Source organism: Triturus cristatus, chromosome 1_2 (assembly GCF_964204655.1).
Source record: "Triturus cristatus chromosome 1_2, aTriCri1.1, whole genome shotgun sequence".
Taxonomy (NCBI): domain Eukaryota; kingdom Metazoa; phylum Chordata; class Amphibia; order Caudata; family Salamandridae; genus Triturus; species Triturus cristatus.
Window position 1 is genome coordinate 183,757,730 of NC_140580.1, and position 144,179 is coordinate 183,901,908.

At 42.4% G+C, this 144,179-nt stretch overlaps 1 pseudogene; it reads left to right on the plus strand.

The window, feature by feature from the left end:
* Positions 1-953: 953 nt before the first annotated feature.
* LOC146867032 (uncharacterized) lies at positions 954-120,270 on the plus strand (annotated as a pseudogene).
* Positions 120,271-144,179: the final 23,909 nt, after the last annotated feature.

Genomic DNA, 144,179 nt, shown 5'->3' on the forward strand with positions numbered 1-144,179 from the left:
GAACTGTTTTTTGATGGAGGCTCTCTGTGGCCCACCCCTCTCTCTAGAACTGTCATGGAAGCGGCGTATATAGTAATACGTCAGGTGGACTGCCGGAAGTCAGTAGATAGTTTGCCTGTTTCATATTTCAATAGTATGGACTATTTTTTGAGTTTTATCAGCAGTACATCACGTCCTGAAAGCAGCCTCTTGCCATGAGTGATTTTTGTTCCAATTTCCCGCAGAGTCTGGCTAGCACAGTGTTTGTTTTGCACTGACACTTTTCTGATGGCATCAAGTTTTCACATGCTACGATGACTTTAGCTTGCTGATATCTTTATCTTGGTGAGCCTGTGAGCTCTTTCAGTGAGTGTAAAGACGTGTAAACTTGGAGCGGAAGATTAATAATAATACTTGGGAGACTGGAATGAACCGCACAGAGTTTCATAAAAACATCCGAGGCAGGTGGGTCAGGGCATTGTGGCCTTCTGCATAGGAGACTTTAATCAGAGCCGTAGAAAGACTATCAAATTTTGCTCAAATCCATGTCAGCGCGACTTCCATTAGGTTAGTCATCAGCAGTACAAAAAAGATGCAGGTGGGAGTTCTTGACAACATGGAAGAGCTTTGTGTTTCCGTCAAAGGCTTTCACATAATGTAAACTTCCAACTAAATTCAAAAGGGAGGAACAAAATAGCATTTCGTTTTTATATTTCTTAGAACAGGTCTGTACGATTCACACGACTCATTCACAGCAATGCAGAATTATCCTCAGTTCATGAATACAGTCAACATTCTTTCAAACATCATAGTATAAAAGGCAACAGAAGAGCTTTGGACAGACTTGCATGTCGTGTGCTCTAAATCGTTTAATCTTCATTAAGTTGTAAACATCAATCATCTTTTTCCAGGGGAGAGTCAAATCAACACTCATCAGAAGAGCAAAGGTAAAAAAAAGGAGAATAAAATAACCCATGGATATCTGGAACCCACCAACAGGTAAGAGAAGTGAAAGGAGATTATTTCTGTGACTGATCATGGACGGGATAGGATAATAAAGGCACTCCAGAGGTAAGGCACAGATTGAAGTCTGCAGGCCTTTCTTCAGATGATGTGTCCTAGAGAGACGTAAACTGCACACACCGAGGAGACTGGCAGTGTGCGAATTCTTAGGCATTGGGGTTACTCTAGGCTTGATCCAAAACATCACAGGAAGCCAGTAATCTGTTATGGATTGGATGTGGATGGCTGTAGTCAGGCATTTGTCATTTCACACCCAAAGGGCCCCACGTTTTCATAAAATATGGAAGCCGAAAAAAGTACTGGAAAATGGAATGACCACTGACCACGAGCTCTTCTTCCATCGCAGAAGTAAGCACATTTCCAACCCGAAGCTATTGGAGAGCATAAAATATTAGCACGATGTAGCCAGAGGATGGGCAGAGAGGTCTTGTCCTTGACTATCGTCCACAACCACACTTATGTCTGCATGATTTTTCCTGCAGAGATATCCTTAGCTAGTCCTTAACTTCGCACTCCCAGAACAAATCTACCCACTGGTGAGTGATGTCCAGGGAGAAGTTAGAGCCACCATGCTTTCTATGAACAAGGAAGACGTTAAATGTCCGTGCATTTTATCTCGCTGCAGAAACACTTGATATGAAGACTTACTTATCGGCAGTTCACCTTTTTGCCCTAGTGGTGTGTTGTATCTGGTCTTCAGTGCAATACACCTTTCCTGCTTCCCTGCCTTGCTGCTCAGCCAGTGTGGATGTACTGTGGAATGTTGGTGTGCGTGGTGAGGTATTGAATGCTGGAATGCCTGGGTCTGGTGTGTCAGTTGGGAGTATGGGCTGAGCAGCGAGGAGGCTGCTCCTGGTGGGGCTCAATGCTTGATATCTATCTACATCTAAGAACGGTATCAATAAACCTTTCATCTTTATACTACACCTCTACTACATGGACTTATTACATTTGGTGATGATCTGGAAGGAACCTGCCCTGCCACCTGTTGGACCACTGATGGAAGTAATTACTTAATCTCAGGAAACGGAAGAAACTAGCAGTGCAGGTAAAAGGATTTTACTTGAAACTACGAGCTGCGTATTTCAAGCTTACTGGCACCCCTGAGCCTCACCAGCGACCTCTTCACTGGTAGCCCCAACACAAAGGTGCCAGTTACTAGTGCGTTCCTGTCTCTACATCGGGAGGGTATTTTTCACATGTGGACTTCCCTACAAGAGTAGTAAATTCTTTGCTGTGTGTCCCTGAGTATTTCACCGTCATTTCTGCTGTTCGTTCCCAGCCTTATTGAAGCTTTGGATAATATCTCCCTGCTGGGAATATGTTCACACGTAGATGTTCACAATGCAGCCTGTTGGAGCCTGTTTGTTGTGTGGGCAGTCTGGTGCACGGTTATTCCCGCAGTTTGCTCGTTTTGCAAGTGAAATTTGGAGTGAAGAACCCAGACATCCGGTGCCGGCGTGAACTGTTGGGGGTGAGACTTTTGGTAAAATGTTCATATTGTCTTGTCCACCCCCTAGTCAAGTGGCAGTTTGTTCACAGTTTTGAAATTTGAAAATGAGGCATGAGTTGCCCACAGCACATGCATTTCTACCTGCGTGATGGAGTCCTGGAGTTCCTTTGTGGGAGCCTCTGTGACGTTGTGGTTTCTGCAAAGCTCTGGTCTGCTAAAACACTCTCTGCAACATAGACGTGCCGAGAGCCATACGGCGCGACGTCGATAACGAGCCGCCATCTTTAATTCATCACGTTTTGTTTGTACCCGGTATGGCGTGTGTGCATCAAGCTGTGTGCAGTCACCTCTGTTTCCTGTGGTTGTGCAGCTGTCAATCGGGGCTGCAGAGGAGTCCGAGTTCTGGGAGGTATGTCTGCGTCCCGTTGTTCAGCGCTGAGGAGCACGTTGAGAATAGCTTGCTTAATCTCCACAACGGCCCCCACAACGCTAAGGATGCCTGGCCTCCACCTTGGGGGTGCCCAGGAGTGGACGCCTCACAGGGAAAGCCAGGATGGGTTCCACAGCGGTATTCGTACAAGCGCCTTGAGACCCTTGCGGGTGAGTAGTGCGCTATACAAGTATCAAATTTACATTTACATTTACTAATGAAGTTAGTCTGGGCCCCTTAGTCTTGGTGTTTTGACGTGGATCATGTGAGCAGTAAAAACTGATGAAGGATGCAGAGTATTACCACTGGCCCTGAGGGGTGAATCAAGCTTGTGCGAGTTCATTTTTGAAAGCTAATACGCATTTTGTTTATTTGGAAGAGGATACGGCAGAACTTGTAAAGTTTGAGTGCATTGTTTAAGTTGTACTGGAAACAGCAGTTTTTCTTCATCCGACGTGGGATCCATCTGTTCTCTACCCACTGTTTCATGTTCAACTGCTTGTAATTAAGTCCTTGACATCCTGGACAGTGTCTCGTTTCCTTCGTGAAGTTTGCACACAACTTTATATTTTGGAGGGCCATGGTTTTTTTCTGTGTTTTCTTCGCTCACAGGTTGTCATGTTGCTGAAAATAATTGTTACAGGCATTATTAATACATGAGGGTCAGTTAACTGGAAAGATGGGCGCACTAAACTAAATGATACTAAGGATGTGAGACTTTGGGTGAGAAGTTGCTCACCGGAGTGAAGTATCTCTTATTAAAAAATTGTTTTAGCCCACACAAATCTTTGTATGTGGAATTTTTCACTGTTTCTTGCAAGAGATTTGGAACGTGTTTTACTGTATTAATTCCTCCTGTGCGTATATACTGTGCATGGATTCATTCAAGGTTTACGTTGTGATAGCATTTGGGCTATGTGACCTTCCACTTGAACGTGGATTCATCACCTACATTGTTTCTACATGATACTTTACTTTTCAGTGCTTTGTTTACAAGTTTCCGGAAGGGAATTTTCATTGTTTGAGGTATACGTTATGATAGCCTACTGGCTATGTGACCTTCCATTTGTGCATGGATACCTCACCTACATCTGCGCGAATGGTGGGAAACATTCTCTCCCTTATTCTTGTGTATTCCTTGCTCTATTTTGTTCTCTTCTACAGCCCTTCTTTGCAAGATTTATTTTTTTATTGAAACCATTGTTTGGCGATTTGCATTTTCTTATTACTATTCTTCATTTGCTACAAAAGGGGAAGAGGCGTGTCATGTCAATCTTTTCTAATTAATGCAATGTCTTTGCTCTCATGGATTTATTGCATGATATCCCACTAAATGCTTTGGGTTCTTGCTTTGCTTGTTTCTTTTACGTGTTCTGCAGCATGTTCACATCTATGTTAATGTATGCTATTGCAGTACTGTATCAATACACCTTTCATCTTTATACTACACCTCGACTACATGGACTTATTACAAGGTGGCAGTAGAAGCCGCTGTATAGCATTATTTCTCAAGCTGTCGAATTGAGCACGCCTGCTTCTGGAAGTGATCCTGCAGTACATGGCAACCAAACATAGATAAATGGGTATCCCATTAGAGTAGCCCCTAAAGGAGAACAAACCTGAATCATTAAAACTTTTTAGAACTCACATGAAAGCCTTTAGTGTATGAAGAAGTGCCACGAAGCAAAGGAGAAATAAATCTAGACACTGTAGACAAGTCAATAGGATCCAGAGTGAAGCAAAGGATGAACACGATTCAACAGTTAAGAGCAAGAGGAGGCGGACCAGGCAGCGAACGTAACCAGAATCTTTGTGGCACGTCCGATGCTGCACCGGCGACCCTGTCCTTAATATTCTACTTGATTGTGCACGCCCTATGACATCAAATGGATTGGTGACATAGAATACCCAGGCAATACGATTGAACATGAAGCTGCCCATGACTGGGACAGCTTACATCATCAGCTGCTAGGATGGAATATTCCTTCAAGCCAGGCCATCTTTGTTTCTACTGAAGGCCGATTGGCTTCCCTGCCAACCCCAATCCCAATCTAGAAGAGACACCATGACATGTGTCAGTACCCAGAAACGGTTCTGATTCCAAATGAGTTACTCAAGGAATAAATGGGCACAGAGTGCACCTAATATATTTTGTAGATAAAGTCTCATATGGAGTGAACCAAAGGGGAAAGCTACATTAACTTTGCTTAGAGATAGAGTTGTAGCCAAATTCCCCCGGAAGTCCCTGCGAAGGGATGCACAGCAACCTTGACATTACACTTGTCTCTAGAGAAGCCTCCGCCACCCCTCCTTCAGATGGTGCACAATGCTTGGAAGATATGACTGAAAAGCTGTGTGACAAGATGCCCAGGAAAGAAGTGTCATAAAACCATTTTAATCTGGGAAGTCAGCGTTGTAATCAAGTGCAGACGGCATTGTGCAAAAATAGTACTGCCAATTTCAGATAAGGAAATGTACAGATATGGAGAAAAACATCTAATACACAATTACACAGCGTAAAGGATACATTACCTTGTAGCACCGGCTAAACATTGGCGCCCACGCTTCCGAGGCATCCCGCATACATCACTGTATCCCACTTCAGTGGTGTTGATTGCAAGTTGCACTGCACAGCCAAGCAGAGCTTTTCCTCAATGGACCTTGAAGGATACAGACATATCGATTTGCCTGTATACACTTCTCAAGGACATAAATCACAGAGACATGTGGCTCGGGTTGAGAATATATGTTCTATTTACAAGGAGCTGTTTTCCTGGGTTTTTGCGAGACTGTTATTTGACAAGTTCATGTTTCAGCGTTAGAAATTTAAGTAGTGAGATGAGCTGCAATATTTAATGACACATCTTTTTCCCTTTTATTGTGCCATTTATTTATCTACAGTTCTTACTGTTCAAGCAGTGTTTCTGCCTGCCTAACTCTTGCTATAAATGAAGCCCCGCCCCAATTTTACCTGAAACTGTACCTCATTGTTGATGGCAATGTCGAATTCCCCTTTCATTTTTTTTTCAATGCTGTGTGAAAGTTGTGAAAAGAGGGAAATAACACTTTGATGTTTGGATTGGCCCCAAATACCGAAACCAAATTACCCATCCTGCAGCTAACTGTTAGCTACTTAGAAATGCATTACGCATTCTGCTTATAAAATACAGATACTGGATGGAAAATGCAGAGTGTTCAGATTTTATGTGGACTTTTGGGCAGTCACACGTGATACCTAGTAAAGGGGAAGTCGGTATTTTTATGGGAGGGCCAGGGGGGAGTGGGAAACGCTAATGGCGTGAATACCAACAGGTCTGAACAGTGTGCTGTTCATAACCAATTTCAATGCCTTTTCTACAATTATTTGAGTCTCTTAAAAGCTGACATTTCAAAATAACTATTACCATCTGCGGTATATTTTCCACAAAGCAAATAATTATCCATGCATACGGTTAGTAAAAATTGCATTATGTGCACCTCAAGATGATGTTAATTTGGTATAAGTCAGCAGATTCTCAAGTTGTAGGCCTACTCTTGTGGTGGTTTCAAGTCGCAAGAATTAAACGCTAAAGTCCTCATTACAGGTAACTTGGAAAATCAGTAGGCACCTCCGCCCCTCAGAGTTTCTGATACGGAGGGACGCAACAAACCAACGTGGGGCCGAGTTGCTGGATGAATATGAGTGAAACTCAAGTGCCCCCATAGACAAAGAATTTCACATTTGATTCCCCAAGTAATGCCTTATTCTTCCTAGGGTGGGAGAATAATTCCCCTCTGCCATCGTAGTTTTGCCCGGCAACACTCTGCCAACCACTATACGGCTGAGTTGTTTCTTGTAAACGACTTGCCAATGATAAGTTTTGAACGCGCAAGAATTTGAATCCCCTAGCGTGATTTTCGAGCGCTGGAACACCTCCCGTCGAGATTTCTCAACATGGGCAATGGTGGCGGATCGCAACCATTCATGTTGAGAAAGCTGCAGCTCCAGTAGAAAATCTACTCAAGCAGCAGACGCATGGTGCCCTTCATGCTGAAAAAGCTACCAGTTTGAAAATTAAGTGAGAGCAGTGTGATGTGCCGATTTCTGCCCTCTGCAGAACTCCAATGATTCTCGCAGAGTTTTTATGTAACTTTGTTGAATTTTGCAGAGCGAAACTCTGCGAGTTTCGCCCTCCCATATTTTTACCCCACTACTCCCTGAGAATTTTGAAGCAAGTGATGTTTTTGGGTGAAAACCACGGAGTCTGCAGTAGATACGCAGTCCTTACAATTCCGAAGGGCCTGAGAGCAGTAGTTGCTGGTCCATCGGAATTAAAAGGCAACTCATAATGATGCCCTATAAGTTTTAGTGTATGTCAATGGTAAACAAAACATTCTTTAAGGGAAATTATGTATCAATAGGTCAAAGGAAACCATAGCCCTGGTTATTTATTGATAATCTTCATTACCCTTTGCCCATCTCGTCCTCATCAAAGTCATTTCAAGTAAGGTGATGTTACCTCACAACAGGAGAAAAGCAGGAGAATCCTGAAACTGACTCCTCCTGTATGTATGCAAGTCCCTTTGTCAAAGTTCTGAATGGAGGGATGGAGGATTGAATGCAATGACTATGATGAGGACGAGAGCATTACCTCTACGTCTCTCATTCTCGGCTCATAAAGCTGCATTCAACACAGCAGTTCCCAGCTTTGTCTGACAATGCGAAACATAATTAAGATGATAATGTCTCACAAAAGTATGATCTGAAGCCCAAGTACCTGCTCTACAAATTTCATGGATCGATACTCTCAGCACGTTTGCCGAGGAAGTGGCGATCCCTCTGGTGGATATTCCCAGGATAGGAATACCTGAATACAAATCTTGCAGGGCCAAAAGTATTTGAGCCATGTACTGAGTCCGATAGTAGATGTTCTCTTACCCCTTCCAGAATGTCCAAAAGTCACAAACAAGTATCAGTCTTTCTGTATTGCTGTGACCTGTCAACATAAACCAAAAGAGCTTGTTTAACATCAAGAATACTTAACAACATTTCCTCTGCATTGTTTGGAGAAGGAAAGAAAGACAGTAGAGTTATCTCCTAAGACCTACGAAAGACAGAGTTGACCGTAGGCACAAAAGTTGGATCAGGCTTCAACACCATCCCATCATCCATAAACCTATGGTAAGGAGGAGTACATCCCAAAGCACCTATTTCCCCAACTCTAAGAGCTGAGGTAATGACAACTAAAAACAGGACTTTAAAGGAGAGGAATTTCAAGTCTGCACTTTCCAAAGGGTCAAAAGGGTGAGACTGTAAAGCTCTCAACACCGTAGGAAGATTCCCAAGATGGAGAGATAGGAATTCTTCCATGCCTAGCAACCAAAAAGCTCTAAATAATCTAGAAATCAAAGACTTAATCATAAATCCAGGTTCAGTGAATTCCCTAAAATCTTTGTAGTAAACCACTAAGATCTAAGATTTGAGAGAGAAAGATTTAAGGGAAACCCATCCAAAAGGAACTGTAAGACAGAAAAGAATTCATAGACAGGTGCAACCACATTATAAGAGGCGCACCATATGTCAATGGATTTCCAGTGTTTAAAGTAAGCTTTAAGAGTGAAAGGAATTCTAGAACTCTGAATAACCTCTACCAGAGAAGAGGAAAATACTTTTGCTAGAAGATGGGTCTTTTCAACTTCCAAACTGACAGTGTGAGTTGAAGATGAAAGTGGAATGGAGAAACTTTGAGAGGAGAAGGAAATCGGGGAGAGGAGTTGGCCTAACGGCTAGGGCGGTCAACCTCGAATATGGGGAACCGGGTTTGAGTCCCGGCAATGACAATGACACTGAAAATCCTGTGATTTTGGGCAAATCACTTAATCTCCCCGTGCCTAACAAAAAAATATGAATGTGTACTTATGTAATGCAACTGGTGCCATGTAAAGCGCTCTGATTCCCGATAACTTCGGGTCAAGTTCGCGCTATAAAAAATACCGTAATAAATAAATAAATAAAATCTCAAAAATACTGAAGAGGACAGAGGTGCCTGGGACTTCAGGAGCAGAAACCAAGACCTTTGAGGCCAGCCAGTTCAGATTTCTCCCTCCAGCAGGAATCTCCTGAGAACTGTCTGGATTAATGGAAAGGGAGGGAAGGAGTAGAGAAGACGTCTCGGCCCCATTGATTATCAAAGCATCCACTCCCCATGCTCCCTCATCCAGAAATCTGTGTCGTGTAGGTCCTAAAAATACATAGGATCTGCAGATTTAGACAACATGAATCAAGGGATTGGTGTCCAAACAGATTCCAGACAACCCCAAAGGATATGCTAACCTTTAGACCAGCTAGCTCACAGTGCCACCATAGGCTCCCCAACCTTACCAAGGAGCAAATAATCTCTAGCAACTATCGAATATGGCAACCCTTCATGGATCGTGGAAACAGTGCAGTACTTTTCGCTCAGTCAATCGTAGTCATTTAGTCTCGGAGAGGTGCACAGAATGAACGATGGGGACATTTTCAATAAGTATTTATTGAATCTGCGTCATTCTAGTATAAAGCATGTTTTCTGCAACAATCATTAGACTGAAGCAAATGTATAAGATTACAAGCACCAACAGAGTAAATAAAAGGTAGAATTCTACCATGGTGCTAAAACAGTGAATATATGCGGGCATATAAACATGACAATAATCAAGCAAACTCCTACGATGCAAACTCTACCTAAGTGTACCTAAGTGCACCTAGCATGTATGTGGGTGTAAAGTCAATAATCCCATAGGAAAGAGCCAAACCCATTACCTGATGGGAGAGAATGAAGGACCCCATCTTGCTCTTGAGTTGGACACCCTGCAAGGGATGTCAGACTGCTGCGTGTTGTAGCTTCTGCAGGCCGGGACCTCAGCGTCTTGTGTCAGCGTGGAAGCTTCTCCTCTGTCTATCTAATGTTGGTAGGGTGCTTTTATACCATAAAGATAGACTCGGGGTTCCTAATACAATCGATATGTTGTGAGTATTGATTGTGTAAATGAGCCTAAATCAATACCTGCAATTATGCAAATTAGCTCCTTCGCCCTAAGGATGAAGATGAACATGACTTTTATACTGAGTATGTTAATCCTGGTATGTACATCATGTGCAGGGACTTTTCTAAGAATCCTCATGCATAATAAATTAGGCTAGTTTCAAGAAAACCAATCGACATTTATTCGGCACATAACTGAGTAAAAGGTCAGTGCTAGAACTGTTATGCAGAGCAAGGTAAGACTAACGGAGGAAAACGGTTGTGTAGCTACCTAGGCCTAGATTGGGGTACATAACACCTGAACAACATATGTGAAGTAGGGTATTGCTCTTTGATGCAAATAGGTCCACGAAAGGGATCCCGAAATGTCTGCAAATCCATCCAAAGGTTGCTCTACATGGAGTCAGATTCTGGGATGAGGTAAATTTTCAGCTCAATGTGCCTGCTGTAATATTGTCAACTCCTCTGAGAAGGACTGCTGATAAACCTAACAACTTCTTCTTTGTCCATTAACCTAATTTGACAGCTATACTTTTGAGGCTCCTGGAACAAGTGCTCCCCTGACGACTGATATAAGAAACTGTGACAGTGTTGTCTGTTTTTACCTGTTCATTCTTCTGTACCACACTGCAATGGAAGAGTTTTGCTGCCCATCAAATTGCCATAAGCTTCCTTCAGTTTGAAGACCTCAGACTTTATAGAAGAAATCATCCGAAGTGACATAATTTGTCTTGAAGAGTTGCTCCCCAGCCTAGCACCCTGGCATCCATCATGATCACTACTGGAGGCACTTGATACATGCTCTTGCCGTTGGAGATGTTCCCAGTGTTTAATCACAAACTCAAGTTGACCCTGACCTCCTGAGTTACAGGAACCAACTTGGTCGGGGGATCTGAAGTTGGAGATCAGTGACTGTAGATATGCCATGGTAGAGGTTGAAGGTGCAATCTTGCCCACTGGACTATATGTACTAATGCCACCACATGGCCTTATACTGTCAACCAGCGACTGGTTGAAGCCTGTTCCCTTGATTGCAAATCCTGAAGAACAGACTGAGGGATGATTGATTCTCTCTAGTCGGAGAAAAACCTTTTCAGGATCTGTTCAGGATCAAACTACTATAAACAATAGGTTCTGAGTTGTGTTAGCTTGCATTTTGGAAAAGTGAGAAAAAGTCTCAGCTGGGCCAAAGTCAACTTTGTCTCTTAACTGCAAAATCATATCTCTTGATGTGAGATGGATTATAAAGTTGTCCAAGTATGGAAAGACATAAATCCCTAAGAAGTGAAGATGTGCCTTCAACTTTGTGAACACCGTTGGATCTTTAACTGCCAATGCTGATCCTGTACTGCAAACCTCAAGACTTTGTGATGAGACTTGGCAATCGGAATGTGAAGATATGCATTCATAAGATCCAGTGTAATAAGGAAGCAATTCTGAGGATGTAATGGAATTATCCCCTGTAACGTCTCATAATTGAACTTGATGTCTTTGGTGGAAGTGTTGAGTGTCTTCAGATCTATCACCAGACAATATTCCTCTGATGAATTCAGGACCAGAAATACAATGGAGAATACCCACTGACCCCTCTTCTGTCTGGGGACTGGGAAAATTGCTCCTTTCCTCTACAGATCTAGAATATTTTTCAGCAAGGCTTACTTCTTGGATGGATCTAGAGGCAAAGGAGTATCAATGGCCCTCATAGGCCTAGGGTCTGATCAGAAGTCTATTCTGTATCCCCTGGAAAAGTCCTGAAGAACCCATCTGTCCAAAGAAGGTTTTTTCCATTGAAAAATGAACTGTTGAATCCGACCTCCAATCTTTAAGGGAATCACCCTCCTCTCAGCATAGTCAAGACCGCTGATTCTTGACATTGGCATCTTATTTTTGCTTCTTGAAAGATTTGACAGACGACTTCACATGGAACTTCGATGACCACTCCTGATTCTGCTGTCTCCTGGAATGCTGACGAAAAAAGTTCCTTGAATTTGAAGAACTGGAACCCATAGAGGATTGTCACTGAAATGAAGATGAATAGTTCTACTCTTCAAAAATACGATGGAGCTTATCCTTCAGTTGAGTCTGGAACCCTCAAATGGCATCTTGATTGCAGGCAACCTCTGGTCTGCATCAGTGTTTCAGTCTTTAAGATAAACGTTCCCTCTAGGTGCTATACATGCCCTGTTTGTCAAAGCTGTCGATCTGACCACATCAACTGAGATATCGGAAAGGAATTCAATCTAATTTCCCATATCCTCTAGAAGAGGGAGACAATCCAATTGTTCCTGAATGACCATAAAAAATTCTTACAGCATGTAGTCAGAGTTTGAGGTGTGTAAGATCCTTATATAACAACTCTCTAGGCTGCATGCGAACCAGAAAATACATTTTTCAATGCAGAATCCTCTTTTTCGTCTAAGGGATCTTTTAGCATATTATCCTCTGCCATAAAAGAGTGGCCTGCTAGACTTGCCACTACCGAATCCACATGCAGGCTATCAGGTAACAGTCTCCATGCAAAATTATCATCAGGGTCTTTCCAGTTCTGCTTGACAACATCAAAATTGAACTGATGAATGGGCAAACCCACATTAGATGGCCACTGGAACTGTCTCAGCAGATACTAATCTCATCTGAAGTTCCTAGTTTCTCTAACGCAGGAAAGTTCATACTACCTCTTATATGAGCCAATAAATCCCCCATCGTCTGCTTTGAGAGATATTTACCCTTTAGGACTTAGGAGGAGGAAGCACTATCACCAGAATCAGAGTCATCAGAATCATGAACAGTCTCTGCAGCTTTCTGCTCTGGAACTGCAGAGGAAGTACCTGTACTGTAGGCTTCCAAAGTCTGGATGACAATTGTACTAATTCTCTCCTCCTCATCCTCCCAAGAATCACTCTTGCACTTTGAAGTAGGAGAGTGAAGAAGGCAAAGGATAAGGGGAAGTGGGCCTTCTTTTCTCTGCATGTTTGCCCATGATTCGATAGAAAGGGAGCGACTGCAACCAACATCTAGAGAATAATTGCCAAGTGCCACAAAATCCACTTAACTGAAGTGTTTAAATACAAAGGAAAAAGGCACAGTTCTCCATGGCTGAAATGAAAATGTGTGCATGTGTGGTTCAAACCAGCTTCACTGTGCATGCACAAACTCAAACAGTGCATTCCGTATCTGATAGAACACTCCCTCCACCCACATATAAAGAGGGAGAAGAAATGTGTGTGGCCTTTCCCTGATTCCTAAATGGGAACCACCGGGGCCACTTCTGGGAGAAATATTGCACCAATCATCTGTTCAGGACAACGCTGTCCCCTCGGAGGAGGCTAGAGCCCTCGAAGCCCAGCAAAGAAGGGTTCTTCTAAACAAAGCAGGGCTCTTTAGCCTTAAAACAGCTTGAGACCAGCAGGGACCTCCCACGTCTTCGTCCCATATTCAGGAAACACAACAGGAGGAGCCATGAGTGCCAGCCCTCTTTATGGCACCCAGGGTGGATGGGGCTGGCTTTCGGGATCCTCCTGCTTTGTTCTTATTATGAGGTAATATAACCTCACTTGTAGTGGATGGGACAAGAACAAATGACGTAGGGGTAGTAAAATATACAGGTGTACAGTGTAACTCAGAGTGTTCATGTTTGGGAGATTTGTATAATGTGAGTGTTGGTGAAATGAAATGTTATCTGGTATGAACATATTGTTTTCGATTGTGAGTTATTGGAATTTTGACATTCAGAAAGAAAGGAAGGTATGCTGTTGAAAATTCTTGGCTGAAAATGTGGAAATTAATATGTTCCCCAATGTCTCTGACCTGAATCAGGCTAGCTCTGCACTCTTTTGACATCTAGACATTATTGCAATTTGAGCACTCATTCACACAAGGCACATGACCAGATTTAAACAGCTTCCCTCTTTCTGCTGCCCAAATACATGAGACAAGAGCTCAGTGACTTTACATGATTTGTGAGGATGTGCCTTACACAGACTAACTAATCTCAATCTCGAATTTACAGAATATAGGTGAACAAGATGCTCCCTTAGGAAAGCGTGATTCCCCTACTGTGACCCTGTGGGATATTTTAAGGACTGAATAATTTCACTGTTGAAGATATGATCTTAACGTCCTTAGCACTAGAGTGGTGTAAACAGAAAACCAATTCAGTCCAGATGGTTTTCCTAGGGACCTCTGAGGGCATGATTGAACATACTCCCTTCTCTAGTTGAATACTCACTGTGGAGGCCGTCAGTGAGATTGTTAGGGCATGAGCATTTTTTTAAAAATAATGTCAGATCTTTGGGCTGCATTTACAAATACACAAGTAGAAGGAATTGCTCTTTTGCTGAATATAACTTGGACCTGACTGAGTGTGGTGACTGTTGGAATACTTGCAGATAAAGCTAAAACGATCATGGACGCTAGTATAGCGTTTTCCCCTCCGACATTAAATGCCTGGACTAAATTTGTGATAGAATTGACAAACCAAAAACCAAATTCAACATTGAGAAGGTCTAAAAACTTCGTTCATCCATCATATCAGAAAACTAAATAATTTAAAAAAGAATTTAGAAGAGAAATGAGGACAGTAAAAAAAACTGGGTACTCAAGCAGTCACATGGGAAAAACTAAAACAATTGAAGAAGGAATATCAGAAACATGTCTGGCAGGAAAAAAAAATAAAGGACAGAAGAGTTCTGGATAAAGCTACTTCAAAACTGCAAACGATCAAATATTTAAGCTTTCTGGACAACAATAAATGGCCTAAACAAGATAATTAATGCAACAGTTTCATCAAATGTTAAGGAACAAGATTGGATAGTTCATTTGACAAAAGTCTTCTCCAATGAAGAGCAACTACAATTAAATAAAACCAACAAAGCCACTGAGACACATATAACAAGCAGTATCCAAACATTGCCTCGTATTGAGCATGTAATTGCCTCAGATAATACATCTTGTACTCTTTCAAGAGTTGAAAATGTGATTAAAGCTGGCAGAAGCGACAGTGCCCCAGGTCCAAAGGGCATTCCACAGGCAATATATAAATGGCATCCAAAATATTGGGCTAACCCGATAATGGCATTGTTTAAAGATGTGGAAAACACAGGCATGTTCCCAGATAGTTGGAGGGGATCAATAGTAAACCCAATTTTTAAGGGGGGAATATAACAAAGCCAGCAAATTATAGACTAATAGATCTTATTGACTCAGAAGCAAAATGTTATGCATCACTATTATTTAAAGATTTAATTGAATGGTCGATTCCACCCCAACAAACAGGATTTTGGAAAGGGTACGGCACCTCAATTAACATGACAACTGTTGCAATAATTGCAGAAATATGTAATCGTCTAAATAAAAAAATTACAACTCTGCTTCTGATCTGTAAGCAGCTTTCGATTGGGTGGACCGACCCCTTCTATGGGCAAAACTAAGACGATGGGGCATTCAAGAAAGGATCTTAAGAGCAATTGAAAGGCTATATACAGACACATGGATTCAAATTAAGGTGGGAGATGGTACGAGAATATCAAGGAAAATACCAACTGCAAAGGGCCTTATGCAAAGGCGCGGGGCTACCACCACATCTGTTTAACCTCTTTACTGCTGATTTAATAATCGAACAGGACCAAGTAAACTCACACACTCCAAGATTAGGCCCATTAATGATATCCCATCTGTCATACGCCGGTGATATCGTGCTGCTCAGTCACACGGAAGCGGGATTACAAAGAATAATTAAAGAAACTGCGGCATTTACAAAATTGAACAAATTGGAATATAATATCGCAAAGACTAAAATCATGTCTATAGGAAACAATCCCAATGCCTCATTAAAAATCAAGCTGGGTAATGCAACCATAGAAGAAGTCAGCACTTACAAATACTTGGGCTTCAATTTGATCATTTTAACCCTTTGGGTACTCATGACGGAATGGTTCTGTCACGAGCACCAGTGCTCCTGTGCTCATGACGGAACCATTTGTCATGAAAACAGGGGCACTATATCCCTCTGCTGCAGACAGCAGAGGGATTTCCCTTTTTTTATTGGCCTCGGGAGGTTGGAGAAGAGCTACCCCAAACTCCTGAAGCCAATTTCCATTTTCATTGCAATTCCGATCGCGCGCATGGCGCGCTGACATCATTGCATTGAAACTTAGTTTCAGTTTCATTGTTTCAGTGCTTGTGGGGCTATCTCAGCCCCCTAGCACCGAAACACTTGAGAGAGGTATCATTGGATAGGGGAGAATCTCCCCTATCCAATGGTACCCTTCCTTAGTGGATCCCTGCCTGGGGATCACCCCAGGAGGGCGATCCCCAAGCAGGAATCCACCCACTAGCCACCAGGGAGGGGGGAGCGGCCCCTTGGGCAAGGGCCTTTGCTCCCCCCATATAATATGGGTACAAACAGTCTTTCTGCCCCCCAATGTCCCCTCCCCAAAAAATGGTACAGTCTTTCAGACCCCCTGGAAGGCAGATGGGGCAATAGCCCCTTATCTGCCCCCTGGGGGGCTGAAAGTCCACTAGGCACCAGGGATTTCCCCCCCAAAGTTCAGGGTGGGGGCTGCCCAGAATGGGCATGCCAATGCCCTCACCCCCCCCAAAAAAGCCACAGTCTTTCTGCCCCCCCAGGAGTTGGATGGGTCAGTAGCCCCTGATTTGCCCCCTGGGGGGAGGCAGAAAGCCCACAAGGCACCACAGATATTTTATTTTATAAACGTAGGGTTGCCTAGAATGGACATGGCGATGCCCCCACCCCAGAAAAATTTGCCATAGTCTTTCAGCCCCCCCAGGGAGGCAGATAGGGGCAAAAGCCCTTTATCTGCCTCCCGGGCGGGGGCAGAAAGCCCAATGGGCATCAGGGAATATTTTTTTTTAATTGAGGGCTTTGGGCTGCCCAGAATGGCCATGCCAATGTCCCCCCCCCCACAAATGCCATAGTCTTTCTGCTCCTCAGGTGACAGATGAGGGCAATAGCCCATTATCTGCCCCCCCCAGGGGGCATCAGAGAGCCCATTAGGCACCAGCATTTACGCTGGCTTTTTTTATGCGTGGTGGTGGGGGATTCCCAGAATGGGCTTACCAATGCCCCCACCCCCCAAACAAATAGCCACAGCCTTCCTGCCCTTGGGGGCATATTGGGGCAAACCCTTCCCCCACGACTCCCCCGTAGGGCGGTAGAAAGCCCACTTGGCATGGACTTGTTTTTAGCAATGTGCCTACCTGTGGATTTTGGGCCCTGGCGCAGCCGGCACATAGGGGAACCTAGCAAACCTGTACATTTTTTTAAACTAGACGCCAAGGGGAATCCAGGATGGGGTGACTTGTCTGGCTCTCACCAGGTTCTGCTACCCAGAATCCCTTGCAAACCTCAAGGTTTGTAAAAAAAAACACATGTTCCTCATATTTCTGTGGTGGAAAGTTCTGGAATCTGCGTGGATCTACAAAGTTCCACTCACCCCGCATTCCCCAAAGCCTTTCGATAAAATTGGTACCTCACTTGTGTGGGTAGGCTTAGTGCCCGCAATAGGAGACGGCCCAAACGCAACGTGAACACCACACTTTTTTTGCAAAGTGCCTAGCGTAGATTTTGAACCCTAGCTCTGCTGGCACCTAGGGAAAACTAGCAATCCTATACGTTTTTGAAAACTAGACACCCAGGGGAATCCAGGATGGGGTGACTTGTCTGGCTCCCACCAGGTTCTGATTCCCATAATCCCTTGCAAACCTCAAACTTTGTAAAAAAAAATCATTTTCCTCACATTTCTGTGGCTGAAGGTTCTGGAATCTGCGGGGATCCACACAATTTCACCCAACTCCGCATTCCCCAAAGTCTTCCGAGAAAAATGGTACCTCACTTGTGTGGGTAGGCCTAGTGCCCGTGACAGGAAACGGGCCCAAAACGCAACGTGGACACACCACATTTTCACAGTGAAAACTGACCCTTTTTTTGCAAAGTGCCTAGCTGTAGGTTTTGAACCCTAGCTCTGCCAGCACCTAGCGAAATCTTGGAAACCTATACATTTTTGAAAACTAGACACCCAGGGAAATCCAGGATGGGGTGACTTGTCTGTCTCTCACCAGGTTCTGTTACCCAGAATCCCTTGCAAATCTTCAGCTTTGTAAAAAAAAACACAGTTTCCTCACATTTCTGTGGTGGAAAGTTCTGGAATCTGCACGGATCCCCAAATTTCCTACCACCCAGCATTCCCCCAGGTCTCCTGATAAAAATGGTACCTCACTTGCGTGGGTGGGTCAAGTACCCTCGACAGGCAAGGTCCCAAATGGTATTGAGGAGACATCAAAATTACCTATCACAAACAACCTGGTTTTGCAAGGGGAGTCACCTGGGTTTTTGACCCTGGGCTCGGTGGCCATCTTGGAAACCTATGAAACCCACACATTTCTGAAAACAAGACACCCGGGGAGTTCAGCGTGGTATGGCTTTCTTGGATCCCCCAATGTTTTCCTCAAATTTAGCTGAAAAAAACACATTTTCCACATATTTATGTGTGGAATCACTGTGCGGGCACAAATTTCCTACTCCACAGCGTTCCCCTCAGTCTCCTAATTAAAATGACACTGTATCTTGGCAAATTTCTGGGTCCCCTCCAGGGGAATTCACAAACCCTGGGTACCTTTAGAATCCCCATGATGTTGGAAGAAAAGGACCCAAATTTAGCGTGGATACCTTATGTGGTCAAAAAGTTACAGGGGCCTAAGTGCAAACTACCCCAACAAAAAAAAGCTTAGCAAAGGGAGGAAAAGGCCTAGCAGTGAAGGGGTTAAAAAAGATTTGAATTTTAAACATGTCTTATTAATCTATATTAATCATAACAAATGTGCTGGGATCATTAACAAAGGCGATGTATCTTAAAGCAAACACATTTATTTTGTATTAATTGTAAATTACCTCAGGAAGAAGTGTGGCGCCGCGGCCAGGGCGACTGACTCCGGAATCTGGGGATCACGGTTCGATCCCCGATGCCGGCGGCAGATTAGCCCAGCACCATGTGGCTCTGGCCAATAGCTTGCTTGATCTTCCCGACGGCGCCTAGAGACCCTTACGGGTGATTGTTCGCGCTTTACAAATGGGAATTATTATTATTATTATACAATATTGTGAAGGTTTATATTAACTTATAACAATAAATAAATATTCAATTGGATTGGATAGAATTTTTCACTGATTACTTTTAAATCATGTTGAAATATGTTGCCAATCGTTAAGTAAAACCTAGCAAAAAGTCTGCTTAGCATTGTAGAAGGTCAAAGACAATCATAAAGTCAACAACTGATATGAGAGGTAGCTGTTAATCCATTGAGATCTAATGTTCTTTACAGAGGCACATCTTCAACTCTTTCTTAAATTAGACCGGCATCGGAGTGGTCTGGATGGATATGGGGATGTTGTTCCAGATTCACGGTGTATAGATGGAAAAGGACTTCTGCTTTTCATGATCTTTTTTACACTTCTTAGTCTGCAATCTGATGGTGTCCTGGCTGTGTGGGTAGAGAACCACCAGATAAAGCAAGCAAGCTAAGGGACTCCCTTCAGGATAGGGGTGATGTCTACATATTTCTACAGGCCCTTGATGACATGAGCTGCAGCATGTAGGATGCCCTACAGGGAAGCCAGTGTGAAGTCTGAAAGAGAATGGAGGAGGGCTTTACCGCCATCTAGATGCAAGAATATGAGAGCTTGAAAAGCTGTTCTGAAGTAGCCTTCTGGAAGAAACGTTTCCACTTTCTTTAGAAGAGATAGTGAGTACAGACAGTCTTTCTTATTTTTGCTAATATGTTTCATTGGTGGTTAGGTTGGTGTCCAAGTGACTTGGCATTCATTGAAATTCAAGGTTCATCTGATTGAGACAAGATTGTATGGTTTCTTGGTTGTTGTTCTTGGCAAATAACAGGATTTCTGTCTTGATTGTGCTGAGCTTCAGCAGGCACTGGATCTCCAGTTCTGGAAGATGTTGAGGTTGAAGATGACAGAAGACAGAATGGAAACTTTTGTGAATCATGAGAACAAATTGTGTCAGTTGTAAAGATACAAGGAGAGTCACTTGGCAGTGGGGATGAGAGGAAAATCAGAAACATGAGCAGGATTTGGCTTAGCAGAAGATGAAGATGAGGCTTGACAGGCAGATGGCAACAAACGTGCATGTGCAGGTTAAGCAGGGAGAGGATAGGATGGCACAAATTAGGTAAATAGGTGTTTTAAACTCCGAAATCCAACTGATAAAATACACCTTTTGCCAGGCCTAATCCTCCTATTTTAGAACAATTAAGTCACCCCTAACGTAGGCCCTAAGGAGCCCACATGGAAGGGTGCATTGTATCTAAAATGTTGGACATGCACTTCCAAGTCTTACATGTACTGTTTTTTAATACTGTGAGGCCTACCTTTCCAATAGAATAGCACTGGATTACCTTATTGCATTTAATATGTGCTAACTTTTGATCCGGAGCAGATAGAAATGTCCCATTTGAACTCAAATAAATTGTAATATAATATCCTCTTTAATCTTGAATAAAAAAGTTGGATATTAGATTACAATTTTGAAAATGTTACTTTTAGAAAGTTGGCATTTTTTCTGCCTAAACTTTGTGAGGCCGTATAGGAGTTTCCAGCTGCCTGAGCCTATTAATTGCTCCCCCATCAGGAATGTGCAAAGGATCCAGACAGTGAACAATAGAATCTTGGTGTGGCTGAGAGAGAGCCATCCTGCTAGAATAGGTAGGGCGATGCTGTTCCCTGCCCCACTTACTTTTCAAAGGAGCTGCCTCATCACACTAACAAAGAACTTGACACCAGGTGCTTGTTTCTCCAGACATCTTGGGACCTGGGCAGGAGAAAGGAAATTCCACAACCATCTGTGGGGTGAGGGGGGACTCCAGAAGTTTATTCCACTTTAAATCTGGCACCAGGTATTAATAGTGAACCCCCACATCCACTCTTCAGTTCACTCCTGGATCCAAATATACCCTAAAAGAAGGACTGCCCTATTGCTTGATGCTTGCCCTATCCTGAGAACGAATACTGGACCTGTTCCCTTCGTCCCAGGCTACCTGAAGTGCCTCAAAGGGTCAGCTAACTGATCTCCTATTCAAAGCTACAGGGGCCCAACAGGTTCCAGAGCCTCCCAGCTGACGTGTTGTACTGGACCTGCCTGGACCTGCAAATGGACCTGCTAGAGCCCTGTTAGGCTCTGCTAGAGTGAGTTCTGGCCCACAAAATGTGCCTCCCCACTCCTGGAACCTGGACTTGGTATCAGTTGAGCTTCTCCTGTAAGAAAATGAGAAATCCTTCAGTTTTGGATTCTCTGAGAATTAACACATTTGTGTCAAGCACTTGCCGCCCACGACAACTACCAATGTGAAGCTCTGAGTACTCTTCGTGCTACAGCAATCACCAGTGACAACCGGCAGCACAGGTTCTACAACTCTCTACAGCATTGACAGCCCATGGTGACTGCCACACAAAGCTCTAGCAACGACGGTCAGTGATGTACGACCGGATCTTTGTGATACATCGACGACCATCTGCGATGCCGACTCTACTCCTCCAGCTACAGCAATGACCATCCACTGCATTCTTCCTGTTCCTCATGGCCTCCTCCTCCACCTTGAACTAGATTCTTCGCATTGGACTTTTAAAAGGTAACTCTTCAGCAGGATTAACCTGGTCCCTGTACCAGCCCATGCTCCATCGTGGGCTGCCTGAACTTGTGACTTTCCCCATGTCTTGCATGACAATATGCTGTATTTGACTTAAATCTTTGAAATTGCATATCTACAGTTCTACTGATTGGATTGTTGTTGTAATGGTGTCAAATAATTTTAAAAAATGTACTCTTCTAAATTAGTGTGGGATTTTTCTAGTATTGGGTTTTCACTTTATTACTGTTTAAGAGCTCCCAGTATCTCACAGTAGGGATGGGGCATGGTGGGGTAACACGTTCTCTAGTAGAGTGAATGCGGGAATGAGGAGAGAATGGCTGGAGTGTTGAAGTGGGGATACCAAGAGACGGGGGAGGCACTGTTCAGATAGGTCTGCAAAACTAAAGGTTCATCCATTGATAAGGTGTTTCTTGAAGTGTAAGGACTTCAGTTTGTTTCTTAAGTGAAGGACAGACTGTACTTTATGTTTATTGTAGCCCGCTGGAAGTCTTGATCTTTGGTACTAGCTATGGTGAAGTAGCATTCTCAGCCACCTTGTAGGTGATCTAGAAGGTCCTGAAGATGATGCAGGAAGGAAGAGGAGAAGACCAGTGAAGATCGTTGAGTGTTACATTTATTCGGTCAAACTCCTGAAAACATTTAAAGGAGGGCCTGCTAGAACGTGAAGAATACTCTACACCAGAGTCAGACGGATCTCTGGGATGGAAGAACAATGCTTTCAATGAGGTGAAATAGAATCTGCAGGTGTACTGTCGTACTGAAGCTGGCTACTATTGAAAAACAGATTCACGATGGAGACAATGATATTTGATCCCAGACAAGATGAGCCTTTTGCATGATTTTTGTTTTCAAATTGAGACTGGTATTGAATTAATAAGGAAGTCCACAGACTTAGTGCTTTTATTGAGTGGTCGCTTTGTGCATTGCAAAATCCTAATTTCAAGCCATCTCTGGCACTGCGTCTTGTATTCGCTGGTCGTGACTCATTACAAGGTATGGAAAAATCTTTTTTTTTTTTTAAATATTTTATTTCGTTGATCAGGTTGAAATGGTTAATAACAATGCAAATAATGAAATAATCGTCGAAAAAATCTGAGTAGCAATTTATTCACAAGAATGAAGAAAAAAGAAATAAATATTACATGAAGAAGATAGACAACAATTGTCCTTTATCCAAAATTCTTATGTTAGATTTTCATAAATATCAATGAAATGATGGCTTTCTAAAGCCATATGTCATTTGCATTATCTAAGCCTTCGCTAGGCTCACTATCCTAGATATCCTGATATTTTTTTAGTGCCCCCACTCTTTGTGCATAAAGTATTTCTTTCAATTTAACCTGTTTCATTTTGTTTACATAGAAATTGTAAGTAGGAACTTCCATGGTTTTTCACCTTTGTAATATTGGAGATTTGGCCACCAGAGATGCTATAAATAAAAGCTGTTGATATACAGAGACATTTTGTGCTATCAACATTCCAAATAGGGCTCCAAGGGGATCTGGAGTCATGGCCACCTGAAGTTTAGCACTGATACACTGAAATACCTTCCTCCAAAAATGGAAAAGAGTGGTACATCCATGTAGCCAATCTCCTGTATTATGTCTGTATCTGAAACACTGTCCAGGAGTGGTAGGGAACATTTTGTGGATGCGAGATGGTGTAAAATAAAGCATCCATTTAGAAAAAAAGCCATTCTTTTACAATGTGTCTCTTTGATGGCTTTATGAGCCATTTGATTGTACCTATTCCAAGTGTGCAAGTCAATCCCTCAAGCCTTCAATCTAAGTTAAAGCAGCAGGGACAACTGTTGCATAAAGTTGTTGCTGAAGAATGTGATACCAGTTGCCCACTCCTATCAAGCCAATAATAAAATATGCTTGACTAATAGTGAATTCTATTGAATTAATTGATGGCTGTATACTTTGCATAAAATGATAGCTTTGGCGGTAGGAAAAAAACAGTACAGAAGCAGGGCCGGACTGGGAACCAAAACGGGAGTAGCAAAGTGCTCGGCCGCCCCCATCCCTCCCCCGCGGGGGGTTGGGGGTGCCGCTGAGCTCTTTGCCTGGGCCGGTTTTCAGCCGATTTTGTTACAGGGCCAAAAACGGCTCCCACCCGTGCGGCGCACCGGGGGATTGCCCGGTGCCCGCTACGGCCAGTCCGGCCCTGCACAGAAGGGATCGTGGGATTGCCAGTTACCAACAGATCTCAGGATTTCATAGTACCGGCAGAGTAAAGTTACTAAATCTATAAATTCCCACCTTTTCCCATCCTTTAAGGACTCTGGTCTCTACCTGTAAGCCCAGCAGGCCACAATCACTTATTGGTATGGAAAGAAGGAATTGAGGAAAATGAAACTCTTTTTTGAGTTGAGTATATCTAAAAAACAATATATGGGGAGACTGGTATCTGGTGTGTTTTGGAAGTTTGGGAATTTTGAGAAAATGGGAGAGCTAAATATAATTTCTTAGTAGCATTCGCTTGAGATGAAAATAGTTAAGTTGATTACATAATACTAATACTACTGCCTGAATAATCAAATCTAGAAAGGCAGCTTGATAATATTTCTTACAATGAGACAATGCTAAGCCCCCGTCCTCGAAGTTCAGTTGTAAGGCCGACAACATAGCGCAAGCTTTCTTCCCCTACCGCACAAATTGGTGCAACATCTGATCATTTTCATTAAAATGTACTTGAGGAACCTTAATCATGACCTTGGAAAGATCAAAAAGAAACAACGTGAGAATCATCATTTTAATCAGATTTATATGTTGAACAATTGTTAGGGGAAAAGACTGCCATTGCTGCAGTAGACGCTGCACTTTATAGAGAGTTGTTAAGTATTGAGTTGAAAAAGTATGAGGCACAAAGATGCCAAAGTATCTAGTAGGAAGAGAGGTTAGGAAGTGGGGCTGCATACCAATAGGTAAGATTAACTTGGAGCTTGGAGGGCTTCTGATTTTGTATGATGTATTCTGTATCCACTTACATCAGTAAATATCTTGATTTTGGTTATAATCTGCTCCTCTCTGGCCAAATACAAAATCATGTCGTCCACCAACAACTTGATCTTAGATGCACCTTGCCGAGGGTCCTTAATCTGGTGACCTTGGTGCCAAGCAACAGCTAAGGGCATGAGAAACAGGACAAATAAAACCAGGCACATAGGGAACCCTGATGTGTACCTCGGCTGATTAACAAAGTTCCTGCCATATAAGACTTGACTATGACTTTGGCTTCTGCTTTACGGTATACATTTGGCTAATAAACGCACCAGTTTTGGGGGGAAATTAAACTGATATAGAATAGCGAATAGGACCTCTGACTGTACTAAATCAAAGGCTTTTTGTGCATCAAACATGACGAAAGTAGCCTTAATCTTTTTGTTTGAAAAATAAAATGTTTTATAACCTGCATCAAGGAATTGATGTTGGTCGAGATAGTTCTTCCTGGTAGGAAGCCACATTGATTTCTGTGGATAGCTTATAGTCACAGTTCAAGAGACTATTGGGGTGGTAAGAACCCGGCTTTTCCGATGATTTATCCTTTTTAAGGAAAGCAATATTACTGCCTCTGTAAAAGATCTAGGTACCTCGCAGTCATTAAGTATTTCATTAAAAATTATAACTGGAAATTTAGGGATCTGGCCCAAATTTTTTGAATAAATTTCAACTGGTATCCCATCATTCACACAGGCCTTCCCATTAGGAGATGTTTTGATGATTTATTTCACTTCTGCAAATTTGCGGTAGTCTGAAGTTCACTATTGACTATTTGAAGCTCAACTGACCTGAGATACTGATCTATTTGTTCTGAGGTGGTTATGGACGTGGAGGCATACATGTTGGTGTAGTGCTCTAGGAATACCCTATTAATATCTTCGGGTTGTTTGACCGTCTGATGCCTAACATCATCATAGTTTGACCTGATAGAAGCATTATTACATTTTTTCTTAACGGACCAGGCCAGAAACAGCCCGGCGTGTTCACATTTTTTCATAAATTTTATTGGAAGCATGTATTCTGATTTATAAGTTCCTGGGTCATATAATGGGAATGAAGTACCGAATGGGCTAGCTCTGCTTGCTCTAGTTCCCACTGCAAGACTAATATTTTTCCTTTCTTAGCTTGCATATTCAAGCTTTATAAGAAATAGCTTCAGCCCCAATGAAAGCTCTGTATGCCCCCAAACTGCAAATGTAGAGGCTGAGCCCATGTTCCTGGTGAGAAAATCATTAAGGACGGGCCTCATAATTGTTAGTCAACTGGTATCTGTTAGAAGTGATTTATCAAGCGACCATCGTGGTTGATCAACCCGATTGGTATTTATGATTACATCACCCAAGGGGACCGAATGATCCGAAAAAGTATTTGATAATATGCAGGGATTTCTCCTAGCCAATTGATGTGAACTTTTTCAAATAATCAATCCTAGAGACCGTATTAAACCATTTAGAGAAACAATTAAATTCTTGTGCCTGTGTGTATTCTTGATGCAAGGGGTTTACTAAGGCTAGATCACTAATTACTTTGGCTGATAAACGTGAGGCTCTAGGTTTGTGTTGTAGTTTATTCCTATTAAACGAGACTAACCTGATGTCAAGTATAATGTTATAGTTCCCCCATCACCAAAAACCATGAAAGTGGGAGCAAAAGGTTATATACTTCACTAAGGGGGTTACATTGTCCTCTATTGAACCACAAAATCTGAGCAGGTGGAAAAGTTGGTTCTCCTCTTTCAGGCTGCCTACATTCCACCTGGCTTTGGGGTTCCTAGCAAACTGCTGCACTTCCCCCCAAAAAGTGCACAAAATCAGAATTGGTCTACCTCAGACAGCTGCATTGGCTTATGAATAGAATGCTTGAGAGATAATGTTTGGCGTTTCGGGCAATGTGGATAGTGCTGTAAGGTGAGTTTCTTGGAGCAGAATTACCTGGGCTTGAGATGCCTTAAGCCACCGAAGAATGGACTTGGGTATTTATCCTATTAATCTTACATGAGACAATTCTAAAAGATTTAAAATTCATGGAGGTGGGTATAAAACTGACTTGGCCCTGCTTGTTTGTTTCTCCCTGCTCAGCTGCTTATATTCTAGCTGCTTAGAGTTCTTTATGGCATTGGCGTGTTCCACCCATACATTTGACACAAAAATTTAAAAAGCCTTGCACTTTCTACATAATTACCCACCCCGCTATTGCGGACTCTGTAGCCCAAACTTTCCTAGTATGTCACTTCTAACCACATTAAATTGAGTCACTTGCAGATGGATTTGGTGGCCATATTAGCACTTTCTAATAGAAAGATACCTCTTCTTTGGATTTGTTAGGATCTTGATTCATCTGAATATATTGATGGGAAATGCATATGGCTGTTAAGATGTCCAACTATAGGAAAGCAGGAATAATTTGTTGGACCCAAAAGGTTACTCTGCCGCCACAATCTGTATCATATTGCTGCACACCAGCGCCACTTTATTAGGCCAAAATAGTGTGCAGTCATATTCCAGCCATGAACTCATTCGAGACTTGGCAGCTTATTCACTGTTGATAGTACATTCACTTAGGCCAGAACCCTGTCCAGGACATCACCCTTTTCATGGGTCAGGTTAAGGGTGAACTATGGACTATATGACAGAGTGCCACCTAGATCATTACCCCAAAGGATGTGTTGTGTCATAATTGGACCCTTAGCTGTTCAAATGACACAAAAGTTGGCATAGTATAGATTTGCCAACTTGTGACAGACATTTGCTGGTATACTGACCAGCTTCATTTTGTATTTATGTAATGTTTATATTCACTTTATGAATATGTTTGCTGCATAACAGTATTAAATGTGATGGTACGGTATGTATTATTCACAACTCAATAGCAGTAGCTGATCTGTCAGTTAGATGCAACAGGATAACTTAATGAGACTGTGAGTTCACTATCACTAAGAGAGCTCAAACATAAGAATCAATGTAAGAAATGTATAAAATGTAGACTGCTTTCTGTATATATCTGCTGGCATGATATTTATATGTATACAAAAAAACAGGGCAGACTGAAATAAATCTCTTTGCATTTTGATAGTTGTCACAACCGGCACCCTAGCCTGTCTGAGAAGATCACCATCTCTGGTGATTGTTGCATGCCTGCAGACAGGATACCATCAGACAGGCGACAAAGAGGCGTAAAAAAAGCAAATAAAATTCAAGGCAACAGGACTTTTCCATCTATCCACCTTGGATCTGGAACTGCATCCCTCTGTCAAATGCTGCCACCCAACCCCTGATCCAATTTCAATAAGAGTTGAAGAAGCACCTCTTTGAGAAACATTACACCATGATACAGTATCAGCCCACTTCTGTCCCCAGAACCCAGCTACCTCTTTAATAATATGTTGACTATATCTTTGTTTATGACCCTGCAAAGCATTCCAATGTCTTTTGGCTAAGTTTGTGCTATGCAAATACCATTTATATTGATACCAGGAGATTGAATTCTTGGACTATGTAGTGCTTCTGAAGTGCTGAATTCAGATACTATTTTCTTCCTGTTTTACTTTTTCCCCACTAGTCACTGGTGCAACTTTCATGGGCATTAATATGGGTTGCCTATGCACTCCTAGCTAAAGGAAAATGTATTTGTTATTGCATCATTTGTTAGAAATGCATGTGGAAGGAAGAAACAGAGCATCACGTGTAGGTAGACAGATGTGATAACTTCAGCTATGGCTGTCTCTGATGACTTAGCTCAATATATGACATTTTGAGTGTTAAAATGCATGATAATTACAGGGACATTAGCCGTACCCCAAGGGTAAATGTGGTCATTGCTGTAAAGTGAGAGGTGAATGTTTGTGACTGAGTGCCAGGATTTAATTTGTTCATGATGGATGATGGCTGTACATGGCAAATGGCTATTCAACTACAAATGAAAAGTAGGTACATTTCATGAGCAAGGTGTTTGGGGTTAAAGATTCATTGTCTGATTCACAAAAGTTTACTTATATTTTTGTGTATGTTTACAATTTTTGGGGTATTTACAGACAGCAAGTTTAATTTTACAAACAGTAATTTTACAACTGCGGAGACTCTGCACATAAAAATAAAGGGCTGTGATATCTATTTATGTGCGGAGTTCGCTGCTGCTAATGCGGAGTCTCCACAGTCGTAAATGTACTTTTAGTAAAATTAAACTTAGAGTTTGTGAATACCAAAACAACAGTAAATTTACGGAATAAGTGAACGTTTATCTTTGTGAATCAGTCCCTGAGTTACTGACAACCATGTTCGGTTTATATTTTGCAAGGGTCACTCAGGCAATGGCTTTAAAGAACCATCAGGTCTCTTTACTCCATCCATGAGAGAATGGAAAGTTTTAACAGTGTGGTAAAATGATCTGTATTACTAGCACATGCAGGCAACTTAGAATGGAGGAAGTGCTAGATTCAAAATGATTTAAACCAGCCCAATAACGGATTGAACTTGCAAAGCAACAAGCCCTGCCTGCATATGCATAGTTTTTTTTGCAGAGAAATTACCCACCATCAAAATCATTTTACAACACTATTTTCCATAGTAATTGGCTAAAACACCATTAATTTTATAGGCATTTGTGAATAACAATTTGTGATATGTGCATATATTTTGCTTAAAATTGTTATTTCACCTAATGTTGAGGAATTAATGACTGACGGTAATTTAGGTAGAGGTGGGACTTGTCTTTTCCATTAAAAAGCAAGTCTCTAAAGACCTTAGTTTCCTGTAATACTAATAGTGAAATTGTTGATAGGGTGGAAATCTTATTTAATTTGTTGGGGTACATTATAATCACATGTAGAGCGAGCCTGCATATAATCCTTTACTGTATTATTGTGAAGTGTTAGAATTGTACATTGTTTCAACGCAAATAAATAATGTATTTTACTCCATTGACAACTAGCATGGAGAATCAACGAAGAAAATGAATGCAATTAGCAGAAAACGCTAACGTGAAGAACCTGTATTGTGCTACTGACAATTATTTGAAATGTGCTCATTAATTATGTCATTTCATATGTCAGTATATGTATTAGTTGAAATTCCATAAATGTTTTGTGAATTGGTGACATTTATATGAAGCATTCTTATGTTAGCTGGAATTCGTAGGCCTGAAGTGCAAGTCCCTGAAAACTCTTGCTTTAGGATTAACAGTTGGAATTTCATGTGTGCTGTGGAGTCTGTTCTTTCTTACATTTTGTGTTGCAGGTGGAGAAGCACTCTTGCTAGCTAGAATAATGTCTTTGTTTTACTAGCTAGGCAAGGAGGGAGGTATTTACAATCATGTAGCTCAGGTCGATGAAGGAAGGTTGTTGTAACTCACACAGGAGAAGGCTTGAGAACCAAGGACAACTTGGAGTGAGGAAGGTACACCATCTACATCGTGGAAAAATATCTTCAGGGCATTACGCAGAGTGCTAATCGTGATTCGAAGTGCACCATGGAAATGCTACCTGTGGGTAACTGGTTGTTGGGATTAGGGATAGTGTCCCACTTCTTTATTGCTTTCAAAGACAGAGCATCTTAGAACGACCTCTGTCTTGGTAGCTTAATGCTACCTGACCCATTGATCATAGAGAGACTTCTTATAAAGACTCCATGGCTGACACCTTTTACTTCCTCTGAAAATGCTTAAGTAGAGATGCCACGTTAGTGTTAGAGTAGGGATAGATTTAATGCTTTTCACTCACCAACCCTCGATGCAGGGAAATTTGGAATCATACTTCCTGATTTTCTGTATCTTACTTCTTGAACTACATGTGCTGCTTATGTTGCACTGACTAGATTGGATGCGCAGATTTGGATTCATGCTAATAACTCTTTGTTTCTATACCCTCTTGTAGAGGTGTCTCTGTGTCCAATTATTTTTGACTTTGTAATAAACCTAACTAAACTTAAATGGTTGTCTGTGAGTTATTATGTCTCCAAGAGAGTTATTGGCAAATTGATTGTTTCCCTAATGACTTTTCTCCCCTTTACACTTTCATTCTGCGAAAAAGAACCATAGTATTGTGACTATAATAGGTCTAGAACTTATGGGCCCGGCCCTTTCACCTTCACCTCAATCCTTGCACCTTTTTATTTTGTAGAGACCACAGTAGTTGACTTACAGATTGCAAGTAATTTTAATGATGCCATGCTAGATAATTTGAAATCCAACTACGAAACTGGAATTATTCTTGAGTTTTTTAAAATACAGGCTAAGTATTTTAAAATACAGGCTGTTTAGCCCTTTCATCTTTCGAATCTTACGGATAATCTTAGACCATTACATCTACTAAATTGAATTGCCAGTGCTACACCCAATAAGACAGGCCATACATTTGATCTATTTGCCCCTCTAGAAAGCCCAGTCAAGTTGAATCTTCCTATTCCTGTAATGGTAATTTTATTCATCTCATCTTGGAGGATGCCTTTTATTCAATTCAGGATGATACGTTTAGGGAAATGTTTCAAACCTTTTCAAAGAACATGAAATCATCAAATTGACTTTTAAACCAACTGGATATTTAATGATAACAAGGCTAAGGAAACTCCGCGCCAATGTACAGACCTGTTAACTGCATTTAATGCCAATCTTACTGAAATACTTGAGATGTTGATCTATGGAAAATTCGTGAAATAAAGGCATTTTAAAAACGATTTACTGAAGTTCACGTCTACCAAAGTGTTAATATGCCTTTTGTAAGGAAGATTTAATAATTGTTACTCCTGTGAAGCGCATAAGCTATAGAAGAAGTACCTGAATTTTTTTAAGACTATTACCAAGGGAAAATCAATAACCTTTAGCCATCAAAGGGTTTCACAGTCCACTTGCAATTGGTCATACAATAGACTTCTCATATTAGCTGTGCAATAATCTCGGGCTTTTCACCATTAAAAATTCAAACTATACAAGGTTTATGGAGATAGTATGACACTGTATCAGTCACATAGAGATGCAGGGGTTATCGCCCAGGTCTGCATAGGTAGACGCACTGGTTATGCTCTAAATGTGTGGCCTAGTAAATTGTAAATGAACAACTTTCATTTTTTAGATCGCCGGTAGATGCTTCACTTATCTAAAAGTGCAAACTGCCTGGCTTTCTGTTTGATTTATTACCCATCATCATTTGCAGAATTAGTGTGTCCTGTGTTGGGAAGTTTCCACCATTACCTAAACCTTTATTTATCATTCTTGAGATGAGTTGGCTCCAGATGCACTCGAGGCAGTGGTTGCAGTCGCCCTCCTGAAGTAGTCATTTAATATCCCATCTCTTCTGAGTAACTACTGCTCTATTTTCAACCTATGTTTTCCTTCCAAATTGCTGGAAAGAAAGGTCATGCACCAAAATATATATTTTTTTAGACTGATTGCAGGTTCACATTTGTCCTTGTAAAGGTAAATAGTGTGTTAGTCTATACGTTGAATAAACAGTGGCTCATGGTTGATTATGATGATGTTAATGTCCTGGTTCTATTAGAGGTGTGTGTAGTATCCAAAACCAACACTATTTAGCACTGAGTATTCTTCACTAGCTGAAGGAGATAAGAATATGGGGAACAGTTGTGCTGTGGGAGACATTTATTTTACATCAGTAGATATCAATGCATCCCTTTCGTATACTTCTCTTAGTTGCCAGTTGTTCTTTAAGGCTCAACCCTTTTGTATATTTTCTTCATTGCTGATTGTTGGCCAGTGGTGTCTTTAATCAGGTCATTTGGCATCCAGTACATGAAGTATGCAAAGTAAAATGCAGTTTAATATAGAGGTAAAATCTCTGTGCCTCATCTTTTTCCCCTTATTTAACTCAATGGTTAGTGGTGCTTACTGAAAGGAAGGGACACAACTTTCTAAAGATGAACTCCACAAGTGTGAATCATTGATATGACTCATATTGAGAGCTGTGTGATTTAGGCAGCCTCTCTGGACAAAGCACAGAATTCAGCAATTACATTAGGATTTTAGGATCTGAACTGAGGCAGATTTTGTGTGGCACCCCATGTTACAGTGACGGTAAAACATGCTCTAACACTTACAGTCACTGAACAGCACTATTCCTACTTGGGTAAACCTGAACATCTTCAGCACTGGTTATCACTAGACTGACTATGCCAATAGCATATACTTAGGTATGCAAGGTGTAGGCATTGAGAAGAGACTTCCAAGACTACAGAACGCAGCTTTGAGTGTTCATTTGTGCAAGTTCAAGGAATCGGCTCCCTCGATTTTCATGGAGCCTCCACCATCTGAGGGTTCCACATATCTGGTGGTAACATACGAGAGGTGTTCCTGTCCGAGTGTTTACGTAATATGTTTGAAAGAAACATTCTTTGAACCTGATCAAAATAAAATGTTATCATGATTAGTATCACCTCTATAGAATTGTGTAACCCAGTGACTGAGCGATCTGTACAATTAATGCACTATCAAACAACCAACAATGAGATGTATTCTTTTTTGACACCATACACGAATGTGATTTCTCTCTTGCAGAAATTCCTCTATCTGCATATAATAACCACTCTCTCTGGACCACTTGTGTTGCTGGTTGGATTTGGAATCCATTTGCCGTTCCAGGTCTGAAAGCAGCCACCAGTCATACAGTCTAATGGTGGTTTCCATTGCTTTACGTATTCTTGTATGTCATGGCCAGCCATGATCAAATGGAGACTTGGAAGGCACGTGTATGTGCTCCACATCACTAAAATGACATTGCAGTGTTTCATTGATTGTACTGCTGAGTTGACTCATTCCTATCACAAATAAATCTCAGGCTCGAGAAGTGTGTCAAACTTGATAAATCAGAACAAGTCAGCATCAGGAAGGAACGGCGTGGCTTAGAACAAGTACAAGCATTACTCCAATTACAAGAATATAAATAAAAAGCTTGGATAATGTATAGGTCATTTGGTTAAATTAAACAAAGCAGATTTTGTTTCTTAAAACATCTCTAAGATTTCAAGTAAGGGCATAATTATTGCTAGTACAACAGGTGGAGAGGCAACGGGCCCATGGGTTTCATGAGCCATGTACCCAATACTAGATGGGCACCCTTGCTAAGCAGCTAGTTTCAAGGTCAAGAAGATTTCTCAAATATTGCAATTAAATTAGATAATGGACAAGTTTGCAATTTACCCAAATGCATGGAGTAAGTATGTAAAGTGGGGATCTGTGAGTCTGTACAGATGATAAAAAAATGAGCTGGACGTCATAGAATGCAAAACAAAGTAGATGGTGACGTGAAAATAAATTATGCTAAATTTAAGAATGGGGTGGGGGAATAGCTTACATTTAAACTGTATGTATGAGCTGAAGCATGTATCTAAGAGTTCTATGGTGGTACATACTTCCTTTCTATAGGACCAAACACTTAGGGCCTGATTACGATGCGGTCAGATTTTTTTCCGACCCCCTCATTACCATGGAGACGGTCGGAAAGGAATCCGAACGGTAATTCTGATTGGGTGCCGATGGGCTCCCATTCGCCAGTCGGAATGCAGCCAGTAATCCCAAGGGCAGCTCTTTCTGACCGTGGGATTACGATGTCGGGTTTCGGCAGCATTTCCGTGCCAGCATTTCCGACACAGAAAGGAAGTCGGGAATCGACACTGGGGGCCCCCAGCAGGGCCCCCGTTGGTGCACGGACTCTGGTTGGAGGCCGAGGGGGCACCTATGGTGCCCCCGTGTTGAACCCTGCACCCAGTAGCTGGCGCCTTGAGCTGCCTGCCAAGGGGTCAGAGGTGAACTGCACCTCCTATTTTACAATGGGAGCATGTATTCTGGCCAAAATACATGCTCTAATTGTAAACTATAGGAATGCGACCAAACAGTGTTCGGTCGCATCTCAATTAGTCGGTCTGGACCGCCGACCGGGTGTCAGTCGGTCCCTTGACTGAGACGATGTCAGGCAGAGGGAACTCCCCCTGGCATCGTAATCAGGGCCCAAGTGTGCAAGGAGCTTTAATGATTTTGTGAATGGTAGTGTTTTCGATTTTTTATTATGGTATCTTTCTGGCATTTTTGGGAGGGGATTTTGTTGGGGTTATTGTAGGGGTGGGTTTACAGTGTCATATGTAAAATGTTGCACCTGTAAGTAGATTGACAGGAAAGTTTTCTTCTAATCAGGGCGGCAAGAGGTGTCCGTCTGGCCAGGAAGAAGCTGGGTAGTCCTTTCAAAAAATGGGTGTTTACACTACAAGAGCTACAACTCTATTGTTGGATAAAATGTTGAGCTATGGTTTTGGGCAGAATAGTATAGTCTGTTAAACCACTTTGATGAGCATGATATTAAAAAATATATCACTCTTACGTTTCTAAGAAGGTCTGTCATTAATGCAGTTATTCTACTGTATTCTGATGTCATATGAGCAAAGGGAATCTCTTACTACAGCAACAACCAACTAATTAGGGGGTCGCTTGGTGTGGCAGAATGCTGTGTGATGCTCTGGATATTATCATTAGGGAAGCTACCCAACACATTTTAAATCAGACCCATAGTTGGTAGCCAAAAGAATTTGTTTTTTAACTTAGCTCTGTTTTTATGTATCTCATGTATTTTACACGTATTGTAGGAATTCATTATCCACTTTGATATCCTGTTCTTTAATCCAAGTTAAACGACATTCACCGCTGCTTATTCTATAGACATATATTAAACATCTGGTTGTCCTAATTGTGGTATATGTTTTTCTATAGAAGCTCTTAAATGAATGCATGGAGGTAAATTTCTAGAGCTCTAGTGTGACCCAAATTGGTGTCCACCGGTTATGCGAAATTTCAACCTCAGTAACTGTGTTTCCAATTAAAAATACCGATTTATGAAAATCAAGGTATCCTTTTTGTGAGTAAAGATCAACTTTTTATAAATGTAGGTCAAACGTGCAGATGGCAAATGTTTTTGAATGTGCCATCATCTTAATAATATAAGAAACATGTTGTGCCTATTCAATGAACCTCTCTTGCCAGCCCATCTGTGAGTGCCATGGAGTGCTTTCTGTCACAGAGGGTCATGCCATCTCCATGGGGGTAAGTGGCCTATAGTTAACTCTGACATGTTGAAGGCAAGACTCTGCTTCTGAGGGGCACTTTAGCCTTCGGCCGACTTATTCCCAAATGACATGTGAGGCTCTCTGCTCCAGCTTTGCTTTAATTCCAGAAACCTCCGTCTGTCACCGCTATGGCATATATATGTTATTGTAAATTAAGTTTAAAAAATGGATCATTGACTAATGGTCTCTGGGTCCTGATTGGGCCATCACAAAAGACGAAGACTTTATTAGCAGACGGTGCTCATCAAAATGTCACTTCAAAAAAGCTGGGAGTAAAGAATACATTCAATATATAGATGTTGAAATCCTTTGTGGAAAACACAGATGCCAGTTTGGTATGCATCCAGAAAATGTTTCTATGGATAGGCCCCCTGAGAAAATATTTCGCATTGCATGAACTTGTAACCGATTTGGAAATGTGTGCCACTTGACGGTAAACCCTTGTGGAGAAAGCGTTCCTAGCCAAGCGTTAAATAATTCTATTATTGCCGCCATGTTTTCTTTGGATTAACATGTGGAATGTTGACATCAACAGCTGCTGTAAGTTGTGTGATGGCCCAGATGCTATTATTCTACACAGTAGGCATATTTTTCCTTATGGTGAGAGTCAATTAAAGAGTGTACGTCGAGGACATAAATTATGGAGGGGTCAGGTAAGCAATATTTTCTTGTGCTATTCCTGAAGCCTTCTCACCTGCAGGCACTGTTCACAGCCGGTCTTAGCGGAATGGTTAATTGCTTTAAAGTAATGTCATGTATCTTTTAAATATGTGTGAGCATTTACAGCTGCGGGATTTTTCGTGTGTTACGTCTATTTTACTTTTCCTACAGCTTCTACTAAAAAACAGCATTTTATGAAGGATTTATTTTCATCGTACTGTATGAAAACAATAATTGTCAGCCCACTATGCTATGGCTCTTCAAATATAGAACAGAAATGAACTCCAGTTCAAAATGCCAAGATTCGCCATATACTAATGGATTTCAAAGCAGTTAATAAAATACAAAATAGAATAGAAATAAAACCTAAATCCTGTATATAAATATTTAAAACCTATAGTTACTCTATTGAACTGTAATGGAAGTTGCAGCTTTCACATTTCATTCTTTTACTTTGCAATTACTGTAATTGTTGCTGTTAATGTACAGATTCTAAGCACACTAATACATAGATAGAATGATGGGAATCACCTTCCTTCTTGAGAGTGGGCTTCCTGGAGTAACAGGTCGTTTATTTATTTCTTACCTGCCCTAAATTGAATTTAGTTTATAAGGAGGAGAAGATCAATATCATACGATTCAATCTGAGCGCACAACAAGAGCTGAATTGCTGTTTTTATGATATGATTCATTCTATTTTTGTACAATTTTAATAGTTTTCTATGCACCTTTATATGTTTTGATATTTAATATGTTATTGATTGATTGCTGTAGAATACTTTTTATATCACTTGTAGAGGCCAACTAAAGTTATTATGACTGACTGAGTTTGGTTCTCTGGCCCTCATTACATATTTCTCGATAATCCTAATGCGAGTGGATAATGAAGGAAGTGACCCATTTAGGGTCACCCGGGTCACTAATGACCATCTCTCAGCCTTCCATACCAAATGAAGAGTCGGTCAAACAGTAGAGAATACAAACCAATAACTGTTTATTCATATACACTCAGAGCGGAGCCCAGTCTGCCCAATCGCTCGAAGTGCTGCAGAGGGACTGAAATCGACAAGCATAAAGATACATTATGTACATTTCGTAACTGGGCTGAAACACGTCCACAGTGGAATTTTCCAGGCAGGTGCAGCTAAGCAGTATAATACAGAAAAAAACAGTTTCACTGCGCATATCTTACACAAAGTTACAAAGTCAAAGAATGTTCTATTCGGGCCCAGCACCAGACAAGTGAAAGAGGGCCTCTATCTAGTGAGAAAGGTATGCGCTAATACAGTGTACTCATTATGGGAACAAGTCTACATGGCAGAACTAGAAATGTATAATGGAACATTTCTCGGAATTAAACTAACTTAGTTTCAAAAAGCCTAAAATGGCGCCTGTAAAGAAAATGGAGCAGCAAATGCGCAAAAGTAAACATTTCTAGTTTAACAGACCCTCCTTTTAGCATGAGCTAAAACATTTTCTAACAGCAACAAGGAAAACAGGAAACCAGAAAAACAGGAAAGCATAAACAAGAATAACAATAAATCCTAGTGAGCATTCCATGTTCCCAGTATCGGAAGGGAGACTGTAAGGATGGAAGAGGTCTCGTAAATGCCCTCAGCTATATTCATGAGGTCCTCTATTTCTTTCTGTGCCATAATTGCAGCATTGGTATCATGTATCAATATTTTCCATTTAGGGGTGAGAATAGTAGTGCAATAGGAGCAACAGAAGGGGGGGGCAATGAATAAGGGCACAGCAAAGCACCAATATCACAATCATGCAAATCACCGTTTCAAGAATCCAGCCCCAACTACCAAAAAAAGACCAACTCCAATTTCCACTTTCCATTCCCTTGACATTCTCGAGGATCTCTAGAATATGCTTGGTATTATTCTTTTCCATATTCTTTATCCCAACGACACACTGTTCTCCCACTACCGCGCACACACCACCACTTTTGGCAAGGATAAAATCATCTGCATATCTTGTCTGTTCTGAATATATTCACATACTTTCCAACTGAGTGGTGATGTCGCGTAAAGCTGCTATGGTAGTATTAGATAAAATGTGTAACTTGGACCCAAAATATTCTCTAGCTTTCTCACCCCGAGCCATAGAGGTACCACCCAAAGTGAAAATGGAAGAAAGGATATATCCAAAAGTGATCCCATTACTATAATTAATGACCTCTATTTCGGTCACTCCCTCACAGAATTCTTTGATCAAAGTCCTTTTAATCCAGTGGACATTAGGCTTAGCATATTTACAGGGCACACCTAAGGGCAACACCATCCCAAGAGCTTCATCATCTGCGTCCATTATGGAAGTTAGAATAGGTACCATTAGACAAATAGTAAAACCCGGGTGTGCATAAATCGGCCTAATCATTCCAAAAGTAGTCAGATCTTTTTATTCACTAAGGGGATTGAATTTTTGTACAACACGATTCCAGAACAATTGATATTCAAAGAAGTGTCCTTACTATTCATGATAGGGCAACAAACAGGATAATAACCAGCCTCCCGGAAGACTATTAATTCCTTGTAATGCCAATCCACCAGTGTGACATTCCGTTATTCCATATAGAAGTTGTCGCAATATGTGTTATCACAACCTGGAAAACCCATCCCCTGTGGCTTTCTATAATATAAACAAGGACCTGGATAGCCAAAACCAAAAACTCCATTCACTTCTGTAAATTACGGTGGACGAGTATCTGTATAACTAACAAGTGATAACGGATATGCAGTCCATAAACTAGTGACAGATTCAGTGGAGTAGCAAGTGGTCCCTTCTCCAAAGAATCTCTTTTGTGTGTCTGTAAACACATTACTCAGGCTGTCCTTTTATTTCTTGTCGGAGGAATTACCTTATCCTTATTACGGAAAGGTACATACTGATCATTTTCCAAAACCCATGACACCCCACACAATATTATTAGCAAAAAAACACAAGAGCAACACGTTATGCTGGGCAACAAGAAACACTGGCTGCTCTTCCTCAGCAACCGGTGTACCAAAGGGATGCATAACGGATGGAAAAGGAGGGGGCAAAATACAAGGAATATATACAAGTTCCCAGTGTCCGTTAGAGCCTCACTGGTACAGGCTCCTATTGTCCATCAATAAGTTGGGACTCTTGAGCACCAGCAGTGGAGCTTGCTCTGTCCTAAGTACTTTAATGGATCCCACGTCGAGCAAGATGGTATACCTGCTTGGTATACTTCGGTCTTCCCTAACTAACTGTTCTAACAACTAGAATAAAGTAAGCGAAAATCCTTCACTAATTTCAGCTAATTCCATTGGTACTATACCTCAGTACAGCCTATCTTATGCAGTCCATCCCTAATCTCTTTTCTCCTTGGACTCAATTTCCCTCAGCTGAGGGCGCAAGTTGTACCTGGTGGCCCCAGTCACCGTGTGATCAGTGAACAAAGGCTCTTGGATAGCTTGTATCTCAGGAGGAACAGCCTCGTTCAGCACATTCTCATTCTCTTTATCCATTTGTGTGCAGGTTAGCTGAGCATCACTGAAGGGGATAAACCAGGGTACCTGCTCGCACTCCGCTTCCTCAATTCCGTCTTTGACCCACTAGTCATAGGGCAGAGGCAAGGGACCCTCCGACAGTGGGTCACTTGGACCCAGTTCTTATGGCCAGAAACCTTCACAGCAGTACGTGTCACCAACAGAACCTGTTCAGGGCCCTTCCAGCGTGGCTCCAAACTTTTCTTACTCTGGAAATTGCGCAATAGGACAAAGTCACCAGGCTGGATATCGTGGCCGGGTCCCTCTGGTGTAGAAGGTAGGGACTCTTTCACCTGGTGGTAAATAGAATGCAAATTTTTTGTTAACTGACCGAAGTAACCAAGCAACACAGGGTACTTAATATCAGAGAACCTACAGAGATGCAGGATGCCCCAGACCTTTGCCGGGCACCCAAACATGACCTCGTAAGGAGACAATCCTGTCCTGGAATGTGCTGTCATTCTCGTCAACAAGAGTTCTAACAGTAAAGCATCTGGCCACTTTAACCCTGTGGTCTCCTGAATTTATACCAGTTTCAGTTTGAGAGTACCATTGTACTTCTTAACCAAACCCGCTGACTGTGTATGATTGGCATCATGGAATTTTTGTTTTACATGGAGATCCTCACAAATCAATTGAATCTCTTTCGCATTGAAATGATTTCTGTTGTCACTCCAGATAACTCAGGGGAAGCCGAAACGAGGAAAGAACTCCTTCAGGAGTACCTTTGAAGTCGTAATGGCTGCATTATCGTTAGTGGGGTAAGCTTCAACCCATTTACTAAATGCACATGCAACCACCAAAACATACTTAAGATTATTGCATCTCTCTAATTCAATATAGTCCATTTGAAGGACTTCAAAAGGGAAAGTGGGTGGTGCAAAATTACCAGGTGGTGTAGGGGTACCCTTCCCTGGATTATGCATCATACAAACCATGCAATATTTCACCAAATGTGCGGCTGTCTTAGAGATATTGTCATTCTGCCATACAGGGGCTAACAGCTCACAAATGCCTTTTGCACTAATATGAGCTGGACCATGTGCCATAGTAACCACAGGAAGAACCAATGCATTCGGCAACATCCATCTCTGCTTCCCTGATTTATCAATCCAACATCCTTCCTCATTTAACTGTGCTGTATTTTCCTGCCATTCCGCTAATTCTTCCATTGTGGCTTCACTTTGTATCTCTTTCACACTTTCAAGGGTATTCTCAAACATGACAACTTCAGGTACCTATCTAGCTGGACCTGCTACAAACCTGCATTTCATCTTTGTTCGAGCCGTTTCCTTAGCTGCCTGATCTGCAAAAGCATTTCATCTACCGACGTCATCAGTAACCTTCCTGTGGGTACTACATTTAATTATGGCCAATTTCTTGGGGAGCGTTAAAGCGGACAAAAGCCTCAATATGAAGTGCCCATGCTAAATCTTGGTGCATGAGTAGTAAGGAACCCTCTCTCTGCCAAGAGTTGCCCAAAATTATGCGCGACCCCATAGGCATACTGGCTGTCAGTATTAATGTTGACAACCAGTCCCTCATTCAATTAGCAAGCTTGAATAAGAGCAGTGAGCTCAGCAGCTTGAGCTGACTGATAGGGGACCCGTGATGCCTCTACCACCGTGCCTAACATAGTGACAGTATAAGCTGCCGTCGTGGTGCCATCTGGTAATTTAAAACAAGAGCCATTGACATATAGTTCTCCTTGAGGGTCAGATAAAGGAACATCAGTCAGGTTTACCCATCCTTTGGTCTCTTCTTCTGTCCGGTAGATACAATCATGCTTATCGACTGCATAATTCTCAGAAGGGAGGGGTAGTAACGTGGCTGGATTTAGAGTAGCACATCTTTTAATTGTAATATGCTTAGCAAAGAGGGTCAGTTCATAGCCGGTAAGACGTGCACTGGTGAGGTGTTGTGTCTTTGTCTTATTCAAAAGTGCATTCACAGCAAGGCATACTATAACTGTGAGATCACTATCAAGCACAAGTCCAGCCAATTGTCGGATTGAACTGGCCACAGCCGCGACTGCTCTCAGACAACTCAGGAGGGCCCTTGTGACAGGATCAAGCACAGCAGAGAAATAAGGCTGTTGCTTATCCCCAAATTTTTGTGTTAGGAAAGAAAGTGCACAGCCAGCCATCTCATGGACATAGAGCACAAACGATTTGCCATAGTGTTTCACATACATATCAAAATTTGGGCTGCCTTCCGAGGCGCCGGCTGAGCTTCTTCCAAGCGAGCATCTGTAAAATAACAATGACAACACGAATAGAAGATTTTACTAAGACCAAGCATTTTAAAAGGAAAACAAGTTTGTTATTTTTACCTGGCAAAGTATTTGCATATACTTTTATCAAAAACGGTCCTCAGACCGTACCAAACTCAAACCACAATGGTACCATGTCCACAAAGAACCAAAAAAAACTCACCTGATATGAGTAGCACAAACGGACCAGTTCTCCACTGCCGACTCTTCAGACTAAATGGTCAGATCCAAGGGTTTGCCGTTCAGGACTGCAGTCAGGATGACCACTGGGTGAGGCACCGTCCGACGTGACAGAAGGGGCAGCTGAGAGTAACAGAAACTCTTCATGCAGGGATCCCTGAACCGTCAGTTTGACCCGAAGATGTCCTCGACCTCCCACCCTTCTGCAGAAAGGGAATGGATCGATCTCCCGAAGGAGTCCCTGTTCGGACACCAACTGAAGGCAGTGACCCGTTTAGGGTCACCTGGATCACTAATGACCACCTCTCAGCCTTCCATACCAAATGAAGACTCGGTCAGACAGTAGAGAATACAAACCAATAACTGTTTATTGATATACACTCAAAGCGGAGCTCAGTCTGCCCATTCGCTAGGAATGCTGCAGAGGGACTGAAATTGACAAGCATAAAGATGCAATATGTACATTTCGTAACTGGGCTAAAACACGCCCACAGTGGAATTTTCCAGGCAGGTGCATCTAAGCAGTGAAATACAGAAAAAAACTGTTGCAGCGTTCATATCTTACACAAAGTTACAAAGTCCAAGGTTGTTCTATTCGGGCCTGCCACCAGACAAATGGAAGAGGGCCTCTATCTAGTGAGAAAGGTATGCGCTAATAGGAACAGTGTACTCATTACGGGAACAAGTCTACATGGCAGAAAACAAAACTTATAATGGAACATTTCTCGCAATTAAACTAACTTTGTTTCGAAAAGCCTAAAAAGGCACCTGTAAAGAAAATGGAGCAGCAAATGCTAACTTACACAGGGCAATGCGTAAACGTAAATATTTATAGTTTAACAATACAACAGATTAGAGTTTATAAATATTGCAGTATTGCAGTAAAACCCATGCACACAAATTATCTTAATTTATCTCAAATTACTGTAGCTCATGACCTAAAGTAACTATAACTCGCACCCTACCAAGCACTGCTAATTACCTCTTATATGACATCACTCATGACATGTTCTATGACATCATTAATAATATCACTGCAATTTTAGAAATGATGTAATTAGTGATTACATGGTGCATGACAGGGGCGCGAGTTTGGCCATGCACAGTGGAGGGTTGGCCACAGGGCCTGTTCCCAAATCCCCTGAACGCAGTCAACTCCTTGCTGCACTGGGTCTTCAAATGCGAGTGGTGGGGGTTGGCCAGAGGGCCAATCCCTGCAGACAGTCTACTCCATGCCACGCATAGCCATTGGCTGTGAAAAGCAGGGTTGGCCACAGGGCCTTTGGTTACATGGAGTAGAGTTGACCTTTGGGCCCTGTGAGCCTCATTCTCCTGGGGCTCAAACATATATATTAAGGGGAGTGGAGAGTGCAGCCTCCCAGACTAAGTCTTAATAGCTCCCGAGGACCACATCCATTATACATCAGTTATAGTTGGGTGTCCCGGTGCCCCTGCGGCACCAGCGTGCTCCCTGCATAATGCAGGAGCCAGCATTGGCCCTGCCTGAAGGGAGCAACTGCATTTATGCTGCTCCCTCCAGGGGGGAGCAATATGGGTTCTGTTTGAAATACAAGTCTGCTCCCAGCCGGCGAGAGCGTTTTTAAATCTCCTGCTTATTGGGGGCAGACTTGGTGTTTGCTCCCGTTTGAAGGGAGATTAAAAAATGCTCCTGCCAGATGGTAGACAGCACACATTTCCCTGCCCGCACCTGAGCAGGCAGGGAAACTTCTGTGTCCCAGGAGTGGGCTCCCTGGGACACAGTGAGTGAACCGGCCTCAGGGGATGGGTTCCCCGGGGGCATTAATAGGCTCGGAGGGAGTGCTCCATGGACCCTCTCCCTTCTGTTTTATGTTACAGCCCTGGGAGATGGGGTTCCCAGGATCTCTGAAGGCTCAGGGGCGACCTTGGGGGATTGGGGTCCCTGGGCCCAAATTAGGCTGTAGGAGTGAGGCTGCCTGCCCCCCTCCTTATATGGAATTTCTCTGCAATGGGAGATGAAGTGCCTGGGATTTTTATAGGCTTGGGGAGGGCTCCCTCCCCTTTTTAAGCATGTTGGCCCCAGGGATGGGGTACCTGGGGCTTTATTAGGCTCAGGGGGCTGCACACCTCCTCCCCTTTATAATAATAAATGTCCCAGGGATGGGGACACTGTGGCCTTATTATGGAGGGGGGACCAAACACTCCCCTCCCCTCCAAAATAACATGTATCACCACATCAAGCCCTGGCCTACCCCAGAGGTTTATTAAAACAAAAGCGGGAGTCAGTGCCTGTTTTATTTTTGTATCCATTTTGCTGTGGATTTGCGGATCCTAATTGAAGTTGCATAAAAACTGGAAAAAACGCTTTTGGGGTCCCACCAACAGGTCTAGGGGTCAGGGTATCTGTACCCTGCCCCCATGTCATTTTTTTAGGGCTCCTAGTTGATGTGGTGACAGCCTATCTGATCTCAGGATGAGATCTGTCTGCTCCGTGGATCCTGTGTGGCTTGATATATGGAATTGATTTGAACATTAATCTCTTCACAACTACTGAACAGATTTACACCAAAACGAAAACAACACTCTTTCTGGACCAAGATCTCACTTTTTGTCAAATTTGGTGTAAATCCATTTGGAGGTTTGGGCTGTACCTGTGTCTTAGATTTGCATGGGAAAATGAATAGGCAATATGCATTTTGGGACCCCGCCTTTTTCTCTGCCCCCGCTTGACGTTTCACCCCAAACTTCCATGTGCAAATAAGTCGAAACATAACACTTCTTTGGAAAGTTTTGTGGAGACTCATCAAACTGTGACAAAGTTATTAGCAACATGGAAAAGGCATTACGTTTTGAAACACGACCCTAACTATAACTACACAGTGGCAAGTGTGAAATGTACAATCTTAGTAAATTGAAATAAGACTTTTTTCTTTTTACAAATCTAACCTTAGTAAGAAAACATGGTACATGTTATTTACTATGTTATAACAAATGCTTCATTTATTTCGCTATTGACATATATGATGCAGTGCACTTTTCATGTTTTCTGTTTTTCTTGTTTTTGTGCTATCTGTAAGGCAGCCCCCGGCAGAAGAAGAAAATCTGTCAGGTCAGCACAAGGACATTTTGTACCTTGGGAGTCGATAAGCTCTGTAGCCTACAGTGCCAGAAGCGGTGAGAGAACCTGTGCTGCTGGAGTAAAATAACAGCTGAGGTCCAGCTCAGAAATTCCTTTTGGGATTAGAAGCAGGTGCGGTGCTCCCTGACCCCCTTAATTTCCCACATCTTGGTGGTGGCCTACCCACAGCTAGATGGGGAGCTGAAAGCAAGCGAGCAGCAACATGGGGTTATTATAAGGTTGTTTGTATGGTGTTGTTTGATTATTAATGTTTTTTTAGGATCACAAAATGAAGTCTCAGTATTGGACCTCATGCCATTACTGTAAGCAAAGCTAGTCAGGTTCATACTGTCCTTTTTGGGATTTTCACTGGGCCACTAGTGATGTTATATTTTAGGGATGCCATCTATATACCTAATGGTAGTCTTTGGGTAGAGAAGAAGTACCTTTGGCCACAGAAAACATGTTTATGAGTTCCCTTGTCCTTCCTAGGTATGTGTCCCTCCTGTCTAGTGAGACTTTCCTGAAGGATGGCTTGGTGTTGACTTCCTTTGTTTGTGCTTTGTTCATTGCTACTTGAAAGGCAAGTGCACCCCACCCATCATGGCAGCACACTCCACTCCTCTGAACTCCCAGCCCTATTTTACACTGTCCCATACAAATATACTTTCCAGGGTGACTGAAAATCACATCCCAGGTGCAGCAGGAAGTTAAATTTTCTGACTTAGCTATTACAATTCAAATGTTTTATTACAGAGATTGTAACATTATTACGAAAAAAAAGGAGCAAGCATCCTTCTTGAATTTCCATACCTGATTTTAAACATCATTATGATTCATGAATTTAACCAGTGATAGTGTATGAGAGTGTTATTCCTATACTAAAGGAGTTAGGTATTAGGTTATATAAAGCACTTTAACATGTTGACACATTAAATAAACATGTTGCAAAATTAATATACCCTTATACCTGCCCTCTAGTCTTGTCGGGCCTACCGTTGGTGTACATTTTAAGTATAGAAAAGGTATGTTAACACTTGCAAAGTTCTTTCTTATGAAAGTGAACTGCCTCACAGACACATGATAGTCGTTCAGCCACACTATAAGCACCATTTCATAGAGTTTAGTTGAAGTATGGGGAACAAAGTAATCACATATTTGTGTTAGAGTAAAACATCAACAGCAATTGTTTTGAAAGTAGAAAATGAAGATCATGGAAAAACATTGCTAGAATAAATTAAAATTGTTTCTTTCTTTTATAAGCATTTTTCTGAGCTATCGAATGAGACCTTGGCCAAGAAGGTGGGAAACAGGACATCTGCTGGCAGTATGAATGTGCTCTGAGACTAAAGGACCAATAGCACGGAGAGTGACAGAGCTGGAGAGGATTCCATTGCCTGAATCAGAGGCCTCCTCTTCGGATCATCCCCAAAAGATGGCAGACCCTAGGCCTTCAATGAGATTTAATTTCTTTTTCACCACCAACAGATCCATCAGCACCATTCCGCTTGCTCCCCCCAGTGTTCACCGGTACCCAGCCCCAAAGGTGCTGGAGTCTCATTTGCTTCAGATACCTCAGTTACTTCCCCTGTCCATTCAGCAGTGCTCTATGAGAAGGCTCCTGATCTGTTTGTGAAGCCTCTCAATAAGGGAGACTGCACTGTTCTGTGCCATCAAGAGACTCAGCCAGCAATCACTCAGTCAATAGAATTATTTATGGCAAACACTGTGTTGTGTCTGCAATACAGAGAGGCTTCAGCTGAAGCAAAGCCCTCTTAGACAGCACTGCCCCCCCACCGCATACCACCTGTCCTTCCCTCTCTGAATGCTTTCTCTCCCCAAACCCTTCTTCCTACCACGATTCCCCCATCAACCTCATCTCAACACCATAACCCCAGCACTACATCCACACACCGCCAGACACACACAGAAAAATGCAAACACAAACACAAACACTCACCCATAGCATCCCCCACCCATCAAACACAAAACAAAATACACCAACAGAACACAAAGCAACACCACCACAACCACCACCACCACAGACTCAATCCAACACACAGACAGACTCAACTACACCCATGCACCCACCACAAATCACTACTAACACAACAACCACCACAGACACCAGCAACACACGGATACACAAACAAATCCCACTTATACCAACACCCCCATCCTCTACCAAACACCCACCCAACACCACTTCCTCACCTACACAACCACCCACACTCTCACAGAAGTAGACACACATAAAACATCCTCACTCAAACTCACACCCTCACCCAAGGACACACTCAAAACAACACCCTTACCCAAACCTGCACCTTCACCAACCCACACTCTCACCTAACCCAAGCCTCCACTGAAAACCACAACCTCGCCTACACCCAAAGACTCATCCCACTCCACCACTACACTCAATGCTAGCACAAAACATACACACTCACCCTCACCCCAAGACACATAACCATCCTGAAGCACCACATCTATCCCAGCACCCAGTACCTCAAAACTCCACTTCACCCATCTAATCTCTCCTTACTCCTTAACGCCCGTTTAAGAGGAGGAACTTTTATACAAATCTGCATAAGAGGCAAGAATCTGTAGCAGTGTCAAAGTGTTACAACTCATTTTCCTATATTCTATTTCTTAACATCTTTTTTGCTGTCTTATGAGAGAGAAGTATTTGTATGTAATTTAATTTCAGGATTCTTACATCATAGTTTCATTGATCGTTTTCACACACATAATGTACAAAAAGTTCGTTTGAAATGAGTACTAGCCATAACACATGCAATTTTGAAATTGAGTTTGAGTATTTTGAAACTAAGTCACCATCATACTTTTGTGTATATCCCTTAAAATAAACTTACATGGCCTATGATGTGGAAAAACAAAGATGAAGAGAGAAGAAAGGAATGAAATAAGCTAAGACCAAAACCGAGAAAGGATGTGTCCTTTAGCCAATTAATTTCAAGTATACTGAAAATCAACATATGTAATGTATGATATGGTGACATCAGGGAAGAGATGTGATAAGAATGTTGTACTACAATATGTCTTAACAGTCTAATACACATGTAAGTGTATGTCTCATATGTCTCATACTAGTTTAACAAAGATTCATTTTTGGAAATTAATTTTAGCAGTACTTTAAATGTATACTAAACATTGCTTATTCGATGTGTGCACCAAAATGACAATGGATAGTAATGTAGGAAAACAACAAAAATACATATGGTTGTGTATAACAATTGTTTTAAATGTAAAGCCTATGGGTAAGCATTTTTAAGGAAAAGAGCACACAATGAATATGTCTACCAAAAAATACATAAATAAATAATGACACTTTAAATAAAAACAACATTTCGGAGCGAGAAAGTCTAAGAAAAAATGTATTAAATCATGCCATCGACATTGTGGCTTGTCTTCAATATTAAACAGCAGGTACACGAAGCCTTGCAACATCAGATTCATAGTGAAAGATCCATGTGGAAATGTAGGTGTGTTTTGTTATCCCCTTTTATTTTAATCTTTGCCATTGGAATTATGGGTGAAAGGCCTCCATCAGTCGCTTTTTGGCAAATGCTCCGTTGACGGACTAGTCTGAAAGCGTTTCACCGCTATACCGCCACAGTTCCGCCCATCATATCACTAACATATATATATCGGGTGGGTGGACAGCCGCAACGGCGGAGGGATAAGAGCAGGGCTGATATTGTATCTGTGAACTGTGCAGCAGGTCATAGCTTCTATCGGTGCAGCAGATGCATTGGTACTGGGGCCCAGAGGCCTGAGAAGTTCACTGAACCCTGATTATTGCTGTATTTCACAGTTCAGACTGTGGCCAAGGAGGCCATTTCCTTCATTGCACTAGGGCCCATGACACACTGGCTACATCACTGCTTTGCATGATTCTGAACTTTGAGCTCCTGGAGTACTGCACCACTGTCTCCTTACCTCATGGCAGTGACTTTCCAGACAACGTATGTGTTTGGATTTCTAGCTGGGCCTTGAAGTGATCTTGCATTTGCCCCAGCAACTACTGCAATCAACAACTAGTACAAAAATAAATAACGCTAAACAAGACTCATTGCATCTATCTTGCCAACCCAAGAAGACAGAGATTTATTTCTATTAGAATCGAAAGAGCTGACATCAGGTATGCATAATCCGCAGATAACACCTGCTATTCTTTTCTCTTATAGTCTTTCCATATTTTCTGTGTGCTACTTGGCAATCCACAACTCCTTTGGGTGTGTTTGTTTCTCCATTTTAACAGGTGGTGAGGTAAAATACATTTTCAAGGAATGTTGCTCGTCAAGATCTTTGCCGAAGGTCAAAAAATGTGAGAAACAGTGAGAAGACTATAATTGAAATGTTCTAAACAAAAACAACATCACTGCAATTTTGAGGAAATCTTTTCCATAATAACCAGGGACTTTCGCTTGTATATTTTTGCACAGTTGGAAGTGAAAGAAAATTCCTGTCCTGAGCTAAAGAACTGATATTTCCCTGTAATATACAGTGGCAGCCATAATCAAGTGTTCTATTAAACCAAGATAGGGATGTGCAGGCTGCCCCCATACCAGCATCACCACCTTTAGTAAGTGCAGGGTGATTAAGAAGGGTAGGGGGTATCCACTGTACATAAAGGCTGGCATTACAGCAGGGGCAGAGGAGTGTATGAAGAAGCAGAGTTTCTCTGGGTTACTTCATGCATGTGTTCATAGGCCTCTTCCATTGACTATGCAGCCTGGTAGATCTCTTCTGTGCCAAACGTCAGGTTTAATAAAGTGTCTATAAAAAATCGTATAAATTCTGATTACTAAATATGGATATTTTGGTTCTTATACTAGCCTGTGTTTCTAACATTACAACTTCGTTCGCCTTCTATATCAAATTGCTCACCATATAAGGTAAGGAAAAAGTGCCTCCAGTCGACCATGAAGCAACAATTTTACCATCTGTACTTAGCTAACGGGTGGTACTTGAGTTAGATTGAGTTTTTTTTTAATCATTTCATATTTTTCGAATAATAGGGCATAGCCTAACCAAACATCTTAAGATCAAAGTGAAAGCAATGAACATGTAAACAAAAGAACTATTTAGATCATTACTCACATATTTGCCACATTTACATTTACCAACACCAAGTGCTCCCATTGTCATGACGTGTAACGATGCAACTACACGAATGCATTGAAAGTAATCAAACACACATAGGAACATTCAGTGATGTTTAGCCCTAAGGATCATTGCAGGAGAACCCTTTGCCTTAAATGCAGGATCGCTTTACTAAGAGAGAATTGATCTGTCCCTCTGAGTTTATAAAAAGAATGATTTAATGCACCAACATATATGTCCCCACCAAATCTGATTGGCTTCAGGAAGCAACGGAGTACCCGCCTCTTCAGAGAGACGTTTCCTGTCCATCTTGACATTGCTGTGATGACTCTCTTTGAGAAGGGTGAGGGCCCGTATAAACTCAGATTCCTCCCTGCTGATTCCTGGGATTGAACACTCACCCCCGCCCATGCGGCCTCGCAGACACATTTACATAGAATGTTAGGAAGGGCTGGCTGCTGCAAACATCACACTACGAACTCCACCAGCAGTGTCAGGAGATCTACCAGCATCAGTCAAGAAGTTGAATTTCTCCAGTAGAGGAAAAGCTCACATTCATTCCTAATTACTGACAGTGGCGTAGCTAGGGGGGGGGGCGGTCCGCCCCAGGCGGCACTATTTTGGGGGCGGACAAAGGCAATCAGATAAGGCTCGGCTTGCTTTCGTTGACGTTCGGGGACGGGCAGAGAAGGATTCGGACTCGGGCAATGTCCTCTTCTTTTTTGTGCTGGCAGCTGTCCCCCCCTCTCTTCCTATTATTCCCTCTCTTTCTGTCTTGCTCCTCACTTACTGAAAACCGTAACTTGAAGAAACGGTTCACAACCTCTTTCCTTCTTTCATTTAGTTGCTTCTCTGTGAAATAGATCCAAAAAAGAAAAACACTCTTGCGGGAAATGCCCTTTTTCTGACATTTTTCTATTCCAAAGTACAGCAGGATGGAGAGAAATAGAAGGTTTTCAATATGAAAAATAAATACATAACTAAATAAAGCAAGTCAGAGTGGTTGCAAAGTGGCCAGATTGGTTTTATTCACATCCAAACACACCAGCCTCACTTTACAGACTTTGCAGTGAAGCGCTACTTTTGTTTTCTAGTCTTTCTTTGAACAGCATTGTTGTCCCCAGGTGGGGAAGTGTACCATTCCTGGAGGTACTGCAATACCTGGTTGATGGGTGGATTGGAAAACAAAATGTGTACCATGGCTCTGTTTATGGATATGGTCTTTTTAAACCATACTGCTTATGTTTATTAAGGATATAAGCAATGGACATTGAAACGGTTCCCTTCAGGGCCCTGTAGTCATGTCCTTAACTTTTCAGGTAAAACCACTCGCTGATTTCTGAATAGTGAGTGAGAGATCGTTATGGTAACCATGTTGTTTCTGCTTACATTTCACATGCTTTATTAATCTTGCATTCCCTATGAGTGTTTGCTTTTACTTTTTTTTTTTTAGGCAGTATATTACTCTTATCAAATGCATAATTTTTATTGAGCCACATCCAAGTGTTTATAGCGGGCACAATTAGGTTATAGCTGAAGGCAGTGCGAGTTTCTCTCAGTGGGGCAGTATGGTGTTCAGTGGGGGAGAGGATGTGGCACTATGGCCAGAGCTGTCGAATTTGAAACTGGGGAACTGGGTTCAGCCTTCATGACCAGTCCACCAGACCACTCTACTGAGGGAGCATATTCCCATGCTAGACCTTACAAGGCCCCACTAGACCTTAGAAGGCTTGATGTCTTAGCACAAGCAGGTGTACCCTAGTGGTGTCAATTGTGAGTTAACCTTGAATGCCTACGAAGCAGCACACCCTAGAGCAATAGTGATCCAGTCACTGTGACTCTGTCACTGAGGTCACATGAACCTTGAGCAGGTTAGAGCGGTGCAAACGGTGTGACCGCACTAGGTACCTATTTCAGGTGGGTGCGTAGTGTTTGCAAGTATATTATTTTTTTTTAAAAACTTGCTGCCTGCTTCCTGGCCTCCAGCAATTTTCAGAAACAATAAAAATGTCATGATAACTTCGGTGATTAATGTACTTCCTAGAAAGAGATCTGAGTTTTGTCTAGTGGAAGGGTTGACTCCTGGAAAGGTAGCACAGAGGGTTAATGTGCCTGCTGCAAAGAACATGTACCATGCAGATCACAAAGTGCACTGCTTTAATGGGGGGACCATGATGAATGGTCATTTAATGTCAGCTGTAGATGATGGATCCCTGAACAGTGTCATGTATGTGCATGTTTGCATTGTGCTGAAGGAATTACCCGGTAATTGTTCACGCAGCTCTCTGATGGATGTCACATGCGGTTTTTCTGAGTCCCCAGATAGATCATGCAGTCTGTGTGTTCTCTTTTGTACTGCCAGTCACCGGTGTATTCAACTTTGTAGCCTTGGACCGTGTCATGTATCTGCATGTAGCTTGCATGATCGAGGTAACTATTAGCAGCGATACTACGTGTCTCTCGGTCCTCTTTCAAGTGCTTGCCGTCCTTTTTCCCCAGCAACCCCCCCCCCAGGGGCGGCAATCTGAGGGATAGCCCCGGGCGCCACAAGCTCTAGCTACGCCTCTGATTACTGAAGAATCTAGGGTCAGCTACATCTTAAGCACTAGTGACGCACGGTGAGGTCATGACAATGAGAGCAGACGACATTTGGGAGTATCGACCGAGCAGCAAACCTTCTACAGGGTAGAAGTTTCTGAAAATTCATGCCTAGAGTGCCATGGCACTTTGTGTCTCCAATCAGAGGCAGGGTTTAGCATTGTCAAGAACACATAGCTGTCATAAGCTACATTATTTATACAGGACAAATTGAACTCCTCTCACGTGATCAGGTTCTGAAATACGCAGTAGTGTTATAGGGACAGGGTCTGGTGGCTTAGTGTACTAATGCGCCCACTGAAGGGCCCTGTATATGACCTCATGGTTACAGGTTCAAATCCCAGCGGGTCCATTCAGCACAAGGCAGCATACATGGAAAATGCAAACACGAGGATTAATAAACTATTTCTCCTCATTTCGCCAAGTTAAGACTAGGCTTTCCCTGGTCTTAATTTTGGTGCTGCTTCCTATTAACGCCACTCTTGTAAATAGGGGGCAATGTCAAAATTAATGGTTGTTGCGGTGGAACACCCACCGCAACACCTACTGCCCACCCCTTTCCCGCTAAGCATAGCGTGAAAGAGGGCCCTATTTACAAGGCATGGTCAAGTCACGTTAAGTTAAGTGGCTTAACGTTGCCTTGTAAAGAAGGCGAAGCCCCTATTGCCACCACAACATCGGTAATAGTGACGTTGTGGTGGCGATAGAGGCTTGTACATATGCACATTGTAATTGTGTGAATTAACCAGTTATGCCACTCAGTATTTTTTTTAAAGACATATTAAGCTTTGAGTTGAACGTTCGTCAGCTACATACAGCACCACAAATTAAAATAAAGAGTCCATTCTACTAAAGATTAATTGTTGAAGGTTAATCTAAGCTGCAAATGTTGCTTGCTATTCGGTACAGTACTTATAGAAAGGCGGAGCCAGCATCGGCCACACCGAATGTATGGTGGGCGTGCCGGCCCCCGATCACCATACAGGGGCGGGCTTGTCGCGAGTGTTTACGACGCGACAGGCGCGCCCCGACGCTAAACTAATGTGGCGAAGTCTGAGCGTGACCCGGAAGTGATTGGAAGCGCTTCCGGGTCACGCACTCGGACTAACGCCAGGCCAGTTAGAACTGCCCTGGCTGGAATCTGATTCTGGTGAATAAAAGGCTGGGGAGCGGCGGAGTCTGCCTCTTTGCGCACCGCTCCCTCAGCCTGCCATCAGCCACGCAGCCTCGCTAGGAGGCTGTTAATTTTTTAATTTACAAGTGGTCTCTCATGGAACTCCAGGGGCAGTTACAGCCGGTTGGCTGGATCGAGGAGGGGGAGTTATGCTTTCCAGTAGGCTGCTTGGCCACCCCGCATGCGCACAATGGCGCAAATAAACGGCGCATAACTGCAAGGGCCCCATTATGGAGATAATCTACAGGGCGTACGGGGGTGACCTGGGGGGGAAGTACCCTCACGGTGAACGGGCCCCCTGCGCATGCGCACTCCAGTTAGAGGGCGGGCATAAGGGCGTAGGAGGGTGACCTGGGGGGAAGTACCCTCACGTGAACGGACCCCTGCGCATGCGCACTCCGGCTGAAGGGCGGGCATAATTTGATAAGGATCTGGCGCCAGTTACTGACCTTGCCGTAGGCTCACAATAGGGATACGCAGAAAATAAAATATTGCTATTATGATTATTGATTATGGAATGTTTAGATTCGGATAGGAATACCTTTGTATTAGAGATATGTTAAGGTTAGCCATCTGACATCTGCACCTATCAATGTAATCAATGTAATGGTTTTCTCCATATTGTTTAAATATTGTATATTAATTATTGTTTTAAATTATTATGTAAATAAATACGGCCGGGGGGTTTTACGACCCCCTAATCCAAAATTCTTCTCCCGTGATTATCTTGATATTGACAGGGGAGGAGGGGGTCTCAGTAGTACCTGGCCATATAGAAAGGCGGGCCGGCATCGGCCACGCCGAATGTATGGCGGGCGTGCCGGCCCCCGATCACCATACAGGGGCAGGCTTGTCGCACGTGTTTACGATGCGAGAGGCGTGCCCCGACGCTAAACTAATGTGGCGAAGTCTGAGCGTGACCCGGAAGTGATTGGAAGCGCTTCCGGGTCACGCACTCGGACTAACGCCAGGCCAGTTAGAACTGGCCTGGCTGGAATCTGATTCTGGTGAATAAAAGACTGGGGAGCGGCGGAGTCTGTCTCTTTGCGCGCCGCTCCCTCAGCCTGCCATCAGCCACGCAGCCTCGCTAGGAGGCTGTTAATTTTTTAATTTGCTTGCTCTTCGGTACAGTACTTATGCCTTTACTTATCCGTGAATATATCTGGAATATATAGGCAAATGGATCATCCACCACTGCTGCACATTTTAAATTGTTGGCGAGTATTTATCAACACCAATCCCCTCCACTTTAGTGACCCCTTTGAGACTGTGTTATATTACTTCTCCTCACTAATCTTGCGCTAATGTAATATTTTTTTATTCCCATGCACTCTGGATAGTCAACATGGGTCTAATTTCAGAAGATTTCGGTATTAGGTATATTTCTGATATTAGGTGCTTGTCGTTAAGACTCTAGACAGCCCCACTCTAGCCAAATACTCAAGGGAATACTACTGAGTATCAATATATTTCTCCCTAACTCAATTGTTTACTTTCACCTGCTTGAAGTACTTAGTAATCTCTTTGTGAAATAGATCACATAATTTTCGTTTAGTTCCCTTTGGCGGGATGAATTCATCTCCGTTCCTAGTTGGAAATCTGATGGTTTAAATAGTTGGGTGAAGGGCAGGCTTAACTTGTCAATTCTTTTTTAAGATCTACAGTGCCCCATGTGTCCAGTGTGGTAATCACTCTCTCATTCCTCTTTACCCATGGAAGTTAATGCATCATATGACTTGATAGTGTCTATGTTTTAGAAAGCACCATTGATGCTCCCTCCACGCCCACTCCAACATGAATCATGGCTGAGCGGGTCTTTAATAGGATATAAAGTCTGGTATACACAGTCCTCCTTTCCCTGTAGAAAAAAGACTTTGTCTCATGCCAAATCCATGTTTTTTCCTCCCTCCTATGTATTTAACACACATATCCTGGACTTTTTAAGAGTACCTGTTGGTATGCAAATTGGTGGCCCCTGGAAGAGGAATAGAATCCTCAGCAGTGGTGTCATTTCTACTAATGCTGTATATTTGAGCAGTGAAACTTATAGGTTTTGCAAGCACTGCAAGACTGTGGGGATTGAAATAAGGAGATGCAAGTAAATATCTGCCAACAGATCATGGCACTTGTGTGAGAGTACCTTCCATGTATTTTATCTAAGTGGTGTTCCATGTGAATGTCAGGATCCACTGCAAGATTAGGATTGTTTTAAAGGCGATATTAAGGCTTTAGGCCTCAGAGATGGATACAATTATTGTGTTTTCTGAAACTTCCCCAAACCAATGCATTTAATTCAAGTCGGGGAAAACATTTTGCTGGGTCGGACTGAGATGTCAAGATGGCATGCAAAAATATGGTTAATTTGATTGGGTCTAGGCCCGGCCAGATGCCTCTCATGTTAGTAATTTCCCTACTTCTTTCACCAAGTTTTCCAAATACTAGATGAAAAGCACTGTGGAGATAGAACACTCTTTCCACGTTCCTCTTACCACCTCCACCTTCCAACAACATATAATATTCTGAACCTTGTGATCAGTGTGTTGTAGCCCTTACACACAACTCTACTAAATATTTGGCCACACCCTTTCTAAGAAATTGGGTTCTTGGTTGACTGGGGTGTGAGCCCTGGTCAAGCGGTGGCCACAATCCTTGTCAAAGTGAGGCAGAAGCCAACCCTAAATTCACCTGTACTCAGCCCCCAGTCAGGCTTAACTTAGAGGCAGTGTATAAAGTTTTTGTGCAACAATTCAGACAGTAATACAGTGAAAAGAAACACCCACACAAAAAGGATCCCACACCATGTTATAAACATAGAACTTTCCTCAATTAAGTAAACAAGACCAAAATGACAAAAATCCAATCAGTAGAACCAGAGATAGAAATATTAATGATTGCAGTGAACATAGCGCAAAAAGCCCAAAGGGCCAACTGTGGATATCTGGTTGTGAAGGACCAGGACAAAGTAGCAAGTTCTGGCTGACCGCGATGGAGCATGGGCCAGCTACAGGGACCTAATTAGGCATGCTAAACAAAGTACCTTAAATCCTGGGTTGCGGAACATTGCAAAGATCTGCATCCAAGATGCATCGCGCAGCCGAAACAATGTGTCGGTTCCAAGATGCGGCGAGGCTGCGATGTGAGGGCCTGCATGGTCATCGAGGATCCTATCGTCAGGGCTTGCAATGCGAAGTCTGGTGCTGGGAATGCGTTGTGCAGTCGGGTGATCATGAATGCCAATTCACCAAAATCCCAGGGGCAGCGGAAGTGACATCGCTTGCCGCTTGACCTCCAATTATATCACAGCAAGTGACATCATATGAACTTTTACCTGTCATCCTAGGAAGTGATGTCACATGACGTTTTACTCTGATGACATAGTTACAAGTGACTTCACTGTAGTTACCAACCAAACAATAATTACAAGGGTATAAAAAGAAACAACTGTTACAAAAGCAGATAAATCTCTATTTTAGTTGCCATCTCTATTTCAACTAGGATTCTACCAAGCTAAGTCAGTGGCATAGCTATCACCGCCACAGCTACAACAGGTGGTCAGGTGCAAAGTTAATCAAATGTTGTAACACAGACCACATGGCTAGAACTTTTGCATCAACTTATTGGATCTACATCAGATGCAATTGCAATCTATGTAAGTTTAAACATGGCTGCACATGGTCTATTAAAAACTTGAAAAAGCCCCAGGTAAGATGGCCACTAGGGGATGAAACAGATATAGAAATAAATATGAATTCCCCAAAAGAGAGTGCAGTTAGCATGCTAGGTGGGACCCTTTGAGTATGTATCAGTGAAGAAGCAGCTATTCAGTGATGCTGTCACAAGGGGCCTGACCAATCCCTGAATGCAAGAAAGCCCTGACAACATACAGAGTCCAGTTTTAAACCAAAGCCTGAACCCCTACAGAGATGCATACCAACATGCATCATCCAAACCTACACTGTTTTATTGTGTTATATTTTAAAACACTTTTAGAAAACGTTAATACCCAAACAACATATTTTGTCACACTGTCAAAGAATATTTAGTTGTTTTATCACAGCATATTTACCCATCAATATCCTATAACATTCCGTTCAGACACTTATGCTAAGTAGAAGGGGCTGCTGGTGCATGAAGAGCCCTTTGTTTAAGGCCCATAGCTCAGGTGCACATTCCACTCTTGTCCAATGTCAAGAGGGCAATCCCTCCTTTCATTGGTAGTATGCCCCATTCAAATGAGAGTAAACCTTTGCCCTTCAGCTTGCACCATATCCCGAGGGGATAAGGAACGTCACTGGAAGTCCCAGGTGCACCATCCAAAGCCAGGCCAGTTCACACGCTATTAAACATGGAGCTGTAGTTTGGAAAAACGTTTCCATCTTTTACTGCTGCACCCTCTCCAGTGAAGATCAGACTCTCAGTTCACACCAGTGCCTGATTCGTACATGCAGCAGTCCCAATTTAAGTGGAAGACTCCTGATTTTTAAAACCAAAGAAAGCTTTATTTTTAGTTGCCTACCACCTATTATTTCCTCTGCTTTATAGTTAGCCATTGGCGAAAATACATTTCCGCAATAATGTTCACTATCTACCTCTTCCCTGTTTGGAAATGTTGGCATGTATGCTTATAGAGTATTTTTCAGAAATCTAGTTGATGGTTAGGGTAGCAGTAGACATGCCCCAAAAAGGTGCACATTGACATAGACTGGGACCCTGCCTTTTGTTTTGTAAAATTTTGGAGAATACATACCCAGGATCTCATAATAGAGGAAGATACAACAGTACTACTGTGCCACTTTATGAGCAAAATGTTTTCCCAAGTTTTGTGGTACTAGGTTTCTTCATCTTACCTCGTTTCTCAAATCTCTCTTCCCTCCCTTGTCAACCATCTTTCTTGTATATCTCCCTCTCTCCTAACCTGCCCGATACGTTAGCTTGTTTTTTTATCCCTTTGTGGTTTTCTCATCTCACTTTGCTCTACCGCCCCCTCCCTCTTTGTCATTTTTTCTCTTATCTCCCGCCTTCCAGTCTAACTGGTTATTTTTCTTCTATCCTTTTTCAATACCAGCTGTTATTGCATCCACTGTTTCCCTCTCAACATCTTTATTGCTCAGCTCTTTATCACATTTCTCTATTTCTCATCCATGTCAAGGGGCTCTTTCTCAAATTTAACTGTAGTTTTTTTACCACCCCTCTTTCCCTCAGCTGCCTCCGTCTTAGTTATTGCTGTGCCTTTACCACCTATCTATCTCACCTGTATCCCTCTCTGTCTCAGCTACCCTCTTTTTCCCTTCTCTATCTCTTTACCATCCCTTTCTCACATGCCTCCCACCTGTCTCACTTCCTCAGCCATCTCTTTCTTACTTGTCTGCCACACATTTGCCTGTCTGTATCTCCCACTACCCTAATCTCTCTAAATTGTCTCTTTCTGAAATCTCTCATTATCAACCTTGTCTTTCACATTCTCTGTCTCAACTATATTTGTTGTCTTTCTATCACCACTCCCTTCCTTTTTCTCACCTTTCTCTCTACTGTTTTCTTCCTCCCGGTCACTGCCTCTTTAACATCTTCTTCTCATCGGTCTCACTTGCTTTTCTTATCTTGTTTTTAATGTTGACCTGTTTTTGTGGCACTTGCACTTTATAAAATACAGTTAATCTGTGACATTCTGATGGATAGGCATCTTACACTGTATGGGGCATGTTAGTTGCTTGTTGTATGTTGTCATTGGGGAGAGTCAGAATGTGGTTTTTAGACTTTTGTATTCCTGTTTTTTTTAAACCTTGTAACTTTAGAGAATACTGACAATTCGTAATGATGTATTCTGTGTATATTGCTTTTATGGTCCTTGTGGACGAAATAAAGTATTTTGCTTGATTGATTTATAGTCTGTTAGTGTACCGCAAGCACAGTGCAGTGTCATCATTGAGTGGCTATAGATGGGTGCTCAGTGTAGTGGACAGTGTCCTTGGAGTGCAGTGCTGTTTGTAAGAGAGTGACCTGGGTGCACTTTGATAGGCGGGTTTTTCAGTTATGGGTTAGTATCCACAGAATTCAGAGACATGATTTGATGTTGAACTTTGTATGCATTGCTTTGGGGTAGTGATCATGTTGTGCAATGACATTCTGCCGACTGATGAAGCTGGGATGTAGTGCTGTCTGACGTGGTGATTTACTTAGGGTGCCTTGTATTGAGTTGCATTAGCATATCTATTATATAGTGCATTAGGTCAGTGTCACCAGAATGCAGAGCAGTAGAGTGAGATATTAGCCATTGATGCAAAGCTGTGTGGAGCTAATGTTCCGCAGAATCTAGCACAGTGTGGTGTATTACCTATTCAAGGTTGCAGTACTTGGTGTTGTGTTAGTATACTGAGGATGCTGTAAATTAGATTATTGTACCTAGATTTTGTGGTTACGCAATATGTTTGTGCCTCAAGGATGCAATGTTGTATTCTGGGGTAGTTTTCATAGAATGCATCATAGTGTGACAAAGTATCATTCCTGGTGTTGAAGATTTGTGTTTCTAGAATGGACTGCATTGTGGACCTTTAGCAACTCCAGGATGCAGAACCACATGATGAGTTAGTGTCAATTTGAGACAGTACAGCATTATAGTGCTTCCAGGAATCCTTACAATGTAGTGATTTGGTGTAGCATAAGTGCGGTGTATTGGGTCAATATCCAATGACTACAATGCAGTTTATTGGGTTGGTATCGCAAGGATGATTATATGATGTTCGGTTAATGCCAGAAGGGTGGAAATCAGTGTGGCAGGCTCATCTACATACCTTGCGGTATGATGAGTTAGAATTAATAGGATACAGTGCACTGTGAAGGATTAGTATACCCACAGTACTTTGTAATGTGGCTGGTTTGTGTGCCTTATGATGCTATTGCATGCAGTGTGGTCCATTTGAGTAACTTATTACATAAGTTAATGTTTTAGGCTAGTGTCTTTAAGATAGAGTTCTGTGTTAGTGTACATGGCATGCAGTGCAATGGAGTGGATGTGTAGCCTTCAGATGGAGGTTGATGTGGTGTGTTTGTGTCCCTAAGATGCCTTGCAGTGTGATAGGTAAGTGTTCCTAGCATGCAGTTCTTTGTTACTGTTCCTAGGATGCAAACATCAAACACTACAGCTTGCATGCAACACATTTACAAAACAAGTCTCACACTGTTCTTGCTGCAACCCCAATACAATGCAAAGAAGGCCTTTTCTAACAGAGCAAATGACAATCTAACTTTGTTAGTCTTAATATTTGCAATTCTAGAATAACCAAAAATCAGAACAAAGGAAACATTTCTTCTTAGAGCAACTTTCTTATTGTTTTCGTTGCTCAGGCCGGGCAATAATTTAGAATTTAGAATTTATAGATGCTTGATGATCTTGGCCAAACTGATTGGATAATGCGAGATTGTCCCATGTTTGTCCACCATTGGCTACTCCTCTCATATCCTTTAAGCCCCAAATGAAAGATCCTGTACAATCAGATATGAATCAATATTTCAGGCAATATTTGTACTTATGTTTATTATGTAACATATTGAAGACTCAAACTATTGTACCCGGCCTCACAATTCCTCCTAATATCACTTTTCAATACTTTCATGAACAGGCTTTGTGGGCTCCTGCCTTGTGACTCTATATCTTTACTAACAGGCTTGAATTCAGTTTACAGGAAGTTATAGAGACCCTCAATATGAATAGAGATGCAAAAGTTCCAGTTTCAGTTGTAGACCCTATGATCTTACCACCAATTGGGAGGCGCAGCCGACCCTAGAGGGTAGGTGGCTAACACCCCCAGTGGGTGGCAGAAACTGGCACGGCAGCAGCGCGCCAATAGAAAGGGTCAGCGAATGACCAGTGGGTTTGGACTCAAAGGACCCAATAAGGAAGGAGGGGCGTGATCGGAAACACGGCCATAAAGGCGGATGGGACAAGTAGTCCCCAGCTAGAGATGATGCATGGTACTATAGACCCAAATCCACTATCGATTCAATTGCTAACATTGGGGGATATTCTCAAGAACGTGTGAACACTACCGCAAAAGTAGATTAATGCAACTCTTCACATCGCAGTCTGTCACAGGAAAATAACTCTGTGTTAACGTGGTATTCTCAACACGGCGGCACCATGCGATAGACCCATGATAACGCGTCAAATGAATGTGTTAAAATCAACGCGACGTGACAAAAATACGAAACACAAACACGAACAAAGCGACGATGATGCCAATCGCGATACAAAAATCTGCGAAAACCAGCCACAGGCCTGCAGTCCCCACGCGTCATGCGGGAAAATGCACTATAAACATTGAAAAAGAAAATACATACAAAATCCAAACAACAGCGAAGCACAATGGAGGTAGCCGGAGCAAGTGCAGAGGACAAACAGAACCCCACAAGCCCCCTGGATGACCAGCCTGGGACCTCGGGGTCAGGGAAGGGCAAGGACAAGAAGAGTAGGAAGAAAAGGTTCCGTCCGCAGGAAAACAGGATCCTGATAACGGAGGTGATAGAACACCATCAACTACTGTTCATCACCTCCAATGTGTCACTTGCAACTAAAAATGGAATATGGTAGACCATTGTGGACAAGGTGAATGCAGTCGGAGTGCTGAAGAGGACAATGGAAGAGGTCAAGAGGCACAGGAATGATGTCAAGTGCAAAACCAAGCAGAAACTCGCAAAGAACCGGAAGGCAGCAATGCAGACTGGAGGTGGGAGCCCAGCGCCACAGGAGGAGCAAGACGAGATGGAGGAAATGGTGTCCACAGTCATCAGTGGGGAGACGGTGGCAGGAGTTGGGGGACCGGACACTGCTCAACATGACCGGACACAACAGCAACAGGGTGAGTAATGACCAGGGACTGGGGGGATGGGGGGGAGATGGTCACAATGGCACAAATGCACAATTAAGCATAGCACAGCTGCGGACAAACCATGCCCCAGAGTCCCAACTCCCACCAAGAGCCCAATGTACCCAAGTCCGCAACATCCCAGCACTGTATAAGCACAGGAGTCAAAGGCACACCGCATTAAAGGGATAAGGGCATCCAAATCAGAACTGCAGGGGCGACTCTCCCAAAATGCAGCACACACACATAACATGTAGAGCACGGCAACACTGACAACAATGTGGTACAAACCGCAACACGTCCACAATAGAACAGAGGACACAACTGGTGCCGCTTGTGTGCAGAAACTGGCCAATCACATTTAGCATAGCAGGGAAAGGTGAGGTGATGATGTACAAGTGCAAACACACATCCGTGATGTTGTTGAAATGTCCACTGCCGCCATCAGATAGGCAGCTACCCCCAAACACTCACAATGTACACTGTCATGTAGTCTGAATGTACACATGTACAATGCATCAACATACATGTCAACACAATGTTAAACTGCATCTCCCCTTCACATTGCAGGGGGAAATCCAACACCTCCTGCAGAGCAGCCCGGACCTCTCTTCTCCGATGAGGAAGAGGCCCACCACACCTTCGACTCTGACGCCCTCCAACAGCTCGTGGGAGAGCCTCCGCACCCCACCTCCAGGAGCAGGGCAGCCCAGCTGCTACAACCAGAACCCACCCCCTGCACAGAACACACATGAGGCAGCACCCACCTCCACGGTTGCCTCCCAGGACCCCCACGACAAACACATGGCCTTCCAACGCCATGTGTTGGGGTGCCAGAAGAAGCTGGATGAATAGGTGCAGATGGGGTTCGACCACATGGTAGACAAACTAGACACCATACGTGGGTGTCTAAGTCCCATCAGGGACCACTCACAGTCCCTAACGGACACCCACAGTCCGCCCCATGCTCTCCAACGAACCATGGCTGACATCATCAGAGTCCAGACTCTGAGACAAGAACGACTTTCCAGTCAGAGTGGGTCCAGCGAGTTCGCATGGGATTTAGGACTCATGCGGAGGCTCTTTGAGAACATGGAGCGGACATGGGCGGAAAGAGCGGCTGCCACGGCTGCACACCGGCAAGAGGTAGCTGGGTCCCTCAATGCCCTAAAGACCATCCTCATGGCATTGCTGCCACAAGGCCTGGAGCTGATGCATGCTGCTGCGACCACTCCATCCACATCTCCGGCCCCTGATGTGTCAGTGCCACACAGTGTGGCGGACATTCCACCTCTGGCCCCTGAGGTGTCACTGCCACACAGTGCTGGAGACAGAACACCACCACCCACATGTGAGACACATGCAACAGCAAAGGATGAAGATGCGGATGAAACTGCCTCCGTGGTCAGAAGGACGCAGTAGCTTGCATCTCCACCATATGGCCTGTTTCTGCTTGGTTCTGCCCTCTGGATCATCACCTTCCACTGTCCCTGATGCACTCTGCGACACTCACTTTGGACCTCGACATGGACTGCCATATTCTGTTTGGTCACCAATGACACAGCTATCAGACTGCGGACTGAACTCCTCCTCTTCTGATGTACTTGTCATTCCCTGAAGGACTCTGGCTGGACCTCCACGGGCCAACAATGCAAGGTGGGGTATGCATGGCCCTGTACTGCTCCAGCTACAACACTCCACTGAATGTGCATTAAACATTAATTTTCACACCGATGTGTCATGTCTATGATCTTGCAAGTGTGGAGGTATGGATGAATGTAGAGTCAATGATTCCCCCTTACGTCCATGTTGCTCATGTTGTGGGACTTGGGTCATAGGGTGACACATTGACACTAGAACGGAGACATACGCATTAGATATTTCCTTGTCCAGCCCAGAACGGAACCACGCCCAGAGCTTGGGGTCATTGTTCACACCCTTACGCTGGACTGGCATACGCCAGGCCAGCCCACTCCGCTTACGCTCACAGGGGACAACGACAACACTACATGTCCCAGGTCTACCCTGTAGGGATCTGCTGCTCACAGGTCTAGTAATGAGCATGCCACAGCCACTCCCTCACCGCTGGTTTACACCCACACCACACCCATTCAGCACAGCCGTCACAGGACATGTGACCCTGGCAAAAAAAAAGCCCGGGTGCACGTGCTTGATGCCATTTCCACTCTGTAACTGGGTGTCTCCGTGTGGTTATCATTTATGCATGAGGGCCTAGGGCCCAGGCACAGCACATTGTCCAGTTCCTGGGGTGACATGGTGGCATCCGCAACACGAGACACAATCATAAAGGGTCCATGGCTTGTGGTGCAAAGACTTGGTGGCACCAGATACACTGCAGCAGGCACAGGCACACCGCCACAAGACGGTGTCTTTCGGTGCACTGAGGTATGGGCAACATAAGTGATGAGCGGGTGTGCAGCCTGCGATGATGTGCCATCCTGGCGATCTGGACTCGTAGGATTAGTGTGAGCCCTGCTGGACTGCAGTGTAGGCCTGAGCCAGCGGGCAGTGCGGGCCTACCAACACGTGGCATCGCCTCGCGGTTCACAGAGTTAGTGGCACCTCAAGAGCTGAGCGGGTGTGCAGCCTGTAATGATGCTGTGTGCACTGATATGTTCTCTGCCATAACAAAATCAAGACCCAGAATCAAGTGTGTGACCTGGTGGTCAGCCATGCGGCGCTGCATGATGTGGAGGGTGCCATTGTCGTGGGCCCAGGGCATGGAGCTCCCACTGGCACGTGGTGGGCCCTCTTGGAGACACGCCGGTGACGGAAGGTGAGCAGTGAGGCCTGGTTGCGCAGGGGCAGGCAATCACCGCTGGGCAGCGGGAGGGGCTGGGGTGCATCAGCCAGTGTGCGCAGGGGCGGGCAAGCGATGATGGCGCGTGCTACTGTATGGAATCTGCCATTCATGTCTTTGGAAACTGTTTCAAATGAGGGACCTGGGGGACTGCGGTGTGTACTGGCACATGGTTGGAGACACACCAGTGGTAGCAGGTGAGCAGTGAGGCCTGGGTCCATAGTGTCGGCACTCTCTCTCAACCTCTCTCCCTCTCTTTCTCTCTCCCTCTCTCTCTCCCTCTCTTTCTCTCTTTATCTCTCTCTCTCTTTCGGTCTCTCTCTCTGTACTTTGATGAGCGCATGACACTCCTTCTTATCTACGTTTTTGTCTTGAAGGCTGTGATTTACAGAATGTCCTGAGAAGACCCGACATAACTCTTCTGAATTGTTGTTTTGAGTTTATTCTATAATAAACGGATTATTTGGATATTCTAAGATGAATGTATGGTTCTCCTTTTTCTGACGACACATGTATGTTAGGTGTTGTGACTGTGCGACTACAGGCGAATTGTGTGGTTCATGATTCCGTGGAGTTGATGTGCAATATCTTTGTCCAAAGGGGGGGTTGCCTGGGGTAGGGCCCTGGGGGGGTCCTGCGCGGGATGGTGGTGGGTGTTGTTGCCCTATTAGGGCTCCAGGCTGCATGTTCAGTTGCTCCATGGCATCTGTTGTTCTTCATGTGTGGCTCTGGGCTGTGCTCCCTTGTCTGATGCCGGTTGTCGTCCGACTTCACACCAGGTCAGAGCAGGTGTTAGTTTCCTGCTGCTAACACGCCTTATCGCCTGTTTTGTGATTTTATAGCAGATCTGGCTGGTCGTTGAGAATGTTGCGAAGTGGCGTTGTCGCGGGTTTTTGCTCAGGAACGCTTACACTGCATCTCATTAGCGTTAGTTGCCGGGGTCATCTGTGACGATGTTTTTTGCAGTTGCTATCGCAGGTAAACTGGTGATATGGGCTGTTAGCACCAGCTTGTGAATGGGGCGATGAATTTATCGCGACTTTGGCTGCGCTAAAGTGCCGATAACTCAGCGATAGATCCATGAGAATATGCCCCATTGAAGGCAGAATACACTTGGAAGAATTCTGAATTGGGCAAATGAGAAGGAGATAATTGTAGGCATGCAGTATGACTTTAGAGCAGGGTTAGGGACCATTAAATAATGTTTAAACTTGAATCTTATTTTAAAACATACACATTGACCACGCAGGGCTCACTTCCCTTTATGAGAGCACTGTCTTCGACAGGGTTAACAAAACCAAATTATAGTAATTACTTGTCTTAATGGAGTTGATGACAGCATTTTAAATTTCTTGCATTGTTTGTGCTCCGGTCTTACTGGTAGAGTAAGGTATGGCTCTAATAGCGAATGCACCAAGCTATTTAATCTGTCACAACATTTTCACCAGGGCTTTGTTTTAGTTTCCAATCTTTTTATTTTGATTGCTTGTGGTTTATATTCTGCTCTGTTGACTGCTGGCCAGATATGCACCAGATTGGAGCTGGCCTTTCCGGCCAAACCTCTAATGATGTTGCCAGGATCAGGGCACATACAGCTAATGACCTAAAGAAATTGATCCATGGGTTTGTGTCCTTTACATATGAGAGCTACATGTGCAACAATTTCTCTAAAACCTTTATTATGACAGTGGTAAAAAAATTTAGAAGTTCTGCAATAAAAAAACAAGTTCTTAAAAATATCCAAGCATTTCATACATGAGCATTCTGTTTGATAGTAATGGAAGATGGTTTTATAATTTAAACTCTAGGAGAATATGTGTTGTTCAGTCAATAGGGGAAGTCTTTTATTTTGTCAACAGGTTTGGAAAGAAATCTTTACAACATATGTTAGATATTTTTAACAGCAAATGACTTTCCTCAGCTTGCTACCGGCCTAGAATCTGAGGTGGGGCTATGCTGACCCAAGATCATAACAGACCAAGCAAAATAGATTCTGGAGAAGGTTATTAGCATTACACCCCAGTAGCTCCCATTTCTCTTGTCATGTGAAGCTTGGATTATCCTTCCTGGAGGACTACATTAACCTAGCCTCTTTGCTGTTACGGTTATCAATTTCGACTAGTCCTTCCTCTCATTTGAAAATATAGATTGTGCAGGAATGTTTGAGGTTAGAGACTGATTTAAAAAAATAATTTGCCAAAGAACTTGAGGTTTGCTCTTGTCATACTTGATTTTTAGTACAATTAAATGCAGTTGTTAAAAATTATAAGGTCTGGGTCAAGAATACCTTCCGTCAATACAGATATTCCTCTAGGGCATGGGTACTCACAAACATTTTTCCAGGAGTAAGAAAGCCAAGTCTGTGGCTTGACCGAGGTCTGCATTGATGCCACCAAGGTGGGGGTTAGGGATGGTGTAAGGTGAACATAGTGGGAGCGAAGCATACACTTGGTGTAGATAGTGAGTTATGGAGTTATTTTGAGGGTTTCATTCCACACTGCCTTATGAATTAAACCCCTAGGGCCTTATGTACAAAACATATTTGTGGTCGAACCATCTTGATTGGGCCTATTCCAACTGCAAAAAAACTTTACTTAGGTTCAAAGCACAAACTGCCATTCAAATTACAATTTGTGTTTGGAAGGGGCGTGTTTTGGGTGTCCCTTCCAAATACCAAATCTGAATGGGATGTATTAATGTTGTTTGACAGATTACAGGTCGCATAACAATAATACTTTAAAGGCAGTGGTAACCCATTCGCAAATGAGAAGGGGTTCCTATGAGATCCCTTCCTCTATGAGAAAGGGGGAAAAATGATCTTTCAAGAGCAGGCAGTGGTGCCATGGACCACTGCCTTCACTTAAAAAATAAAATTCAAAGTTTCACTTTATTTTTTTAAACACATAACGTTTTTCTTTTTGGAAAATGGTCTGCATTAAAAAAAACGATTGTTTTATTAAAAAGCAATCACAGACATGGTGCTCTGCTGATCCCAGCAGGCCATCATCCCTGTGATGCCTCTCATTCCCAATGGGTTACAAACTGTGACCTACCTCATTAATATTCATGAGGTAGTTTGATTTGCAACTCAATATGAATTGCTATTTGAATGAAATACGTTTTCTTACACCAGAAATTGCGATTTCCGCATTGTGATTCAGTACGAATCACAATTAGTTAATCGCAATATTAGATTTTTGTACATTTGGCCCCAAGTGCATACAAGAGTCATAGATTTGGCAATACTGTGTTATGTGCTATCACTATCCCTTACTGCTTGATATCACTACCTTTAGTTAGTCACGTGTACAAAGCAAGTAACTTGATTATTGAATTGTAATAAGATAGATTCTTAGGGGCTCAAATCCCCTTATGCCTTCAGTCTGTTATCTGTAAACATTTGGAGTGCTTAGAAAAAGGCTCAGTTAAGGTGGCTAGTTTTATAACAAGTTCCTTGACAAAGACCTCCAGCAAGGTGTGCACTTCACTGAGGTGAGAAGACAAGCACCCAACCTCCACCACTAAACATTTGACAGTGGGAAAGTTTTAGCCATGGCACTAGGAGACTTCATATTTTATCCTGGGTTGACAATGTTGCCAAAGATGCTGGTTGTGAAATCTGTACTTAAAATCTGGGCAGTCTTCACAGGACAGTGGCATTTCTTTGGTGAGAGATGTCCCTGAGACTCACCATTGGAACCATTCAGACCACAGTTACTGTGTAATGGGCTGGAAGGAAACTATGGAACCAGAAGGCATTTGTTTTTTACTATCTGCCTCTCACTGTGACAAATTGACCACATTTGGGTAATCACTTTCTGAACACATTTATATGCTCGTTTTTTATGGTCTGGCTTGAAAGTACAGCTGCTGCAGACAATTATGTATGTCCCCCAAGGGTGGAACTATCAACAACGATTTATTAATGCCCAACCCTGATATTGTAATCAAAAAGACTTGAAAAACGTTAGTGTATTTGAAAAAATCATGTATTTTTAGATAATTACATAACAGGACACGTATCAAACCTACACAACAAACATAAGTGATTATCTACAATAGTGACATAAAAAAGGGATAGACAGTGATTGTACACATATCAACAATACAAACTTTACAAAGAAAACACAGTACATGGAACATCAATTTTTCATTCGATAGCGTTGTATAAACAGTAACAAAAACCCTAGCCAGACCTCCTTTATTGTATGGGTCTGGTTGGGCACCAATGCTTAATTATGAACGTCGATGTTTCGACCCCTAAAAACGTGTGTGTATCAATGACATCACTCTAGGTCTTCATCAGGACAATAAGACAGTTGTGTATGGCCTGTTGTAGAAGAAAAATGGGTATAATTTAGAAATCAATGTGTTCGTAAAAAGCGGGAGGAAAGTGAAGCCATGATTAAAAGCTCACCTTCTTGAATCTCTAAGACAGAACGATGATTTAGTAATCAACCCAGCAGATAAGGGAGGGTCCATTGTGGTTCAAATTGGGAAGACTATGTTACTGAAATCCTAACACAACTATAAGTTGCTGAAAACTACAAGATTCAAGGAGACCCCACAAAACTGTTTGGTCCCTGGCAAGTGTCTTATTTCACTGTGCCTCATTTTCCTTTATTATGACACTTGAGAGGCCCTTGAAATACGTGGGATGTGCACTGTGCAAAGCCTTCTTTTGATTTGATAAACTATAATGTTCTATGTACAATACCAGCCTTAGCAAATGATGTGCCTGTTGATTCACTACTGGCATTGTTGTAAGAGCCGTGGAAAAATAGAATGGCAAATTCATGTTTGAAAACTATCCCTTGTCATAAATGGATCTTAATGCAATGATATAATACACTCTGATGTACTAGGTTGAAAAACTTCTGCATGTTAAGGAATTACACTTTTTTAATTTTGAAGAGACATTTTCATATTTATACATGCTTGTTGCAATATGTCTTTAAACATGAAGGTGTTCCTACAAATATGTGGTGGGGGTTTACCTTCTTTGCTTCTTTTCCTGTACTTCAGTTAATATGTAAATAAATACTTGTTGTTTGTTTAACATCTTTCTAAATGTTAGTGCTCAGTAAAGTAAACAGCAGCCCAGTGCTGCTGTTCACCAGGGGACCGTATGTAAAGGTCAGGAGGGCCGCATGCGGCCCCAGGTGTACTTTTAGAATCCCTGCTCTAGGGAATCCTCTAAATTAGTTTAATCTTTAGTTAAATCCAATTTTTCACTAAAACCCAGAGTCATATTTAGCCTGGGTAGAAAACATTGGAGACCTTTTCATTTTAACACATTTCTCCTCAGGGCCTTAGCTATGAGTGGCCTGTGAGGGCCGTGCCAACCTTTCTTAATGTTTACCCTCCCAAATAATACTGAGAGCTGGCAGAGTTTCTCCAGAAAACTCTTTATTTAAATAAACTGTATACCCCTTGGCATGTATAAAAAGCACACACAAAAAAGCACAAGCACTTCTCTTCGCTTAGGGGTATATCTGGGGGACTGAGTGAGTGCAATGCACCATCCCCTCCAGTTTCAGAGGCGAGTGGGTTCTCCGATATTGGTACAGTTAACAACTACTATTTTCATGGCCTAAAATATGAACAATTTCTGAATGTTTGCATTTTAGCTGTGTGCCTTTTCTTCTTTTCTGTTCCTGGGAGCAGTAGAGAAAGTTGTATGTTCCCCAAAGATCTAGTTAAGGTTACACATGCAGTCAGGGAAAGTAAAGAGACACCTGTTGGAAAAACAAACAATGACACAACAAATTTGTCCTATTTTTTTATTATTCACATCTATTGTAGTAGAAAATGAAGGTGCATTTAATTTATACTTTTGTATGTTTGCATGTTCAAAAGGATTCCACTGTGGTACAGTGTTTAGGTTTTTGACTTGAGCTGTAAACCTGGCTTCTCTATTTCACCTCATTGATTGTTCCTTGATGATTCACTTTATCCCTATGTATTACGGTGATTAAAGCAGAAAATATATGAGGCTTGATCATAAAGCAATGTGAGCTTGAAACTTTTACTTTCTTGACTAAATACGCTCCTGTAGGCGTGTAGTGGGTGTTTCAGGAAATTTTTGAACCCCCACAAACTTACATTCGTGAGTATTCCCTCATTTTACAACCCTTTCCAACTTGTGTTGATTGCATTTTTTTAGCACGCAAAAATACATGATTAAGGGCCAGATGTGCTTTCAAACTGATCGCAAAAATGGTCACATACTATGCACTGACCTTTTGCGACCAGTATTTAATTTTACAAACCAATCTAAAGACTATTAGGTTGATTTGTACAGGGTCGCACGGGGACTCGGAGCCGCCTGCCTAATGAGTATTAACTAAGTCTGGGCAGTGAACTGAGATTTCTGCACTCCGCTTTATGCAGAGCTCACAGAGTTCTGAAAAACTCCGCTCCGCTGAGCTTTTTCCCTCGCATTGATTAACGTCATGTTGGTGAGCACGAGCGAGAAAAATCCACCTCCAAGCGAGATTTTTCTTTGTTCGCGTTCGTCAACATCAAGTTGATGAGTGCGAGCATGGAAAATCAACCTACCTGCGAGATTTCTCAATGCAGGCGGTCAGATTTCTCATTGTAGTGGTTGCATATGCTCACGACCGCTCGCGTTCAGAAACTGTCTGTTCGTGTTGAGAAAGCTACAGCTTGAATCAAAATCTACTCAAGCGGCAGAAAGGAAGCAACGCCCGCTTGCGCGGTGCATGGTGCTGTTCGTGATGATTGCACAGTGCAGACAAGCACCTGTCACAGAAAATCATCACGAATAGCATTTATCCAACGCACTTCTCTGCTTGCGGAGCTCCGCGTAGCACGGCACAGTTTTTTTTGCACTTTGTGGAGTTCCTCCTAGCAGAACCTTGTGAACTACGCCCAGGCTTCGTATTAACCTGTGGTGGCCGGCACAGATAAGTGCCGTGGGGTGGAGCACTGCAGGGGGGAAGCCGACAGGCGACAGAATAGGTATTATTCATTTATTTAATTATACCTATTCTGTCATCTGTGAACTTCCCCACCTCCCACCGCACCCTGCCTTACCGCGTTTGCCTGTGCCAGCCGCCACTGGTATTAGCTAAGCACGCTAAAATTTGTGAGCCCCTGTGATTCGCTATTTACACAGGGTCGTCCACCAACAAAGGACAGCAAAATACCATCCCTGTGCTGGTGTTCTTAAACTAGAGAGTTCTTTTTAAAGCAAGCTGAGTTCCTTAAAGGAACCGCAATGGACTAAAAAACAATAAAAGTTTCTTAAAGGGACTCCGTCTCCTTTGCAAATAGGTCACTACCCCATTTGCGGTGTTGGTAATTGTTCAATTATTTGCAACATTGATATATTACATAACGAATTGCATTTTGGAATTAATGCTCCTTTTATGACAATGCTAAATAGTAATTCAGTAGGGGTTTATGAGTTAGAAGAAGATTTCCCAAAATGTATTTTGCACGTTACCAAAAATAATTTTGGAGTCACCAACTTAGTGATTTTATGAACAGCAGGGTTTGTGATCCTACTTCTGGCCTAAAATCTTGATTTTCCACAAATATCAGCATTTTCTCATGGATTGTAAATCTCAGGATTTATTCTCGTCAGACCGAGTACTGGTGGATCCCCATTACCATAATTCCTGATAAACTTTTTCCTCTTTGTGATCTAAAAAGAAGTGAATAGGATCTATTTATTAAGGCAGTTTCACCAGGATTCACTGTTTGCTGTACAGCCCACGCAAAACGGTTTCTGACTCGACTCAGCTTTTCTTCTGGAACAGTGAGAGGGACAGCCAGAACTTATACCAGAGACAACCTCCTCAGTCTGTCTAATTGCCATCAATCGCACCCAGCCCCTGGTCCCTGGAGACCACGTGAGTCAGCTTACCACTGCCATCGGTAGGACTGACTTCACATTGAGCGTGCACAGTTTCTGGTCTTCTGAAGCTACAGGGATATCAGCTTTTTTACGGAACTGTGGCCAGGATACACAGAATTCATAGGAGAGCCCCCTTCTCAGACTGTCGAAAAAACATAATTGAGTGTCTAGTTTCAGCATACTCATACATGCTATTGAGGAATTGTGGCTAAGGCTTCCATAGTATATTTGGCAATGGACATATATGCCCTCAATAAGTTAATATCTTGCATTGTTGTTGAAAAACAGTGCTCCTGGTCTCTAATTGAGCCAGTCCCAGAAATTAGTGTTGGGCTATCTCAACTTCTGCCTCAAATTTAGTTGTTCTGCCAATCAGGTCTATATACAAAGTGCTGTATGAGTTCAGCAGGAATTAATCCCCTCCCCCAGAGAAAGTTCCTTTAATTTCTTTCAGTTTGCTATAATTTTCTCCTCAAGCCCAGTACCCTTTCACTGTGTAGGAGGCAGTGTTTCTGTTTGTATCTATGGGCATCTCAGCACCCTTTGACTGCAGGTTCTTCACTGGGTCCGCCATTCTGCACTCCTGCCAAAAGAGCAAAGTGGATGCAATCTTGCTGCAGTAGAGGCACACTTTCTGCCCCCCAGAGTAGCGTTGGCTCAACCTTGGCACTTGTGGTCTCGGTCTCACCCTCTGTTCAGCGCAGTAGCAAAGCAGGAAGTGCCATCAATCACACTCAACCCCTCCTCCATAGGGACCACACGAGTCGGCTTGCCACTGCTGCCACAGGATTGATTTGAAGCTGAGCGTGCATAGCTTTCAGTTTGCTGCAGCTACAATTATATCACTGCCACTGTTCCTTTCATAGCAGCCACAGGAAGAGAGCCACACTACCCCTCGCGGCTCACGGCCACTCCCCTCACCTAGTGGATAGCTACGATCTGCCTGAGCTCATCAACGGAAAGGGCAGCTGGCTGGTGAGAGAGGAAGCAGCCAAGGGACGCCAGACTGAGTGGCCATCTTGGGCCTTAGCCGGACACACCCTTCTCTGCTATTCAGTCTAAAGGACCAAGCACTACCAAATGGGGTTCCTATAATTTTACTTGTAGTGTGCCTGTACTTCTAAACATGAATGCGTTATTTAGGTCATGTAGTGACTGTAATAGTACTTCCCATTATGGCTGCCATACCTTTATTTACATAGCACCAGTACTAGTTGGCATTTGCACCTGAAAGGCTAAGAACTGAACTGGCGTAATATTTACTCCCCTCCCACCATTCAGACCAGGTGTGATAAACAAGAGTTTGAAGAGTAGCGTCAAAAGACTGAATTACTGTGTGGGATATTCAGTTATGCTGCTCTAAGATCTGCTTCTTTCACAAAATTTTCCTTGACGGAAATGTAACTCACATTGCTGACACTCTCTAAATGTTACCAGCCTGTCAGAGGCAAAGTCTACATATTGCTTTTGGAAAAGCTCTGTTTCATAATCAAGCATGAGTGGGGCAGTGTCATGTATGTCTTACATGTGACCACAGCTGCTGCACACAATAGCCTTGCCAGAGAAAGCCTTTTTGAAATAAACCTGCTGGTTTGATGTACCTGCTGCATACATCTTTATTTAATTAACAGAACCTGGTTCCATTCCTGGTAGGATAGTTTGTTAGATGGAAGTGCTGGCAGCAGAGGTCTGCACACATCTTGAATTTCAAAAGCTTGAACTTCGTCTGACCCATGTTACTTTCATTTCATAGTTAGGCTTTTATACAGCGGTCTCTAATTTTAAAGGACTAGTCAGATTACTCTTCAAGCTTCAGCATACTAACATTTCCTCAACTTTTGAAATACCTTATTCTGTGAGAGCTGGCATCCCCATCCAGCCACATGCCTCAAATGGACCCATTCCAGCTTCTTACAGTGATCTGCCCTCTACCATATCTAACTGCCTTCTGTGTCCTTGTATAGCCACTTCAGCACCTTCTTGTAATTATAATAGGTATGGTTGTGTTTGTTACTATGTGTCTTTTCTGAGGAACAGCATTTAAAACTTAAAGCAGGAATCTTCAACCTTTCCAAATGGGGCCGAAGTTTCGCAGACTTTGCCCGAGGTGAAGATCAGCCAATCCTGCCTTCAGCTGGTGAGGCTTCACACCCACAGACGGCAGATGCTCCTACAGCGCATGATCACTGAGGCTGATGCTAGAAGTAGACAGCCAAAGGAAAGTGTTTTGACGGGTGGCAATACAGTAGACTGGGGGAGAGCACAGCAGCTAATGCAAGATACCTCTCCGGCCTTTTGCACAGCATCAGGAACATTTGTCTGACTACTACAAAGGGTTGCTAAAATTGCTTAAAAAATAAAATGAATATTTTGTAAGCATAATACATATTAACCTCTTCGATGCCGATGACGGAACGGTTCCGTCATGCACGCCGGTTGGGCTGTGCTTATGACGGAACCGTTCCGTCATGGCCCCGCCCGCGCTCAGATCTTTCAGCACTGCGCGGGAATCCGCGCAGCGCTGAAGAGGTTAAAAAAGGTACATAAAGTCGTGAGTAGGTGGACTTTACAATACCACACATCTCTTCCATAAATTCCATTGTTGTATATAAAGTTACTGGTGCGGTTGCTGTCCCAGATGAGGCCTAGGTTCCTAGGATGGTCGGTTGAGGTGGGTGTGGGTCCGAGTTCCATGGGCCACCAGGTATAGTCCCAAAGTAAGCTCTTATTCCCAAAGATCAACACTTCATTTTTATCGTGTTGTGATTGAGGTAATTTTCTTTCTGTCGGGAAGGGAGATGATGTTGATTCTATAGAACCTGATGATGTTAGCCAGAGGATTCATGTACATCTTGAAAAGTGTAGGGCTGAGTGATGATCTCTGTGGGATTCTGCAGATGAGGTCCTTGTGTTCTGATGTGAACAGAGTGAGCCTGACTCATTTTGTACTTTCAGAGAGGAAGAAAGCTATCCATTTGAGTGTTGGTCCTTGCATTCCAGCTATGTGTAGTCTGGCGATGAGTATGTGGTCGGAGACAATGTCGAAAGCGGCAAAGAGGTCAATGAGCATGCGGCTGGTGGCCTGTCCATGGATGAGGATGGTGCGTATGTTGTCTGTGAAGGTGATGAGGGCTGTTTCGGTGCTATGGTTGTTTTAGAATCCTGATTGTGAGCTGTCCAGGAGTTGGTGGCATTCTAGGTGGTCAGAGAGTTGTTGATGATTGTCTTTTCAATGACTTTGACTGGAAAGGGGAATAGCAAGATTGGTCTGTAGATGGCGAGTACTTTGTGGTCGGCTGAGGGAATTTTGAGGAGAGTGGTGACTTTGGCATGTTTCCAGCTGTCTGAGAAAGTGGGTCTATTGATGATGGAGGTGAGTGCAGCATTGATTGTGGTTCTGCCCAGCTTGTAGATATAGTGGTGACAGTGGTTTGTGGGCACCTGTGAAAGGACTGTCCTCATTATTGCTGCAGTGTCCTCGATAGATAGAGGGTTTCATGCTGTCAGTTGGTAGTCTTTGGTTGATGTGGTTAGCAGGCTAGAAAGCTCAAAACAGGGTGGCTGGGATTTGAAGTTGCTGTAGATCTTTGTGACTTTTTAATGGAAAAAGTTGGAAAATTGTTGAAGAGTTCTTGTATGGAGGTGATGGTATTGGTTGCGGCTGTTGGGTTGGTGAGTTCCTTGATGATGGGAAAAAGTTCCTTGCAGTTGTTGCACTTAGATTTGATTATCAGGGTCAGAGTCTTTTTCTTGGTCTCTTTCACTTAATAGTGATATTGTCTAAGTGTGGTCTTGTAGGTGCTTCTTGCCGTGGTTCTTTGGGTGTTTCTCCATTTCCTTTTGAGTTGTTGGCAAACTCTTTTGGAATCTTTGGTGTCAGTAATGTACCAGCTACCTTGATTGTAGGATCCTTTGGGCTTGGTGTTTTTCAGGGGCACCAGGGTACTGGTGCAGGCCATGATCCAGTTGTTGAAGTTGTTTATATTGTTCATAAAGTTGTTGATGCGGTCTGGGTAGTTTAGTTGGAGGGTGTTGAGCCGTTCCGTTTCTGTAATTTTCTTCCAGCATCCGCTTTGGGTGTTGCTAGACTTCATAGCGGTGGTTGGTGGCCCTGTTTTGTGCAAGTGGACAAAGGAGTGGTCAATTCATGTGAGTGGAGTGATGTGGCTGACTTTAACCTTGTCGCTGGAGAAGATGGAGCTCAGGGATTGTCCGGAGATGGGGGTAGGGCCTTGTACAAGCTGGGTGAGGCCACTGTTCTGTAGACATTCAAATTAATCCATTGTTTCAGAGTCCAAAGGGTAATTAAGATGAAAGTTGAGATCGCCGAAGATTATGAAGACTTTGCTGCCCATGGTGAGATGTGTGGTGAAGTCAGTTAGGAGGTTGATGAAGTGGGTGTGAGGTCCTGGGTGCCGGTAGGACACCTTTGGGTTTACAGTCTGTCTGAAGCTTGAAGTGCATGTGCACCATAAAAGTGGCTTCTTGGTCAGGTTTAAGAGGTACACTTGATGGTGTTTCTGTGGATGATGGCAAGTCCTCCCCTGGTTTATAGGGTCGGTCCTGTTGCAGGATTTGTATCCAATAGAGATTGCTGCGGCAATGTCCAGCACCTATGTGGGGTTGAGCCAGGCTTTGGTGAGGAAGTGGAGGTCCGGTGGATTGGAGTCAATGTGGTCCCTCGGTTGAGTGCTTGCCAAGTGAGCATGTGTTGAGAAGCATGCATGCAAGCAAATGTGGTTGTGAAGTGTGTGTGTGTGTGTGGGGGCGTGGTGGTGGGAGTAGGTGTGTAGAGACATGTGAAATAGCAATGCAAGCAGTCAAAGGGGGCCACCATGGATGGCTCGGAAGCAGCATGTGTGGTGGCATCCAGGGTCGAACAGGTGGATTTCATTGGTGGAATAGCTGAGGGTGGCATTTGGACCAGGTTTCCTGGTGCTGGGCATGCTCCAGGCACAGATGGGCTTGGGTTGGTGAGCCATTGGTGTCCCAGCTGTGCACCCACTGCACTGCCACACTGCGTCCTCCATGAAGTAGGGCCTTGGAGTGTGGAAGTGGCACATAGGGTGGTGAGCATGGGCAGCAAGAGCATGCTAGTTTGGTGGGGAGAGCAGGAAAGTCTGGCAGGGAGAGCAGGAAGTCTGGTGGGCGTGGCAAGGTGGGAAATGGGATTGGCAGATCAAGTCAGGGGAAGGAACTGACAGAGGAGACCAAGATGTAAAATGGAGCAGTAAGAGAAGCAAAAGGTGCAAAAAAGGGGCAGTTGAGAGGTTCTAAGAATGCAAATTGGATTAGTTAAACAGAGAGAAGATGCTGATGGAACAGATGGCAAAAACAAAGAAAGAGTAGTTACTGAGTCGGGCAGCTAACAGGAAAAACAGCATGAGACAGACACCAACACAGGCAAGGCGCAGTCAAGGTGGCACTGAAGCAGAAGAAAGATGTCTGTGCACCAACTATTTTTAAAAGGCCCCATTCTTAGAGTAAAATAATTCCAGTAATGCATGGTGTGATTTAAATCCTAAACGTACTGTACTAGTGCTATTTTTCATACAAATATCTAGGGCCAGTCCCACTCCAAACATATACTCCTGGCTATGGACCTGTTTATGGATGGATTTCATTCATCATTTTCTAACCTTCCCTAAGGTGTGCATTGCTGTAGATTATATGAACCCATGCCTTTGAATGGTCCCTGGTTTGCATAAGGTGACACAAGGCAAAGCATAGATTTAAATAAGATTTACAAAGCTACACAAGGGGCGATTTGCATTTCCTTGTGTGACTTTGTAAAGAAATATGTGTGCATAGGCATTCCCTTGCATCCACTCATGGAATTTGCTATAATCCGGATTTATTGAAATTAGTAAATGTGGGATTGCGCAAAAATGGTATGCCACCCTTTGCATGGCTTAGTGATGAGAAATAAGTTTAGCTCTCTTCGCAGTTTTCTCTTTCTATGCAGAATGCATTCTGGAAAATGCCACTTAGGATTGGTTTTGTGCAGGAAGGCATCCTTTCTCACACAGAACGAATCCTGCCTGTCACGGAGGTACACTTGCACCATTGAGCATGGGTGCTTGCAACGGTCCTAGGCAGCCTTCAGTGCATCAGTGCAAGTAGAGAGCAGAAGAACACCCTATCTTAGTAAATGTAGTGCTAGTTCAGCACTTTCTTGCTCACACAACACACTGCAGCAACTTTGCTTGCTGCTGTGCTCTGCCTGGTCTTTTAGTAAATATACCCCTATGGTTTTCTGCCAGTTTTACACACATGAAAGGTTCAGGTTGATTGTTCCTTTACTTAAAGAAACCTTTTTTTCTAGTTGTAGACCAGCACATTTACATGTACAGTTGTTCCGCAACTACATGACCTGTTTTGCTCTAAGCTTCTTTTTACATGCTGCTGTTAAACCTAGAGATAATATGCCTCTGTAAATAGTATTATGACACAGTATATGTGCGCTATTCTCTTTAAAACATTTTACATTATTTTATTTATATTCACTCTTATGGTCTATTTGTGCCACTGAAGTTATGTTTTTTTAAATTACGTTTTTAACCATCTTTATTCATTTATTATGTTTATAATTAAAATAAAACCAACAGAGTGGAGGTGATATTTTTGAGGAATTCTGAAAAAATACCTGAAAGGGCAAATTAATAATTTGCCTTCACCCTTCTATTTTGCTGAATTTGTTTTTGTTGGGCTTAGGACTGCTAACCAGTGCTAAGATGTTTGTGCTCGCCCCCACTAATCATGGTGAAATAGGCTTACACCATATCAAATTTACCTATAAGTCCCTAGTAAAGGGGTATACATAATACCAAGGGCCTGTAAATTACATGCTACTAGTGGGTCTACAGCACTTATTGTGCCACCTCCTTAAGTAGCCCCTTAAAACATGTCCCAGGTCTGCCATTGCAGCTTGAATGTTATTTAAACCCCTTGCCAAGCCTTAAACTCCCCTTGTATTATTCATAGGTCACCCCCTCTCCCCAAGGAAGGCCTTGGTTAGCCCAAAGGGCAGGGTGCGTTGTAATTAAAAGGTTGGACATTTGCTTTTAAGTTTTACGTGTCCAGTCAGTGAAAAACTCCTGAATTTATTTTACTTTCCTGTGAGCCTACCTCTCTCTTAGGATAACATTTGGTTGCCTTATTACATTCATTAAGTGCTAACCTTTGATTGGATATAGGTAAACATTTCATATTTGGTTTCTAAGAAATTGTAATTTAAAACCCTCTTTAATGGTAAAGTTGTATTTTAAGTAGCAATTTTGAAAAAGGCACTTTTAGAGATTTGGCATTTTCGTGCCCTGACTATTTGGTGCCTGTTGCCTATTCCTGGGTCACATGCCTGGGTGTATTTGACAGTTGGACTTTGTTACTCCCAGACAGTCATACAGTAGAGGGATTAGTTATGCCTGGATGGACCTTCACTGGCAGGATGGAAGGGAGGAGATGGGCACAGCCTCACTTGCAACTGAATAGGGTGTGCCCTGCCTTCACACAAATAACTTGTCTCCACTGCAATGTTTACAAAGGCTGCTTGGAGCCATGGCAGGAGAGACAGGAAACTTCAAGCACTTCAAAAATAATTTTCTGGAAACTTCTCCTACTTCAAAGATGGAACCTGATGTAAAAATAGAACCCTCATCCCACTCTTCAGTTCACTCTCTGGACCTACAGAAGAAATCTCAGAGGACTGTATTCTGCTATGGCCTGCTATGTACTTCCAAAGACTGATTTGCTGCACCTGGAAGGACTGCTTGGCTGCCTGGGCCTGCCTTGAACCCTTAGAGGCCTGCACTGCTGTTTGAGCCCTGTTCTGCTGCTTCAACCCAGGTCTACCAGAGTGACTCCATGGGCTAGTGGCTGGCCTCCTGATCAGAGCCTCAGGGACAGAAAAGGCTCCAACCATTTTGAACCCACACCTGGACCCCAGTCTGAGTAAGTCCTGGCCCTCCAAGTGGTGCCCCTCCAGTCCTGGACCCGTGTGCTAATGTCAAAGATGCCCAGATAACCAAAACCCAAAACTTGGGACTTACCTGGGAACATTTGTGGCTAAAAGCTACTTTGAAAACAGAGAGGAGATCAAGCCAGGCTATAGCTGTCAGGATTCCCCAGACCGTGCCCTGTATAATTTCCTGTTATCCCCAACGGTCACTGGTCAACCATGTCATTATTTGGCCCTCACATGAAGTTGGGTTTTCGGTCTGGACCAATGCTTGTTTATTTATGTGTGTTGCCACTGCTTTTTGTTTGGTTTTACCAATGCTTGTTGCTGAGGCCATGCCCTTGCATCCTGCACATTTTCACCACAGATAGAGCAGCTGTTTACCTCGTTGCTAGGCAACCTACACGTTACCTTCAGTCAGCGAAATGTGAGACCACATGTTCGGCAACATTCGGCGTGATAGGCTATAAATAGCCACACCCAACACAATGCCTTGCTTGTCTTTGTTTTCCTACTTTGCTGATATGGAAGTCGCCTCTCCTGTGGTCATCATCAATCCAGACTGCGGCCTTCGGCTTTGGCTCCTGCCCACTCGACATCAAGGAGGTGACCTGCTACAGACCCTCCACAGGCAAAGGAGGCTCCCGGTTGTCAGCTAAGTGGAGCGCGCTTGTTAATAGACCTGCTGCATTTTTATTTTTATTCTGGACAACATGTTACACGCTTAGCGCCTAAAACATTATTGGGTGCCCAAACTGATTTGAACTTGAGATCAGACTCTGTGTGTTGCGTGTTCTGGACGTTTTTGGACATGTGTGCATAGAGCTATGAACTGTATTGATGTGAACCACATAATTTTTTATTTATGTATTGCATGTATTTCAGAGCCAGGCAACTGCTGGAAGGTGCTTGAGAAGTTATGCATCATTTCATTTCTATTTTCTATTATGTTATGATTTATTGCTGAATGTTAGATTGATATTGGGCTTATGTGAGTTCTGAGTGCTTTCTGAGAGCACAGTTCAAGAGTGAATAAACACATTATATGGCAGTTAGTGAATCACATCCCAGTTGGAGATACTAGTGCCTGTTAGTGCCTTGAAACACATAATCCTGAACCTGAGAGAGAACAAATTATCCCAGTGCTTTTCACACTATATGAGGAAAGTAGATAGCGAAGAAAGACCTCTGTCAAAGTGTCTGCAGCCCTGCCCTGCTGATGAATTCTGACTTCTAGAAAAGAGTCTATGTCTGAAGGTAGAGAGCTTCATCAGGCCTGATGCCTAGCAGCATCCAATCCACGTTGATGACTTCCTGGGTGCAAACTCCTGACCGTTCCTGTTTGGAGCTTTTCCAGAATTTGCTGATGGCTTCATCAAGACCTCGTCCTTCGTTAACCCATCATTTGTGAGCCCGTCTTGTGATCCAGCCTGCAGCCTTGCCCCACTGAGGAATCTACCTTCCAGGAAATGTTCTAGGTAACTCTCCGACCAGGACCATTCCAACCTGTTTTCTGACCCACGCTCCATTGCGTTGGACCTTAAACCTTACACTCATCTCAGTCTAGTGCCTAAAACCTTGCACTTTTTTGGCACAATTTTTATTTAAAACTTTACAAATTCATATCTCTGACTCTCCTTATTGGGATTTTTGTTGTGTTTTTGACTTTTTAACTGTTTTAGTACTGCTAAACACTTCCACACATGCCATAGCTTTCAGGGGTTTAGGTCAGGTTTATATGACTGAAACCCTTCTGTGTGGACTACCATGTTAGCCAGCTAATAGTTCATGCACATACATTGCAGTAAGGATTGCATAATACTGCAGTGAAGGCAACTTGCTGTCCAACACATTGTATGCTGCTGAAGGAGTACATGTATATTAAAAAAGTAACAGTTGCCTAGGAATAGAGACTTTGATTCGGTGAATCGTGCCAAAAATACATTGCATATTTTACATAATGTGATTAAATTTTAGGTAATTTATAAAGAGAATACATTTGCATCATTTTTGTATATTAATGAAAAGCACCCATCTGTTCAAATTTTAATCCATTATTTTAGTTATTAAAATGCTCAGATTCATATCTCCTAAAAAAAAAAAAATGAGAGAAACAATGAACATTTCTCCTACGACGTGCTCAAATTATTACAATACGTGTACTTTTGTTTCTGTAAATAGTATGAAGAAAATCGGTCTCTAATTTGTTGTAAATCATGAAACCGTCCCGTTAAAAAAAAAAAAAAGTTCAGCCAGAATGAAAACGAGAACTGCCCGGAAATGTCCATTATGAATAGGCACATTTAAATGATGGTATTTTTATTAGGCAAATATACAAAATGAAGTTTTAACTGTTTTAAAATATCTCTCAATCAATTCATATTATGATAATTATGTGTACTTTTATGCAATTACTAAATGCGAATAAAGTTAATTGATTGATTTATTGATTGATTGAATAGACACACGAGGCGGGTTTCAGCCATTGAGCTTCTGCAGTTGTAGTTTTGTCACTATGGGCTATTTTGGAGTCGCATCTCAGGTGCCATTGTTGGTAAGGAGTGGAGATACAATTTGAGAATATTTGTGTGCTGCAACAGTTGTAACCTTTCGCCACACAAAATGCTCATTTGAAAGAATTCTCAGAAATCCTTCCTAATGTACTTTAATGGCTGTGATTGAAATGATAAAGAAAGCAGACCGCCAACACAGCATTCACATTTGCTAAAGATTGTGATTGGAGCTCTGTTACTTAATGGGGCAGGGGTTACAATGAAAATATACATTTAAAAAAATTTGAAGTGATGTCAATGGACATGGTGTTAGCATACTGTCCCCTGTGGCTTCTCTAAGAGCAACAGCCACATTCAAAAAGTGGAAGCTACCCCACACAGACTACATGACAAATTATTGCCACCCCTTTTGAGGATTGGTGAGTTTCTATGCACCTAATGGTTTGTGTTAGAAATTGGGTTACTGGTTGACTCGGGCAAAAGCCCTGGTCAAACAGTAGCCGCAATCCTATTCAAGGCAAGGCACAGGAAAAGCCCTCTGGTAGCTTGGCACAAAGCAGTCAGGCTAAATTAAGGAGACAGTGTGTAAAGTATTTGTGCAGCACTTTAAACAGTAAAACAGTGAAAACAGCACACAAAATGATTCTACACAAGGCTAGATAAAAAGGGCCTCATTTTATAAATAAAACAAGACCACAACGACAAAAATGCAATAGATAGAACCTGAGTTAAGAATTTCTAAAGAATAAAGTGTGAAATGTAGCCTAAAAGCATAAAGTTCTAAACTGAGATATCTGGTTGCACTAGACCGGGTCAGATCCAAAAGTTCAGGCCAATCGCAATGGAGAGCAGATCGTATACAGTCCCATGTTAGTCCTGCTGAAGTTTTACCTTCTCAAGGTTTGTGCCAAGAGTACTGTTCACAGGGGAGAAGGTCGCCACGAGCAAGGAGAGCAATTGTCGGCGTGGCACACAAGAGCAGGCCGGGCGTCGTGGATGGGCAGGCTGGAGCCTCATGGTGGCAAGCCACATGGCAGACGATACTTGCTTAGGAAAAGGACGAACTTGCAGTAGCTCGTGCTGATTCTTCGTGCAAACAAAATCAAATCACCAGTTGGAGTGGCCTCAAACAGGCATGCGTACTCACTCCAATACTGTTGAACTTATATCTTGCTGACCTTGTATGGTTCCTTCCACAAGACAACAGCATTCCGCCAACATTGGCATAAGAGAAATTAGGTTGCCTGCAGTATGCTGGTGACATAGTTATATGGACCACCGAGGGTTAGAGTTAAACTTAAATAAAACCAAAGTGGTCTGTCTGGTTGACGTCAAACATAAGTCATTCACCTGGATGATAGAGGACAACATTTTTGAGTTTTCTACTTCACATAAACACCTAGGTACCAACGTGGAACAGAATATGATTTTTAAACATCATTTAGTTGCACTGCAGGCCAAAGCACAGACTCAAATTGTTGGGTTCAAAGCATTTAAAAAGAAACTCAATTGTCCGTAATTGAGCCATTTACTCACCTTAATGTCAGAGCAGCTAATGCCAACTGTTGCTTATGTCGTGGAAATAATGCATGCAAGAGAAACAGCTACAATCAACAAGCTTCACACTAAAGTATATAAACTGTGTTTTCAGACCGAAAACAGCTTCTCCTGCCCAGGTTCCTCTTGAGTTTGGTTTGAAAAGTTAATTACTACAAAGAAGGAACGCTTTTGTTAAGCTATGCTGGCGATTACGTGCCTCTGAGAGTGACTCTAGTAACAACCTATGTTGGATTGAAACCAAGGAACAGCAGACATTCAATCAAAAAGGTTCATGGGCAGAATACTTAAGTCAGGCAATTGAGAAACTTGGTATTTCAGAGGTGTGGGCTACTAAAATAGGAAAAACCGCCATTTGTCTGATAACCAACTCTTCAACTCGTATCCTGTTGCATTTAACAGACAAATACTCATTTGCAATAAGACGCCATGTCTGGACACTAATTAACTCATATAAGACCCTACGGTGCAGATTTACAAGCCCCTTGCAACACTTTCATGCCGCCGTTGCGTCACTTTTGTGACGCAGCAGCGGCGTAAACCATGCTCCGCGTTGCAACTTATTTACAACGTGACGCATCTAGGCAGATGCGTCACGTCGTAAAGCACTGCGCCACATGAAACCTGCGTCAGGATTCATGTGGGCGTTCCCTCACAGTGTGGTCGTTCCATCAGAGGAAAGCTTCAGAAAAGTGACGCTGTGAAATCTACAAGATTTCACTCAGTCACTTTTCCGATGCCGCTGCGTCAATACCTTGCACCTGCTTGAAGCAGGCGTAAGGTGTAATGCAGCATGTTGGAGATAGGCGGGGTTGGAACAGTGCTGTAGTTGCGTCACACCCGCGAAACGACTCTCGCACTGCGCCAACCTTACGCTGGCAGATACGTCATGCAGCTGCCTAATCGTGCGCCAGGGCACGCCGCATTGTAAATGCGGCGCATCAATGGTGGCGCACGGGTAGTTGTGCATGATGCAGCTTTCTTGGCGTATCCCTGCTAATTTGCAGGGATGCGACAGAAGTTGTAAATCTGCCCCTGAAAATCCAGAAGTATCTGATAGCCCATTTCCCCCCCCCCGCTTCAAAGCAGCAGTGTAGGTTATACCGATTTGGGATTCTAGAAACCAAAGATTTTATCCCGGCCTTGAAGAACCCATCAACAAACTTAAGTTGTAGCCCATGCAGATATAATCAAGAGTTATTACTGCATATCCTTTGTCTATGCCCGGTGCCCATGGCTCAAAGGAAAACGTTGTTGAAGCCAATCTTTTTAAAGCTCGAAATTAGCTCTTGCTGTGAAGCAGTAATTGCCTGGCTAAGTGGCTCCTCAATTCCTCTAGCCTGTCAGGGATTAAAATTCCTAAAACCAGCGCAAAAGGATCTGAGGGGCATCGGGTCAAAAAAGGTGCAAGACCAGGCTGCATGTTAGGAATTCTTTTGCAAAAATTACTTGCACTTTACAACCAGTTTTAAGGGAATAGTACTTGTGCTCTTTACAATGGTGACAATTAAGAATTGTTTCAAGCCCTTTAGCCTGACAGGGACCATAAATTCTTTAAAAAAATCTTTAAAGTAACTGAGGGACAACAGGCCTGTGAAGGAGCAAGCCCAGGTGCCATTTTAGGAACTCCTATTGCACAACTCACTTGCACTTCGCAACTGGTTTCATGGGGTTGAAGCGAAAGTTTAAAAAGTCATAAAACCACTTCTAAAGGAACTGTGGGGCATTGTGATGGAGAGGGTGCAAAACCGGCAACTTTTTTTGGGACTCTCTTAGCACAAGTTATTTGCACTTTATAACCTGTATTTTACTTGCACTAGTTAAACAACCTTTACAATCTAATACACAAGAACCAAGGTCCGTGAGGTTTTGTCACATAAGAAGTCTAAATCAGGTAAATGCTTTTAATATAACTATGTTTTTATGCTCTTTTTATCATGCAGGAGTGTATTAGTCATTGTAAGGATTTATTTTTGTTTATATCTGTATGCAATGATTTTAGTTAACTATGGTCTGGTTTCCCTGTTGGAAAATCAACCACAACCACTGTCTTAAACTCTATTTATTACTGTCCAAATACACGGTAGCTCAACCTGGTGCCCTTTTTTTAGGCTTCATGGACCTTACGTCCGCCTTCGACTACAAGAAACTGGGATCTACTTCATTTTCTGGGAGTCGAGCCCGCTATTGTAACTTTACCAATAAAAACAACATGCCCACCAGCAGCGGTCCGTGGAGGGAGTTCCGTGGGGCGGAAAGGCGGGGCGGGGGAGGGGCAGGGTGGGGGGTACTAAACACCGGAACATGGATAATTGGAGGTAAGTAAACAATTAAATAAATAAAACGAATTTCGTAGCGCGCCCTGCATCACAAAATGCGGTGCAGCGCGCGCTACGAAATTCGTTTTATTTATTGAATTTTTAACTTACTTCCAATTATTTGGGTGTTTAGTACCCCCACCCTACCCCTCCCCCGCCCCACTTTTCTGCCCCACGGAACTCCCTCCACGGACCGCTGCTGATGCCCACACTACAGCAGCAGTCAGATATTCACAGGGGTGGGCCTCACACAGTATTTCAACTGCACCAGGGGGGTCTGCCAAGGTTGCATTCTAGCCCCTTTCTTTTTACCATATAGATCAATGACCTAGAAGCTGTCCTGTCTGCATTACAGTCTGATTGCCCTCGAGTGGGCAGGAAAGCATTGCCAGTCCTTTTATACGCTGACTATGCGGTGCTGATGGCCCATAAAGTAATGGGTCTCCAAGTCCTGATCAATGGGTTTGACGACCAACTTCACAAAATCATACGTTTTTGAAGTTAACCCTCGGGCGACTCGGTCCAAAACGTTTATGGCAGGCTCTCATACGTTAGCGAGGGCCCCGGCTTTGCCCTACCTGGGCATTTTATTTGATGCAAAACTAATTTGGAAACAACTACTGGAGCGAAAGTTGTGTGACATGCATAAAGACATGGAAGCAATTGCCAACTATATCCACAGATTGGGTTTTTGGTCCACTGAGATGATCTTAAAGTTATACCAGTCTACATGTATCTCAAAGGTCTTGTACGGTAGGTGAGGTTTGGGGGTACACAGCTTCCAATAAGTAACAGGTCACTTGAAATACGTTTTTGAGAAGAATTTCTAAGGTCACACAAGGCACCCCCTTGTTTACCGTACATGAAGAACTAGGAGTTAATTACATATTGGATATGGTGGCAGTGAAGCCCTTGCTGTGCTGGGTGAAGATATGGTCTAGGGATGAGGCAGAATTAAACCATTCGATTATTTTAGGCTAAATGACTCTAGATCATGCACTCAAAGGGCCTAATTTCTGAAAAGTGACGCATTGCTGCGAGAAAACAGTGATGCGTCACTTTTCATTGCGCACACCTTGCGACACCAATGATACATCATATTTACAGTATGACGCATCACGTCGCAAAGAGTTACAGATACGTCAGTATTTCTGACGTATCTGTAGGCACAAAAATGACGCATTACTGAAGTGTGTCACAAAAGTGACGCAACTCCAGCAATGGGTCATTACACATGGGTAAGTCCCATGTAAATGTGCCTGCATCAGTCTTATGCTTGCCATGAGGCAGGCGTAAGATATTGACGCATTTGCGCCGTAGAAGTGGCACAGTGAAATCTTATAGATTTCACTGCGTCACTTCTACGACCCTTTCTTGCGTCGTAACGCCCCCATGCATACATTATACCTTGCGCAGGTATAATGTGGCGCAGGGGTTTACAAAGTGACGCATCTACCTAGATGCGTTACTTTGTAAATATGGTGCAACATGGTGCATTTTTTACGCCGCTGGTGTGTCACAAAAAGTAACGCACCGGCAGCGCAGAGGTGACACAAGGGCCCATAAATAAGCCCCAAAATACCTTGGCTATGGTATGTACAGCAGTCCTTTATGGCGCTAGGTAGGGCAGATATTTTCTTTAAATGTGACACAGGAAGGCCTCAGGACCTGAGAACAGTCAAGAAACTTTTTTTTAAACATGTCGCTGCTCACAGCGAAAATACTGAGCTTATGAAACCAGCTGTGAGAGGGCACGTTTTGCTAAAATCATTTCAGGGAATGGAGAATTATCTTTTTACCCTCAAAAACCCTTCTGATAGATTTTTAGTAACTCATTTTAGATTCAATCAGCTCAGTTATCTGTTGGCTACCCCATCTGGTTAATTTACCTGCAAACGTGAGAGGGCCCAGTGGCTGTGGCAATAGGTCTCCACAGGACACTTTACACTTTGTCCTTTTATGTAAATATTTTAGCCACCCCTGGAGATTGTTTCTTAGGCCCCTTTTAAAAGCTATGAAATTTAGACCAGCCCAGGTTTCACTTATGTACTTTCAGCTATTACCCAACTACCATACCCTTTTTGCTGTCACAAATTTCTTGAGGGCTGCTTTTAGATTAAGAAATTTAAGATGTGATTGATGCCCGCTTGCACCTTGCGATTTTGAACAATACTTCTTTTAATGAATTTGAACCTCAATTATGTTCTTTTTACAGTATGTTTTTATCTCTTATGGTTGTGTTAACTTCCAAATAAAGATTTACTTATTAAACTTAACTATGCAATTAAATAAACTTTGAATGGCTGTGATTTTTAATTGTGATTCCAGAGACACCAAACTTAAATCAGTTTTATCTTCCCATTTGGAAGTTATACTTAAAAGATGAAATAAGGTAATCGCACTGTTATCCTATGGAAAATACAGGCCTTGCAGTAGCGAAAAACTACCAGGACATTTAAAACTTAAAAGTACATGTACTACTTCTTAAATACACTGCACCATGCCATTGGGCTGTCCAGGGCCTACCTTAGGAGTTACTTCTATGAATTAAAAAAGAAGGTTTGGGCCTGGTAAGAGTTTTAACTTGCTAGGTCGACATGGCAGTTTAAAACTGCACACACAGATTGTTCAATGGCTGGCCTGAGACATGCTTTAAGGGCTACTTAAGTGGGTGGTACAATCGGTGCTGCTGGCCCACTAGTGGCATTTAATGTACAGGCCCTGGGCGCATGTAGTGTAACTTACTAGGGACATATCAGTAAATTAAATGTGGTAATTGTGGATAAGCCAATGTTACCATGTTTTAGGGAAAGAGCACACGCACGTTAACACTGGTCTGCAGTGGTAAAGTGAGCAGAATCCTAAGGCCAGCTAAAACGAAGTCAGCAAAAACAGGAGGTCTGAAGGCAAAAAGGCAGGGGAAACCATGCCAAGGATGCCAGTTCCAACAGTTTGCAACTGCAATTGTGATAGCAAACTATTGATACATATCATTGTGTGTCATAAAGATGTGTGGATGTCCCTTTTACACAACCGTTTTCCTACAAATCACAAGTATTTGCAATGCAAACATTGTGAGTCGCTAATCGATTTCTATCTTGTAATATATCTTTAAGACATTATGGGTACATCAAATCTTTTGTATGATGTCTGTAAGATAAGGCTGTCTCCTTTGATCAATAACTTCTTTGTCGCACAGAAGCAAAAGTTATGTTTTTTTTAAGTTCAGAAATAATTTTATTGATAAGAATAAAGGTGTCTGTATACATTATAAAATATTGAACTCACTTCATTACAATATATTCCTGTTATAATAAAGCAACAATAATCGGACCTGTTAAGTAAATTAGAAAAAATAAATAAATAAAACAATATAAATGAGGCATAAATAACATTGAATCAAAGTAATTTTCAGGAACCATCAGGGGAGTCAAGGTGGTTTAAGTACCTCTTGTTGAGATGGCAGTAGTAGAGAACATCTTCGGGCACTAGCGTCAATGTACGTTGTGACAGGTGACCAGATAGTTAAACGTTTTGTTGCCATGCTCACAGGGTAGACAAAAGAAGTATCTAGCCTATGATTGTGGCAAACAGCATACCACCAAGCTTTATAAGACATTTTTGTAAGATCCTTTAAATTTGTCATTTGCTGAAAAGCAACCGCTAATAATAGATCAATAATCTTGACATTTAGCATGACATCATCCCAAATAGAAGAAAGACTTCCTAGAAAAATAAGAGAAAATGAAAAAGGAAACTTAGTACCAAAAATAAATAGATTTGAACCCATACTTATTTCCAGAATGCAAATACAGAAGGGTAATAGAATATCATATGAAACAAGTCAGCATTTGTAGACGAACATGTCCAGCAATTATCCAACACCGTTGAGAAACTTTTACTTAAAGTAAGTTGTGTTAGTAATAGTCTGTTACATATAAAAAAGAGTGTTTGCGTTGTATTAGCTGCTCTGGAAGACTTACGTTTCTTGCTCCAAATGTTCTTCCATAGTGACAGTGGCCAAGATGTCATAAAGTCACGCTCCCACAACTGTTCTGTTTTAGATTTCTGACTATCAGTGGTGGGACTTTGTAGATCATTTTAAATGGTGGATGCCTTGGGCATGGTTTGTAACAGGGTGTGAAGTCGCAAGACGGGATTTGAAGCAATGGGGGTATCAGGCACAGGAGTTAGTTGAGTGCAAAGTATCCATCACGGCTCTCCTAAGGGAATTATATTTTTGGTTAAATGAAGCAGGTAAATTGAAGAGTTTGCTGAGTGAAGAAAAGGATAACAAATCTTATCCCAAAAAAAGCTGATTAACACATAATAGTCCTCTTTGTGTCCATGTTTTCCAATAGAAGCGTTTGTTTCGAATGAGAGAGTTTTTGTTATGCCAAATTGGGGAATCAAAAAAAGAGTCTGGAATGTTGTGGGTTGAAGGAGGAGCTGGTTTAAGGAGTTTGGAAGTGAATTTAATTATGGGAGTAGAGAGGGATTGAGGTTTACGTGAGAAGGAGAGATACTCACGAAAGGAGAAAGGATTTAAAAATGAGCGCTCGAGAGAGGTCCAAAGAGGGCAATTCTCTGTGGAATCTTGCAACCAACAAGATGCTTGTCGCAAAAGGAAGGCTTTTTGATAAGCCGGAAAGTCTGGAAAATTAACTCCACCTTCCGACTCAGGAAGAGTTAATTTTAATAGGGACATTTAGGATTTCTTATTACTCCACAAAAAAGAGGAGAGGGTGGAATTAACTTTTTAAAATAATTTTCAGGGATGGGTACTGGAATGTGAGAGATAGTATATAGTACTATGGGTTATAGCATCATCTTTATAGTATCCAGACGTCCCCACCATGATAAATAAAGGGGATGCCATTTAGAGGTTAATTCTGAAACCCTTTGTATACATTTATTCATATATAATGTTAAAGTATCTGGAACTGAGGAAGTGAAGTGTAATCCTAAGTATTTAATGTGTTTAGGGCTCCATGTGAAGTTAGAAGCATTGACGTCAGATTTAAAGGTGTATCTGGTTAAGGGCAGGATCTCACATTTATCATTGTTTAGTTTATATCCAGAAATAAGGGAGTATAAACGTACTTCTTCCAAAAAAGCTGGAATTACATCTTCTGGTCTTGACATAAAAAGTAGAATATCATCAGCATAAGCTGCAAGTTTGATATGGGAGTTTAATGACTGGAAACCATGTAGATTGGGATTTTGGCATAATCTAGATAGGAATGGTTCCAGAGGTAAATTAAAAAGAAAGGGAGAGAGAGGGCATCCTTGGTGCACCCCTCTTCCTAAATCACACAAGGGGGAGATCATACCATTAGCGCAAACTGCAGCACGAGGATCCGAATAGAGGAGAGATATTAAAGATATAAACTTAGGGCCAAAGCCGAACCACTTAAGAGTATAAAATAGGTAAGTCCACTCAACTCTATCAAATGCTTTTTCTGCATCTAATGCTATTGCTGCAAGGGGTTGCTTTAAATGGGATGATTTAGACAGGACATTAAAAAGAAGATGTGTGTTGTCTGTGATGAGACGTCCCTTAACAAAACCAGATTGCTTCTTATCCAACAATGTTGGTAAATATGAATCTAAACGTGTAGCCAATGCTTTAGAAAAAAAATTATAATCAATGTTAACGAGGGAGATAATCCCTCTTTCGGGATGAGGCAAATGTGGGCCTCTGAGAAAGATCCAAATGAACTATGTATGTAACAAAAAGAGTTTATCAGGGAATATAGCTTGGGCAATAAAAGTGTAGAGACGTGGAGATAAAAGTCAACAGTAAAACCATCAGGACCTGGTGCCTTATCCTTTTTAAGACAATGAAGAGCTTTAAGTAGTTCTTTCTGTGTGAGGTCCAGTTCCAAGGAAGATAAATCAGATTGGGATTTCTGAAATTTAGAAAAAAAAAGTGACAGTTCTTGATCTATGGGATGAGTTTCAGATGTATTTAATGATTTATAAAAGAGAGAGAATTAATTCAATATCTCAGCATCTTTAAACTTTAAAACAGAACAATCGTCATAAATGGATTCAATATTTAACTTGTTGTGCCGTATTTTTAAATAATTAGCCAGTATTTCCCACCTTTGTTTTTGCCACCATAAAATTTTGCACTAGATTTTAACAGATAAAGTGAAGGATTATCAGTAGATTTCTTATTAAACTGCAATTTTGCATCTATAAGAGCTGATAAACATTTCTGCGAAGGGGATGCGTAATATGAGTGTTCCAGTATCTTAATTTCATGGATGCATAATATGAGTGTTCCAGTCTCTTAATATCATGAAAAAGATCGTTAGTAAGGTTGCAAGCTACTTTTCACTTTTTGGAGACAAAATGAATAATGAAATCCCTCGCTGAGGCTTTAAAAGCATCCCAAATGGTTGAAAATGGCATGGAATCATCTTGGTTTATAGCAAAATACTCATCAAAGAAGGAGGTAAAAGAAGCTGTAAACACAAGGTCTAAAAGAAGAGCATTATTAAAACGCCATCTCCGAGGAGCATTGACTCGAGGCAGTATATCCAGGCCAATTGAAACAGGGGCATGATCAGACAGTAGGATAGGACCAATTTCTGCATGTGTGAGGGCTTGCGAAATATTATGAGAAACAAATATATAATCGATTTGTGATTGAGTGTGATGGGTTGGGGAATAGAAGGTGTATTCCCTAGTAGTCGGGTTGCATAAACGCCAAGGATCAAGGAGTTTATGTTGAGTAATAGTGTGAACAAAAGATTTATGAGGTTTATTAGGGACAAAAGAAATTTTGGAACATCTGTCTATAAACAGATCATAAGTCTGATTACAATCCCCAGCCATTATAAAGTTATCCTCCATGTCATGAGTAATTTGCCTAGCCAATGTGTGTCAAAAAGAGGCATCACCGCCAGTGGGAGCATAAACATTAAGGAAAGAGACCGGAACACCTTTGAGAGACATTTTAACATTCAGCCACCTGCCATTAGCATCTGATTCCTGTGATAAAAGTTTAACAGAGAGGGATTTGCAAAAAAGTATCATAACTCCATTACGTTTGCCATCCCCTTGAGAGAAGAAGACTTCTCCAACCCAGTTTCTCTTTAGTTTTAGAGATCTAACTGCCGTAAGATGCTTTTTTTGCAGAAAAACCATATCAGCGCCCATTTTAGCCAAATTAGATAGGATTCTTTGCCTTTTGATGGGAGAGTTCCATGAAACAATTTTAGAGACATAAGATTGCAGGAGAAAAATGAAGAAGGATTAAGAAGTAGTAGTACAAATCATGTAAGCAAAAATGAAGAATATAGGAAGAGAAACAGTAAAGATGAATAATCTAATCAATTGCAGTGCGAAAGAGGAGAGAATAATCAGATGTCTTAAAACAAAAATGGAAAGTAGAAAGAACAATATAACGTAAAGTATATACTCTAGATAAACAATATAAGAGTGAGTGTACAATAAGATTTAGAAATATAGCGAAAAAGATACTAACAGACATAAGTATGAAAGGAAAGGTGAATATATTAAAGACACCAAAAGAGAATAGAGTAAGGGAATGCAATTTTGAACAAAGAACGAAACAAATAACTTTTCTACATGGAAACTTGAATCTGTATCTATAAAAAGAAGCATACTCATGGGAATACCTGAGGAACAGGGAATATTGAAGACATCAAACAAACAAAAAAACAAAATGTGCGAGACAAGCCAAAAATCAAAAGACAAGACAAAACAAATAGCCAAAAATAAAACAGATAACATACCTACATAAAGGGAACTGGAATGCAGGGGAGGGTGGAGCCACATGGAGCCAACAGACAACTTATGACGACTCGAGAAGACCGGAGGAGGATCACATCATGACAAGACATAACTGTGAAGCGAAAGATAATATGGTTAACTTTAATTTAGAAACCGAACATTAAACATGAGAACATTGAAACAGAATAGCTAGAGCAATAATACTATTGAAGAGAAGATACTAACATAAGCGTGGGACTATGGTCATAGAGACTTTAATCAACAGAGAATTAACATCTCATACAAGCAGATCAAACAATTCATGTAACATGAGAAGAGGAAGAACACAAAGAGTCCATATTAACCGTCTTTTGCGAGTTTATGAAGCTTTGTAGACAAACTGGGTCTTCATATGTTGTTGTTCTATTGTTATAAGTGACCTTAAAAAGACCTGAGTGAAAGAGACCATATCTAGCACCCATGGAGCGAAGGTCAGGTCTCATGTTAAGAAAGGCTTTACGTCTGGTAGCTGTAGCCTTAGAGTAATCTTGTGCAAAGAACAAAGTGGAACCAGACCATGAGATCCATTGCATCATTTTAACTGCTGCTAAGACTTTCAGCAAATCAGTATATTCTAGAAAATGGAGGATGACACCCCTTGGTCTCTGTGAAGATGACGTTGTAGTAGGAGCTCATCCCAGCCTGTGAGTATGTTAAGTGTAGTGTCTTCTGGCAAATGTAGAACTTTAGGGAGGAATGACTTGAAGAATGACAAAGGGTCTGCACCTTCGGCCCCCTCCACCAGGCCGTAAATATGCATGTTATGCCTTCTATTACGATTTTCAAGTTCCTCGACCTGCTTTTGAAGTGTTGAAACCTGAGACTGCAGAAAAGTGACACTCTTGGTAGCTTCGTTAAGAGAAGAAATATTATGTTCTACTGCTGTAAGTCTAGTATCCATTTGCAACCAATTGGTAGAAAGGGTTTGCAATTTAGAGTTTGTCTCCTCCATGAAGGGCCTGAGAACCCTTATCTCCTGTAATAGAAGCTCCATTAAGACTGAAGAGGCTGGTTTGGGTGTTGAGGGTGGGTCTTTTTTCAAGCGTTTTACGTTTGACTTTCCTGATGTTCCTTGTGAGGAATCCATTGTTATGTTCATGTGCTCTGCTTCGATTAATCCTGAGTCCTCCAGCCTGGAGAGTTGTGAAAAAGTGTTGAGTTTTTAATAAATGAACAATGTGGTTTTGATGTGCTGCGGATAGATTTTTTCGTTCTGCCCATTAACGTGAAAAACAAGCAAAACAGAAAATCCTGGATAAGGCTTCAGAGAGAATTGGCCTGAGAATTGCCAAATGAGGTAACAGCTTCAATTTGGGGTATGTAACGTTGTGAAAGGAAAACAAACTAGCTAAGCCAGGTAGTATATCCTTCAGTAGGTTATGAAATACTTGCAGACAATAAGGTACAACCAGTATAGCCTTTGCTACTAGAATAGCAGTCTTGCTCTCCCAAATATGCTTTTCCTCCTTTTAATATATGTCATGTATGTCAGCAATCAAGGCATTTGAAGCATTTGAAGCATTTGAACCATTTGAAGCCTGGGTACAGAAAATGAAAAAGTAGTCCTCCGTTGTGATATCGTGAAAGAAATTAGGTGAGTATATTCATAAGCTGCACATGTATTGCAGGAGATGCCTTGAGGCAGTAGGTGAGGTTTTACAAAATGGCGGTCGATTGTTTGCCTCCTCAGCCATTCTTGAATAAGGAGAGAAAATATTGGAAAAAGTGCCCCTTCAAACTTCCTTTAAAAATGCCCAGAGAGTGTGTACAATTCTAGAGGGCAGTTGGCATATTGGAGTAATATAAACTCCACAGTTGAGGCAGCAGGACATTTGCAGCGCAGATGTGGTAATTAAAATGGCGGCCACAATGCTGCGATCAGCCTACGTCGGAACTGTTACCTGCCAGAAACTCCGTGCCGTGGTATAACCGTGCTTCAGACTTCAGCGCTAGTTGTTGCAGAACACTTCACTGACTCCGTGGTCCGTTCGGCTTCATTTATATTACTGTGAAAACGTGAGTCCGCCCCACTGGCATCAGGAGCCTCACATCGCCGCTGCTGAGCTCACCGGGCTCCAAACCACGCCCCCCCAAAAGGTAGGATCTGCCTGCTCACAGAAGTTTAGTTTTCTGCGGAATATGTTTCCTGATCTGCCTACATCAGGGAAAGCCATAGTTGCAGGCATGCGCGTACTCTCAAACCTGCACTATTACAGTCCCTTTTACCAGGGGTTCACAAACACACTAGATAGTAATTTGGGAAAGAGGCAGAAGGAGAGACTTGATTGGACTGACATGCAATTCAGGGCACCAGGGGCCCAGACATCTACAGCGCACCAGTGAAAACTCTAAGCATTATCAAAAGGTCAATTCTTTCTATGTTCATTGCTTGAAGAGGCCCAGAACATGTTTAGGAGAGTGCAGTCTGGTTGAGGGTTGGTGAGCATGATGATATGTGTTTGGGGTTATTTGGCTCAACTCTCTCTGTGGTATATGCTTAATGATAATTACGATTAGATATAGAGGGAGGAGTGGGAGATTGTTTCTTCCTTTAGAGCATGTCAGGGTGCTATTCCAGTGCACCAAAGCCATGTAGGGGTGGTTGGAGGTAATTTGGGCTATTCACCCTCAAAGGAAGATTGGGCATGGGAGGTGACTGGGGTGCTTGTGTGGGTGCACATGGGGTGGATGAAAAATAAAAAAGGAGATATGCCAGCAGGAGTTTGGGTGTAGTTATAAAAAGAGCAGGAGAGCATTTTTAGAAGTGTAGAGGTGGAGGAAAATGGTCCGGCTTTAGCCATTATTATATAGGGAGGCAGTAAGTCTAAGGCAGGTCAACAGAGATATGTAAGATTGGGTTTCAGTCATATCATGTTATTGGCATCTTAACCAGACATAAATATGGGGCTGTAATGAACTGGTTATCTATGTTTAATTCTGAAGCTATATATGTGCAGGAGACTCAGCTCAAAGAGTATAACAAGAAAATGTGAATCCCAATGAATTATCCAAGCAATCTCCTTTAGTCTTCTTAATAAATATGGTCAAGTGTAAGATGAAGAGGCCTCCTTGAGTAAAATATTTGCCACAGCAATGGAGGAAGAAGGGCCCTTAATATGGGAAGGCAATTTCAAATATATACAGTACCTCAAACAGACACTTCTAACAGAACAAGAAACTGCCTAAAACTGCTAATTCTCCTGACTCAATTAAATAAAATTTGAATCTGGTCAATCAGTGGAGTTTGGACCATCCTGTTTACATGTTTTTCTAGTCGATATAACACAGCTTCACAACTAGACTTTTTTTTATCTCAAATTTCTTGAAGTGGGGCGAAATGGTAATTTGGGCTAATGCATTCTCAGAACATGCAGTGGTAGGTGTTACATAGAGACTGAAGATTCTAAAATCCTGAAGTTGCAATGGCAGTTTGACAGGACACACTTGGTAGGCCAGATCTGGTTAGATACCACACGTCATCTATATAATAGTTTTTTTAGGTCACTCAAGGCACTGCCTAACCTTTTGTAATATGGGAATCATTCAAAGCCACATTTACAGGTTGGTGATTGTGTATAAGCCAGCTAAGAGTAGAGCTCAATAAGCTCAAGTTAAGGAGTTACAAAGTGCTCTCAATAATGCTCAAGATGCACTTGTCCGGGGGAGGATGGATCTAAGAACAGAACTAATAGAAAAACTTGATCAGGCCAAGCAAACGCTGCAAGATTTTGTTTGTTCTTGAAGAGATCAATAATGTAAAAAACATTCAGCAGAAGCAGTATGAAGAAAGCCAGTTGATAAGCAGGCTGTTTGCTTGGTCAACACATCTTAAGATGCATTGCAAATTGGCGAAATTAAGTATCCCAATGCAACTGTAGAGAAAAAAGATGACCATAAAATAGAAATTATATTTCTGAAGAACAATAAAAATATTTACAGGAATGCCAATGATGTTTCCACATCTAGTCTTGAGGAATTCTATTGGCAGTTTGGGCTCCTGTGTTTGACGGAGATGCAGGTAGAGAAATTGCTGCAGCCTTTCTCACTTGGGGAGGCCGTTCTAGCATTGAAAAAGATGCCTAATGCCAAGGTGACAAACACTGACGGAATCCCAACCGAGGTGGATAAAATATTCCAGAAAGAATTATTACCGCATCTGGTGCAAATATTTAATGAAATAAGAGGTGGGCTGGACATTCTTTCAACTTTCAAGTAGTCAATGGTGGTAGGCTTCTTAAATAAAGATAAAGTTCCCACGAACACAAACTCTTAACACTCAATAAGCCTCCTCAAGAACAATTACAAGCTATTTGCAAAGATTTGGGCATCACATATACTTTCGGCTGGGCAGACTCTGGTACACAAGGAGCAGAATGGGTTTTTACAAAAGCGAACAATGACAGCAAATACATAGTACTTGGTTCAGGCTTTATATTTATTTTCCAGTGGCCAAGATAAAGCTGCAATTGTAATGATCAATGCTGAAAAGACATTCAACTTTGTCCACAAGGATGCCTTATTTTCTGCACTAAAGAGGTTTGGATTTGCAGCTAGAATTGTGGCAATGCTTAAAAGACTATACCAATGGGCCGAAGCATGGGTAATAATTTTTGCAAAGTTAGTGGGTACTGTTCCAATTAAACATGGCACCCGGCAAGGGTGCCCAATGTCTCCTGTACTTCTCACAATATTTATTGCACCACTAGTAGAAAGAATATGTAGTGCTGTTAATATTGCTGCACGGCTGCAAGAGATGTCCAAACATAAGTTGTTTGCGATGGTATGGTCTTGGATTTAAGAGCCATTAATATTAAGAGTGCTTTGAATGTTGTTCAAGAATATACAAACTTGGGGGATACAAGATTACTCAAGATAAAACCTAGACTTTACTTTTTAAAGGGCAGACATCTGTGCTGTCTGTGGACCTAATTCGAAATTATAATAGTAGTCATCCTATCCATTATCTTGGTATCTATGTGACAAATAAATACATCAACCTGTTCAATTTGAACTACGAGAAGATGATGGAGAAGATGAAAGGCCTTCTGAATACATAGTCCTTGTTGCCTCTCACATTAATAGGGAGAGTGTCATTGATAAAATGTCTATCCTGCCCTAGTTTCTACTTTTATTTGAAAATCTCCAGGCAAAGGTTAATAGGGTATTTTTTAAAGAGCTAGACTGCCTCATAAATGAGTCATAATCACTATTTTATGGAAAGGAAAAAGCTCATGAGTGAGATTCTCAATCCTTCAGCTGAACAAGGAACACGGCACTTCTAGATTTCTTTTTGTACTATCAGGCTACATGGTTTGATATTATTGGTTAGAAGGGGTACAGTTGAGGGAGGCCTCCATCTCTTTTTTATTAAGTGGATGGTGCAGAAGAGTGGAAGCAACCTTCTGTTTTGTTTTCTTTATTTTAAAGGTGGCAAGATTGCCAAAAATAACCAGATATAAGGTGCTAGACTAAATTAATTGGATGTGAAAAGCTTTAAAAAAACTAGACAAGTCCCAGCCTGTCATTGACAGGGTAATAGTGCAGGGCTGCCAGGGGGAGTGGACTGGTGATACCAAAAGCGATAAGTAGGATATGGAAATCTTAAGGGTATTGGTTGTATTACAAACTGGGAGAAAATATAGCTACGAGTAGGATCGTAACATCAGAAGCTGTGACACAGCCTTGTTCAGATTAAAGGCTTGTTGAACAGCTATTTGCAAGAAATGAGCCATGCCTCAGAGGTATTGATTAGGCTATGGTATTAAACCCAACCGATGGGGATGGAGAATTGGTATAGATCCCTTTGGAAGTACACAGACTCATCGTTGATTGAAGACCATCTGAAAAAGATAGATCAGGAGACAGGATGCCAGCTGTCAGAAGGAGAATCGGAACATATCTCAGTACTTGGGTATAGTTCCCTTAGGGCAGCTAACTTCAAGAAAATGAGACTTTTATCATGATGGATGGCTTATTATAGTCCGAGAGCAACTTATAAAATGTATCCATCTATCCCTAATAAATGTTGTAGATGAGCCCAAGCCAAAAAAGCAAATTGGCTATATAACTTATTTGAGTGTCCCAAGTTGTTACAATAATGGGCGACAATCATCCAAGCACCAAGTCAAGGTGTCCAAGCTGCAATACAGTTAGAAGGAAACTTGGTACTGTTTGGGGTTTTCTAGTCAAACGTTGCAGCTGGACAAGTATGCTCAGAATTTCATTGCAGCATCTCTAGCCATGACCAGATCATTGATATTATACTGCTGACGATCAATAATGGTGCCGACTTGTAAGATGTGGCTAGAGAAGCTACAAAGGACAGGGCTGTTCAAAGAGGTGTATGCCAGGAGGACGGGCAGCTTGAAAAAATATCTTGCATTATGGGCACCGTTGGAGAACATAACCCGACATATAGTAGTAACATGTTAGCAGGTGGGTTCCAGTGGTGACCATACTTCGATCGACTGTGAAGAATGTTGCTCCTGAAGCATAGGGGGACCTATAAGAATGAGGAAGATGATTTAGCATGGTAGCACTTTTAAAAATTAATAGCATACAATATAATTTGAGGCTTCAGCTTTTAATGCATTGCTTTTGTAAAGTACTGTAGCACTTTAGTAAAGAAGTAAGGAAAGAAGGGGTATTTGAGGTCCCTCATCGTGCACTTTTGCTAACTTTGCACTGATTAGTAAAAAGAAGGTTGCTATTTAGCGCTGTTTTCTTTTTGCACGTTTCTGTATTGCACTTTGTATCAGGAATCTGCACCTGCACTTTAGCACTGTGGAATGATTGCCTGTGCACATTCTTTTGTTAGCACCATGGCATGTTAATGTGATGTAATGCGATCTAGCCAAATCGGGGGAATGTTTGGTTTGTATATTGAAAATTCGGCCACAAAGAAACGTACGTCAGATCTGTTGAAATATGTCTTCTGCTATATGTAAGATTTATGGTTTGGAAAACTATTTTTTTACAACTTATTCTGAATTATATCTGCAATGTGCCCAATAAAAAAAGATGCAGAATATGGCAATTAAACTCATACTGTTGTATCAGAGCACTCATGGCACCTAAACCAATTGGGTGTCTCTGCACCTGGGGCCAACCAGATATGCGCTCCGCGATCTGCCTGCAATACAGGGCTTGAATGGATGAGATGGGATTTCAGATATGAGATTATTCCAGCTTTTTGCGAAATGTTATTCTTGATGTAGACCCAGTTACTGCAATTTTTTGAAACTAGTACATCAGTATAAAATGATTGGAGTAGGGAGTTGTTATAGAGTGGTGAACCAGAAAATTCAGCAGAACTATATCTAAAAATATCTCAAAAAAGTTGCATCAGTTACTAGATATGTGATCTCTCAAAATCAGTGGGTGGACATATCTATGTTTTGGGTAAAAACTGTTTAGGGCAGCCAATTTTAAAAGAGCTATTTTTTCTGCCATATTTGGGCACTTTAGTATACCCATTAAAGTTTTAAGCAAATCTTTTCATAATGTTGTAAACAGGTTTTTCAGATGTACCACGAGGGCGCAGGGTGATTTGGCGTATATTTTCTTTTACCTGTCCAGCCCTGCAATTTTTTGGCAACAAATATTTAGCTATATATCTCAAAGAATATCTAAAAGGATGGTACCAGGTTTACTAGCATCACTTTTTGGGGGTTGGCTAATAAATACGTTTTCATGAGATGTAAACAAAAACGGGTTTGAACAAGACTTATTAGCTGCCCTCTGAGATGGTGGTTTGAAAACTTTAACAGAGGTTCTCAATTCGCAATGAATCAGTCGTTTCCTATGATGTGAGTCCCTGCTGGTAGCACATATGAGGAGGCATGTAAAGGGTGCATTGCAACACATTCATTCACTTATTTTACTTCAAATGAATCTCTCCTTTGCTGCCATTACTGTACCTGAATTGTTCTCCTAGAAGTTGAATTCTTCTTCTGAACACCATTGCCTGGCACTTGTCTCCTTTCTGATGTCAGTGGGTTTGGTGCCTTCCTAATCTATAAAGTTTTAATGTTGTTCGAGATCTTTGGTCTACAGATGTGAAAAGGACTGCTGTTTTATGTTTTCTTTTTACATTTCTAAGTCTCCAATCTGATGGTGTCCTGACTGCAGGTGTGCTCAGAGCACCTAGAGATGGTGAGCCTGTCTACAGGTTGAGCTGGAGTGCTGTTCATATTGACTTTGTAAATAATGCAGCTGGTTTTGAAGATGTGAGGGCCAGCAAGGGGAGTCAATGAACTTCCATCTGGATGTGTGTGATCTTATTTCTTCAGGTCCTAAACAAAACATGTTATGGCATCAGTGATGCACCTAAAAGGGGCAAATATGGAGTCTTAGAGACCATGCAACACAGCGTTACCACCTAACAAATGCAAGAGTGCGAAGGCTCGAACAGCAATTATGAAGTCGCTGACTGGAAGAAACATTACTTTCTTTAGCAGAGAGTTGGTACCAGGGCATCTTTGTTTTTGTTTTGGCAATGTGTTCTTTTATGGTGAGGCGGATGTGCAAGCCATATCCAAGTGTTTATTCTATCTTTTCAAGGTTTATGTCATTCAGCTCAGTTTGAACTCTTTCTTGATCTACCATTTCTTAAAAGAAATCTCCAATTTGTTCTCAAATTATTGCCAAGAAGGGTTTTTACCATTTGTTTTATTTGTTCTCCTCGGGTAGACACATTACAAATCATGTATAGTCTGTGTAGGGTGGTGTCATGTCCTTTAGGTTAGTCCCATCATGTACATACCGATTACATACATTGTGTCCCATCCACACGACACAACTGTATTACACAGGTGACCTTTTACCTAGTAGCTTACTTCTATCTTTTCGACATCAGATTCTTCGTACCATATCCTAATCCCTGTAACTGACATACACAAACATGTCCCCAGGCACAGTAGATTCATTCTGTAAAAGGGCCACCACTTTTTTTCATTCATGGCCAACAACCAGCTGTGCATGATCATGTTTGTTTAGAAAAGGATTAGCAGGGAATTAGCTAATGTTTTCAAAACATATCTATTCTACAAAACCCGGAGTGACAAATTAAGTATAACAGACTCTCACTCCTCATTACTTCACAGAGGATATTTGCTTCTGAGCTGGAAAGAGACTCTGCAGGCTCATCCTTCGACAGGCAGAGACCTGACATCCCTTGGTGGGGTGCCATCCTCGACGCAGAGACGGGGTCCTTCATTCAAAACCACCATCAGGCGAGGGGTTAATACTTCCCTGGGAAATTCTTGGCTCCATTAGGTTCCATTAGGACATATCCCAGCACTTACACATACATACTTCACCTACACCTCTAGGCTAGGCACGGTTAGGAAGGATACGCATCATAGCAGTACGCCAATGCTATTGTTTTATGAAATATGCTTTTATTCATCTTATTAGCACTATGATAGAAATGTATCTACTTTTTACGATATTGGTACTAGCAATTACATTTTTCTGCTCCTGTCTTTTGATTGTCACAGTTAACATGTTTCATACTAGACTGACGCTTGACCAATAAATAATTATTGAAACCGTTCCAATTGTCATTCTATGTATTCTGAGAAAAGCAAGCATGAGTGTCTGAACCAAAGGTACTGTATTGTTTCCATGATACCTGAGGAATCAGGGTTGCCATGTTCAGTGGTTGCCAGAAACTACATACACCACTGTCAAATACAGGGTGTGGTAGTGGCACTGTAGAGCTAGCTGGTCTAAAGGCTGACTCATCCTGTGGGTGTGTCTGTCTGCACACCAAGCCCTCACTTTAGGTCATCCAAAAGGCCCAGGTCCTGAAGGGGTCCTAGGAACTACACAACATGGTGCCACCAACGTTGGTTTGGTTCTTATACTAACAGTAAAATCTGAGTAGTTCAGTTGTGCTTTCTCCCACAATCCTACTCACATTTTTCAGAGACGTTTGAAGTGGGAAGGTTAATCCACCTCAGCTGAGCAGGCACACCGTGTGTATTGGCTGAAGCTTTTAGTCAAGCTTGTAAGGATTAGAAGTTCCCTATTGTGCTAAACCCTAACTCTTAAACTACTTACCTTCTTTTCCTTTCAAAATGACTGAAACCGCAAATGGTGGTGGAAGCGAGAAAGGAGACAAATTTTCTAATGCTCTGAACATTTCAGAAAACTGCCGACAGGCAGTAACTCTGAAATTATTTGAACATGGATTACCTGCAACAGTTGGCCATGTTACCTTCTTGATTGAGGCACACAAGTTGTTCGGATCAGAGGTATTCTATTCCTGGGTAAAATTCCCACCTGCACATCCTCAGACACATTTATTTCCCAAATACATTGAAGTAGATCCACCAGAAGAATACATCCCATACGAGGACATTGAGGTCCCGTTAACTTACCAGCCACATAAAAACTGGTTGAAAGGCGCCCTAAAACACACAACTTCAGTCGTAAGACCAGGTCCGCTCAGCATAGGAGGAGAAACGTGGCCAGTTTTACCGGCTTACACTCCACACTGAGATAGACACACTCCCAGTAGGGGAAGTGCGTACACTATACAAAGAAATAATCAGGCTATTCAGACATAGTGTCCAGTTCGTCATGCGAACACCCACATTGCAACCTGCGATAGCTGCTCCACCTGGATTAGTTCAGACCCAGCCAACATCAATAATTAGTCCACAAACACTAAAGGCAATAATGGGTGCGTTCCCATCAAGAAGGGATCAAGTACCATTCTGGATAGCTCAGAAAATAGCACAGTTGGAAGCAGTATTTCCGTGTACGGGTATGCAGGAAAAACACAGAATGACAACAATTTGCTTGCCAATGGGAATGGTTTTGTCAATTGAGTATTATACCACCTGGGGAACAATCTTTGTTGCAGTATACATTAGATTACACTGTACCCCAACCATATCAGTTATTCCTCATGTACTGAAACAGATACCGAATGAGTACAGGGCAGGACCTGCCCTGGGCTTGGGGATGAAACTGATGGGTAATTTTGACCAAGTCTTGGCAATTATGCGGAACAACATTAAGGGGGAAGCTGCAGCAGTGGCTATACGCCAACGCCTAAGGGAAACAACATTTGCTCTATCAAACATTATCGAAGACACCCATGCTTCACTAGGCAGAGATAGTTTGGGAGCTAAACTCGGAAAAGCACTAGTGGTGAGTAGTTCTGAAAAAGAGAACTCAAAGCAAGCACCCACTTCTTCTAACAAAGAAGTGGGATAACAGTCAAACTAAAAATAATGATGATAACAGAAACACTTTCAAGGGGTAGGTCTCCCCAACTGGAGTCCTCTGAAAAGAGGTACAACCTTAGGAATGGTGATAACATTAGGAAACCTGACAGGTATCAGGATACTGATACACGTTCCTTTAGTTCCTTTCAGGGTTCATCGAAAAACTTGGAGAGGAAAGGATGGTGAGAACAAAATATTGAAGATCGACCAAAGGGAAAAAGGGAAACACATCGGACTTCAGATTTCATTATCAAACAGGAAGAACAACCAAAAGCAAAGACTCAATTCAAAAAGAAGAAAGTAGCTGGTTTAAAAATTCGAAATGCCCAGGTTACTGAGGACCAGCTTCCGAACGGGGAATGGGCTCTGACGATGCTAGACATCGCAGCAGAAGTAACAATAGCTCGTCGGAACCCGACGGAATTTCTGGTGACAGCAGTATTGAATGAATACATCACGGTGGAATCACCAGATACACGAATGAGTGTCCCACACCGTCTATACAAAATTAATCTCCAAATTGAGGGGGACATTTCAAGAGAAATGAAAGGTTTCTTTTGGGAAAATGTGATATTTGGATATGACATCCTGTTAGCAGAAAAAGATTGGCCGCCTGAATGTATGATGGATTGCGCAAAAGTTGAAAGTGTAATTTTACCTGTTTCCTTAAAACACTCATACACGCTGTACTGGGCGCAAGCGCTAGCTCCGGCACTATACCGCAACCATGTAGAGTGGCACATGGAGACCAAACACCACGAAATCCCATTTAAAATTACTCCAACTCCACAGAGAAAATACCCTATTAAAAAATGAAGCCAAGAAACAGGTCTGCATTACAATCCGTGAACTTGGTCCTAAAACCACATCCGTCATCACACTGTGAACAAAAAGACTTGCCCCTGGTGAACATTACAGCAATTTCAATAGCGGATGGCATAGTTTGGGATAAGGTTTCTTATGATGTATATGGCCCCAATGAACATTTGAAAATTCCACATTTGTTTAAAATTTCTTTAAATGATTTAATTGCCCCAGTACACCATCTGATGATTGGGACATTAAGACTGTAAATACTATGCTCATAGAGTTAGAACAATCTGCTGCATTTTCTTACAGGGAATTGTATGAGGATACAACTAACTATGATACCATGTTTTGTTAAAAGCATTATGGTCATCATTTTTTGCATAGAGCAAGTGTACCACGCACTGCTAATGTGTACCATCAATGGGAACATTGCCCAACACCACCAAAAGATAGTTCTGCTACATTCACACAGAAGTTCGCATATTTTTCAGGGTTCAATACAACCAACCCAGAATCGTTTTACTATAAACTTGCACAGACCAATGCATTGCAGATGATTTTCCTGAACAGAACACTGCAACAGAATACCTGTTATGTGTTTGCAGAAATCAAAGACCTGAGAACACCAAGCTTTCCCTCCTATGCACCGATTGAGGGTATTGCGGATAACACACTAACAAGTGAGGGGAAACATGGTACAATTACGTACAATTCATCATCTTCCGATTGGAAGGGTTGGTTGGCTTGGCCTGTAGCCACGAATATGTGTAATGCAAGATTAAAGGGTACCACCGAAGGGTTTAGTATCCATAGGCGTGACCCACACTATGTACACATAGACGACCCAGGGGTAGTGACTTCCTATAGTGTTGGGAAGTTGTGCCTAGATTAGCTAGAGACCTTGACACTGTCACAGGTGAAACAACACGCGTCCCTTTTGTCAGACAACATGGATCTTAGGGATTTCTTGTTAGGTCCCAAGAAACCACATAGGAAAAGCTCCTTATACACCTTCTATAATGAGGTTTGGAAAGTCTCCCAACAGAAAGCTGCAGAGAGACTACATGAGATAGATAGAATTAACCTGGAATAGGATTTAGCTGTGGTAGACAGTGGCATGACCACACTTTCGTCTCGTATTTATTCACTGGGTAACATTGTGTCCTTAGCTATCGCTACAATGGAACAAGATATGTCTATTTTACAACATGGACAATCACAGTTAGGCGCTATTATGCTTCTAAGCTGGATGCTTCAATCATTGCGTTCTGGCCACGTTCCATGGTGATACATTAAAGACACAAATCTGTGTTTGGCTTACAACCTGACCGACAGGCAATTGACCATGGCATGGAGAGATGTGAAGTACACCATGCTGCTCATTGAAAAACTAGAGAAGTTGCCTTTTACTGTAGCAGAATCACTGTCAACGGAATGGTTAATCCATGGTTATATCACACTGCCAATCACGACATTCCAGGAATGCCTGAAATATTACCCAGTAGGCAGGTATGAAGCGTTGGGCGAAGGATACATTCGAGAAACCACGGAGTTACTGTACACATATAGGTGCAGGAACAAAGACAAGTTTTTCAGAGTGGTTCTAACTGCGAAAATGCCTTGAGTGGGTCTACAGAGTGTAAAGAAATATCACTGCACGGTGCATGTCATGCATCAATAGCGAACTTGTCCTGCAACCTGAAGGGCTCTCCAGCTGCCACAATTCATCCGGTTTTCGAGTTACTTTCAAATGGGAGTTAGTTGATGCTGAATGACCAAGGCTGCTGTGGTATGACTCCCAGCATTGCTTATCTAGTGACGTCAACTTCAGGGTTATTTGTTCTAACCAAGTATTGTTTCCCCCAGCTCACACAGTTATGGAGGCACCACTGTGGCCTTCACTGAATGTATCCAACATAGGGTTTGTTTCATTGAGCAGACTGAAAGCAGTGTTGTTTCAGCATAATATGGCCTTAACTTCAGCACAAGAGACATTTGATCTCCAAGTGGCAAGGTCTTCGGCAGAGATACAGGCTTTGATCCATAGGAACTCCCCTCTCCATTTCAGGGAAATTGTCCATCGTATATTTAACATGTCTGATACAAGTGGTATTGTACACTTATTTAAGAGCATTGGATCAGGTCTGTTAACCACCTTTCAAACTATTTTCGGAGTGATTCCATCATTTATACACTCCGTACTTGGAAGTGTTTTTGGAGGGCTTCCTTTGGTCCTGCTTTCAGTAGCGGGCATCCTGATTTTACTACTATAGCTTGCAATGGATGTCAGCATCACTCAAGACATGGAGAGAGCACTGATGGAGCGAGGTTGTCATGAGCGATTGGTGTTCTTAATGGGGTCACCTCTGCTTCAAGACATGAGTGAGCATTGGTTTCTGTCTTTCAGACCAGCCTTGCTTGACTGTATCCTACCAGTATTACGCTGCCTCTTTTGCGGATTCGGACGCGTGTTGGACCTCTGTCTGACACTTCCATCTATTGCGCCGTTGGACATAGACATGCTCCTGGTGCCTTTATGGGTCCACGTGCACAGTTGTGAACAGCGCATTCCCATGTTGATGATGGCATTCCTAGAGCTTTCACGGGACGCTTCAGCTCCTGTTGGACTAGAGAACGGCTCTGCAACGGATGGTCAAACATCAGTCTCAGGTGCGCCGGCATCTACTTCTTCCCCAATGACTGCCGTGGGAAACTGCGATGACCACCTCTGCTCACTTGTAATCATACTGGAGGTACTATAAGGATTGCCTTCTGCGGATGCCATGTACAGTGATGTTGAGTCTTCAGGGCAGGATTCTTAAACAATCTGGTCTTTCCTGTGCTGGGAAGTGTTTGGGCAATTTTTAAACATGCACGAAATTGAAGGTCTAAATTACTTTGTTTTTGTTCTCTGCTCTATCTGAACATAGTGGCTTTCAAGGTGCTCAGAAAAACAAGAACAATATATAGTTTGTTCAAATATATAGAGGACACTTTTATGAAAGCTTTTTAGGGAAGAATGCTTTTCAATAAGGGCTTTGCTTCTTAAGACTTTTTTAAGTGCTTTTAGATATGCTTTTAATATAAAGGTTTTTTTATATTATCCCCTTTTTAGCATTTACTAGCTGACCTTGTGGACCTTTTATGAGGAGTGGGTGTCATGTCCTTTAGGTTACTCCCATCATGTACATTCCGATTACATACATTGTGTCCCATCCACATGACATAACGGTCTTACACAGGTGACCTTTTACCTAGTAGCTTACTTCTGTCTCTCCCACATCAGGCTCTTGGTACCATAGTGTTATCCCTGTACCTGACGTACACAAACATGTCCACAGGCACTGTAGATTTATTCTGTAGAAGGGTCAATACTTTTTTCATCCATGGCCAACAGCCAGCTGTGCATGATCATGTTTGTTTAGAAAAGGATTAGAAGGGGATTAGCGAATGTTTTCAAAACATATCAATTCTAGAAAAATCCTGGAGTGACCACTTTAGTATAAAATAATGTCACTCCCCCTTACTTAACAGAGGAGACTTGCATCCGATCTGGAGAGAGACTCTGCAGGCTGATTCTTCGACAGGCAGATACCTGACATCTCTTACGGGGTGCCATCCTCGACTCAGAGACAGGGTCCTTCATTCAGAACAGTCAGGTGAGGGGTTAGCACTTCCCCAGGGAATTCTTGGCTCAATTAGGTTCCATTAGGACATATCCTAGCACTTACACATACATACTTCACCTACACCTCTAGGCTAGGCACAGTTAGGTAGGATACGCATCACAGGAGTACGCCAATGATATTGTTTAATGTAATATGCTTTTATTCATCTTAATAGCACAATAGTAGAAATGTATCTAGTTTTTACGATATTGGTACTAGCGATTACATTTGTCTGCTCCTGTCTTTTGATTGCCTCAGCTAACATATTTCATACTAGACTGACACTTGACCAATAAATATTTATTGAAACCGTTCCAATCGTCATTCTATGTATTCTGAGAAAAGCAAGCAAGAGTGACTGAACGAAAGATACCGTATTGTTTCCATGATACCTGAGGAATCAGGGTTGTCATGTTCAGTGGTTGCCAGAAACTACATGGACCACTGGTAAATACAGGGGGGTGGTAGTGGCATTGTAGAGCTAGCTGGTCTAATGGCTGACTCATCCTGTGGGGTGCCCAGAATCAGTCTGAACACCAAGCCCTCAGTTTAGGTCATCCAAAACACGCAGGTCCTGGGGGGTCCTAGGAACTACACAACAGTGGCACCGTTGCTAGTGGCAGGTGTCACTCTTTTTGGGCCATTCAAAAGATGGACTAAACAGACCTTCTCAATCTCTTGTTCTTGATTGGTGTGCAAGTCTGATCATCTCTCACTGACTGACCTTTCTTTCTATTCCTCCAAATGAACAGTTGATTTAATTAAAGGTTCTGTGTTTGGTGTGGCTGCCCTAGCATTGGAATGGTAGCATTTTTCATTTGCAATCTTTAAGATTCACCTGTTCCTTTGAGGCCACTGAGATACAATGCATTGCAGCTCTCCTGTAAAGTACCAGTTTCAACTGAGCTTGCCATGGGTGTAATGCTTTTGATCACCTTGATCTCCAAATTTGACATTTCTTATCTCTGTAACTACATTGCTTCATAAACCACCTTGAGTTTAATACGACCCTAAAGACCTATTTGTTTTAATAACACTTTTCCAGTTCTATCTTCTCATTGTGAGATTTCCTTGGCTGTGTCTAAATGCCAATATGCCAAGTGGTGAATACATATCTGGGAATATCACATCATTTTAGGAAGACCTATTTAGAAAGACATCAAAGGATGAGAATACCTGAATCATCATGCCCATTTCAATTCCTCTTGTCTGTACTACATTTAATTGTTTTATACATGCCTTCTTATTCAGTTGTATATCCCTATTATGATTGACAATATCGAACTACAGCAATATTTTATCCTCTACATCCACCTACTACTACATTATAAAATATTTAAGTATATAATCACTACCTTAACTTGATAAGTACATATAAGGTTAATTAAGAGTATTAATTATATACTATAAAAATATATACTTACCTGCACTTAACTTAGGGGCTAAGTATAAGTGATATTAATGTGGTACTTAAAAAGAAGTACAGTAGCACTTTGAGCGTCAAGTGAGAGAAGTGTGTAATATGTGCGGACAAAAATTGACAGTTTTCCTCTCCTTGAAATTCAGAGGGAGAAGAATATGTAACTAAGGGCCAGATGTACGACCCAGGAATTTGCGAGTCACAAATTGCGTTTCATTTGCGGCTCGCAAATTGGGATGCACAACAGTGTCTGAGACACTGTTTGCTATGCCCAATGGGGTCGCAAATTGCATGCCTCATGAATATTAATGAGGCTGTTGCAATTTGTGACCCCATTGGGAATGGCTAGCGCTCCCAGGGATGGTGGCCTGCTGGGGTCAGCAGACTTCCATGTCTGGGACTGCTTTTAAATAAAGCAGGTTTTTTTTTAATGCAGCCTGTTTTCCTTTAAGGAAATCGGGATGCATTTAAAAATAAAAATCTAACTTTACATTTTCATTTTTTAAGGGTAGGCAGTGGTCCCTGGGACCACTCCCTGCCCTTAAAAAATGTTTGCGCATGCATTCCCAAAGGGGAAGGGGTCCCTTAGGGAATTTCGGTCGCAAAACATTCATACATAGCTTTTGGAGTCGATATTAGGAAGGGAAGGCCCCTTCCTAATAGCGAGTCGCTAAACCCTATTTTGTAAGTCGCAAATTGTTTGCAACTCTCAAAATAGGGTTGGTACATGGGCCACGCGTTTTTTGCGGTCTCAAACGGGCCTAAAACACCTTTGCGACCGCAAAAAACAGTCATACATCTGGCCCTATGATAATAAATTGAACAAAAGCAGAGCAATAGCTCTGTGCTGAGTGGGTCATTAAGCAGGAAGGGAAAAACTTAGAGAGGAGGCAAAAAAAACTTTCTTAGCTGAATGGTGTACAGCAAAAAGGAGGTGTTGCGGGGCTCCTGGTTTCCCACTAAACCATAATTTGTTTGTGATGTCATCAGTAGCATTCAACAGTTAATGCAAAATTGGCCTGTGTGTCCCTACTAAAGATCTAGACAGCATATTTACTAGTGTTTCACACAACACAGGTAGCAAGCAAAGTTGCTGCACAGTCTTGCATGAAACAGAGAGAGCGGAAATCTTTCTTATTTACAAAGGTATGGAACATTTTTGCTCTCTCCTTGTGCTGGTGCACCGTGTGCAGCCTAGTCCCAACACAGGCACCCTTGCACAATGGTGTGAGGGGTCTTGCATTATGGAAAGGATTGTTTTTGAGCAGGAAGGGATAACTTCCTGCACAAAAACAATCCAAAGAGGCATATTCCTCTTTCTATTTGTGATGCGGAATGCATCATGCATAGAAGGAGGAACTAATGAGGAGAAATAAAGATATATCTCCTTGTTATGCCTCACTGGGTAAGGCATAGCATTATGACACATTCCCAGGTTTACTAGCATTAGTAAATGTGGGAATATACCCAAATTCATGGGTGGATGCATGGAAATGCCTATTTTCCACCCATGGAACGCCTCCCAACTTGAAATGTAATCTAAAAAGCACAAGTAGCTAGGTTGCATAACATTTCTTCACAAAGTCGCGCATGGCGGCACCAATTGCCTCTTGAGTGGCTTTGTAAATATTACTGAAGCCTTTCTGTTGACCTCAGGTCACGTTGCCTGACGCAAGGACAACACAAAGGCTTGATAAATCTGGGCCAGGGTTGGATTGGGATTGCAATTTGGCCCGGGCAGTCCCCAAAAAAGTGGCCCCCCATTGTGGATCGTGTCCTTTCATGTAACATCATTTGGTTAATCTCATTGGACTAATTTTTAGAGAAATGTTTGCTGACCTCAGAATCTTAAAGCCTATAGAATCAGTATGATTGGTGAAAACGAGAAGCACAGCGTTTTTGTGAGGTGAGTGAGGTGAAATAAAATGTCCCAAGGGCCTCAATCTCTGAACTGAGTAGGGTTGCCACCTGGCGGTTTTAACCAACATGACCTGTATTTACTATCCTGGTCGGTGCAAAAAAAAAGAAAATCACAGCAAGTCTATCTTTTTTCCTCTAATCAGTATGTATTTTAAACAGTCAACCTGAGGTGAAAGCACTTTAAAATGTCTTCTAAAGCTGCTATACTCATCTATGACTAATAGCTAAACTGAACAAAGACAGAAAAGCCACGTCAAATATAATATGGCTATTTTAAGATAAAGAGTGCTCTCTATTTATCATGCTCTGGTCCTTGTAGAATCTGATAACATGACTAAATTGCATATTTTTCTAATTGCTGTTTTGTAGTTTTACAAAAAGTGAATTATGGATTAAATTCATTTTTAGTTCAGGTACTCGGAGATTAAGTGATTTGCCCAGAATAACAGTATGTTGTGCTGACGCTGGGACAGCAGGTTTGGCTGTAAGGCCACCTACTATCTAGTTTTAAATTCAGCTTAATAAAGGTTGCCTCACAGCGAGGCCTATGCAAATACACACACACATCCTCCAGGAAGGCTTCTCCTACTTCACTCCCATCCCGGTCCTCCATAGCTTCAGGGTGATGGTCTTGCAGTGAAGAAGTAAAGAAAAAGGGCACAGCTACTGCTGCTCCAGTGGGAGCTGAGCTGTAGAGGGCACATAGCTAGAAAACCCCGCCCCCCCCTCAGTGAGGTTCCTGCATACTCCCACACTCTATTGCCTGAATGTGATGGCCTGGGAGGGGATGGGTCAGGGGCAAGACACTGTTTCTGGGCCATGCCAGCCCCACAGGGGGTCGAGGTAGGAATGGCCCAACAAATGGTGCAACACCTGGTCCCCAGTAAAGCCGATTGTCACACTTACCACCCTTGCCTGCCCACCAAAGCCTGAAGTGTAATGGCCTGGCAGGGCAGGAATGAAGCAGATCATGCCTTGAAAACTCAGCCCACGTGTCACGCTTAGGCACCAGCCCTTCAGCCAGTTTGCGACTGCCCGCCTTCCCAATCCGACCCTGCTTGTGACTGGATGCCCTTCTGAAGATATGTTCTTTCTTGTGGGGCTCAAAGTTTCGCTATGACAGTTTCAGTGGTGTCCTTAATACCTCCTTAGTTTCTTTGTGGAGTTTCGATATGCCTTCCTTACTATGGGGCATATCAACAATAACCGGCGATAATTATCGCTAAGCGCACTTAGCGCTAGAATAATTATCGCCAGCTAGCGTGGATTTTTATCGCTGAGATAGAGTGCTATTAGCAACGCTTATCTCAAAAGCGATAGAAATCCTCACGCTAACTGCCTAACATGAGATTATCGCTGGAAACCCAGCGATAATCTCACGTTAGCTTGTTGATAGAGACTCACAAACTTAGCCATGATATCCACCTTCCACAGGATATCATGGCTAAGTCAGTCCTGAAGCAGGCGTAAGGAAAGTAGCGATAACAGGGGTTATCGCTACTTTTCCTGCCGCTATGCTTCATAGCGGGGGGCTTGATGATAGGAGAGCTGTCGCTTAGCGACATTTCTCCTATAATGTCAGGTCAGGAACGCCCACTTTGCATCTCATTTGAGATGCAAAGCTGGGCGTTAGGAATCCCCACACTAAAGCAAGGTTTCACGCGCTAGCGTGACCTTGCTAATTAGGCGATAAAATTATCTCCACTTTTCGGCCAAAAAAGGCCGCTAAAGCGGCGATAATTTATTATCGCCTTCTTGTAAATATGCCCCTTTAACTCTAGAGCCATCCTTCGAAGGAATGTCCTTGGAGTTCAAAATCCTCTTGATTCTCGTCTTTGTGGCTTCCTCAACAGATTTCTCATGCTGGGAAGACCAGGAGCCGCCATTGTCACTTTGCCTCTGACAATTACCCGGCTGTGCATCCCCTCACTGTTAGTTTAAGGTTACTAGTGTGTGCTTGCAGTGGAGACGGCCCAGGCGGGTGGTGGGGCTACTTATTCCACCCATAAAACTGTCCTCAGCCACAGGCCCATCAGTCTCTGCCCGATTGCCCTCCTTGCCAATCCGAGGCTGATCTGGGCCCTAACTTTTTGTGGATCAAATCGCTGGCTTCCCCAATATGGCATTGCAGCTTTGCAAATACTTTCTTCAACAGTTTTTTTACCTGATTCACAAATTCATTTAATGTGTGCAAAACACATTACTCCGGTGGGACTGATACAAAGATGTTTGCCAGGTTCAGTCCAGGAAATTGATGTAATTATACTTTTGTTTCGTTGCTAATTGAAGTTTTTTTTCCTCTGCCTTTCCCCTATTTTCATGTAGCGTGGGCTTCAAAAATAGAGTACTTTATTATTTTGTTATTGTCCTTCTCCACATAGTTTCTGTAAATCTCAGTGTCAGTGGAGATGTAATTGTTGCTTCTCAAAGTAAATGATATAATTTTAGTAATGGCTCTTTAATCAGATGCACGCTGTTATTCTGTTATGACGGTTATGTTTCTTTGTGCCATTGTGCGCTGTCTCTGTAACACCTTTAAAAACAATAAACAAATCATTAAAACAAGAAAAAGTTAATTTTAATATTGACAATTGTGCAAAGTTATTTTTAACACTTTTTTTTCAGTTTTTCAAATTTTAATAGTGTTGGTGAACTTAACCTTCACATAGGGATCTGTCCTTATCTTTACTAATTCAGCGGGTAAATGTTGCCACGCACCAAACAGTACATATATTAGATCATAATTTTCAAATCTACCCTCATTGCAGGTGCGCATTCCAGTTCAACTCACATGGTTGGCCACTTTGTGACCCCCTTCCTATTGAGGTAGTACAGACTCTAACTCGAATCGTAGCTCATTCGCTACTGAGAGATATTGTTCTAAATTAAAGCCAAAAGCCCTCTGTGAAGTTTTGAATTTAAAAAGCATTTATATAGTGCTTACTACACCTAACGAGGCACAATCTTGTCGAGGCCTACTTTTGTTGGAAGGTGGTTTATTAGTTGGTGCAGGTAGGTACTACAGCTAGTAATAATACCGCAATCACATATAAGGGCCAGTCAAGTCTCAACAAATGAATCCTTGCTCAACACTTGGTAGCTTGGCTCAGCAGCAGTCAGACTTAACTTAGGAGAAAGATGTGCAAAGCATTTAAAAACAACAATACAGTAAGAAATAAGACACAACACACAATGAAAATCCAACACTAGTAGAGCCCAGGGCACAATCTGAGTTAGTAACCACCTGTATCAGTCAAACAAATGGTGGTGATCATGACTAAAAGGATGGCTTTCTCACAATTTTAATTCTCAAGGTCAGGACGCTGAAAAAATGTTTCAGCTCTGGATCTTCTCCAGTCTTCCCCGACAGGTCCAGCTGATGACAACCTCTAAGCAAAAGCCCAAGTTCCCCGCACCTTGGTTTGATAACAGTTTGGTCACCCATAAAAAGGGGTGCAAGGAGCTGGGGCGGCATGACATAAGTGCTATCAGGGAGGGTCAACGTATCTTTTATGCAGAGAAAATAGACAGGTCCTGTCATTCTGATAAATACATTTTCTTTACTGTTAATGTCTTACTAACCCTTCTTTAAAAGTGTTGACTACTACTTCCTCGGATAAGAGATGCAATGCTGTAGCCAAATTCTTTTCTAATAAAATATCTGCCATATATTAGTACTTTCATTCTGAGCTCTGAAAGTTAAAGTCCTGCCAACACATAACTCTAGAGGGCGCACGGCAAGATGACCGCATTCTAGTGCTGCTCTGCCCGGCCGGGCACAAATCCGCCTAACATCTGCCTGAATTGTACACATCTATCTCCAAAACTGGACAGAGAAGTGGGGTGACGTGTGTCTGCACCAAACGGAGGTGAATTCTGCCACTTTTGCAACTGCACGTGACAGGGCGCGGACATTTCAGCTCCTTTGCGGGCGCTCGTAAATTGGCGCTGACTGGGCGCTCCCGATCTGAGGAATTTCCACGGCGTCTAACGGCTGCATCTGGATCCAGGCGAAACGCTGTGGTGCTACTGGTTCGCGGATCGACTGGATACAGGACCTGCATAACGTGGCGAGGAGTGGAAATTTGGATGCGGCAGAAACGGAGAGATTGCCCAACAGTTTCCCTGCTGGCCTGGAGTCTGGAGGGCACCTGGCTTCTGATCGTGGCTCGTGGGTGACCGGTGGTGGTAAGTAGGGTGCAGTGCATGGCTTGGCCAGTGGCTGCGTAGGCAGGTGGAGGCTATCGGCTGGCGCTGAGCTCTGCAAGCTATAGCTGTGCCCTGTGAAGCTTGGCCGACTTGGGCTGCATGGAATAGGCAATCGCACTGCCTGCTGCTGCTGTAATTTGGAGTTTAGCTGAATGCTGGAAGGTTGCACTCTAATCATCCCAGCAACCTTTGACTCTTCTTGCTGTCCTTGGCCTGGGAGGAAGGAAACAGGGAAAAATACATAAAACAAGAGACTATACCCCATAGAAGAAAAAGATCTTGCTTTCAGGGGATACAGTGGCAAAGTGGGGGCTTATATGCGATCCTGTGACTGAGTGGAAGTGCGTTACTGACACTGTCTTTTCCCACATCGCTCTCTTGACTGTCTTATCCATCTCTCCCTGAAAAATGTGCACCGTGGCTACAGGGGCTGCCACTGAAGCTTGAGAGTTGCTAAGTGCTGAATCACTGCAGACTTGGCCCAGCGGTAGGCCTCAGTTCTCTGCGATTGCGGCCCTGCCTGCAGACTGTCCAAGTTTATATACAGAGGGAGCCGGCACATTGATCGATAACCTCATATCTCGCCCGCTGAGGGCTCTGTGAAGATTCATTCCTGGCCCCTGATTTTCCCCAAAGAGTGTGTGCACATTACTAGCTTCCAGTATGGGGAGAACAGACAAGTCGCAGCCTCGCCTCAAATATGAGGCTCGCAAACCATCTAAGTCCTCACAAAAGGCCGCCTCGGACTCAGAGGCAGAAGCACATGGGGATAGTCCCTCTACACTGGAGGCCACATTGCTGGTGATGCAGCGCAGCTTACAATCCATAGAGGGCACAACGGCGGCTGTGAACCACCGACTGGATCATATGTCCACACAACTTGAAAAACAAATTGCCTGTATGGGGGAGGTTGAGCAACGTGTCTCGGCCACAGAAGATGGGTTCAATGAGGTATCCAGTAAAACACTGAACATGGAGAAGATGTTGACCCTCATCCAGGCCAAGAATAAGGATTTGGAGGCGTGATCCCAGCGCAATAACATCAGGTTGACAGGGCTGCCGGAGCCCACGAACGTAGGGAGAATGGAAACATATATTGAGACACTCATTAAAGATATTTTGGCACTGAGCAACTGTCCCCCATGTTTATTGTAGAGCGTGCACATTTCTCCCTAGCGGCACAACCACCTCCTGGAGCCGCTCCCCGTCCTGTCATAGCATGACTTTTAAACTATAGGGACCGGGACACTGTGCTGCGTCTAGCTAGAGATAAAGGGACCATTGAGCACCAAGGAAATACACTAGCCTTTTTTCCCGATTTTACAGTGGCTGTACAAGCTGCAAGAAGGGAGTTTAATGCGGTGAAGAAATGTTTACAAGTGGAGGGAGTGCCCTATGCCATGCTGTACCCCGCACGCTTGCGAGTAGGGCCGGATGGTGATTCCAAGATATTCGCTAATCCCAAAGCAGCCATGGACCATGCTCAACAAGTGAAACGCAGACGGCGCAAGACCACCACCTCTCAGGATGAAGATAATTGATTTGTAACGATTTCTTTTGAGGCTGCTCTTGTTTAGTGTTTGCTGTGCTTCCTCAAGGATGCAATGTGCAACTGCTCGTATGTGTGTATATATTGTTGGCAGGATTGCCCCAGGAGGTATTGTATTCTCTATACTGTGTGATGCATAAATCAGTGTGCGCACTCTGGCATGGATATAGACCTTCCCGGCAACCTCCTTCTTAATGGGAGGCTAGTAGCACTGTGCGTCCCCCGCATTGGGTGTACCCCACAGGACTATGGCTTTGTTATGGGTATGTTGGTGGGGGGGTGTTATATCGGGATGGCTTTGGCGAGTTGGGGATGCTGAAGTGGGTGGGGGGCTGGGGGCTTTGCTTGGGAGATGGCGGAACAAAAATGTGGATGTGCTAAGCGTCAGATGTTCTGCAATTTGCTGGCAATTCAGATTTGCATTGTATGCAGCAATGTACAGGTGTTACTTGATGGCAACGTGTGATTATGAGTATCATCATTAAGTTCCTCACCTGGAATGTACGTGGGCTTAACAACCCCAAAAAGATCAGATCGGTATTTGCATATTTGGACCGCATGGGGGTGCAGGTGTCATTATTGCAGGAAACTCATCTAACCAGTGACTCAGTGAAGAAAATAGGAGTGCATTGGGCAGGTGCTAGAGTGGCATCATCTTATTCTACTTACTCCATAGGTGTGTTGATTCTGGTGAAGAAGGGTGTTCCATTCACTGCGGAGAGAAAAATGTGGAAAAAATGTGTTGAATTATAAGTGTTTACCATAAGGATTACAAAGAATACATTGATAAAATTGGCATAACCATATGATCGCCAAGATGGCAACGTTCAGCTGTGCGTTTGGTTGGGGCGAGATTCCGCCCCATTTTTGTGACATTGATTTACCCAGGTGCCGTGGGGGCATGGCACCAAGCCATTCAGCGCGCATTCTGATAGAACTTGGGATAAAAGGAGAAATGGAGAAATTGGTGTGCATCCCTACCCCTGTCGTGAAATTCAAGTTGAAATGAATGCCTCAAACTGGGAGAGCACCCGTAGAAAAAAAGTGGAGGAAATGAGATAAAGGTCATTACTGATACAATCCTCACGATCGGCGAGACATCGTGGTTTGTCACTAAAGACAGTGCTGACATATTGGTTTGAAACTTTCAAAAACAGCTGCTGGCAACTCTATTTTAATTATAAATGGTGATACTCACAAAGACTATTTTAAGTTATGATGGAGTTCACAGTCCCCACAATCGATTTTCACTATGGGAAATGGAGTCCATTGGACGTTAAAGGAATTTGACCACAAAACATTGTGGGCGGGGTATTATATACTAGTTGACCTATAGGGAGGGTTTCATGTGTTTAAGTAAGGGGCGGGAGAAGGGAGGATACCATCTGTTGAAGAGAAATGATGAACGCTGTTTGTTAACGGCAGTGGCAGGTATGGAACACCATAATTGTAATAGTATGATGAAAGTAACTTTTGTATATTAGTAGGGCAGGAATGGATGTAAGAATTGAAGAGGCATTGGGAACGTAAGGGTGAGATGAAATTATATAGGAGCAGTTGGAGAAGCAGGGAGGGTGAATGTGTGTACGATTTGGAGCATGAGAGTAGCGAGTCCGGGGTACAATGTAGAGTGTATTGAAGTGCGAGTGCAGCAGATGCGTGAGGTTCAGTGCAAAGGGTAGATTGATATGAAAGTAAATTTACGAGCATATGGGTATGGGTTAAATAGAATAAATTGTAGTTTGAGTGTAGCTGTTGTGTGAGGTTTAGCGCAAGGGGGAGAGTGATAAGACAGTGAACTCATGAGCGCAAGGACACGGGTGAGCATGACCAAGAGGGGGCAGTGTCTAAATGTAGAAGAAGGGGTGTGCAGGTGATATTTGGATGAGGGGCTGGTTCGTGGTGTTTAAATGCGGGTGGTATCAGTAAAATAAAACTACTGAGCCGGTAATTTAGAGGGACGAATTAACAGCAACAAGACATGCGAAATCACATGAGGCAATGCCATTAGAATTATCGGGCATAAGAACATGCAGATGATGAGTTGGCAAGTAGTATGGGTGGGATAGGAAAGATTTGGGGATGGCTTGATGAGTGAGAGTTTCATTAATGCAACCGTGTATATTGGCACAACAGGTATCTAATGTGGGGGCAATGAAGTATGGTACAGTGTTATAGAGTGTTTATATTAACCGTACATCATTTTGGCGATATTATCGATGTTAGATGGCTCAAAAGGTAACTGTTACTGTTTTGCTGGTCTTTGTAGTTACCCCTGATGAAGGGCACCAGCGGCCCGAAATGCATTAGGTTTTGAAATAAACATACACTGCCTTGGACGTATTTGCATCATTCCTGTTTGTGTAAGAGGTTCGGAGGGCCCAACATGAGCATTAGAAAATGTGAAAATTGGCATACCACTCCGCGTGTGGAGAGAAAAATGTGGAAAAAATGTGTTGAAATATAAGTGTTTACCGTAAGGATTACGAAGAATACATTGATAAAATTGGCATAACCATATGATCGCCAAGATGGCGACGTTCAGCTGTGCGTTTGGTTGGGGCGAAATTCCACCCCATTTTTGTGATATCCAAATACAGATGACCCATCCTTTTACTCTGATGTGTGGTGCAGGATCTGTGTGTTTCCATCGGCTGCAGTTATATGGGGAGGAGATTTTAATGTCTGTTTAGATGCAACTATGGATAGTCAGTCAAGTCAAGTCAAGTCATGGGTATTTATATCGCGCACATATCACTCTCGCGAGTCTCATGGCGCTTGCAGTCTGCAGAGAGCAGGATGGAAAGGAACCCACGGCTCTTATACAAACAGCCAGGTCTTCAATCTTTTCCGGAAACAGTTGTGGTCTGGAATGCTGCGAAGTTCAAATGGCATTTTGTTCCAGGATGCAGGAGCCAAAAATGAGAAGGCACGCCCACCCTGTCTAACAGTGTGGATCTTAAGAGGGGTGAGCAGAGCAGAGTCACTTGAGCGCAGAGCCCTAGATGGTTTATGCCATCGAAGTTTTTGCATCCAATATTTAGGACCCTTGTCATACATTTGCTTGTGTGTGAGACACAAGGTCTTAAAAAGGGTGCGTTTTCTCACTGGAAGCCAGTGGAGAGTTTTAAGACAAGGTGCCGACGGTGATCTATAAGGGCGGTTGAGGACCAGCCTCGCAGCGGTATTCTGTAGAACCTGAAGTCTATCAAGAAGATTAGAATTGATAGATAACAGTAAAGCGTTGCCGTAGTCCATTCTATTAATTATAAGACCTTGTATTAAGGGTCTACGGGCTTCAAGGGGGAGCCATTTAAAGACTTTACGGAGGCTCCGCATAACACCGAAACAGGTGCCAATGGTGTGGTTCACATGTCCCTTCATGGACAGACCGCAGTCCAGGTGGACGCCTAGGTTACGAACCAAGGGGGAGGACATGGGCCAAGTCTGGATGGCCACCAGTCCTGCGACCAGTGGTTGGACGCTTTACCAAAAAGCATAATCTCCGACATGGTCCCATTTAACTGAAGATGGTTCGATGTCATCCATTTGTCCACATGCGTCAAACAGTCCTTAAAACGCTTCTTGGTTTCACTGGGGTCGGGGCCCAGTGTGACCAGAATTTGGGTATCATCTGCGTAGGACAGGACATCGAAACCATAGTTTCGGATCACTGCAGCTAGGGGGGCCATATAGATATTAAAAAGAGTAGGGTTCAAAATAGAGCCCTGAGGCACACCCATAGTTACAGATCGTTCCCTGGAAGTGATGTTACCCATCTGGACAATAGTTTTGCGGTCCTTCAAATAGCTAATAAACCATTTCAAGGCCTGCCCTCTGACACCAATCTCCCAAAGACGTCGTCCAAGGATACGATGGGAGATGGTGTCAAAGGCCGCCGACAAGTCAAGCAGCACGAGGATCGCAGACTGGTGTTTGTCCAGAGCTAGTCTGATGTTGTCGGTAACCTCTACCAGGGCGGTCTCAGTGCTGTGAGCTGCTCGGAAACCCGATTGCGAGGGATCCAATAGTCCATGGCTTTCGAGGTGGCACACCAACTGTTTATTAACCAATGACTCCAATATTTTCCCGAAATAGGGTAAAAGAGAGATTGGCCGATAGTTCAGGAGAGTCTTTGGGCTGGAAATAGTGAGGCGAGACCTAAACAACTGCTGGAGTTAATAGAGGCAGGGAGCCTGAGTGATATTTGGCGTCTTCGGCATCCCGCGGGTCGGGAGAGCACATTTGTACCTTCTGTGGAGGTGAGTCATGGGGCTCGCACGCTGTTGGACCACTTCCTGGTTGTCCTTGACTTACAGGTTCCTGCTTGTGAGTGTCCGTCCTTCACATGGCGACTACAACCAACTGAGTTAACGGATATAGTGTTTCGGCAGACGATTGCAGATGCAATCAGGGATATTTTTAGAGCGAATGAGGGGTCTGTGGATAGCACAGGAATGTTATGGGAGGCGTTTAAGGTACCAATTAGAGGGGCTTGCATAGGGGCACAGTCGGGTGTGCTGCGCGATATCCGATGCTGAATTACAAAATTGGCGTCTGACATCTCCATGCTGGAACGAGACTATAAGACCAACCCATCCCCAGCGAAATTGGCGGAAATACGAGTGCTTGTCACTGAACATAACAAAATAGTTGACCAAGAGTTATTGCACTGCTCCCATCGGAAAACTGCTCGCTATTATGGAGAGGGAGGCCGTCCCAGTTGTCATTAGTGCAAAAAATAGCAGCGCCACGTAGTCAAGAGCACATAACTGAATTAATTGATACGGACGGGGTGGCCCATTATTCGACTCCTGAAATAAGTGATGCAATATTGCATTTCTACAACCAGCTATATGCTGCTAACTGCTCCCCACCACCTGAGGAGATTGACTCATATTTGGACGATGTTGCATTGGGGTGGCTCTTGAATGCACATCGTGAATACCTTACGCAACCATTTGATGAGGAGAATGTGAAGTTAGCCATAATGTCCCTGCCGACAGGCAAGGCTGCTGGGATGGCTGGGCTGCCTAGTGAGTTTTATAAGGCTTACGTGTCGGATCTCCCCCCTAGGCTTTTAGAGGTGTACGCGGAGGCGTATGAGAAGGGATGATTACCACCCTCCTTTAGGGAAGCCCTGCTTGTGACACTGCTGAAACCACATAAACCTCAGAATCTGTGCAAGTCTTATAGGCCTCTCTCGCTCATTAATGTAGAAGCGAAGATACTGGCATAAATGATTGCCACTAGAATACAAGCGCTGGTTCCGCTTCTGGTCTTGCCTAATCAGTCAGGGTTCGTCACCGCGCGCTCTACGACTCACAATTTACGCACGGTTTTCTCCACCTTACATTATTTTGAACCTGAATTCCAAGCAGTTGCAGTGCTGTTAGATGCAGCCAAAGCTTTTGATTCCTTATAATGGCCTTACATGTTCATGGTCTTGACCAGGATGGGCTTTCCTCCATTTTTCCAGCGATCCAGCTGCGTGTCAATGGGTGGGTGTCATCGTCATCGCTACAGGCAGCGACACTGTCGGGCAGCGTGGGAGGTCAGCGGAATGAAATTAACCCTGTAATGTGCACAGCGTGGGCTTGGCGAATGTTGGCAAAACGGGCCAAACTGCCCTACTTGTATGCACCTTCGCTGCCTTTGGCCTCGCACTCCAATATTTCAGCGGCACGGGAGAAACCGGCTTTACGTGCATTGGCTGATGCAGGTATCTCCCGGATGGGGGATTTGTATAAAAATGGCCAATTCAGGTCTTTACAACATGCACAGAATGGTGGGGATCATGGCTTTATGTTTGGCTTCACTTATGTCAGAGTGCAACAGGCTATTAGGGCTGTCTATCCGGAATACCTGGCTGAACCCACTACTCTACGGGGATTGCAGGCGATGCTGGCGGGAGAAGGGCGTCGGGGTTTAATAACTAGACTTTATAACACTTCACTGCATGAATGAGAACAAGTTGATCACCCCTCTTGTCTTAAATGGCAGGCAACAGTGGGAGTCACTCTTGCACCTGACGTTTGGACGGCGTGCTGTGCCCTCACTGGCCGGCTCACGGCAAACTGCAACCTCAGAATAATTCACTTCAAATTTTTACATCAATTATATTATACTCCTGTGCCGCGTTGTAAGTATGGCTTACGAGAATCTGCTAATTGCGTGAGGTGTAGTAGGGCGGATGCAGATTTCATACATGTAGCATGGCTGTGTGCGGGACTGTTTGCCTTCTGGACTGCGGTGGTAAAAATGCTTTCTGAGGTTGTGATGAAACCTGTGCAATGCACTCCAGAGATGTGTCTGCTTGGGTATGTTAAACATCTTAAGCCTTGTAACAGACGTATAGTTGCAGTGTCTACTTTGTTTGCAAAGAGGGCTGTTGCGCAATGTTGGGGTGCTAAGGCCATTCCAACGGTAAAGAAATGGCTTTGTGACCTGCTTTACTGTAGGGACCTGTTGCTGATATATGAGGAGGAGTTACCTGAGAAGTCTCGGCCCAAAGATTTCTGGGCCCCGCTTACTACATACTTGCTGTCTCGTCCAGATTTGCTATAAATTTGTGGAAATGTCGCACTTTTCTCTTTTTTGCTATATCACCTATACCTCTGTGGGGAATTTGCCAACTGCATAAGTCACTGTTGTTACATAAATGTTCGTTGACACCCCGTTGGCGCCTACTATCTGTTAGTATGAGTGGATTTCATGAAGGAATTCGTCAGCTGCCATCATTACTACTGTTTTGTATATGCCTGTCTATTGCTACATCGGTTTTCTTTGAATACACTAGAATAATAACCTCGTTTGGCCGGGGGGGGCTGAGGGGCGGGGGGTGGAGGGGGCTAGTTCAATATCATTTGTCTGCATCAAATCTGCATCCTTTCGATGTCATTGTATTTGCTGAAACTAATAAATAAAGTTTTTTTTAAAACTCTGAAACAATGAACAACCACAGCTATCGTCTTTTCAACCCATTCACTTAGATATCTTTTCTAACTTGATCAATTCCATCACAACCAGAACTTCATGCACCACCTTTATTTAGCACAAAGTTGCCTCTGTTGTTTATCCTGTTACGATTAATCTTAACCTATCTATTTCTTCCATGGAAACATGCTTCAGTGCTGTGTCTGTTGAAGAAGCTGACTTTGATCCCGGCAAAACCAGAGAAATGTTGACCTATGTCCCTCCTGCTTCTATACAGAGTACTCAAGAATCACTTTGAACAGAAGCAGGAGGAGGGAGATAAGTCTAAAAACAGCAACTATTTAACTACCTTGAGACTCACTAGTTAATTCAAGCATCTCAATCAGGTTTTTGGCCTTTTCACAGAACTTAATTAGCTCTTCTTGCAGTAACAGTAGAGATAAGATGGACACTAGATAAAAGAGACCTACAGTGCTCACCCTGTTGGACCTGAGCGTGATGTTTGACATGGTATCTCAAAATACACTTTTAGTCAGACTCTATGAATCTCAATCTTTTCGGGTGGCCATGAAGCGTTTTCTTCTTTCATGCTTAGATCATGCCCAGGTGGCCTTCCCCAGAGATCATCAGTGATTCAGATGCTTTTTAATGTGTATGTCAAACCCCAGGTGAACCTGGTGGAATCGTCTAGTATCGTCTTGATTTTGTATGCAGATGACACAAAGCTTATTTTCCCTCATACCTGTTGCTAAGACTCACCCTGTACAATGTGAAGGACTGTCTATTGCCTCTAGCAGGCTGGATGGGTTTCAACAGCCCGAAATTGAATGGCAATAAAACTGAAGTGATTGTTTTAGAAAACCGTGCTAATTTCTGGGACCCCCACTTGTGGTATGATGATCTAAAGTCTTGTCCTGTGCCCAAACCAGTGATTTAAAAACTGGGGTTGTCATTGAAAAACAATCTATCTTCCTACCACCAACTTGAATGTGTCTTCCCATTGTTTTGGCCTCTTGAGATGCCTGGAAAAAATACTGTGGGCCCTTCTCTGCACCATACAAAAGACAATGGTCCAGTCTATTATAACATATCAGCTGGACAATGACAATTTTGTCCATATAGGTGCCTCGCAGGTGGCTTTAAACAGATTACAAGCAATTCAAAATGCTGCAGCTAAACTTCATTGCCACATTTCCGCACATTACTCCACCTTTTCCAACATAATGGCCCTGCACTGGGTACCAGTTAGGCAGTACATACAATTTAAGACTCTTAGTTTTGTTTATAGGGCTTTCTTTAAGACCGGGCCTCACTATCTCCAACATCTTATCCATCCTTGCTCTCCTCCTAGAAAGGTTAGGTCATCCAACATGATGCTGGTCCAAGTACCCAGATTTCTTCACGCATGACAAGGTGCCCACTCTTTGGCTACTTAGTATCTAAATTGTGGAACTCATTGCCATTACATCTTGGCAAAGTCCCAGTGAAAAGATTTTAAACAAAAAGCTGAAGTCCTGGCTCTTCTAGCATTCTATCTCTGCCAGTAATGTCTGGTCAAATGTTACTTATATATAGAAAAGAAACTGAATTTATCTGGGAACTTGCCATTGAGGAGGAAAAGAACTTAACTAAAGGTTTGAAGGCAAAAACTATTTTTTACCCAGTACTGCAAGCTGGTAAAAAATATATTATATATATCATGGAGACATAATAAATTATCTAAATACTTTAAAGATCCACCTGTATCCAGGAAGTGGAAAAAGCCTAAACAAAGATAAAAAGGCACAGTACAAACTACAATGACAACAATCAATTTAAGAAAACCTTGCTGATAAAGAACACCTTTCAGACAACTTGCCAATTACCATAATTATAAAAGCTTCACTTCATTCCCTTGAAGAAAACAGAAAAATTGTAGAAATAAAATTTATAGAGTTGGGAATGGTAGGAACTAATAGCTGAGGATAAGCATAATTTGGTAAATAACCAATACTGAATGATGCCAATCATGTATTTCACAATAAATTCACAAGGACCAACAAAATCCACTTTGAAGACCTAGCCTATCTGTCTGTGGGTCTTTATTTGAGAACTCATCAATAACTATTGACTTCTTCCTTGAAGCATTATATTTTGGTGGGACTGCAACAGAGTGGACGTTTTTGGAGGTTTTCCCACCCACCTACCTGGCAGTCTGCCAGCCCAATTACGATGCAGGATTTCAATGGGAGGGAAAACCACTGTGGTTCTGCTGACTCCAACAGGACTTCGCTTTTGACCCGATCAACGGCGGTAGTCCAATCAGGATTCCCGCCATCAGTATTTGGATGTGGGCTGTTTCTAAGGGAATTCCAATGGGAATCCCACCCACTTTGAGTCAGTAGAATGGGACAAAAAAGGGGTGAAAACTCACCTTTTTTCAACGTACAGGATGTGGTTTTGTCCTCTTCTCATGCGCCCTGGCCCCCACATCCTGAGGCACCTTGATCATGATGGACTGGCAGCCCGTTTTGATGGAATTGAAGGTAGGTGTCTGTGCTGTATGTGGGTATACGTTTACATGTGTATGTTTGTGGTGTGCGAGGCAGCATGTACACATAATGCACACAACACATATGTACACAGGCACAACATATACAGGACACCACCAAACCCGTAGGAACATCTAAATCTGCTTGGCAGTACCCCGCTGTGAAGAAGGCGATAGTGGGTCCTTCGCCAGCATAGGAAATTGCAGCTGGGGCGATCTTTCCTGTATCGTGTATACATCTAATTACAGCGGGTGGAAGACCATTGGCTCGGCACTGTACCTGCGCGGGCCGGTGGTCAGACCACCAAGATCTCAATCAGACCCTAAGTTCTAATCTCCAGGAAATAGGAGATTTACTAAAACACATAGATTAAATCACATGGAACCATAGATACCATCTGATAACGATGGACATATATCACTTTACACTTCAATTAAACATAATATTGGTAAAAACCCCTGTCATTATTTTTAGAATCAGAGACATATAGGACTCTATAAACATATTGAAATGATAAAAGACTTGATTGAGATTTTCCTTACTAACAAGATCTTGATATTCAGCCAACAAATATACAAAAAAAGTGTGACGCAGCCATGGGCATTTCTTTTTCACAAATTTACACAAATATTACCATGAGGTGGCAGGATGAAGGAATAGCATGCAGGGAATACCTAAGGAATATATGAACAAGCTTATCTTGTGGTTTTGCCCATAACTTTAGAGCCATTTGATGAATCTTCACAAAACATTCCAAATAAAAGTCTCATCCATCTCAGCTCCTTCCTGGAAAACTTTGGGTTGATCTGTTAAGCAGGGGCCAATACAATGGAGTGGTCCCAAAACATGTTTTCCTAAAGCAATTTTAAATAGGAAAGCTAGACAAAGTTACATCCAAAACAACTGAACGGAATTATACAACATTCGGCAGAAAGCTAGTACTTTACCCATAAGGTGTGTTTTTTGTGATTTGATGTAAATTCATCCTGTAGTTTTGGGGAAACACAAGTTTAAATGTATGTGTATTTCACATTGCTGAGGATCTGCGGACCCAACAGAACAAATATAAGGATCTGGTTAGCTGCCACAAACTCAACAAAGAGGTTGTGGCAGCAATTATAAGACTTAGACATTCAGTCTCCGTGCCCCGAAAACAGTGTGAAAAACAAATATAGGGGGCAGGGTAGAGAACCCTGGCAGCCTAGGCTTGGTGGGGAGTTCCCAGAGGGACACTCCTGGGGCTAGGAGCACTTTATTTTTTTAAACTGTACCGCAGATTAGTTGAGGAGTTGTAGTAATTTTTTTAAAACACTCCTTTAAAAATACAAGTCCCAGGGGTGGGCTAGGGCATGAGGGGTTGCCTAATATTTGGGAAAAGGGTGTGCACCTTCCATCCCCGGGCCAATAGGTAGCCCCTAGGGCCCCATCCCCAGGGTATGATTTAACTTTTAGAGAGAGGAGGGCATGTAGCTCCCTCCTTGACCATTGTTGGGCCCCAGAGACCCCATCTCTCGGAGCTGTATGTTGTTTAACTGGAGTGCAGGGGGCCCTTGTGGCTATAGCTGCTTAAAACGACTCAAGGATATGTTGACGGTTGTCTTTAAAAAAGCCTTATATAAAATATTTTGTGACAATAAGAATGATAAAAAATTGTAATTTATGCCTTCATAAAATATATATTTGATTATAAATATTGGTGACATTTTGACATAGTCAATAAGTCTGCTTTTTATATGTTCCTGAAAAAGACAATTTGTTTGCCTTTCATATATTTTAAAAAAAGGGGTCTGGATGCAGAGGTTGGGTGCATAAACCCATACCGCCCAGCAGAAGGTCATTCATGGTGGAGGGATGAATGCTTGCAGGGATGGGGGTGATGGACATCTTACTTTAAGTTAAAAAAAACTGCACAACTTCCCATAAAAAAAACAACGGTTAGAGTGACATAGTTGTTAGGATTGAAATAATGTCTTATTCTGCATTGAAAAACCCTTCGAAATTCACTGAAAAGACCAAAGGTTAAAGTGACATTACAGTTAGGTGAAAACATTGGTTGAAATTCACCAGATATCTCAAGTAACTATAATTTGTGTCCTAAAGTAACTATAGCGCATGCCCTTGCCATACACTGCTAATTACTTCAAATATTACATCACCCATGACGTGTTCTATGACATCATTGATACCAATACTGCAACACCTGAAATTACATCATTGATGATGACACTGTGCATGGCAGGAGCGTGAGTTATAGTTTCTATAGGGCATGAATTATAGTTACTTGCGATAACTATTACTGTTGAATTTCAGGGGTTTTCTTAGATTAAAACATTATGTTTCAACTGACATTTTCAGCTAACACAACGACCCTCTAACCTTTGATATATATATGTATATATATATATATATATATATATATATATATATATTACCTACTGGCAGTCGCCAGTAGGTAGTTATAGTTAGGACCTATTTTCCATAGGAAATCCGCAACATTCTGTTTGGAATAACGTTGGCGCCTACTGACGAATCTTTGCGAAATTTTCCAAACTTTTGGCCAACTCCGGTCCGCTCCTATCCTGAAAATTTCACTTTGATTCGTCAAGCGGGGACCGAGAAAAAAGGGGGATCCCAAAACACGTTTTCCCCATGCATTTTCTCATAGGACCTGTTGACGCAGCTACAGCCCGAACTGCTGAATGGAATTACACCAAATTTGGCAAAAAGGTAGTCCTCAGTTCAGACTCGTGCCTTTTGCTTAAATGGTGTCAATCCCTTCAGTAGTTCCTGAGAAAATTAGAGTTAAAAAGATAGATATATCTGCTCGGAGCCTAACCACACATCTCATCGTGAGATCTGATTGGCTGTCAGTACTTCATCCAAGAAATGTTGGCAGCCATCTTGGGACCAATATACATGATAGCACCTCATTAAAAAGCATTGCAGTTAATAGAAGGTTTTAAGACTTTAGTTACATTACAAGTCATTTGTTGATGGTACCATACTCATTTTAGGAATTGTGGTGTGTTCTAAGGTGATTTTACCATGTGAAAAAGCCTTCTACTGTGATATCATAAATCATGTTTTAGAGAAAACTATTTTCTCATGCTTTTCCCACAGAGGTTTGGAAGGTGATCTATAAGCTAAACGGAGAGCATATTTTCTGTAAATTCACATTATCATTCTCAGTCATGTGAGAATGAAGTCTGACATTCTCAGTAAAACATGTACATCCAACAAGGGCAGAGACTGTCAGTTGATTCCTTTGTGTTCTACTGCAGCTTCCCAGAGTGTTCTAAAGAACAACTAGAGCGCTAACAGTCTTACTTATGACTAAAGTATGGCACACCTGAAGCCAACTTGATTGGAATAAAGTGGTAACACTTAAAACATTTAATTTACAAAGGTTCATTTTGCCATAGAAATTATTATTAGTGCTGCAGAAAGAAAAATTAGGGCACATTTTGACTTCTCAAATCCTCTTCTAGTTCATAAAAAAATTCTGACATGCAGACTGAAACATGCACTTTGAATACCAGCAGCAGACTTCCCTGGTGAGCAGTGGCTTTACTACAGTAATCTAATGAGCAACTAGAGTGCTAACATTCAGAATTTATAGCAAATGTGTGACACATCTGAATGCCTTCTTGATGGAACCAAAGTAAAAAACTGAAAGTATTTCCTACTGAGGAGACTGCAGTAATTGAGGAAATTAAGAAACTTCATAACAAATAAATCTCCCAAGATGGCCACCAGAGACAAAAGAGCCCAAATGTAGCCCAAATATCACCCAGATGTAGCCCAAGTATAGCCCAATGACAGAATGTCCCAGAGTGTTCTTAAGAACAACTAGAGCGCTTACTGTCTTACTTATGATAAAATAATTGCATACCTGAAGCCATCTTGATTGGAATAAACTGGTAACACTTAAAACATTTAATTTAAAAAGGAACACAATGAGGGGGCTCATTTTGCCACAGAAATTATGATTAGTGCTGAAGAAAGAAAAATTAGGGCACATTTTGAGTGACTTCTCAAATCGTCTTCTATTTCATTAAATAATTCTGTTATGCAGACTGAAACATGCACGTTTAATACCAGCAGCAGACTTCCTTGGTGAGCAGTGGCTTTACTACAGCGATCTAATGAGCAACTAGAGTGCTAACATTCAGAATTTATGGCAAATGTGTGACATATCTGATAACCTTCTTGATGGAATCAAAGTAAAAAACTGAAAGCATTTCCTACTGAGGAGACTGCAGTAAATGAGGAAATTAGGAAACTTCATAACAAATAAATCTCCCAAGATGGCCACCAGAGACAAAAGAGCCCAAATGCAGCACGAATATCACCCAGATGTAGCCCACATGTAGCTCAATGACAGAAGTGTGCAACACACTTATTTTTTGTGTATTTGCAGTTTTATATAGTGCAGACTTGTCAGGTATTGGAGTGCTTTACATGAGCATTGGTTACATCACAAAAGATCAAATTCATTTTAGTTGTAGTCATGGGGAGATTAAGTGATTTGACCAGAGTCACACAATGTTGAGCTGCAGCAGAAACTCCAACCTGGTTCCCCAGTTGCAAAGTCTGCAGCTCTGGAAGTAACACGACATCCTCTCCCCTAAGTGCAACATTTAATCAAGTGGTCAACTGGATAAAAAAACATAAAGATTACTTTTAATTTAAAAGTTCTTTGTCGCTATTTGAAAACTCAGAAAATATGTCCTCATTTTAGTTTTTTAGAGCACTAACCATAATTATGATGCAAATAAGACCCTCTCATATATGTAATTTCTAAAGGAAATGCTCTAGGTATTACAATTTTGATTACATCAAGATGACATCAGGCGTTCCACACTTTTGTAATAAATATAGAATGTTAGCAATCTAGTTCTTCATTGGGATACTGTTGAGAGGCAGAGGCGAGGGGCACGGACTCTGAAAATTGAAGGCAGGTAGGAGAGTGCAGAGGCAACAATTTGACCACACTGGGCAGGCAGGAAGGGCAGTGGCAGCACAACAGGCTATGGAGGGCAGTGAAAAGGGGGGCAGGGGCAACAAACCAACAATACAGGACTGGCAAGAGAGGCTGTGGCAATATAATAGACCATTGTGGGCAGAAGGAAGAGGCAGTGGTAGTACAACCATGCATGCCAACAGACCCATTTCAGCCAGGAAACGTCCAATGTTTTTAAGCTCAAATGGGCTCTATTTGATCTGTCTCCTGTCTACAATCTCCTCTTTTTCAATGTAACTCAAAGGGGAAAATCAATACTCCAAATATATTGTGGATTTCCAGACCAAGGATCCGGGGGGCCCTAATCAAGACGAAGAATTGGCCATGCATCTCAGAGAATAATGTGTCTACAGTTTGGTATTCTACCTATTTATAGTAGGTGCTCTTGATTTGAGATCTTTTGTGCTGTTTTCTTCCCTTTTCTTTTCTTGTCTCTTCTCTCCTCTCCGTCCATTTTTAGTAGTGTGCACTAGAGTAAGCTGTTATAAGAATTTTTAAATAAATGTGTGAATTGTTTTTCATAATGGTTTTTGATTTATGTTACAGGAGGAAAGGAAGGGGCCCGGGCAACAGCACTCACTCCTCATGGGCAACCTTCCCTTTTCCCCTCATTATCACTTCTATCACTGATAGTCGGGTACTATGAGATGTGGCACATAAGAGTATTGGACTACAGTTCCTCATTGGATACGGTTAGTCACTGTACATTACAATTCCAAACAGCATTTGGTCCATGCAGACTTTTGGACTGGTGAGAACATGTTCTTGAAGGCACTGCAAGGCATTTATGAATCATAGGGGATACCTATCTTCCTTAATGCAGTAGGATGGGGTCATGTCATCTCTGGGCACTTGCCCATTCATTGTGTGATTCATCATGTAATACAATTCAATTAATCATTGGCGGATTTATACAAATCTTTGTATTTTGCATGTTGCCGTGTTTATATGCAAACAAATTTTCATTCTGTTTTTGTTTTTGTAAGAATGTGCACAGCATGTTATAAAATGCACGATACACAAGAAGTCGGGCTTATAGCATTATAACATCTATATATATTTTATATTGTTGGTTCAAGATGCCTGTCAATGGACCATGAATGCACACGCAGCCACATACGTCTCACTTGCATCAAGCAGCATTACTGGTGTAGACTATTCCAAGATGTCTGCCATGTTTGCACCATGCACACTGATGTTGCCCTTCCTCTATGTCCACAGTCTAATACTTTATCTCGACACCAGTGTAAGCACAATTATTCACGTGATCAAGACTCTTGTAGTCGAAACACGTTGTGAATAAACACTCTTTTTTGCATCATCCGATCTGATGGACTCTTTGGTTACTGAGAGCGCACGATATTGATTTTGTTTAATAGAATATATATATTTGTATATTTGAATATATATATATATATATATATATATATATATATATATATATATATATATTGGCAATTTCACTGTTTCTATTTCCATGGCTTTCAAATCATGTGATGTGGCTACGTAATTGTATTTGCACTTTAAATAACCTTTATGGATTGGCTCCGACATGTCATGTGAACAAGGCTTTGACGAGCTGAAACGCGTCATGGCGAAGAAGGAGTAAACAAACAAATTGAGCACTTACTTTGGGTCTGTGTCCTGTTTTATTCGGCGGAGTATTGTCACCGAATTGGAATTGAAGTAATATATATATATATATATATAAGCTGCTTACAACCCTAAAACTTGGGGACTCCCCAAAGGTCCCTGCTTCCTTGTTTACATAATTTATGGTGAACTCAGAGCTAAAATGGCATGGCCTTGGCTTATACTGACTGCACCCCTGGTTACTGAGAGCACACGATATTGATTTTGTTTAATAGAATATATATCTTTATATATATATATATATATATATATATATATATATATATATATATATATATATATATATATATATATATATATATATATATATTATATATATATTTATATATTTATATATATATATATATATATATATATGAGCTGCTTACAACCCTAAAACTTGGGGACTCCCCAAAGGTCCCTGCTTCCTTGTTTACATAATTTATGGTGAACTCAGAGCTAAAATGGCATGGCTTTGGCTTATACTGCCTGCACCCCTGTGTTAGGAAGAGGCTATGCTTCGCTGACAATCTCCAATAATAACAAAACATGTGCCAGGAGCTACCTTTATTCATTTCAGGTTGTCTTTGATTGTATTTAACCAATCCAAAGCTTTAATACTGTATTTGTAATTGTGAAAGGCATTTGTTATTTTTCAGTTTGACAAGAATGGCAATTGCTAATCCTATGATTAAAGACTTTGCTGCAAAAATGTTATAAGGCTTCGTCACTTTTTAGCTCAACACATAGGATGTGATGATAATCTTGTGCTTAAAACCCTGCTAGAAAAACAAACATTAGAGGCAAGCAGTTTTAGTGTCAATAATGTTGTAGAGTGCTCCATATGAAGGAACTGCTCTCCACCTAAAACTCAGGAGCTACTTGCAGTTCCCTGCTTATACTCTTTCATATTTTATAATTTATAACATTGAAAATTATAACATATACAACAATACTTGACTTCACAATCTCATCATTTGTGAGTAAAGATAGCCCTGAAGAGTGGCGAGTTATAGTTAAGGTATTGTGGTTATTGAGTTGAATACTATTTTTATGGAGGTTAGTGAGTTATAATAATTTGAAGCCGTTGCCTAAATTATAAATTAAAAGTGCAAGTATAACTTTAGAATTTCTACATTTTGTGTAGTTTAATTTTTGTTTGTATAGAAAGAATAAATAAAGTTAAAATATGTTAACGTTGGTGCGTACATTTTAAACTTAAGGTATAACTATAACTTTCGCATTTCTAGAGTATGTGTTTAAGTTTGTTTTGTATAGAAAGAATAAACAATGTTTTCCTAACTATAACAAAGGTTTAACCTTTGGATATTTCTATCAATTTTAATGTTTTAATTTATTTTCATAAAAATGTATTTCAGATACTGCCGTTCTTTTTTGTCGAGAGGAGTGTCATTAAGTGGAGTGATATTAAGTGGAGTGTTGTACAGTAGAGCGGAGGAGTGTGTAATAGAGTAGAGTAGAGTGGAGTGGAGTAGAATGGATTGGCATAGCATACAGAGGACTGAAGTGTCATAGAGTGCGGTGGCGTGTTGTATAGTACAATGGAGTGGAGTGTACTAGAGTGGACAGGTGTAGCATAGAGTCGAGTAAACCATTATAAATTGGAGTGGTGTCTTGTACAGTACAGAGGAGTGGTGTGTCATAGAGAGAATGATTGAATACATTTATTGCGTCAACTAATTTAAATTGTTACAAAAAAGTGCATGTACTACTCCATGCTGTGCAAAGCTAGACCAAGATACAACACCTTATTTAAGCACTCAGGAGATAAAAGTCAGTTTTGTAGGCTGCACCAACATAATTAAAACGATACAAAAGATAAAATGAAAAGAGTCTTCTAGACACACATTAGAAATGGATACAAAAATGCAAAACAAACAGCTTGTAAGTAAAGTGGACTGGCGATCCCATGCTCAGGAAATGCTTCCTACTTTCATAGTAGTTTAACCCCTTCGCTGCGGCGCGAATTCCGCTGTGGCGCTGGGGGGGGTGCGGGGTGAGCGCGGCGCCGCTATGCTCATGACAGAACCACGCCGTCATGAGTCACGGGCGAGCTGTGCTCATGACGGCGTGGTTCCATCACGACTCCACCCACTCGCTATTTCGCCAGCACAGGCGGGGAATCAGTGCCGCGTGGGCGGAGCGGCCGCAGCATGACGGAACAACGCCGTCATGAGCACACGCCGCCCGTGGCTCATGATGGCGTGGTCCCGTCATGTGCGTGGAAAGGGTTAATGGTAGAAGATATTACGTCAACATGCTTGCCAATATGTGCCAGGATCATGGGGATTTTGGTTGTCAATCAGAAGCCCAGTGTGTTCGGGAAGTTTTGTGACGCGAAACTCCGCAAAGTTACCAAAAATCTCCACAAAGTTCTGCGAGTGGCGGAGTGCAGTGTGAACTGCAGTTTAAGCTGGTATTCCTGCTGCTCGGGTAGAAATTCTACCCGAGCGGCAGCTCGCGCTCACAAACTTACCGTTCGCGATTGCAAACTTACCATTCGCGTTCGCGAGCGGGGGAAAAATTCTGCTGCACTACGCAAAGCGGAGTTTTCTGCGCTCCGCGAGCTCCACGGAGCGCCGAGCGCGGAGTGCAGAAAACTCCACAAACTCCGCGAACGGAGCAGAGTTAACTGCCCACGCCTAGTCCTTACAGGTAGAAATCCCATGCTTTAAAAAAATTGGCTTTAATAAACTGCATAATGCAATAAAAAAAATCAGGTGAAGCATTGACTCTCTCTTGTGGTTTGCAAAACCTGCACAGGCTTATTCCAGATACAGATGCCCAGAGGAGCAACATTCATTGGTTGGGAGTAGCATAAGTCTTGCTCAGAGTATTTTGAGTCTGGTCTCCCAACGAACTGCAGCTTTCAAGTAGGGTTGCATCTCAGGTGCTTCATAGGAATTTTCCAATTGGAGCAGCATAGCTACTTGCTTGAGTGGAGTCAAAGTTAGCCTTTCATGAGACAGCCAGGAACTGTTTCTAGATGATGGTTTTGATGCCTGAATGCAAAATTGTGCTAAAGTCTAGGGGGACCATATTAACATTTATTATTTTCCTGCCTGTCTTAAGTACTGATGCTAGGGATTTTCTGGTTTGGAGTAGATCTCTTGAAGTGGCTTCTTTAAGGTGTCAGGTTTGGCTTGATGAGTTGATTAATAGTATTTGAGAAAGGAAACCTTACAGTCATGCCAAATTCCAGATGGAGGAGTGAGCAACGGGTATATTTTAGGAGGCATTAGCTTGCTGCTTTTTACTTGAGTAATACCCTCAGCTGATGCAGAATAGAGCTGGGAATTTAGTTTGGATAAGGCAAATATGACTCCTGCGGACTTCCTTGTAATATGTTTTACCTGTAAGCTGGGTTTGCCAGTGTCATTCACCTAGATAGTTGTAGGTTGATGTTTGTGCAATAAATAATTAATCCCCTATCCTCCATTGCAAATTTTGTATCTCTCAAAGATCTTTACCTATCTTTTACTAGCATTGGCCACCAGTTTGTTGTCTTCATTTTTGCTGTTTAGCGAGACAAGGGCACCTTGCATACCTATTTTGGTGATATTGAGGATGAGCAGATCATCAGCATATTGAATCGTCTGGAGTCTGTCTGAACCAATACTCGGAGGTAAGGAGTTTGCCTTTGCAGTGTGCAGCCAATGTCATCTGTGTAGAGCTTGAACAACATAGGGGCTAAAACGCACCTTTGTTTTAGACCCCAATCTGTTGCAACTTGGTTTAAAATGCAATTCCCTTTGTCTGTCTTGATATAGACCCATGAGTCTGAGTAAAGCAAGATAATAGCTTTAAGTAGAGTGGACAGGATTGCCCCATCTGCAAGTTCAGCCCAAAGTTTGTTACAATCAATTCCATTGAAGGCTGCTGATTCATCTACAAAACATGCAATAAGTGGCGGCCAAGATGGCAGGGAAGCATAATGGGTCAAGTAAGAAATGCAACAATGTTATCAGCTGTAGAGGAGTGTCATCTAAATGCCCAAGCCTCTAATTCCTGGAGGACAATATTTGCGTGTGCTTTTGCTTTAGCACCCAGTAACGCAATTGGGTGATAATTGCTTGGGATAGAGCTGTTCCCTTTCTTATAGATTAGATGGAGAATAGACCCCTTCCATGACTGTGGGACCTATGAGGCTTGAAAGCAATCCACATAAAGAGGGGTTAACAAGTTGTCTAGAAATCTATGTTCAATTAAAAAAGACACCCTGATAAGCCATTAGCATAGGGCGACCAATTTTCTCTGATAGATTTGATAGCTTTATGAACAGTAGACTTGTTAAAGACCTCACTGGAGTGCATATTGTGGTGAGTCTCTGGGTTCTGCCCCTGTTTTTGTTGATGTTTCTCCTTTGTTAATCGGCATGAGTATAGTGCATATTAATGTGCTCAATCCATTTTCACGTGTTGTAGAGTGTTGGAATGTGTTAGGGAGTGGAGTAGGGTGTTGCACAGTTGAGTGTAGGGCATAGAGTAGAGCAGCCATTTGTACAGTGTAGTGTAGGGGCATAAAGTGGAGTAGAGTGTGGAATAGTGGCATAGAGTGTAGTACAGTCTAGTGGAGTAGAGTTGGGTAGAGTGGAGTAGACTGTGGAAGAGTGGAGAGGAGTGGAGAGGAGTGTTCCACAGTGCCATAGAATGGGGTAAAGTGTTGTGCAGTGGAGTGGAGTCCAGTGGAGAGGCGTAACATAGAATGGAGGAGTGAGTTATAGAGTAGAGTGGCGTAGAGTTGATTAATGCAGCATACATTGGAGTAAAGTTTTCTAAAGTGGAGTGATGTGTGATACAGTGGAGTGGCATGTTGTAAAGTTTCAGAAAATGTTGTAGACTGGAGTAGAGTAAAGTGTCGCAGAGTAGGTTACAGTGCTGTACAGTGGAGTGTCATGGAGTATAGTAGAGTGCAGTACAGTTGTAGAGAGGAGAAGCATAGACTGTCATAGAGTTGAGTGACATAGACTAGCATACAGTGGAGTAGTGTAGAGTGCAGTAGCATAATACAGTTAAGTAGAGTGGAGCGGTGTCTCATAGAGTAAAGTATAGTAAAGTGGGGTGTAGCAGCATGGAGGGAGCTGCATAGAGTGTTTTACAGAGAAGTAGAGTGTTGTAAAGTGATATAGAATAAAGTAGAGTGCTGTAGACCTGCACTGACAAGAGTGCATTGTTGTACAGTGGAGTTCTATAAAGTGGAAGATAGTGTAGTAGAGTGCAGGGGCAAAGACTGGAGTTGAGTGGAGTACAGTGTTGTTGAATAGAGTACAGTGGAGTGGAGTGGCGTGGAGTGGAGGTAGATAGAGTGGAGTAGCGTACACTGGAAAAGCAGACAGTGAAGCAGCATAGAGTGGAGTGGCATAGAGTGGAATGGTGTAGAGTGGAGTGTTGTACTGTGGAATATCGTGGAGTACAGTGGCATAGAGTGAAGTTTTCTTGATTAGGGTGGCGTAGATTGGAGTGGGGCACAATGGAATAGTGCACAGTGAAGTGTCATACAGGGGAGTAGCACATAGTGGAGTGGCCGAGACTGGAACATCATACAGAGGAGTGATATACAGGGGAATAGAGTATAATGGAATATAATAGAGTGGAGTGGGGTTCTGTAGAGTGGCATAGAGTGGAGTGGCATCGAGTGGGGTGGCATACAGTGGAACAGGGTGCAATGGAGTGCTGTAGAGACGAGTGGCGTAGATTGGAGTGGCACTGAGAGTACTCCCTCATGGCCTATCCATTTATTATATTCAGAGACTTAATCTCTCCTGGGCCACATAATACAACAGTGACACTCAACAATATAATTCTCATTTCTTTTTTATTATTCCATTTCTTCATGTATTTTATAAAATTTCATGTTGTTATTTCTTTTTTCATTTCATGTTTTTTTATTTTTTTATATACACAAAAAAGATTTTATTGTCCATTTCAGGAGACAAAATCAGTTCTGTAATTACAATAGATGCATATAATACACATTTACATACATGATTTCACTTAAAGGATAAAGCAACCCCTGGACAAACTCATAAATACTTCCATATCACCAAACCATTCAAACACATCCACACTCACACAATCTTCATACAACTGCATCTGAACAAAGGGGAGGTTATAAATAACAGGAGACCTCCACGACCAGATTGAATTCTATGCTCAAAGCACAGGGCTGAACACAGGGTCTACGCACGTTTCGGTAGTTAGACCACCTTCATCAGGACCTATCCAGATACCCATATAAAGATCACAGCACCCAGGGGACGAGAGTAAGAAAATTCATGATTCAAGACCAATGGCATCTATCCATATCTTCCAATTAGCAGTCGGAGTGCCTCTCTGTATTTCTAATAAAATACCGGCGCTCTTATCCAAAACGGTGTTTCTTATTCGGGATGTGATATTCACTTCACTCTGTTTATTCATAGGAACCCATGCGTGGTAAAAACAAATAGTTCATAAGGATGTATTGTATCGAATCCGGGACCTTTCTCTCATTATTCCTCTTAGACCATCAAGCCAGGTTTTAATTGTATGAATTTTCAACTTGCATCAGTATAGTGCACAACAAATGTACTTGTCGTTATAGTAAATTCAATCTTCCTTCACGGGACACCCCACGTTCCACAATCCAGTGCAGTAGATTAGAGTGGCACAAATTGGAATAAGATAAAGTGGAGTGGTGCAGAGTGGAGTGGGTTAAAGTGTAATAACATTCATTGGAGTAGTATAGAGATGAATACTGTGGAGTGTAGCAGCATAGAGTGGAGTAAGGTACAGTGTAGTAGCATACAGTGGAATTACATAGAGAGGAGTGGCGTTGAGTGGCATACGGTGGAATAGCATATAGTGGAGCGGGATACAGTGGAGTGGCGTAGAGCAGAGTACCATAAAGTGGAAGTGGAATGCCATACAGGTGATTTGCAAATAGTGTAATAGAGTACAGTGTAGTGGCATAGAATTTAGTGGATAATTTAGTGGAGTGTCATGGACTGGAGTAGTGTAGAGTGGAGTGTCATACAATGGAGTAGAGTACATTGGAACAGAGTACAGTGGAGTAGTGTTTCAGTGGAATAGGGTAGATTGGAGTGGCATAGAGTTAACTAGCATATAGTTGAGTGGCGTAGAGTTTAGTTGTGTAGAGTGGAATAAGTTCTAGTGGAGTGGGTACAGTGGAGTGGTGTATAGCAGAGTGTTGTAAAGTGGTGAGATATAACATACAGTGGAGTGACAAAGAATGGAGTGGCATA